This window comes from Chironomus tepperi, unplaced genomic scaffold, assembly GCF_022539635.2.
Source record: "Chironomus tepperi strain 1889 unplaced genomic scaffold, CSIRO-AGI_Ctep_v1 contig_351, whole genome shotgun sequence".
In the NCBI taxonomy this organism is placed as follows: domain Eukaryota; kingdom Metazoa; phylum Arthropoda; class Insecta; order Diptera; family Chironomidae; genus Chironomus; species Chironomus tepperi.
This window is the reverse complement of record NW_027226473.1, coordinates 685,276-810,037: the sequence shown is the minus strand read 5'-3', so window position 1 is coordinate 810,037 and position 124,762 is coordinate 685,276. Positions and strand designations below refer to the sequence as shown.

The window sequence follows — 124,762 nt, the reverse complement described above, 5'->3', positions numbered from 1 at the left end:
CCGATACCACTCCGGTGCCCAAAAGAGGACCTGTTAGAATTCATGTTAATACGACGATAATGTGATGCCCTAGCGTACACATTGTGCTGCTCGGGATATCTATTAACTAATAAATGCAGATAATACTCTCAATCATTACTAATCCACTCTATATAGCATTAGTCAATCCATTTTATTTGATATAATAATTCACAAGTTTAGCAATTGGTGCTTCAAAGAGCAGATACAACAGAGTACCATACAGAATACTCATAAGAATATCACCAGCCAGTACATGCATGAACCAGCTCATTTCATAATGTGAAAGTTCCTTCGTGTTTGAAACAGACATAATTATGTAAACATCATGTGCTAGATAAATACTGAGACTTAATTTTGAGAGTGGCTGCCATAAAGGATGCGATAAGAACCAACGAATTACACTGCCTGATTTTAAATAATGAAATGTGAATATCATCCATGCTATAAAGCACGTGAATATAATACGATATGTTGCATGAAAGAACTCTTGGTATAGCTTCTGTTTGAGTAAATAATTGCATATTTCTTGCGATACTAAGGCTGATGAGATTACAATCCAGCATAAATGTTGTACTTTCTGTAGATAAAGGAATTAATTACTTCATCAATAGAACTTTACAGCCACGAATTTTACCTTTGATATTTTGATTTCATCTGGATCATCCTTTATTCTGTACAACAAATACCCAAGAGCTATGCCAATTAGCCATTGTCCAATACGAAAGTGCATATGTCGATATGCAATGCGGTATTGTAGTACATCGCTGTAGATTAGCAATACTATTAGTCTGTGGAGATTCTTTAAACATTGAGACTACTTACGTATAAGTCATGATGAAAATAGAAAGCTGATCAACAGCTAGTATGGCTCCAAATATCCAAAAACTCTTGTATCCAAGCTTCCAAGCTAAGTAGATGAAAAATGGTGACACTAGGTATAGTTGAAAGTCTGTGTTGAGATACCAAGTATGTCCGAGGCACTAAAAAGGAACGAAAAATAAAAATTGAAGCAATTATGTAAATTTATCACTCAATATTCCGAATGGCACCAACAACCTCAACTGATTTTATGGTAATGTTAAGGCATAGTGACTTTGGTGTAATTGTGGCGTGTTAGCATTGGATTTCCAGAACGACAAAATAATTTCACTGATTTCGCTCAAAATTTAAGCTTCAAAACAAGCTCTAAATCAGGATCAAGAACAGTTTGAGTGTGACTAGGAGTTCTTAATTTCTCGACTTCAATAAATTCTCGAGATCGAGACTTTTGCCGCATAACTGTTTTCTGTCTCGAGAACACTTAGTCGAGCGACACAAATGTGACATGTCGCTTGAGTTTGCTTTCTCTAGCATCAAAATGCAGTCGCTAAAACGTCATCAAGACGTCTGAATGACTTGACGGCTACGTGATACCTGATTTCGAACTGGTTTCAGCATGAAAAATCAAATTTGCGCTTCGTGCCTTTCGATTTTGAAGATTTACCACATTCTTCGACACCATAAAATCAGTTGTTGCTGTTAACGCCACTCAGACATGCTTTAACTTATTATTTACTATATTAGCCTTAACTTACAATATTATCAACATTCACATAAGTTTGAAGCAATAATAATGACGACCACCAATATTTATGGCATTTCCAAGCAACATCATAATAGTATCTGATGACTGGTCCATCAATAAGTAACTTTGGAAATGAGCTGATCACAAATAGAATAATAATCATCATTGACGGTGCGTATCGCAAATAGCGAGTGATATAAAATTTTGGCAAGTTCATTTTCTTCCTGTAATTATAAGCAATAATTGGTCAGTTCTGCAGTCCAATTTACATTAAATCAATTCCAATACTTCTCAAAAGCCCGAAGACACGAATGTGTGACAAGGATTGAAGACAGCAGGAAGAAAATATCAACAGCATATCCAACTTTATAAATTATTTCCAAAATAATGATTCCAATGATATTTGTTGGCTTGTCCCATAATGACATGTACAAATCTCTTCGCTGAAGTCTATGAGAGGCAATAACCCAAAAAGCTGACAGCACTCGTAGTCCGTGCATGCAATAAATGACGTTGTTTGATTTTGAATAGTCGATTTGGAGCAGCTCTTTTGTATTTGTGTAAAGGGATAATGCTGTGTAGCATTTGTCGACCTCATCTGGAAGATGGATTAAAAATTTGTGGAATTAAATGCTGGATTTTGTCTCAAGACACCTAAAATTGGCGGTAGGTGACTATACAGGACATTATGGTGTCCTGGTGGCAAGACAGTCACTCAGAATAGTGTCAATGCTTACCTGGTTTTTTCCTCTTCCGTATGTCATAGACAGTGCTTGCAATTATCGATGTAAATAGCAATAATAAAGCGAAACTGAAATTAAAGTCATTAGACTTAATTCTGACACTGAATAGACCATAATAGACTTACAGTATGAGATAGTCAAGGACATTAAGTGGAGGTGCCTTATCATTTTGACATAACAAATGTGTTGATCGAACACTAGCTCTCCTTAAAGTTTTGGAAAGGAACCCAGCAAGTTCTAATTTGCTACATGTGGCAGGTACACAAATACCACTTTGGAAAATGGATTCTCTGCTTGGTTCCAGGAATCTATTGAAGGTAAGGTACGAAATTAATTACAGTCATAAGCAGAGTTGCAAAACAGGCATCTGTGACAGACAAAAACCGTACAAATTCTTGATAATTTATATGGTTTTGAAAGGAAAACCTTAGAAATTATCAGGAATTTGTAAGGTTTTTGCCTGTCACAGGTGCCTCTGGTCATAAATAAGAATATAACTCGAAACTCACTTGCCACTCCATTCTGGTAAATCAACATCAGGTAGATCTTCTGATATGGATTTAGGAATTAATGTGCAATATTGACCTCGGATTGTTCCAATTCTTCTATTGGCTACATCATATTCAAAGTTGACGCATTCATCATAATGTCCAATTGATTGATGCAGAAATTTTGTAGCTATTCTCGAATTAAAACCAGTAACTGAAATAAGAAGGAAATGTTTAGTATGTCTGAATTTACATATGTCTGGCTTTAGAAGCTGATATTCATATGTCGGTCGAGTAGTAGTTTGTGTTTTGGTCCTTAATTGTTCTAACATTGATAAAGCTTGGAAAACGACAGAACCAGCCGCAACAATCAGTCAGGACAACACTGCTTGTCATCAATACTTACAGTCTCTTGCCCATGCCAGCTTATTAGCTACAGAATCATTAATAAAATTTAGTTGCTTTTCACACAAACTCATTCTTGGATCGTCAAGAAAAATTCAAAAATTTTACTTAAAAAATATTTTAAAATGACTGCTATGATTGACATTTCTTTCAGTCTCAAATCTTATTATTCTAAATTTAAAAACAGTAAGCACTTTTTCGTCAAGAGTTAAAACAGTATCAACCAGGGGTATCAACTCATCATACAGCATCAATGTCAGTCAACTGCCACTCAACATTTGCGTGTAAAAATTCAATAAAACATTTTCTCGATGCGCAAAATTCAGACATGAATCTTATCACATAAAAATTTTTTCTCAATTCTCAGTAGCTACTCTTCAGTCTCGAGCAGCACAAAATTTTTTTCTTCTTTAATCTCCAAACTGTCAAAATGAATTGCTGAAAATCCATTAAAAAATATTTTTTTTTTCCTCATTCATTCCTTTTAAAAGGCATTAAGTCAGCAAACAGTAAAATCACACCAATTGGAATCGATACGAATAAGAACAGCAACAGTACATTGAGTGGTGGCAACATAAAACATGCTTTTTTTTACGTTTCTTATCTTACGTCAAGTGAAATTTTTTTTTCCCTTCAAGTGGAATTAAGTCGAAGAATGAAATCTCTCAAGTGTCACTGGAGATTGCAATTCAATATAAGATGTAACGTTTTGCTCGCTCGTCGCTTTTATTGAGCATTTTTTGGAGAAAAGTCAATTTTAATTTCAGTTTGACTGGGTGAGACGTGAGATCTCAGCAATCAGACATCGTTGATGGCTTGGATTTGAAACATTAGCTCAATACTAACTATTTACTCACTTATCGCTTGATTTTCTACCTCAAAACTATACATGATAGCTTTAATTAATGACTTTTATGCTTTATTTACAAAATTCTTCTCTTTCCCCTCGAACAACAATTTGAATTTTTTTTGACCGTTAATTTTCAAAAGAATTTTTCCCGTTTTTTGAAAATGCGCTCAAGTCTTTCAATCAACAGCACGATGACTTTAACATTTTCTCTTTTGGATTTCATTTCACGTCTTTTGTGCTGAATGTTTCTCTTCTACTCACATTTTACATTGCTATCGTCAGATTAACGCTATTTTTTTTGTAATTAAAGATATAAAATATTTTGTTCTATGCTGTAATGAGATGTGTTGTTCCTTAACATCATTGAGTTTTGTCAATCGTTTTGACTGGCTTTGTTAATGACAGTTGGATTAATTCTGACAAACTTGATTTCATTTCATTCGAATGTTAAGGATTGCGATTTGGAGTAGCAAGTTTAATTTTAGTTGACAGCATTAGTAATGGACTATGTTGATGAGTTTATGACTAATTCAATTTGGTGAATTTGGAAAATGGAGAGTTTTTGTTTGTTGGAGTTAAATGACAGTTGAGTGGATTTGTGGAGAAGTTGGCAATCTTGAGGAAGGAGTCGTGAATAGGATCGAAAATACATTAGAAAGAGACACATACTGGACATACATGCCAACAAGAGCTCGAAGTTGACTCAAATGTTGTATGGAGTCGAGTCGACTTCAAGCTCTAGACTTACCAGAGCTGCTGATTGCGTCCTACCTCTTTATCTACACCAGTGTTGGACAATCTTTTATTTTTCACAGCACACCTGGTTGGTAAGCTTCGTTCGGAACCGCACATGGCATACGGTTAACAGTGTTTATGCCGAAGCACACAGGTCCCAGGTATCGCTGCTCTATACCTTTGTTATGCATACTTGTTGGACTTGAATTCCTGGAATGGCCTATTAACGGTATATCATCAGGAGTGCAGTATAAAGGGAGATACACAAAATGTATAATTCATAAATGGAACATTGCTATATAGCCAAGTAACCCTGATAGCTCAGTGGTATGATCATGCGCCCAGAAAGCATGTTACGTTGGTTCAAATCCCAACTCAGGATCCTCTATTCCAAATCATACTTCTCCTCTTAGATCAACAATACTGGATATTTTGACAAGCTCTTCACATCCACAATACCTATTCGAATCCAGAAGCTTGATGTTCCCAATTCCGCCATCTACTTCAAAAGATTATCTCGCATCGTCTGGAAGCCTTAGAGAATGAAACCAACTTTGCATATAAAATCATTTCCAATTCTCATATAATTTCATGCTGAAAATTTTCAATTAAAATGAAGTAAAAAGCTAGCATTTTCGACAAAAGCTAGCGATGAGAGAATCTGGTTGTGTTTCAGGAACATCCCTTGTTATTTCCGCATCCATATTATTTTATGGTTGAAAAATTGAAAGCTTTGCAGAATTTAAGATTTATGCGGTCTACTTCACAGTTTTTTTATCGTTCCTTTTGTACTTTTTTTTTCACAAATTTATTTATGCAACATGATGATTGTAAAGTGATACTGTAGCTTCCTGAAATGAGGAAGTAGCTTACATGTTGGAAAAAAATTTCTCCTTCCATTTCCAGCTGTTAAGCTTTAGGGAAGGAAAATGTGTATGTTAAGTGAAAATATGCAAATGTAAATGAACTCCATAAAATGAAAATGAGCTTATTTTTCTGTAAAGGAACACTTTACACACCCATGGACATGGATTGTAATCTTTTAATCTGTTTGGAATGTTTTTACTTCTTATTTTTGCGGGAAGCTTTTTAAGTTTGAATTGTTAAATAATAATGGTAATAAGAATTTAATTGAGGTTAGGTGGGATGGGTTTGGTTATTATTGTTGGTTTGTTAACAATTTAGTCTTAATTTGGCTGGATGGAAGACTAGTTCTGTGGACGACTTGTGAAATGATTAATCGTAAAGAATATACCAGCCCCAGGTCAGCTTGACTCGATCTGATGCTGGACCTTGTCGAATCTGGTCTAGTGTCAGAAATACGCAGGACTTTGGCCGAACTTTCAGCCATTTATATGCCATTAACCATTTTTATCAAGGGGACTAACAACCGTGAAAGGGGAAAATCAACTATTTGTATGAAGTTACGTTATAATTTGAATATTAAACAACCGTTAACATATTCTCCAAATCTAAAGACATCCAAAATGCTAATTTTGAGTTCTTATTCTAAACTTGAGTCCATATCCATAAATAATCTACTGACTAAATCGTCGTTTAAGTCAATATAATTGTTGATATTCATTATAAATCTATAAATTTTATTCAAAACAATTTTTTCCTATCATTCATGTTCAGCGATGAATAGAATCAACAAAATCAGCATCAGCTAATATTTGTATGACTTTTTATTTCAGTGCCTTTATTTACATGTCAAAAAAAAAAAATTCTCATTTATTCACTCGAGTTCTTCCGAAAATGAAAAAAAGCTATTTTTCAGACATTAAACTTAGCAAACAGTAAATAATCGAAAATTTATGGCCGGCCATCCGAGAAAATGTCTAAATAAAGTACTGAAATCTTATTGCCGATGTTGATGATGATGGTTTTTAGATAACATCAAATGACAATTGAAGCTTGTAAATTTTCAGCAAATATTTTGTGAGATTAAATGGAATTTCCTTTTTTTGACTGTGGATTATCATGTGAATGTTTTATATTTTCATCCTCGAGGTATCGTAAAATTTCATGTATGATTTGTTACTGATCGTTGTTTGTAGGAAGCTTGAGTGATGGCTTTGAACTGTCGGACATCAATTTTTACTTGACTTAAATTGGAGTTTTTCAATTTTTCTCAATTTTTGGATTATGATTTGATCTTGTTTTCATTTCAAACTTCTTTAAATCAGCTTTCACGGCTTGACTTCGATTTTGAATGTAAAAGCTTCTTTCAGATTTTGTATTTAAAAGTCAACTCAAGTCTACTTGACTTTAGATTTTGTATGGGAAAAGTGGACTTTCCCAGATTTTCTCATGAAAAAGTAAAAGTCAGACTTCAAATCGGTTTAAAAGTTTCAAGTTGATTTTTCAGATATTGTATAAAATGGAACTCAAGTTGACTTGACTTCAGATTTTCTATGAAAAAGTGGATTCAAGTCTACTTAACTTCAGATTTTGTGTGGAAAAGTGGACTCAAGTCAACTTGACTTCATATTACGAATGGGAAAAGTAAAATTCGACTCAAGTTGACTTGACTTTAGATTTTCAAAATTCTACTCAAATCAACTTGACTTCATACAAAATTCGAGCTTTGATCATTCCTAATATTCAAGATTTTTAATCTATCAAGGATCATTTTTTACGTCCAGACCGCGATATTATGAGCACAAAAAATATTTTATGATTTGAAATTTATTGCAAACAAAAGCTTTTTTTTATTTACATCATAAAAGTCCCAATTGGGCTTTTTACAAGCAATAAATTTCGCTTGATGTAACATTGCTCTTGAAATTTAATCTATTTATCAAGTATTTTGTGTACAGCAAACAGTAAATATTTCGTGGCTATTATTTGACCATCATCATGTGAGTTTAAAGCAATTTAATGTGATACTCTTGTACGAATACAGTTCAGAAATATTTGGCATTTTCAAATTTTGTTTGCTTCCATAAAGAGCTTTAATCAAGCTTTAATAAATTCATATAAATCAGTAACTGATGATGGCAAAAGGCAATTTTTGAGGATTATTTGATTTCAAAACTAAAAGGAATTTTATTAGATTCAAAAGGTTATTGTTTACTGACTCTGGCAAAGGCAGCATCCATTTTGTGTTTATAAAAGAGCTTTGGCGGAGTCTTAAAAGCTCCGTGGTGGCGCTTTCTTCATTTATGTCGCTTGGTCTGATAATACATTAATGATATTGATATTATAAACATCAAGAAGGTTTTATTGCTTTTGGAAGACAAAAGATTCCCAAATCTGCACAATTTCATAGTCCATGGTATATAAATGCAATGTATCTAGCCACAATTTATGTGTCGCGATTACACAAACCGAGTTTTTGTGACCAGAAACAACGAAAAAGTACCCAAGTCCGACATAGTCTTTTACACATAGTCCCGATAGTCTTTTCCTGAGATGTCACCCGAGTTGTTAAAGACGGTTGGCCGACAATTCAACGTAACGCCTCTGATTCTTTTGACATCTTATGCAACAGTTGCGTTGTATCCTTATTAAGAAATTGCTTGATCTTTAAGTGTCGGCCAACCGACTTCAACGACCTGGAGTCGATTCCAAGAGAAAGTCTAGTCGGATTAGGGTATTTTTTGTTGCATCTGGTCACACAATCTCGGACTTCCCAGTACAACATTCACTGAAATAATCATAGACAATATGATTAACATACCTAACTAAAATTTTGCTCAAAATTAGCCATTCATAAAGTTACAATACAACAAAAAAAATTAATCAAACTTGACGGGTCTATTGTGATGAACACAAAATTAAATTTATATGCAAGAATAAAATAATTTGTTTGTAGAAAGTTAGTCCGGACATGATAATATTTTTTCTTCTCATTTATTCATTTATTACCGTGAAAAAAATTTTTCTTTTGATTAAATTTTCATTTACATTTTTTTATGACTTTTCACATCTCATTAGATACATTTTGAGGATAAATTAATGTCAGGAAGTTTTTGTTTCTTTTTTTAATCAAGAGTAAAATTCAGAAAGCGAAGAAGTTTCAAATTTGTTTTTCATAAATTAATTTTCAGAAAAGTCATGGTCTCGGGGAAGTTTGATTGTGGATGTTCGCACTTTCTAATTTCATGGCCCGAGCGGCACAAATGAAGAAGGTTCCGCTATGGAGCTTATAAGGCTTCGTTAAACCTCTTTTAAAACCAAATTAAAGCCGACTCCGTTTGGCAGCCATATAGACGTCATCTTGTTTCCCAAATGGAAGCCGCAAATTTGTGGAGGCCAAATGGTGTTCATATGACTACCAAACAGAGGATTATACATTTGGTATTAATAAAAGAAGTTAAGCGGAGCCTTAAGAGCTCCATGGCGAAGTCTTCCTCATTTGTGTCACTCGGGAGAGCGTACTAAACATTTCAGAACTTAATGTTAAGCTTTAAATTCATATTCTTCAAAACAAGTCTAAAAAACAACTTGCATCTATTCTAACTATTAATCCAGTGGTGAACAACCTTTTATTTCTTGCGCCACACCTTAGTAGTAAGCCTCAAACCTAAACCGCACACAATATACTGTTCTAAGCACTTCCAAAAAAGCTTGTCTGCAAACTATTATGCCGCGTCACAAAGGTCTTTCAAGACTACATTAACGAATGCTTTAAGCATTATTATAATGATAATTTGTATTCTTATGGATGAAAAAGGAATCATTAAAATTATTAAATTTAATATCACAAAAGAATTTTTAAAATGAGATATGAAGAACATTATTATGATTATGATGATGGAAATGTTAAAAGGCTTTTAAGAATTCTTTTCATCTCATGACTGAAGAATATAAAGAGAGACGACCAAAGTAAATTACTTTTAATGATATGATCTTTACAGGATTGGTCTTGGAAAGGGGTTTGTAGTGGTTTATTAAAATTTGAATGTTAATAGAAATGAAATGGAAGCTGCTTAACTAGAGTGTGGACTTGTCTGAGTGACATAAATTAAGAAGGCTGGGTTACAGAATTTTGAGGGTTCCGCTAAAACTTCATTGACGCCGTCTGGAGCGATTTCCATCTGACTCTGTTGTTGGCTCTGCCACCTAATTTGTACAAATTCTCTGTCCCACCATTCTGCTGACATTCTTTTATCACTGTTCTGGTTTATGTAGCTGTTAAAGCTCCTGGACGTCTTTTTGCTTGCGGATTTTAACCAAGTGTAGTGCAACAAACTTGAAAAATTGTTGGATTCGAACCGATGACCTTTGAGTTACCATACCAAATTTGGGTTAAGCAGTTTACCTATTCGACCAGAAAGGCACTTGAATATTTTATTATTTTATGCCTTTATTAATTAAAATTCAAATTTCTTCAAAAATGTCGTCCCTTCTCCACAAAGACGGTTATCAGCCTCTATTTGAGGTTAAATACTTCTGAAAGATCGAAGAGATAATAAATATATTCAAACTCTAATGTAATTTTCATTTCATTTTTTTTTTTCATTCACTTTTTTTTATTTTTCATTTTCTAATTAAATTTTTATTTTCATTTTATTTATTGCACTCTGCGATACAACTCTTTATATCATCATTTATTTTAATTATCATAATTTTCATTTATATTCTTTTAAATTTTTTCTTTTGTTTTTTTACTTTGATTAAATGACTTTACTTTATCGCTTAATTAAGATTTATTTTAAAAGTTTACAATTTTTTTGTATTAACGATTTTTTTTTTAAATATTTTTAAGTGGAAATTTACATTTTTTTTCCATTATATGATTCATTTATTAAGGTTATTGAACATTATTTCCAATTTTTATTTTTATTTTTAATTGTTTATCATGTCTTTGTTGTCGTTTCATTAATTTATTCATTTTTTTATCATGTTCATTGTTATTGAGTATCAATGTCTTCTGGTTTTTTTTCTTGGTTGACACAACCAAAAATAATTAATCACAGCTAAAAATCTATGAATCTTTTTCATTTTTTTTAAAATAAATAAAGGAGTTATTTATAAATATGATTGAGTGGTTGAAATGATTCTTGACTAGAATAGATTCTTATTTAATAATAATCTAGCATTAAGGAAGAAAAGCTTTGATTCAAACATTTTAAATTTGCTAAAACTGAGTCTCTTCAGGTGCAATTCTGTGTATTGAACCCTGAGCTACACAAATGTAGATGGTATGGTGTCGTTCACTTATTACGTTATGCTTTAAAAATTCGATTTTTTGCTTTACATAATAAGTGAACGGTAACTGTCACCACGGAACATTTAAGATTTTGTCAAAGTTTTTTACCCGAGCGACAACAATAAAGAAGGCTTTTCTACGAACCCGAACAGCACAACTTGTTCGCCAGAACAAGCTAGAACGCTTTATAAGCAATAAGAAGCGACATTTCCTGTATGCAATCGTTACAGCTGATTTCGATCCATTTTTACAGTGATAAGTGTTGTTTGGCTCATTGTGCCGCTTGGAGAAGTTAATAAGGCTCTGCTAAAGCTCTTTTATCAGCACCAAATGTAAGTCGACTTCGGATAGCATTCATATGGTTGCCAAATAGAAGCGACTCTCATTTGATGTTGATAAAAGAGCCGTTGTGATGTCTTTAAACGTTTGTTATGCCACCTTATTTTATTGTGTTGCTAAGAAGCATCGCTATGCGGCAAATTTCAATTGTCGCCCTAAAAATGGGCGGAAAACAGCCTCGAGTTTACAATAATCCATTATAGTTAGTTATTGGCAAGTTAATGCCTAGTTAGTGACCAGTATTAATTATTCTTTGTTAACTTCGAGCTGTCATGGTTCCGTTAGGACATCTTGGAGCCGTCATGGCTCCGTTATGACATCTGCTTACATTCCCGACGCTGTATTGCCCCAGAAATCTCAATATACTGCACGTGTGTATTTTATCAATGAAAAACGTCCAAAGTTCAGCAGACATGTCGAAAAACAGACAACATTTTTACTAAGAATCGTTTTCATTGAAAGGAAGCTTAGAAGCTTGCGTAAGTAATCCATGTTCAATTGAGGAATCGAATGTTCAATAGAGTCTTACAAATTACATCCGATTTGAATCAATTCATTAAAGTTATTCATTCATCATGAAAATCTTTTTTTGAATTTTTTAACGTCAAATTATTGATTTAGATCCTGTGAAATTTTTAAAGTCTAGAATTTCGTCATTCTTATTTCCTTTCATCTTTAATTTAGCAGATGTTAAAAGCACAAAAGCAATTGAATTCTTTCGATTGCCTTATGCTTGATTTAATTAATTTTAAGAAGAGGAAAATCGTCTCTAGCATCTGACTGAGAGGTCAAAGTAATTTCAATTTTCATTGCTTTAAGGCTTTCCATTTTTTTATATATTTTGTTGTATTCTGATTCAATTGCGTAAAAAAATTTATTTAATTTTGCTTTTTCTTCCGAGTGATAAAACACCTTTTTTTTGGAGATGAAATTTCCGTTCTCGTTTTTGAAGGGAGCTTCCGGAGGACTGAACTTATTGCGTTGATGAAATTAATTTAGAAATTCTTTTTATCGCTGCTGTTTTTTATGACTGATGTGAATTTTTTTAGAAAAATTCATAAAATTTCTGTGAATTTCACGTGCGATACAAGGTTCAATTTGGAAGGTACATCGGATTTGAAGTTCATTTGTCCTTCGTACTCAAGCGACACATCATGACAACGAAGTTGCAAACGGATTTGTCACGATAGTTGTCGCTCGAGGTATTGACTCCTCCTCCAAGAGACACATTAGTGCCATGAGGCAATGTCATATGGCTGTCACATGACTGTCATTGTCGCGATGTGTCGCTCGGGTTCTCCCACTTTATGTCACTCAGAATTGTAGGAACTGGGAAGAATTTATGTTCAAGTTGATGGAAGAACTTGAAAAAATTTGAATTCAAGCTTTCTTCCTCGAATAAGTAGATGAATCAGAGATTGAAGCCGACTCAAATTTTGAATGCTGTCAAGTCGACTCAAGTTGACATTTCCATTCAAAATCCGAGTCCACTTCGGGCTCGGATCGAGTGGAGTCGAGGCAAGTCGACTTTTCCTTATAAAATCCGAGTCAACTTCGAACTCTGAGATAAATTAAATTAAGCATTAACACACATAAAGCTTTAACTATTTTTCTTAAACTTCTAATGGAATTTTATCAAAATATGTATAACATAGCTTAGAAATAAAATAACTTTTTTGAATAATAGCTGACTTAATGATAAATATTAACAGAATGTAGAGTAACAAACTTATTTGACTTATTTTAATTTAGTTTTAAGATCTTTGGAATGTTAAGTTTCAAAAATAATTTTGTCTTTTACATAAATCTTTGGGTTTCTGTCTTAAATAACATAAAAGTTCATCTGTTGCTTTTTAATGCTTAAAATTTGGGAATTATAATTCAGAATTTCTATTTGGTAGCCACACGAAAAAATCATTTAATATGGTTCTATTGAGTTTTAGACCGAAAATTGTAAATTAAAGCTAAATTTTTGATTTTTCATCGCTGAAAGGAACATAGCAATTTTTAAGAAATATCAGAGTTTAAATCGTCCTGAGCGACACAACATTAACATGACGTTGTAAATGCATTTGTCGTACGACGGTCATTTTGCACGTCATCACGCTCAAAATGCATAGAATATATATAATAAAATGCATAGGTTTTGGAAATGCACGGTTCAAATCAGAGGTCGAAGCCAATTTTAATTTACCATAATTAACTAAGAATTGATTGAATTTTGTATAAAATGTTATACTTCACAAGTGTTAGCAAAAAAAAATTATGCAAATTTTAATCGGTTCTTAGTAAATTATGGCAAATTCGAATTCAGAATCGTGAAGAATAATCATAATTAAGTTATAAGATTTAACTCAATTTTCCAACTCTAAGAAATATAATAAATTAAAACTTTGCACTAAGTAAGTAATTAAGCAAGTAACACTCTACAACAAGATGAACTTTATGTAATTTTCAACTGAATATAATTGAGTTTTTTTTTCATAAACTTTAAAAATTGATTTCATTTTCTTTGTTTTTGTTGACGATGCTGCGATTATATTTTTTTATTAATTTCTTTGTTTTATCTTTAATCTTATTAATCACTTTTCTTTTTATTATTTATTAATTTTATTAATTAAATGCTTAAATTAAATTAATTAAATTTGAAATTTTTTTCTCAATTATATGTTTATATAATTAATTAACAGGAGAGAGGATATAGAATTTTTTTTTAATTTATTTATTTTTTTATATAAATTAACTATGGTTGTTGTTTGTTTTATTTATATTATTTTTTTAATGTTAAGTACGAGGATATTAAAGGAAGAAAGAAGGATTAAATGCAAGACACTCATTAATATCGGTTTTTCTCATTTTTTTTTTTGCTTAAATATATTCATTTTTTGTTTTTGTTCTTTTTATACACAATTGTCTATAATTTATCCATTTTTTTTGAGAGGAACCATTCTCAATGAAAAGTTTTTTTTATATAAAAATGACGTAGATATTTTAATTTATTAAGCTGGAGGTTTACCGGTATCTACATTTTCATTGAATCTGTTTACTCTTGCTTTTACATGAACGCGAATTGAAAAAAATTGAGGAAATAAAATGTGACGATTCAAGGATTGGAAATACGTCACTCTGTTATTATATGTCAAATGTATTTAATGATAGTAAGTAAATGTCTAAAATATTTTTTATTGGTAAATGTTTCATTTACTAGTTTTAGAAAGCTCGAATCGATATTAGATTTTAATTGATCTAATACTGTACAACTTCGAAAATATTCAAAACTTCTTTGAGTAAATGATTTTTTTTTAATTATCTGTGCTTGAATCCTAAGTGGATGGTTTTTTAGTTGACTAGTTTCATGCATTTCTAGCAAATTGCAAAAATCGGTTAAATCAATTGGCGTCGGATTTGAAATCAAATCCGGTTAATCGGTTATTCGATCAGTAGTCCGACCACAGGTTTATAATTATATCCGGATAATCCGACCACAGACCGGAGAGGCTCTGGCATGATGTCTGACACAATTTCAGAGTCACGCCATTCGGATTTTGGATCGATTAACTGATTTGAGCTATTCAAGTCTAGTTTTAGGGACGACAAATCTCATTTAGATGAAATTATTCGTCCTTAGAACTAGACATGAAATTGAATATTTTCGAGATCGAGGCTTTCGGCTTTTTCGAATTTAAGGCTTTCCAGTTTCTGCCTCGAGATTGGCCAAGTTTTGATTCCGATCTCAATCTCAAAAACTCATCAAAACCGAGTCTTCAGTTCACCCTACACATAACTAGTCAAATAAAAACTATATCCACTCAAGATCGAATTGAAATAAATGTATATCAATACTTGAAACCGATTCTATATAACAATTTAATTTTCCAATCCTTGGACACATTTGAAAAAGGAAAGAAATTGCTCTAACAATTCATCACGATATTTATTGTTGAAGCAATTTCTCGTCCATTATTTTCTATACAAAGTCTTAAATATTTTTTATTAAATAAATACTATTAGAAATTTTTATTAAGTTGCTTACAATTTTTCGTCTTTTTTTGTTTGTTCGTTTTAACTCTATTTAATATATCTTTAAAGCTTGTCGATGATCTACTCGGAAGAAATTGAAACAATTTGAAGAGAGGATTGAATGTGGAGCTGTGAGACTGACTTGCTCTGTTGGGGCTGTCTAATCTTGAGCCTAGGCACACCAATGTACCGCGACACACAGTTTGGACAGCTCTGGTCTAACCAATCAGAGCAGTTTTATAGTTTAAATTGGTAATTTGCTAAGCACTTCAACAACCTCAAATAGCTTAATAGCAACAGCATACAATTGACAATCTAGACTCAGGTTCGACTTCCATCAAGAACAACTTGCTTAAAAAATGTCCTTTTTTCTACTTTACAATCAATTCTCAACTTTTATTGCGTATCAAAATAAAGATTTCAACACCTTCTGAGTAGACAATCTTGGGAGGTAAAAACTGAGAGGAAGCTTTACTTTTTCTACCATATAATAATTTCCATTTGATGAATTTGAAAAACTTATTGACTAGAATGTAAAAAGGCATTTTACCGAAATAAAAGTGATGACTAAAAAAAGAAATTGTTGCAAATTACGCATCAAAAAATAATTGGTGAAATTTCTACAGAAAGATCTAATTTAATTACATCAAAGAAAAGTATTCGTGTCCTTCCAAAAAAAGGACTCTAAATTAAGATTGAATACCTAGAGTTCAGAGTTTGAAGATGAATTGAATTTTGAATGAAGTCAAGTCAACTTGCATCTAGAAGAAACTTGAATTTTATATGGAAAAGTTAAGGATTTATATAAAATTTGAATCAACTTGAGGACTCAAGTAGACTTTTCCATACAGAATTCAAGTCAACTTGAGGACTCAAGTAGACTTTTCTATACAAAATTCAAGTCAACTTGAGGACTCAAGTAGACTTTTTCATACAAAAATTCGAATCAACTTGAGGACTCAAATCAACTTTACATACAAAAATTCAAGTCAACTTGAGGACTCAAGTAGACTTTTTCATACAAAAATTCGAATCAACTTGAGGACTCAAGTCAACTTTACATACAAAAATTCAAGTCAACTTGAGGACTCAAGTAGACTTTTTCATACAAAAATTCGAATCAACTTGAGGACTTAAGTCAACTTTTCATACAAAATCCAAGTCAACTTGAGTCCACTTCGAACTTTGCATCATCAAGTCAAGTCAACTTGAGTCAATTTCTCTATTCAAAATTCAAGTCAACTTCAAACTCTGTCTACAACAAATCAATTAATAACAGAAATTCTAACCTTCATGGGAGAAAAGAAAGTAAAATGGTTAGATAGACCCCTAAAGTGCTGTCTGCTAATGAGATCTTTATTTAATATCACAAACATTTCACTTTCATTTTTTTTATATGAAATTTTTTTTTCTTAAAAATTTCTTTTTAAGGCAGCACCAATGGCAGTAAATTAGCAAATGACATTTTATATATTTTTTTATATACTTTGTATGCATGCAAAATTTCCTCTCATTTTTATCATATTTATGAATAGTAGAATTTATATAGAGGGGGTGGTGGTGAGGCTGGACAGTAGCGTATCTTAATAATTCAATTTAGATGATAAAGTATAAATGATTTTTCTGTCGATTCTTTTTAATATTCTTTATGAATATGAGTATAGAAAAATTTAAATAGGGATAGAATAGATTCGAAGGGAATATTGAAGATAACGTTGGTAGAATAAGAAATTTACTCCAAATTAAAATTAAAAATTTGCGATTAAAAAGACGAAAAATATTGTTACTTAATAAAAAATTCTAATAGTACCTTAAATATCAGTAGGGATACGTAAATTTATTATTTCTGCTGTACAAACCATCGACGCCATCCTCAAGATTTCCGAATGATGTTGAGGGTGTATTAAGTAAGCCTGATGTGTTGATGATTCGATTTGGTCGACATTTCGGGATTTATAGATTTTTTTTGATGAGATTTGTAGATTTTCATACATCCAATTATTGACCCAAATGATGAATAAGTCCACATTAATGTAAAAAGAGAGGAAAAAAGAGAATAAAAATTAGTTTCAAATAGAAAATTAAGGAATTTTTGTAAATTTTGTAAGGTGTCGATTGGAATAAGCTAAAAATTTTGTATCGCGCAATATTAAATATGGGCTTAGCCGCAAATAACGTTCCATTTTTTTTCAAAATTTCAACGGAAAAAAATAATTTTTTTCAAAAACAGAATACTCATTTTGTTAATTAAACTAATTTAAAGCATGATTTGCTTCCGTAGAGTAATCTAATCTTAAAAAGGAACATAAACTCTTTATGCTCCCACAATTTAAATCATAATAAACACATAAATTTAGCAATTTTTATTAAATTTTCTGAAAAATTTTAAAAATGGAACAAAATTTCACACTCAGTAATTGAGATATTTTTTGAATTTTTGCATTAATTAAAGCACTAATCATAGCAAATTATATGCCAAAATGTTGGTTTTATGAATTTCTACAATTATAACTATGAAAAGTGATCCTAAAAAGTCCAACTAAGGAGAAAAATGCCTTTAACTTCAAATTACTGAGTGTGAATTTCTAAACGGCCATGCCCATATGTAAAATTTAAATCATATTTTGATACTAGTCTCTAGAATATCGTAATATTGATCTTAAATGATTTTAATTATTTTAAGAAATTTCAAAGTCTATTGAATTTGATATTGTAAAATTTAAGGTTGTTTATAAGCTTATTTTAGGTATTTCATTTCTAAAATTTATTTAATATTGAATTGTACGGAATTATAGTTATAAATCTGCTCGAATTTTATATGGACTCGAGTTGAATAGAATCGACTTTTTACATAGAGTTGGCAGGACTTTAGCAGTCTGGGTTCCAAAAGTTCAAAAAAACGACTTTAGTGAAATCCGGCCAACTCTACTAAATTCGGGAAGACTTCAAACTCTGAAGAGGAATTCTCCAAGTTTAAATTTCATATTTTTAAATAAATTTAACTTGAAATTTAATTTATGGTGTAAAATTCTCAAATTCTTTCATTATTTAAGAAAAAACAAAAAAAAAAAAACAATTAAAAACTTTTGATGTTGATTTAAAATTTTCTTAAAGACGTTTTAACAGCTTCAACATTTTTTAATTTCTTGTTAACATCTAAGAAAATGAAAAAAAAAAAAAATATTTATATTCACGCCATTCTTATTTACATAGAGCTAGAATTAGTTGCACTTCGCTTGATGAATTCTAGAAAAAAAAAGTTGGAAGGCAGGTATAAAAAAAAATAAAAAAAAGACAGATTTCAGTTTTGTGAAAAAAAAAAAATCAATTTAAACTTACGAAACCCGAGTTAACATTTTTATTGATCGCTAAAAAAAAAATTAATACAATTCTGTTAATCTGAAAAAAAAAAATCGAAACTTTCAATTCAATTTCCGAAATTTCCTTAATTTTAAAGCTCATTTAGTTTTTAAAATGAAGATTTTAATTTTAATTGTTAATGAATTTTTAATTTTTTGTCAAAAAAAGTTTATAGTCCCGGTTTAGATTTCCCGAATGATACAATATAGAGAAAGAATCCTCATCGGCTATGGACCCCGTGTGGATTCTGATTAGCCATGTATCGTCCGGGATTTCTCTTAATAAATGATTTTCTTGTAATGCGCATTAAATTTATGTTTTATTTCATTCTAATCACTAAGTAGTATTTGGAGTTCTAATAAAGTTCAGCTCAGACACTCAATAGAAAATTAGAATTTGTAAAAGTTGAAAAAATTTAACAATTTGTGCATTTTTTGATTGAAATTTAAAAAATTTTAATTGTAAAAAATTTGAAAATTAAAATTAAAAAATTGAATTTTTAAATTTTCTTTATATTAATTTAAAAATATTATAAGGAATTTAAAGTTTTTAAAAATATATAAAAATCAATATTTCAAAAATTTTAAAATTTAGCAATTCTTTTAAACAAACTATCTTAAGATTTATTACAATTTTCTGATGAGTGTCTAGACTTAGTTATCAAATTAATCAGCTAAACGCAATTTATGAATTGAAAGTTTTATATTTAAAAAAAAAAAAATTTTGTTTGTTTATTTCTCTACTTGAACTTCAATAATTCCATAAAACTTTTATTATTGAGTAGATTATTATATATATGGAGTTTTGTAAATATTCAGAAGTTTAAAGTTACAGAAAAAAAGGTTACAAATATTTTCTAACATCAAATACCTTAGTTATTTCAAAGTTTCTAAATGACTCTATGAAGACTATTGGGTCATATTGTAATTAAGAAGCTTCACTACATTACATTTTGACATATTTTTTAAAACAATAATCTCCAATTAGGAAGAATAATTAGTTTTTTTTTGGTATTTTTCAGTTTTTTTAAAATTTTTTTGTATTTAATTCTGTCATAATTTATTGAATAAAAAAAATCATCTGCCATAAATTTGAAACTTAAGAAAATAAACACAAATATTTTCCATAACGGTCACCATATTTTTAAAAATTTATATTTCTGAGTCTCATAAAATGTAAGGACTTTTTTTTATCATTCCTGCACACAAATACAAAGCTAGTACTTTGACCAACATCCGCGCCATCTTTTGACAGGAATAATATTTTAAGGACTTCAAATGACAATTTTCTAAAAATTATTTTCCTCTTAATGAGAACAAATACTAATCGATTATATTGAATTATGTTTAAGCTTTTAAGCTTGCTTTTTTTATTATTTTAAAAATCTAATTTGATTAAAAATTTCACTCACTTAATAATTATTATGTTTTAAGGTGCACAAATATAATATTATTTAAGAGAGCTAATGAAGTAATTTTTAGATTGAAGAAGTGATTAAATCATGTGTGACTAAATCATTAAACTAAGGATATAAGGAAGTTTAATATTGATTTCAATTATTTATGAAAATTATGGTTGCTATCAGCTGTAATTAGCCGATAAGTTGCTGTACTATTCTTCCAGCATTACTGTGTCCCGACAGAGCCCGAAAATATCCCGATTTTTGAAGAACTTGAAAATTTAGAATTTTTTAAAGTGTAATGGATGTGTTGAAAATTTTTTTGGAACAAAAAAACACAAAACTCCGAGTTTCGGGTCGTGGGATTTGAAGTGGTTTAGATTTTTGTCTAGAAAATCCCACCAAATTGAGAATTTTTTTTCCAAAAACGATGCCCTGATCCCAAAATTAATCTTCCAATTCTCTAAAACTTAGAATTGCTTCCAAAAACAGTTCGATCTTTAGCTCAGTTCACTCAATTTTTTGGGATGAGAAAGTTTTCCTTTTGAAGATTCAAGTTCAAGCCCAAAATCAAGTCAAAGTTCAAAATATTGTCTATTCTGCAATTTTATGAATTTTTGGAACTTTTTTGCAAGTTTCTAACGTAATTTAAATAGTTCTTTGAATGACAAGACTCAAATTTGTCAGTAAAGACCTCTTTTGTGCTCCAATACTCGAAAATTGAAATTGGCATCACTGATTTAGAGTTTTATCAAGTTACAACCTTTTGTTACTCCAATATTAGACATATTTCCAGGATTAAAATCATACAAAATCACAATGTTTATGACAATATTCCAGATAGTGTCTAACCCTCTGATAGTGCCTAACCCTAAGCATATTGAACTTTCTCAGGAATATCATCTTCAAACTCCCTCACTTGAAGCTCCTCGATTATCTTCTTAAAGCATTACCAACATAGCATCAGGAAGAATGAAAAACCCAGAAGTAAACTTCTGTCACTGCGGAGAACTTTCAATCAAAATGATTTTCATGTTAGAATAAGCATTTCTGCATCAGAAAATGAGCTTTTTTCTGCAATCTACATTTTATGCATTTTTAAAAATCTCTCATGAGTACTTTTTTTTGCTCATATTTAAATAACAATGAAATCCAAAGCCATGTTTATTGAAGGAAGAGAAAAAAAAATTCAATCAAGTTTTTTTTTGCAGCATAAAAGGAGCACAAAATTCCGGAAAATATTTCTTTTTTTGCCAATTTTATGCAAATGTACATAAGGAGATGTATACAGCTTGTTTGTCATCATCGATGTTATGTGAATACGACGTGCTTCACTCAGTTTCAATCTCTTTTTGACATTCACATGAATTTCATTTATGCTCATTCATCTGTACCATCTCATTGATGTTTATGTCAATCATCATTTTTATTTGTAGTTCTTCGTACTTTTTGTACATCTTATTAAATGAAGATTTTCTCAGAGGCACGAGCCTTGTTGTGTTTGGGAAGGTCATAGAATTCAAACTGAAAGTCTGACATAATGGAAAAATCCAAGAGATCGAAGCATATGCTAAATATGATACTTTTTTCTGATTCATCCTTCAAGAAGTCGGAAATGTCTTAATTTTCAATTTTTCTCATTCTCATCTTGATGCCTTCTTTTGTATAAATATTGTAGCCTGGCGTCTGAGAGCTTTCTGTCTTCTTATTTTACTCAACCATCATCAAGCTCCGAAAGGTTCTGAAGGCGTTTTGTTCCGAATTTTCCTCTTTTACTTCTAGTGAAAAATTATGTTCATCTATTTTGTTAGTTCCAAAAAACTAAAAATTCTCACGAGTAAAAGAAAACTTTTTGGTGACATCAAGTGTTATTTAAAGATATTCTTAGACTATTTCAATTTGTCTTAAAAGTTTATCCATTTCTTGTTGTCAGAGACGTATTCAGGAGGATGAGTGGGGTGTGGTAGGGGGTTTGTTATGTTGCGATATTGAACCTCGCCTTCCTTTTTGTCAGTCTCTTGAATTTGCTGTGAGTTTGTGAGACAAAATTCCCAAACCAAACCTTCCCCGCATTCAGAGTTGCAAAAACAGGTGTCTGTGACAGGCACACGCAACACATGTGTCACATTCAAGTAAGACCTGCCAGAGGCATTGCAACTCTACATTATTACGACCCATGTAGATGCTCCCGAACTGGCAAAACTCATCGAAAGATAGAGCTGTCTACAGACATACTCTAAACGCAGCAATGGGTCCCTGTGTGCCCCATCCAATGAAATAAGTAAGTAAGCATGGATATACAACCTTCCCCAACCCCCTGACTCCACTTCTGCTCCATTCCATGTAAATGGGAAATACAAATAAACCAGCAATAATAATAACAAGAAGAGATAAGAAAGTGGATGGAAATTGATGTCAAGGTAGAATTTATTAAGTTTTTTTTTTTCTTTTACTTTTTCCGGTTGAAAAACTTTTTATTATGCATTTTTTTTTCTCACAAGTCATGAAAAATATCCTTTTGGAATTTTTAAATGTCTTGCAATTTGCAGTTAGCGTGCACATTATTTAACTTAATAAATTTCTGAGGTTATTTATTCAGTTTTTGAATTTAATAAAACTTTATTATTTCCCATGATGGCGATTAAAAATGCCCAAGATCATTACTCATTCTTTTGTGAATTTGTTTATAGTCAGTCAGAATTGTTAAGTGAGATGTTATTCTTTGTGATAGCAGACATGCGATGGAATTGAATTTGTCAACTCGATAATTATCTTGAGAAATCGATTCATTACTTTAAATTGGACAATCATTTCTTATTAGCGCAAATCGAGCAAAAATCCGGTTTCAGGCCAATGTGACTCTGGCTAAGTGTCGGATTCGATTTAGATCTGACTTCAAACCAAATCAGCGTGTGGCTTTGATTAGGTGTCGGATTCGATTTATATGCGTCACCTTGTCAGAGTCACACCGCCCTGGTTCCGACTCAAGGATCGATTAAATGGTTATGTCATTCAAAATCATAGTTCAAATACAGCAGAGCTCGAAGTCGACTCTGTACGGAGAAGTCCACTTGGAGCTTTGAAATCTACAATTATCATGTCTGTAAGGGAATGTTTGGATGTTCCGTAACGCTAATTAGGGATACGATGTGATGTATGGGATTGTTACAAACCATTAAATTTAAAGTCCAAAAACCCAATTTTTAGCGTTACGTAACTTCCGAATGCTCCCTTATGTTTCTATTACAAACTCATAATTCAAAAATTTCATTAAATTTGACACTAACTTTACACAAGTTCCTAACAATAAATGACAAAAGCGACAATCTACCGCAATTTTTCAAATTGAAAAAAACATTTTTTTATGCAATGCTGATCAATAAATTTTCCATTATTTTAAAGCTTCCTTAAGCTATCATATATTTTTTTATGTATTTTACTATAAAAAAACTATTTTTGATTTATTGGTAAAAAAAGTTATTTTCTTGTGTCCCAAATTAAGAATTATGAATAAAAACAGGTCATATTTCTTTATTAGCGTTATGAAATAGTAATAAATCATGTTCCATTCATATATAGTAATTATCCTTATCACATAGATAATTCATAATACACTGACTAAATCATAATTCGATTCATATTCAAATAAACAGCAAATATGAATCGATGATGTCGAAAGTTCAGTGTCCAATCAATAATAATTGTAATTCAGTAATTAGTTAATTATTTCTATAATAAATTGAACCAATTGCTTCAATGATTTATTTACTTCGGGGTCATTCACTAATGAGATCCATTAAAAATGGTGTTTTTTGACTCATTCTTAATATTTCTATACTGCCAATTAATGTTGGACGTCATAAGTGAATTACCTTTAAATTACCCGAACAGCACAATATAGTCGCTAAACGACAAAGTGCTGGTATGTTGCCATTACACCCAAAGGTGCTCTTAAAGCTGATTCCAATCAGAACTTGAAGTCGACTAGCATTTTGTGTGGTAAAATCCACACAAACTTTTAGTCAACTTCGAGCTGAACTCGCTTAAATTCGAGATGGAGTCGAGATGACTTTTCTATATGAAATTTAGGTCGACTTCAAGCTCTGATTGCAGCCCATGTTTAAGATGAGGAATATAATTTCCCAAATTGTGCTGTTCGGGTTAATGCCTTCAAAAGTTTAATGAACCATAATAATTTAATTTGATAAATGTGTTAAATTATTCAATTTCTATTTCTTCAAGTTGCCCGGTCGTTCACAAAAAAATAAAAAAAAAATCGTTCAGAATTTAGGAAAAGTTTCTTTAATTTCAGTTAGTCTTACAGCTAATAAATCATATCTTATAAACTATGAAAAAAAAAAATTGTTTTGTAAATATTTTGAATGCAATAATTTAAACAAAGATAAGTTCATAATCGTTACAATATTCAAGTCTAAGCTGAACTTATCAATCATTCTAAAGTGCAGAAGTACAGTATCGTTCAAAACTGTTTCCATGTTTTGAAAAATATTTTATTTTTGATTTATTTCCACTAAAACATGAGAAAGTCCCAACAAGTTATATATTGTTTTAAAGCTTGTACATTAAGCTATTCAAATATGCTAAAAAGTCTGGGAAAATATTTAGTTATAGTAGAAATTTTTGACAAAATGGCCGACATCACATGGAAACAGTTTTGAGCTAAAGAGAAACTTTTAATAATTTTAATACTAAAATGCACAATTATCAACAAATTTGTATATTTACTCAAAATACATTAAAAATGTGAACTTTTGATACATAAATCATAATATTATGTCCAGTAAAAACATCAAAATTATGAATTTTAGAGCAGTACAAATGTTCTGATTCATTTTGACAAAAATTTAATTATTGAAAGGTTTTAGAGGTTCCATTTGCAGCATAAGTAAATGAAAATAGCATGAATAAGACTTAAACATGCTTTAATTAACGTTAAAGGTCAGTTAAAAGCGAAAAATTTGAAAAAAGTTCATGGAAACATTTTGAAAAAATTCCTTCTTAACTAAAAGATTGAAATTTTTAATTATTTACAGCTATATGTTAAGCTTTTATTGCATATTCTGATAGCTTTTACGTTATTGAATACAACTATACCCAATTTATGTAGCACTCATAAAGATTTAACCATTTTTTCTGACAATTTCTATTGTCAGTTGCAGCCATCTTTGAAAATTTTTTGAAGCAATTTTAAAAATTTAATTTTTTTGCATAAATATCGATATTAGAAAGCTTAAGATGCTTAATTAATATTAATTTTTGAATTTGTAGGCTATTTTAGTCACTTCAATAAACATTAATGTGATATTTATGCAAAAAAATTAAATTTTTAAAATTGCTTCAAAAAATTTTCAAAGATGGCTGCAACTGACAATAGAAATTGTCAGAAAAAATGGTTAAATCTTTATGAGTGCTACATAAATTGGGTATAGTTGTATTCAATAACGTAAAAGCTATCAGAATATGCAATAAAAGCTTAACATATAGCTGTAAATAATTAAAAAATTTCAATCTTTTAGTTAAGAAGGAAATTTTTCAAAGTGTTTCCATGAACTTTTTTCAAATTTTTCGCTTTTAACTGACCTTTAACGTTAATTAAAGCATGTTTAAGTCTTATTCATGCTATTTTCATTTACTTATGCTGCAAATGGAACCTCTAAAACCTTTCAATAATTAAATTTTTGTCAAAATGAATCAGAACATTTGTACTGCTCTAAAATTCATAATTTTGATGTTTTTACTGGACATAATATTATGATTTATGTATCAAAAGTTCACATTTTTAATGTATTTTGAGTAAATATACAAATTTGTTGATAATTGTGCATTTTAGTATTAAAATTATTAAAAGTTTCTCTTTAGCTCAAAACTGTTTCCATGTGATGTCGGCCATTTTGTCAAAAATTTCTACTATAACTAAATATTTTCCCAGACTTTTTAGCATATTTGAATAACTTAATTTACAAGCTTTAATACAATATATAACTTGTTAGGACTTTCTCATGTTTTAGTGGAAATAGATCAAAAATAAAATATTTTTCAAAACATGGAAACAGTTTTGAACGATACTGTATTTACTATCATCAATTGTGAGTAATAATGTAAATGTTACAGATCTGGGAGAATTTACTAATATAATATTTGTCCCAATCTTAATAATTGAATTATTTATACAAATCTTATTAGTCAAGTATCAAGGATTCAATAAACTGCAATAAAATCTAATTGACAAAATTGTTGATTCCGAGCAGCACGTCAGTAGTTGTCTGAATGTCGTTACTAAGCAGTCTTGATGGCAAAACTTGATGGTGTCTTGAAGACTATATTAGGGTGTTCTGAATGGTGCAAGACATAAGGGTGACCTGAAGGCAACATGACGGCAAGACACGAGGGTGTCCTGAATGTTGCATGGCAGCAAGACATGATTGTGACCTGAATGCTGCTTGACAGCAAGACATGAGAGTGTCTTTAATGCTGCATGACAGCAAGACATAAGAGTGTCTTGAAGGCTACATGACGACTTTTTTAAACCAATTTTTACTTCCAACAATGAATTTTGCCATTGTGCTGTTCGGGTGACTTAACAATCTCATTCAAAAGAACATTTTTCATACATTGCCAAATCTTACGACATTAGATTTTATTGCATAAATATTGAAATCTAGTCAAACACGAAAAATATTTAATAAAAAGTATTTTATCTCAAGCTTTTTTTAAAGGATTATATTAATCGATAGTTTTTATGACGCGAATTATCAACTTAATTTTAATTGTATATTATGTTAAATAATAACCGAAATATCAGCAAACAAAAAAAAAGGAAATAAGAATGAATCATAAAACGTAAATTAATTCAAAGGTTTTCATTTAAAACGTGTGTAATTAAAAATTGTCATTTTTAAAAGTTTATGACGACAATGAAAAAAAGTAATTAGCGAAATAAATATTTTATCATCATATAGAAATTTAATATGGTTGATTGCGAACTCTCATTCTACCTCTATTTTGAACAAATTGGTTGTATTGTGGCAGGAAGAGTGCTGCTTTTGCTCTTCCATGTTCTTCCGCAACGCGAACGATTAATGGTTGATTTCCACCTTGTGGTATCACATTATTGAGTGATGCTATTGCTTCTTGAGCTTCCTCACGTTTACTATATCTATTTTATAGGGATGAAAGCAGGAAAAATAAAAATTTTTGTAGGCAATTCTTAAAATATTAAGGAAAATTTAATTTGTGTGACTTAATGTTATATACCCTTGCGTAATAAATAATACAATGTGTCTATTACAACTTTGTGATGACTGTTGTTGATTCATAATTGCTTTATAATTACAACTCATGCAAAATAAAACTTTTCATGTTAATTTACCGCTTATTAATTTGCAGACTAATGAAATTACCATATTATACTTTTCGTCACAGTACAATTAATGGCAATATTATTCAGTTATATGCTAAAACTAATAATTATAGGTATAAAAAGAACTTACCTAACGAAAGCTACGCCACGTGGTTGACCGGTCAATTTATCCCTAAGAATATTTTTCTGTACAATGTGTCCATATTTACCGAATATTACATCTAATTGTTGTTCAGTTATTGTACGCGGAAGATTTGTTATGTAGAGATTTGTTTCTCTTAGATCCTCGCCTTGTGGACGTGCGTATGATACTTTAAGTCGTTTACCGCGTATCGTATAGCCATTTAAGCATTTAATGGCACGTGTGGCTGACTCTTCGTTTACGAAATTGATGAATGCAAATCCATAACTGTAGCCAGTCTGTAAAAGTAGAAGAATGATAAATTACAGTCAGAAACATTCGAAATATTCTTTAATGACTTTGAAAAATCTTATGGAATTGAAATTTTAAATCTCATTATTACCATTAGCAATCGATTTTTCAAATAAACAATTAATTACTTAAAATTTGTGCACAAAAACATGATCAACGTACATATGCCATAAATTAAAAGCTTATAATAGAATCAATAGAAAGCAATCGCTTATTAAATGAGCTTTTCATTCATTCACATTCAATGGATTTGCTCTCTTGTTTATTTCTTATTTTTTGGCTCTGATGAGATACTGTCCATGAAACAACGTGACTGAATTCTTTGGGATTTTTGCGGAAGCAGAAGAGAGTCAAGTTACAAAAATAGACAAAATTCATTATATTTATTACGCAGAGTGCTTAGTAAAAAAGAGAATATGAGAAAAGAAGTGAAAATTAAGATGAAAAGAATTGAAGATCGCAATGAGATTACTGAATTTGTAAGTGTCGGGATGTAGCCAGGAGGGGGTGGGTGATGGTGTCGGTTCGGATGTCAAATTAACCTACCCCCTCTGCTTTTAGGAATTCTTCAATTTTGCTAAGATTTTTCGTGGAAAAATTTGAACTTTCCATCTCCTCCCTCAAAGCATATCTGACTACACCCCTGTCACCCCACCAACCAGTGAGAGACACAGAGGCCAAATAGAATGGTAGAAAAATTGATATTCAATATGTGACTTGAATAATTTCATATTTTTTTTTCTCTGGAAGTCAGTTTCATCCACGCACTCACATTAATGTCAATGTTACTATTGATTTTATATCCACTTTTCCCCTCATCATGTCTAATCTCCTTTTTTTCATTCTATTCGATATCAAACTTTTTTTTTGTTCTCTTGTTCTGATGATATACAATATACAATATGGATGGAATGACGACGAAACATTCACATGAGTAGATAGTGAGATGAGATAGTTAAGCCGATGAACATCAACAGCAATAGCAATAAACCTCTATCAATGACTAATCCTTGCGGCCAATTTAACATATTTACGTACATGCTACGATTTTTTTCTTTCTTCTTATGTCTTCTTTTCTTTTGTGATATTGCAAACACTTGCTGACTTAATCACTTATATACACATGCAAACACACGCATTTTGAAACTCATACAAATAAAATATAAATCGATGTACGTGAACAACAATAAATGACAACATTACGTATCAACAGCAGCAATGACACATGTATAGGGTTTCTGAAGTACAGTTCGATGGAATTTTTTTGCTACTTGTCATGGAATTTAGCTTGACAATGTGCACTGTTTTTGGAATTTTGATGACATTTAGCTGGATTCAGATTCGACGCAAGCCTCATTTTCCAAGAGTTTAACTAGAGTAGCGCAACAAAGTCGCTAGGAATCCGCTACGTCGCTGTGTCAATGACAAGACACGAGAGTAACATGACGACACCGTGTCGGCTATTAATGGAAAAACGAAATTTTCTAAATCGTGTCTCTTGGATCAGCTTCGTCACGACGTAGACAAAGCCTCAACTGAGCTTCATTGCTTAGTTAATCCAGTATTAAGCAAGTCGTATTTGACTTCATTCTTGACCAAGTCAATCACCAACCCCAAGCATATTTCCCAACTCAAAGCATGGATCACAATCAATTTGTCATTTTGAGTGAAAAAGAAGCAGTTCCGGCTAGAATATGTTCAAATCAGGCACTCTATACCACACACAAAACATTTGCCATAAGCTTTAACAATTTTTTTCGTTTTTGTCACTCCTTCAACTTTTTTTTCTTTCTTTCATTCTTTCTCCCCTCTTGTTATACACATACAGCACAGAACAAAAAAAAGTAGAAAAAAACGAAAGTGAAAAAGCAGTGAATGTCTTGCATTCATAATCACTTAAGCTCATGCTTGTTTCTGCTTCCTCCCTTGCATTTTTTTGTTCTTTCTTCTCTCACACCCTGTTTCATTCATTTTGTTCATTTGAAAAGCTTGAAGCTAAAGACATGAGATAAATTCTTTTTGTGACCTTTGCTTGTTGTGGATGCTCATCCGCCGCCAATCGAAAACGACTCAAAGTTAAAAATTTATTCATATCTTTTGTGGAATTTTAAAGAATAACTCAATAAGTTAATCTGATAGTTTAATTAAAAACTTTATTTTATTCGACGAAAGTGTGCAATTAGTTGTGGAGATGACAAACGAAAGGGGGAAGCAGAAGGAACGCAAAAAAAATTAATTATAAAACTGCCAACATTTTCTCTTTCATGAACATATTGAGTACTGACAAATCAATAAGTTGAAATTGAAAACGAGCAGGAAAAAGAATAAAATCGAGGATTATAAATTTTCACTTTTTTCATTGACTGGATTAGTTGTGTTTTGTGTAGTTGATATTTTAAGCTAGTGCTATTCAAACTATTCTACGTGACATTCTGTTGTGTCGTGATACAACTTTAAATGCCACAACACAATTTCAAGTGTCACGATACAATTTCAAGTGTCACGACAGAATCACAATCACGATCACTACACAATCACAAATGACACAGTCACGATAAAATCATAAATGACACAGTCACAACACAATCACACTTGTCACGATACGATGTCAAGTGTCACGAAACGATCTCAAGTGTCGCGAAACTTTTGGCGACACACTTATTACTTTAATTCTGGATGTTTTAGGAAAATGTTAACTAAAGAATGATCATCTTAAGAATCTAATTATCCTGCACTATTGCATGGTCCAGGGTATATCGATGCAGTGTACCTAGCCACAATTATTGTGGTTTTAACACGTCAATTGAGATTAATAACTAGAATAGTGAAAAGGCTCTAAATGGGGGCTTTATTAAGATCAGATTTGTGACACTGATCCACCTCGTGTCGTCCTACGTCCCTCTCCTTCGTTCCTTTAACATAATAAGTGAATGGTTCTTTTGTTGCTTCCACATTGCTTGAGCTTTTAACATTATTTTTTGAGACAATTTCAACTTCATCTCCATATGCTTCCCATCAATATTACACCAACGTCCTCCTCCAACTTCCTAATTCCAAATCGATCGCTTTCCATCGAAAAAATATAAAATTAAATTCATTATTCAGAAATAAAAAAATTCCTTTTCATCCTCACTCCGCCTACAGGTTTTACGTTTAATGTCAATTTAATTTTTTCGTGAATGATTTCCGTGTTTTCTTTTCCTTTTTATTCACTTTTCTTTTCTGTGTACAAAAGTCATGCTACAAATATTAAAGAGGAAGAAAAGGAAGAAATTTGTTGCTCATTTTATTTTGTTGTGAATTTTTTTTTTTACGTTCACAAATAATTGACGAAAGAAAAGCAAGAGGAAAAGCAATTGCCGTGGCATGTTTAGAAATTTTGCTTCAAATGAAGAAAGCTTTTCATTATGGTTGTAATTATACTATACAATAACACGACATAGTAAGAAGTAATTAAATAAAAATCATAGACTGTGAATAAATTTGAGACTAAAGCTTAGGGCGACAAGCGACTGTTGTTTGATGTTGAGAAGTCTAGGAGACAGTTGTTGTCATTTTTTTAGCTTGGGGATTAAGTAAATAAAGTGAGATATAGCATAGGAAATTATTTTAGGAAATTTATAGTGATAGCTATAAACATCTAATATTAAACTAAATGTTTTGTCTTACAGACTAACATTCAACCCACATAGTCACAGATTTCTCGACCCTCATGTGTCATATGACGTCATGAATGTGTATATTAGGTGCTTAAAGGATCTAGAATTGCCAATTCACTGAGATTTAAATTTTTATGGAAATATCTAAGAGAACCCAACATAATTTTTGGAAAACAATTGCTTATTTTAAATTTTTCAATAGGATGGAGCCGTTCGTTGTAGATGGCAAATGGTGGCGTGGACGGCCAAAGAACTTATGGAAAGTAGCTGTCGATCAGTAAGTATTGCATTCGGAATTGGGAATTGGCAAACGAAAGCTAGCGAAAGAGCTGGTTTTTGGCGACATCTAAGGGAGGTCATGGATCACATTTGATCTACACTTCAGAAGTAAGTACTTAAATATAGAGTCGTTCGCTTATTACGTGTCAAGAATGCAGCCACAAGTTTTTAAGAAGGAGGACTCAAAAGTTTTGATTTAAACAAAAGCAAGGCAAAACAATCAAATTTTCGAGCTTTTCCTGGCTGTTAAAGCCAGGCTTTGGGTCTAGGAGGGATGGAGGGGGTCACTTATGACGGAATATGCTTTGGGAAAGGGGATCAAGATCTATACAACCTTCAGAAGGGAACAATGTCAGAAGGAAGTAGCATACGTAAGCTTGTAAGCTTGTAACCTGGGAAAGAGCTGTGATTCGATAAGCATTTTTCGACCATTTCTACCTGCAAACAATGAAGATTTTGTTACAGAAATTGAAGATGGTGGGGGAGGCGGCTCAAAAATACGACTTGTAGCGTTACATAATAACTTAACAACCCCCATATAAAGGTGTAATGCAACATATTTACCATATCTTCATTTTCACTTCATTTCTATAGATTTTTAAATTATTTACAGTTTTATAAAGAACTATAAATTATTCATGGACTATTTTGATTTTGAACATAAGACACAATAGATTTTACCACATCATGGTTTGAACGATTTTAGGTTTTTGAAGCTTTTTCCCTGTTGGATAATTCTTTTATTGAATGCGGAAATTAATTTATTGTTTGCTCAAACCCTTTTTTCTCTTCCTCATCTATTCTTCGTAGTGTGTGGTAATGTGTAGACAAAAAAATCTATGCCATATTAAAGTTCAGGAACAATAAAAATATTCTATTCTACTAAGCATGTATATGTGCATTAGAAACCACAATTACCGCACTTTAGAGAAAGTTTATTTTATTGGGACAGTACTAAAAGCTTTTTTAGAGTTCGGTTTTTAGGTAGATAATTTTTGAGAAAGATTAAAATCTACAACAAGAGTCGGGAAAAAGCTTTAAAAATAAATATGGAAGGAAACATTAAAAAATGGAGAGAAAAGAGACATTAAAATGTGACAGATGGGTTTGGATATTTGAATAAACTTTGCTTATATTTGACAATTTTTTTTGAAAAAGGTAGCACAACAAATTAATCTCGATCTTTTGAATGAATGATGAACCAGAAACTTTCATCAAATGGCAATTTAAGAGGAGCTTTAAATAATATAACGACTTTGAAGATGTAAAAAATTAAAATCAATCCTGAGCAGCTCAACGTATTCACTAGGACACGGCTGTGTGACCATACAGGGGCATATTTAAAGGAATCAGAGCTCGAAATCGACTTGAATTTTATATGGAGTCGAGTCGACTGGAATCGACTTTTCCATACAATATCCGAGTCGATATAGAACGCTAATAGGGACCCTCTTAATCCCCTTTTTGGTAACAGTATTCGACTTGTCCACAATCCGTCCTAAATTACAAAGAAAATCCCAAAAAATTAAAAATTTGCCTGTCTACGCTCCGATCACCTTATTAACCGTAAGACGCGGTAATTTACCCGGACGGCTTCATGACACTTGATTTCGACCCATTTATAGACTGAAAACTCCAATTCCCCATATTGCTCAGCTCAGAAAAGCATCATGTAAGTTTTTAATCAGAACAAGCACAGCAGAAGATTTTTGCTATAATTTGCATAAATATTTTTAATTCAGTAAATTTTTTTAATTACTTTGGCATACACACAAACTTACACAATCACATTTACAAGTACTTTTTTGTTGTATTCAACAGAATGTTGTTCCGTGATCCTTAATTACATTTCTGCTGATTTTATTTAATTACAACTCGTGCTGAGTTATTAATTGTCGGTGTCATTAGTTTCAAAAGAGGCAAATTCATTGATTTTAGAACATTGTTTTATGGAGTATAATAGAATTGTTAATACTTAATAAAATTAATTTGTTTATATAAGAATAAGAATCAGCATTATTTGAAATTGACAAACTTATGTGTTTTTGCATTCTATTTATTTTCCTTCGATTCTGCATGCCATTGATTTTTTATTGAAGCCTTTTTTTGCATTTGTTTTTCTCGGTTATACTATAAATAGAATTAATTGGACTGTCTGTAAGCATTAGAAATGCTTTGATTTTCAAAACAATAATATATCTATAGTATAATATTATATTTCACGAATAAGCTCTTATCAACCGTTAAAGGCTTTATATTGTTTTAAATTATATGTTGCCAAACATGGTGTTGTGGTATTTAAGGTTTAAGATTTTTTAACCCAAAAGCTCAGGAAGAGGTGAAATTTTCGAGAATGAATCGTTTCGCAAGAATTTTATCCAAAAAGGATCCGAGAAGTTAGATACGTCCCTGTCAGAGCTCGAAGTTGAGTTGAATTGGGTCAGTTGATTCTAAGGCTCGTCCAAAAACTATTGGCCTGTATTTTCAGTTTTGGAGAAGCCCGGGACACTTTGTGAGGGCCTGCAGGTTTTAGACGACCCATAGTTGGTGCTAATTCACAAATCATTTGCTTTCCTACTCGATTCCAAGTCGGCTTTTCAGTTTGAATAACTGGAAGTCGACTTCGTCGTTCGGATGAATTCAAATCGACTTCAAATTCTGTTCAAACCATTAACATAGGATTAAAAATTCAAATTAATAGATTTCTTCAGATAGCATCCAACAAATCTTATTTCGCAATGTAATTTAACTAAGCACGTTTGTAATTTCCAAGTAAAATATAATCTCAAAAAATAAATCATGACAACTCAATTACACAATAAACATACAACAAAGAATTTGATAGTCAAAAAAGCTTGTTAGAAGATTATGAAGATAATAAAATTGTAAGATAAAAATGTAGTCATCTTATGTATAACAAAATATTTCCATACATCGGAATTTCCTTAATGGATTTCTCCGTCTTCTTTCTTTTTCTAGTATTTATATTAAGAAGAAAAAAAACAACGTTATTACCATTTTTACATAGCATATAATGGCTGTATCAAATTTAACCCCTTACTGCATATATGTATATCAGTGGTGGTTGACCTGTGTGGCGCGACACACTGGTGTGACGTTAATCAGTAGTGGACAACCTGTGTTGCGCGACACAGTGGTGTGACGTTAATCAGTGGTGGACAACTTGTGTGGTGCGACACACTGGTGTGACGTAAAAGAGACATTGAGGACTAGAATCTATAATCTCAATCAATGTAATGTTGAACAGATTTCGAAGAGTCGCTGTGTCCCGTGACACAAAAACAGCCTGCTTACTCCCGCCACATATTGTAAATCTACCAATACTCTTGACTTTACGTCTTAGTTCTTTTTTCCAAGTTGTACACACATTTTCATTTTCATGCCTGAATAATACACAACAACAAATAAACAGCAACAGACATACATGTAGCAGAATAACAAGAAGTTGTTACTGCCGGCATTTTTTTCTACACTTTAAGCAGAACTTCGACATAAAATTGTCTGATAGTTGGTTTCAGTGATTCTTTATGCTTTTATAATCAATATCAAATGTGTTAGATATTCATGTTGCTTAAGGCATGTTGTGTCGCATTTTGTTGTGAAGTCTAGAGCACCACTGTAAGTGTGATAATGTGAACGATTCCATTCAGTATAGAACAGAATAGACTCATCTAAAAAATGTATTTTCATTTGTTTATCGCTACCCAATCGTGTCATCCATCTTTATTTTATGCGAATATATAAATGTGTATGTCATTTGAGTGTCACATGTATTTTATTTAGAATTTTTACCTTTTTTCATGAATTATGGATCATATGTAAAGGTATAAAAGGATGAGAGAGACAAAAAAATCACAATTTTAAGGTTGACGAATAAACAAAAAAATTTATGAAATTTCTTTTAAGGATCGTAAATTTAACATTTTTTGTTCTCTCAATTTATTAAAATGCCATTGGTGTTTATGGACTTTTAAGGTGCTATATAAAAGAATGTGTGAAGGATAAGGGTTTTTTTTTTATTTTATGTATGCCGATATTTTATTATGTCGCATTTTCATATTTTATGATTTGAAATTGCGAAAAATATATCATGTGAAACAATATTTATGCTCGTTTTAAAATCACATTTATTGTGATTTCTAGAGCAAAGCATTAAAATGTTTAAACGTATCAATTAAGCTATTAAAAAAATTATAGATGCATCAGGTGTTTCGAAAAATTGATTATTTTAAAGGTATTAAATGTTCTTGAAGTTGAAGATCATGGTCAGTGTATCCTTGTCCTTACAACATTCAACAATTTAGGGAAATTCAAGATTAGTAGAAATTTTGAGCACGATTGTAGGAACTAGAGATAATTTTGAAGAATTAACACAAATCATGACCAAATCCAGAATTTCTCAATCTGGTTCAAGACACCAAAAATTCATTTCCTTAATCACATGCTCGCTCGTGTGCCATCCATATGACTGTCAAATAGGCCTTCATTCGGTGTTAATAAGAGCTTTAACGAAGCTATAACTCAGCTTTTTTCAATCACACCCAGAAGAAATTGCGACAAACCTCTTATGCTACTCACAACACCATCAACATACGGAAATCTTCATTCACAAGATTATCAAGAACTTTAAAGTCGCGCCTTTTTTTTTTAATCTTTAAAAAAATGTCATCGTTTGAAAAAAGAAGAAATTTTCAATTAAAGCTTTTAATTTAAAGCATAGCAACCTTTTGCATGTGTTTAACATAAAAAGGCATTATATATTCAATGTAGGAACATTCCTAATAGCTTTAGATTTAATTAAAAATTTCACCGAAGATATTCAAGACTTCATTAAATTTCAAAAAATATTTTGTTAAAGATAAGATGTCATAAGATCAATATAAATATTAGGTATAGTGTAGAATGTCATGAAATGTTTAATAAGAAGGGTGAGGTTAGGAATTAAATCGACTTTCTAGGCTTTAGTTGCAATAGACGTTGTTGGATTTGTTGGATCATGTGTTTGGTTATATACAGTTATAAGGACTGTGCAATGGGTACAAGTAGTGTAGAGATAAAGGCTTAAGTGTGCATCATTCTGCCACTCTCCCAAGCCTCGGTTCCTTGCTCATTAGATAAAAGCACTTGACACATGATTCGAAATTCGAATTCTGAATATTAAACTAGATTCCGAATAGCAGAAGTCACTTAATTGATCCAAAATCTAACACCAAGCCGGTGTGACCCTGATTTAGCGGTAAATTCGGTTTAAAGCCGACGTGACTATGATTTGGTACTGGTTTCGGTTTAAAGCGTGACTCTATGTTTTGCCGGATTTTTGATCGATTAACCGATTTATGCTATCCAAAGTAGTATTATTAACAAATTTCCTGATGAAATGAAACCGCATAAAAATCACAACAGCTCTAATCTCACAAATTATAATATATTTTGACTGAAACGACCATAATAATAATCAAATTAGCTTCAAAAGTACATAAAGTTTTTCCATATTTACTTCGTCATAAGAAAACTCTGACTTCCTTATCAAGATAACAAAACATGAAAATGTTGCCCTAATTTTATTCAACATAAATGCTAAAAAAAAATTCTTCCCTCTTTGTTGTTATGAAAATAGGTCACAAGTCGCATAATTTAAAGCAATTCATGGTCACTACAAGCTTATTGTGTTATGTGACAAGAGCATTTACTATTTGCAAGCACAATTAATTTTCATTATTTTTACATTATCATCTACGAGCAGTTGACATGTTTTTCATTAGAAACTTCAATTGCCATCCAATGACCATTTCTTATCATTAGTGCAGCAGCCAATTCAATTAACACTGAAAATCATGAAATATTGAAAAAAGACACATTTGACCTCAATTTTTATTCATTTCAATAAGTGCACTTGATTTAAGATTGTTGATCCAATTTTCCAAGCAGAAGGATTTGATGACTAAATAGCATTGCGTCTAGAATTCATATTTTATGTCATATGACAACCTTAACAAAAGTATTTTGTTGTTTTAAGTTGTAATCTCTCTACCTTGATCACTGTCTATTTATATTATCAATAAAGTAAGCTTAAGGAAATAGGCTATGCAACATAAAAAAGGAATCTGACCCAAAACCATCTTGAAATCATAATACCTGCTGTATATAATACAGAATACCCTTTTCATAACCACAATTTTGACCTTCATAATTCAGTGCGTCTATTTATTTATTTCTTTTCTTTAAAATCTAGCACGTTGCCAACCGAGAAGAAGAGGATCTATCCAAAACTGGCAATGTCGATTGCTTCAGTCGCTATCATAACTTTGACTAACAAAAGCAATAAATTTTTTTTTCTCTCCCAAAAAAAGATAAGAAATGAAAAAATTTTGTTGGATTGAGTCAAGGACGATAGAATTGAGCAATGACTGAAAAGGATGCAAAGACAGTCATATGTCCTACATTTTTCGATGGCGACAATTTGATACAATATGGAAATTTGATTTCCCCAGTGGATTTCTACTTAATTTACATCTATCGCTCTTTGCTGTTTTATAGTTTGTACGAGATATGAATACTTATTAAATATCCGTTTGACTAACATTGAAGCCTTGTGCAGAAATGTTGCATTTTTTTTTCAATGATAAAAATGGAATAGGAACTTTCAAATTAGTCGTTGATGCTCTCATTCATTGATTGTAATGTAATCAGTGATTTTCATCTCAGTGGGATATTAAAGGAAGGAGGGAAATATGGAAAATCGATGATTTTTTTGTGTGTCAATGGTCTTACGTTTAACATAGAGATACAGAGAAGTTGAAGTCGAGTCAAATTTAGTATGGATGATATGGAGTCGAGCCTACTTAGGGGCATACACAGGCCAGGGTGGGGGTAGGTTTGGGATTCAACTCCACCCCGTTGTTTGACCTGATTTTTGAATTTGTTAGAGGTTTTGTGACACAAATCCATACACACGAATGTTCTACATAAGGACAATGAAAAAGATACTGTCATAATATAAGTCAATGTGAAATAAATGAAGAGACACAAAAAAAGATGAAATGCAGGGTAGATGAAAATTTGAAATAGCTTTTTATGAGCATGCCGATAAAAAAAAATCCGTCAGCAAAATGTTGCAAAATAGCAAATGAGATTGAAATATTTTTTCTGTTGATTTCTAGGAAGGAGATTTGTATTTTTGCAAGTTGTAAAAAGAAATGATCTTGAAAAGTTTTTGGTGCTGGAGGAAATTTACTGTAAATTTGAAAATCCTAGGGTTACTGCTGAACTGCCTTTCTTCAAAACTTGCGGTTTTCCATGTAAAAACTTGAATTTCAATTCAAAAACAGCAGTCAAGTTGCAGTCAAGATCTAGGAATTCTCAAAGTCTCGGCTTCGACATGTAAGGGAGGTCATGAATAACAATTGATCTGTACTGCCTATGAATAAAGTAATTAAGGAAGCAAGTATGCTTAACAACCACGGTTTTAACTTTCAAAATGGCACTTCGGCAATAAATGTGTGGTTTTGCGGTTTTGTGGCAACCACAGTCACAAAGCCTTAATTAAATGTTATTCCTAATAGATCAAGTAATTAAGGTTTAAGAAGTACTTTAAAGGAAATAAAAGTGCATAGCTTTAAAGCAGTGATGGGCAACCTTCTATTTTTCGGGGTTGACCTTGGTGGTAAGCTTCAATCGAAACCGCACTCGACGTACGGTTGATGTCATTAATAAGAATTTTCGGTGGTACACAAGTGTGCCGAAGCACAAAGGTTGTCCATCACTGCTTTAAAGACTCAAGTTTCCCACTGGTACTTCCTTAAGGAAACATTTTATGTCTCGACGATGACAGTAGAATTGAGCATTGAATGACTTTACAGTTTCTATTACTTTTGATGAAATCAAGAGATTCTCTTACAAATAAATGATGGCAAACGGTAGATAGATTTAGCAATTTGAAGTTTTTTAAAGGTTAAATAACAAAAATTAAATTATTTTCAGTTCAAGCATCAAATCACATTTAATCTAATTCCTTCAAATATCTGTTTGATTTTATTGACATTTCTCAAGTAATTTAATAGCAATAAATCTATTCAATAACGAAATCAATCAGCATGTGATACAAAAATCTTCTCATCCAATGCAATACTTCATAATCTCATTTAGAGTCAAATTTTACATCATTCGTAACGTGAAATAAAATTTCATCAACATTCCACTAACAAAAATTTATTTAGCGTCGCCGAAAAGAAAAAAAATCGATTATTGACAGACGATTGAACTTTCACAACAAAATAACGACACGGAGGATAAAATGAAGGAATTTTTAGAAGTTGAGAAAAAGAAAAATTCGATTTATCGATCGTAATTCTAGTCTATGATACTGAGATCATTTTAATATACACATAATACCCATACACAATATTGCCGCCTTGTGGTTGGATGACTGCTAAAAATGAAATCAAAATTAATTTTCTATTCATTGAGTTAGAATGAGGTTTTCATAGACAGCAAAAGAAGTTTTTTTTTTTGTTTGATATTAAAGGAAATGAAATCTTCAGATTCTCGACGAAGGAAGTAAAACGAAGAACCTTTTTTTTTTTGGCTCTCTTTATAAAAAGGACAATCCATTTTTTGGAAAGAAAATGAATAGATAGAAGATAAGAAAGATATTTTTAGCATACACAATATTCATAATAGTCATCCACACGAGGCAAAATGTAGAGAAAAATATGAAAATTGGAGCAATGATTTTTGTAATAAAAATTAATGCAAAAAGTTTATTTTAGATCATTTTTAAGTTCATATAGAGCAGTGTTGTGTATGCTATGTGCCGCGGCACCACCGAAGTGCCATGAACCGGATATCAATCATGGCTAACCACCAAGATGTGCCGTCCCACAAAAAAGCTTTAACAACACTGATATACAACAGCTTTAAAGATGATAATTTTTAGTAAGGATGAATATTTTCGGATCCTGTATATTTGACGAAAATTATAAGGATTATCATAGATTTATAATGTTCCTTAAACAGTCTTCGTTGTCAAAATATTTTGAGACAATAACAGATTTGTAAACAAAGTTAGACTTACTTATGTTAATATTTAAATACTTATATAATTGCTTTAATAATAATTTAATGCTAACATTTGTAGATTAATCTATGAAGGATGATTTAAGATATATTTTAGTATGATATGACAGCACGTGATATAATTTGTTGTGCATCAAATTTCATAATCATCCATTGGGGTTTAATGATAGGTTTAGGAGTGAATGAGTACAATCTAGATGCTGGGATACAATCTTGATGCTAGGGTATAATGGAGATGCTTAGACGCCATCAAGTGGTGGGGGAGATGTACAAAAATCGTAAAATCCTAGCAAATAGAAGAATTTTATCCAAAAATTGACTGGGATTGGATTGACGCCAAACCTTTGCATCTTGCATACCCCTTGCAACTGTCATGTCGCCATGTTGACGGCAAACGCGAAATTGCCTCCATTAATGATTTTGACCCATATTTACAGCAATAAATCGGCGCATCGAGCTGTTCAAGACTAGAATTGATCATAGAAAGCAATGGAAACTATTAACATGCTAAATCTCTCAAAACCGAATGATTTTTATGATAACCGATAGACATGTACAAATACTTAAAGTATAATAGACCAACTGACTAATTGACTTAATCTACTTAGACTAGAAAAATGAACTAAAATAGAAATGATATGCGACATTTTATGTTGTATATGAGGATGTTACAAATACTTAATGCTACTATTTCTTTTCATATCATTCAACAAAGCATGTCATAAAAATCATGATGATGAAGATGATGATGGAAAATTATTTTCCTTTTTCCTTCCACAATTTTTTTTTATTATTTTCAATTTCTATCTACATGCTATAGAATGAACGAGTGTGTAAATTGAAACCAGAAATGTTGCATCATCAAGCTTAGATAAGCACTACAACATACAATAATTTTGATGTGCCTTTTGAGAGATTTTAAGTATAGAATAATTCTTCCATTATGATGAACAGTTATTAGAAGAATTAATATATAGGTATATATAGCTTGTTAAGTTTGACGAGCTTAAAATCAATTTCATGAGTAGCAATTGGTGGGTAATTGAGGAATTGCTAGTTTTCAGCACAAGGTGCTCCATTAAAAGATCGAATTTTGGTAAATCTAACCTGCCGATGTCAACAGTCAGATGGAAAGCCCTCTGTTGTAGCCTAAGCTTAACATTGGAACTTGATTGCAGTAAGTAAGTAAGTAAATAACCTGTCGTTGTCAAACAGCCTTAAATGCTCCCTATTCAAACTTAACATCCCTACAGTCAGACTCTACACTAAGTATTTGAGCATCCTTTAAGCATCCTCAAGTTCCCCACTCTCCACAGGCTAGTCGAATCCGATTTAAATAGTTTACCATCAACAAAACATTTCAAAATTGAATTTAAAATTCCACTAAAAAAGCCATTCCAACAGTCTCGTCAATTCCTCATCCTCTAATAATGTCATTTACATCCAACACTGTCACAAGCATCAACATCAACTATTTTCCATCATTTATTCATTCGCATCTACCAACTCAACAAGATAGATCTAATTTATTCGCGACGACAGACATCAAAAATGCTGTTATTGTTGAAAAGACAACTTTATGTAGTTTATTAATGACTGGTAACTGTGAAGTATTCCATTATTCTACGTGATTCTTAAGGTAAAAGTAATTAACATCATGTTTCATCAACCAATTATAAAAATCATTGTCATAAAGTCGTCTTAAAAACAGTAAAGAAGATTGTTAAATGAAAATGAAAAGGACATAAAAGAAGAAATTAAAGCACTCAGGAGATATAAATAGAATAAATGATGTGCATTCAATGAAATGTCATTTGAACCTGTTTGTGACATTTTTACTTTCTTCCTTTTCATTCACTTAAGTATGCCACTCACGGATAAATGAGCCCGAACAGCACATAATGTTGGTTAGGACGCAAATGTGTCGCTGACTGGATGATACGACACAAAGCTGCTCTGACGTGACAGAGACAACGTGTTTTCTAGGACACAGCTACGTCAGTGAATTGATGCTAATACACGAAGTTGCTCTGACGTGACAGAGACATTGTGTTTGCTAGAACACAGCTACATCACTGAATTGATGAGTTGACACGAAGTTGCTCTGAAGGCACCGTGAAGGTTGATTTCGAACCATTTTTGTCGGCCACTTTGTTCTAAGTATATTGTCACCTTGTGGCTGCCATTTGGTTCTAAATATACTGTCGCTTTGTCGCCATGGTGGCAACATTTCAATATGTGCCGATCGGGGAGGGGGGATCGTATTGTGCCGCTCGGGAAAGGATTGAGTACAAACTTGCAAACTTGTCGAGACATACATAGGAAGCATCATTCAGCACACATAGGAGATGTTAGATGGACAGAAAAAATGAACAATTTTCAATTGCCATTGAAGCGAATCACGTTTCATTTTGTGAATGAAAAAGGCTTTCTTTTCCCTTTTACTTTTTAAAAAAAAAATCCGTTCTTTTTTTATTTATTTCAGGTCTTGCACACAAATAAATTTTATGTGAAGTTAAAGGAAAGGGAAATTTTCGAATATAAAATATGAATTCACATAAATAACTGACAAGTAAAGAGACTTTTATTTCGTTTTGATTAATAAGAGGCTGTTCACTTGTTACGGGACGCTTTTAGGGGTAGTGAGGGGGAGGACGCTCACATCCCCTCATTGTATGTCCGGAATTCATGGAGATTTTGTTGCAGATGAGGGCGGAAGTTGACTAAAAAGTCAATTTTCCGCGTCACGTAATCAGTAAACGTCACCCAAATGAAAACGGCAATAAAATGGCTGTAAATTTTTTCGTCTTTGTCAAAAATTTACTGTCGAATATTCAGTCATGCTGAAGAGACATACACACAAAAGCTAGCTTATCATTTCTCATCATTATCAGAGATTTACAGATTCATTTATTAAAAAAGAATAGAATGACGATGAAAAGTAACGAGAAAAAAAAGGAAGAAGATGCTCAATGAATTCATGATTTTTGGAGGACGAAAAAGGAGTTATTAAAAGCAGTCAAGTGGAAGAAGCAGAAATTATTTTTTTTTATTCTTGGCCTTTTGTTAATATTGAATGTAAAAACTGAGTTAGGGGAAAAAATCATTATAAAGTTGCCAATTTCATAAAAGAACACAAAAGTGAATAATGAGCAGTGGTTGCAGATCCTTTTTTGTTCTTGAGCTATACTAGATATGGAACAAGACTGAATTGATTTTTTTGGAAACAATACACTGGAAAATTGTTACTTTAGTATCTTTAGAAATTGATAATGACTGCATGATAACATTTTAGCGCTATCGATTATCAGCAGATGTGATAATCGTTGTGTGGGTAACACAGCAGTAATTATAACTTAAATGTCTATATCTATAATCTATTCTAATTAATTGACGATTTTCTGGGTGACTAATTGACGTGAATAAAGGTCAGGAATTGATATTTAATTGGTTAACCGTAACTCAAGTGTTGACTTTCGAGTGCTTTATTCAAAAATAGCATTAAGTTACTCAATAATTGAGTATTGAATTTGAGTCTACTAAGAATATATCAATGCAATTAACCTAACCACAATCCGTGTGTCGCTAATACAGAAGAGAGTCAAAGTGGTTTGGTGTCGTAGTGGTTTCGTTATTCGTTACTCAATTCTTGCACATTAGGGATTTCCATCCCTGGACAAAATCTCAATCCCGAGATTTCGGGTAAATCCCTAGTGCACACAGATCAAACAGTCATGTGTTTGAGGCTCAAATTGATAAATGTTGAGAAAAAGTGCGGATCTTTGAACAGTTCTTTGGTCCGACCCTTGCTCAGACCATTATTGAATCATCTGTACTTAAAACACTTCTCAAACTCTCCCTTTATAGACTCCAGGAAGTATTATCGTATAAGGTGTAGTTAGAATTCCACATTAAGCTGTAGATTCCAGTGACTGTGAAATTTACTTATCTAACTATCCCCACATCTTATTTTGCGCAATGGGATATTGTAGCTTTAAAATCAACATCCCAACATTTCATAGATGAATTCAAGGAATTTGTGTATTTTCAATACACAAACTGTCACAAACTGTACAGCTAGAACTTAGTCTTTTCAGCTCTTTAATTTCAAAAAACAATGAAAGATTGTTTCTGTCTAAATTCTATTTAAGTTTCTTTCATCTTTTTTCAATATTCTTCTCATCCCGGATATGCGAAATGAAAAGTTTTTCTAAAACGTCACATAAAATTTTCATAAATTTGCACAGCTAAGAACATTTTCACACTCGCATGATAGTGATATAATAGGAAATGCAATTTTTCATAGAAAAAACAACATGGAATTCTTTTTCGTGTGTACGGCTGTTGTGTTCATAAATGCAATCCTTAAATTATTTTATGCACACACAAAAAAAAAGTGGTGCGAGTAGGATAGGATATAGCAACTTTGATAGCTGAATAATTTAAATAAATTTTCTCTCTCATTTTGTTTATGAATTTTCAAGTGGATTAAAATTATGATGAAAAGGCAGTACACATATGGTAATGCACATAATTCATCACACACGTACACGTTTTTTATATTTGTTTATATATAATGACTGAGCTGAGGCACTATTTTAAATCTGTTGTACCACACCCTTTAGATACAGTTTATAGTGGGATCCGAACCACTTGCAAGCTCTGCACATTGCAAAGACACGAGTACGTCATTGATGTTGCATGTACCTAGTTAATTTGTCAAGATTTCGTAATGAAAGTCATCCAAATAAGTATATCCTTGTATACCTAGAGTGAAAAGGCAGACATATGCCAAAGACCTCAAAACTGCACCCAACACACGAACCGAGCTTCTTAACGAGAACTGTGAAAAAGGAAAAAGAGCTTCGATAACTGGGATTGAACCCAGGACCTTTGGCACGTAAGGCCAACGCTCTACCATTTAGGTCACTGATGCCATTTCACCGTTATATTTGTTTGGTATTGAAAAAAAGTTCTGCTGCTGCATTTGCCACACCATAGTGCTTATGCATGCATGAATCATGAAAAACAATATTCTTATATATTTCCTGTTTACTCGTGAATGAAAACAGGAATGAAATGGAATAAAATATTTGCTTAATGTCAATTTTCGTAGCACGAAGAACTTTAAGAAAAACAATGCATCACGGAAAGGTTTGATGCGAGAAACATGTTACCGATGAGGGTTTGAGACTAGAAATTTATTGACTCAAGAAAATCTTTAAATTAATTCATGCCACAAGCATAAGCTCGCTATAATTTCAATTACTGTTTTGTTGCTAATTTCATGTGAAACATCTGCAGGAGATAAAAACAATAAAAATCACTGCCCAGTTTATAATGCGCCATTGCTAGTGGTTGCTTACTGTTAACTTCAATGTTGCCAAAATCAACCCCTCTTTTGTTATATTTTTTTATGAGCATAGGCGTCAACAAAATTGCTGTCGCGGGAATTGGCAAACATAAGAATTTTACTTGCAATTACTACATTTAAACTCAATTTTACTCCTCGTTGCCTACTTATTCATTTTATTTTGCTATTATTGCATAAGCTTAATAACAATTTTCATAATTTTACTGAATATATGTGTCACTAAATGGTGAAATTTCCTTAACAAATTATATTATGTCTCCGAGATTATTCATTCATATACATTTATTTTATTACTGTACAAGTTCATAGTTTTAGTAATGCTTTGTCTTCACAAATCCATTAGAGGAAGAGAGATGAGACGTTGCCAAGATTTTTCTTTTTGTTAACTCAAGAAAATGTAGCTCATTTTGTTAAAAACTACAAAGCTTTAAGAAGAAAAGGAAGTGAAGGAATGTGTAGTTGATAAGGGGCGTAGCTAGCAATTTTTGAGTTGGTTTTAGGAATTGCTTTGGAAGGAAATCCAAAATTACAGGAGGAATGCTCTGCCAGATTGAGGAATGCTGTCTAAATAGGGAGTAGAAGGATGTTGAATCTAGTGTTGACCCTAAATCTGTTTGCATATGTCCATGAGTGATCCTAAAGTCAATCAATCTTTAATCGTAGAATTTTGTCCAAATAAGGACCAAAGAGAAGTTGTCCCGACGCAAGTCGAATCGGCTTCATGTAAATTTTGAGTCGACTTCGAGCTTTGCCATCAACCCCTTTGGATGTGCCCCTGAGTATGCTTTCCCGAAACTTTTCCCTGAGTCTCAGCTTGTCTCTAGAGTCAATCCATTTTAGATTAATTCCTAAACAACATTAACTAATTCAAATGGACTTAAAAGAACCCAGCAACAAATAAAATTAAAATTTAGACATAACCCCAAAAATCTCTAACTTCCCCCCCTACCAGTTGACATCATGAAGCGCTTCAACATGCTCACAGTGCGTTTACAAAACTTTTAAAATCTTCCATTTCATTTAATTTTACCCCAAGTCCATGTGCAAGTTTATGCATTATGTAGATGTGCCAAAAAAGGAAAGGAAACGATATAACATCACCGAGGGAAAGTGGAACAAAGGATGGTAAAAAAAATCAATGATTTAATTCCATTCTACTGCCCAGCTTTTTCTCTCGTTCTGGTTTACTTTAAAAGATTTATAATCTTATCTTGAGAATTAACTTCATTGAATGCTTATCCGTCGTCAACTGACCACTGTCTAATTGATATAATTTACTTTTTTTGTGTACAATAAACATAATATTCAGTAAGCACATAGATGTATACATAATGTCCATTTACAACAAAGCTTTAATTTTAGTAAGAAAGCATGAGAACGATGGAAGTAAGCAAAAACAGAAATCTAGGGTGGTATGATTGCACAAACGTGATATCGCATTGTTAATGGGCAATTGAAGGAAAGTAACGAGAAATATTTACAGGCAATGAGACTACAAGAAAAAGCATTCCTACATCGACAACCAAGTAAGTTCGCCCCATCAATCATGGAAAGAAGAAAGATGATACATATAGTCGTAAAGCATGTATATAAATAAATACTTGAAGTAAATGTGTGATGTATGATTTATATGGATGTATAATAGTAGCGTCGGAAGTATCAAGCAGTCGGAAGTGTTCCATCTTATGCCACGAAAATTCATTTTCCTTGAATAAATTATGTTTGTTACATTGAGATGAGATATGATGGAGCAGCAAAAAATAAAATTCCGTAAGGACGTCAGAGTTGAACTCTTTATTGCCTCTAAAAGAAGAGCTGATTAATATTAAATTCTGTGCTCAATATGCCGAGTGACACAATATAACCGCGAAGGCGCCGTGTTGACGACATGACATTGAGTTGCTTTAACGGCAAGACGTAGTGTAGCTCTGACTGCAAGAAGTAGTGTTGTTCTGACGGCAAGACGTAGTGTTGCTCTGACTGCAAGGCGTAGAGTAGTTCTGACTGCAAGACGTAGAGTAGTTCTGACGGCAAGACGAAGAGTTGCTCTGACAGAAAGACGTAGAGTTGCTCTGACGACAGGACGAAGAGTTGCTCTGATGGCACAGTGACGCCTGATTTCTATAGAATGGTAAATAACAGTGAACTCTATTCCTCGTAAAATTGGTTCGAAATCAACCGCCACAGTGCCATCAGAACCACTTCACCACTTACCGTCAATACGGCGACAAACCGGTTCACCGGATTGTACCGCTCGGCTACATAAGCACTATCAACAGAAGCTTGTCTTCTTAATTTATCTATGTACGAATACTTCATCGGATAAAAATCCCAAATGAAATCAGCAACAATATTGTAGTAAACAAATTTAACGAAGACACAAGATGAAAAATATTGATATTTTGGTATGAAAAAGCTTAAATTAGAGAAGCAGCATAGAGAAGAGAAAAAATCCATCAGAAGCAAAACATGGAAAACGATACACATAATTTCCATTATGTGTACTCTGAATAATTAAAGGAAATTAGAAGACTGTAGAAGAAGTGAATGAGAAGATATTTCATGCCTTTTTTGCTCAAGGGATGAAAAGTTTTGAGGAAAATTATGTTTAAGGATTGTAGGTGGATATCATCATGATGAATTCGCGTTGAAAGTAGAAGATTTATGACAGTGATGAATAATGTCTGCAGTCTTTTTCTTCCCACATAACCACATAATTTGAGGACTTTTTTATTCATACTAAATGGAAGTAAAATATGATTGCAGTTGACGAAATGATTATGAGTGTCAAATTCTCTGTTTCCTTTCCTTGTTATTATTTAATTAGTTAAATATTGATTTACATGTGAAAATAAGGAAACCGTCACGCCTGTGTCGGCTTTGAGCTTTGGATTTAGAAGGGCTACGACGTTGTCGTAAAGACTGCTTTCGATTCATTTTAACGGCACAAACTAAGAGCCAGCACCAGAGTTAGATGGAAAAGCTTGTGTTGTAACCTTAACTCCATATATGAACATGGTTGCAGTAAGTTAGTAAGTATGCTACTCGGTATGCTCTAAACATCTAATGTAAGTTCAAATATCAAGTAAATATTGATTTGCTGTTCGTGTATCTTCAGTGAAATTGAAAGCTGTTCAAGGATGATTCAAGATGATCAATATTGAGTTTATAATTGAAAGGGAAAACGTGCTTGATGTAAAAATGTCGATTCGTAATCATATCATTGTCGACATAAATTTTAAAATACGACATTAAATAATCTGATTGAAAACATTTTTTCTGCAAAATCATACATATTCATTAAAATCAATAATTCAGTGGTTCCAAAATGGTAAAAATTTTCCGCCTTAATATCGCAATTTACCCTTTTTTACACAATACAAGTCAATTTAAACTTAATTTCATGCGAGAAGTTTTGTCGATTTTTTTTCGTTCATAAAAAAAGAATCCTGAAGATAACAGCAAAGTTTTCCTGTCGTTTCATGCTTTAACAACTAATTTGACATTCATGTTTGGTTTCCTCCAATAAAAGTTTTCTTTTAAAGTCACACAATCGAGGGACAAAAAAAAACATTCAACAGCATTTCGGAATAAGACATGAAAATTTCATCTATATTAATTTATTGAAATTCTGCCTACAACACTATTTTTCGCTTCTTTTTTTGTGCTGGCATCAATTAAGTAAATTGATTATTGATTAACGTAGCTTCATTTCGTTCGTGTGTTTTTTTGCACATTTCTTTGGCATAAGTACAGTTTTATATTAACTTGCTGGAGACAATCGAATTGGCGACTTGATTTTAATATTGAGATTGAGTATAAGAGTGCTGTTCAAGCTGTTTTTGAGCCACGGCACACCATTTACTAACAAAAATTACTCGTGGCACACCAAAAAACTAAATGCGCTTAAAAACGTGTTAAATTAAAATTAAATCCACGGGATCGTCCAGAACTGCATGCTTGTGCTTTTGTACGCAGCCTTAGACGAACTATAAGGTTCAGTCGAAAATAGCAGACCTTCGCAACAAAATGACATAAAATGCACGCTTGCGATTCTTAATCGAGCCCTAATTATTCCATTGACGCGGTGGATTGACGGCCTTCATTGGGAAGGTGAGGTTGGTGCGCTTCCAACACCTTTTGGTGACCCTAGTTATTCCAAAATACTAATAATATAGCTTAAGAACTTAAGTTTTTGACGCTTTAATCGAGCTTTGTAAGTAAAAACGTTGCGATACATCTGAGCATGTTGCACGACACACCAATGTGGCGTGACACACCAATGTAATTAATGTAATATAATTCAAGTATTAATAATCAATTCCATAAGAACAAAATTTTCAAAGTAAATGACAAGAAGCTTAAAAACTCACCTTAAAGTCTCGCATTACACGACACGTCTCCACAGGACCCATTGGCGAAAATAATGAATGTAACTCCCGTTCATTCAAATCTTGTGGCAAATAATTAACAATCAAATTTGTTAATGTGTCATCACGTCGTTGTCCTCCAACAGCTGAGGTCGATGGACCGCTAAGTCCTATACCTGTTAAAGAACTCGTACTTGATGATGACATATGATGATGTGGTGCAGCACCAAATGTACTGCTTGATGGTAAATCGTACATGCGAGCGCGTGCTGTATATGGTGTTGACGAAAAATCTGTGTCCTGATTAAATCCATATGATGGTGAATGGGAAGCATAATTTGACTGAAACAGTGAAACGGAATTTGAACTTTGCAAAAGCGATTTTTGGGGCTTTTTGGTACCGGCGTGAAACACCGGGAAGAGGAAGAAAATTTCTATTCATTTTTTAGATAACAATAAGCACTTGCCAATCACTTAATACTTTTTATTTCTTTTCTTCTGATTCTCTCTTTTCTTATCGATCTGGATCATCAAAAAAAAAAAAGAATATATCCTTGACACTAATCCTCATTCTTTTCTCCATCATGAATAGAATGCACTTTCACCATTTTTTTTTCTTCTCACTTTTCACCTCATCCTCTAGTTTTACATTATTTCTCTTTTTTTATTCATTTCTTTATTTGATATACGTATTATGCATGAGAATCAGAAGAATGAAGCACGAGGCATCGAAAAATTCGTAGCTCATTTTCACAAAACACTTGCTGATGTGCTTCACGTCTGTCGACTTGCTCTTGAGGATTAATTTTGGATTGGTACGATTTATTTTATAAAAGGTAATAGGAACTAGATCAATGATATTCAGAATATGGTTCGTGATACATACAGTGAGTTGCCAAAGCTTTCAGGAATGTCGTCGCCTCATGGAATTTAGCACAATGCAAAGTCAATCTCTATCACAGCCTAATCGAGACTTAAGGACAATATTGTAAGCCAAAACCTAAATTGGTAATCGGCACGCGGAAGACATCGATAGAAACAGCTTATGTGCCTCGTAAGGAAGGCTCTAGATCACAAATAATCTGTTTGCAACTAAGACTAATTTAGCGGCTTTGATTATACATTACATCAATAAGTTAAGCAAAAGTGCCTTGAAAGCTCAGTTGGCCAGTTGTGGGATCACGAAGGTTATTGTTGGACTAGAACTCCAGGACATGAATCCTTCCTTTAGCCTACTGATTTGTCAGCACAAAATGGAGCATGCTCTAATATACAAATTGAATATGTACATTCATGAACACGCTCATCTAGGATTGATCCCTAGATTACATACAATTCAAGCAGACCAAGAGCGTGCTCTCAAGAGCAAAGTAAGCTTAGAGCATTGTTCACGAGCATGCTCATCTAGTGTATTTAAAGTAATCAAGCTCTCGAAAGCATGCTTTTTGGCTTATATGACAATTCAATCCCAGGATAGAGACTACTAATTAAAATGCGTCCAAAGCCCTCAAAGAACTTATTTTTTAAAAAATTTCAATATATTTTACGTAAAAAATATATTGTCTGATAAAAATTAGCATATAAATGAATTGCATCATCATAAATTGTTATATATCGTGTGCCACATTTTCATGTTGTCTATTTTTTGCATACGTGTAATGTATGTATAGTGTAGGGACTTATGTACTTTAAAATGTTACTTAAAAGGCTTTAAAATAGAGAGTAAAAAAGAGAATGTGAGCAATTGGGTGAGTGAATTTTCACAGTCAATGACTCTAGAGAGCTTTTCATCCATTTAAGTGCGTGGGAATTTCATCATCAATTGAGAGCAAAAAAAAGGTAAATGCTAAGCTCACTCATCGTCCACTTGAAAGCTTTTTTTTCTTCTTGTTCTATTGAACCTGAATATTTTTTTTAAAGTGTTTATTTCGGTAGATTTTTGTGTTCTGTTTCTATCCAGTATGTGAACATTTATGCATATATCAGAAAGGATGAGGATTTTTTTTTTGTTTATGTCATGTATGTGGGAATGTTTTTAATTTCACTCGATGCTATGCTTTTGTGAACATAAAAGTTGAGGCAACGCGCCATAACAAATTAATTTAACAGCCTAACAATAAATAAAAGGAAAAGAAAATTGACGTCACATTTGTAAGCACAAAAGTTATAACTGAATTAAAATAAAATTGTCTGTGTACTTTTTTCACTTTCTATCACCTGCTTTAATTAGTAGGAGGAATCATCACAAGAATATTTGTGTAATACACGTTCATAACTTCACACTTTAGTTCCGTTAACAAAGAAAAAAAAATCCTTTATTAATAGAATAAACTTTCATTCTTCTTAGACAATATTATCCATTATTTTGATGAGGGTGGATTGAGGGGGTTGTTCATAAATGACGTCTATTAAAAAGTGGATTTGAGAATTTTGTGACTAGAAAGACGTGAACCACAGACTACACATACAAAGCTTAATGGCTTTTCTACCACGAATGGACGTTAAATCCTAACAGACAATGAGCATGCACACCTATATGAGCATGTCAATGACTATACTCAATCAATAGTATTTAGCGTACTCAATGTTGTTAGTATATGCATATTGTTTGCCTTGGATAACTAATAATATGACGTGAACCTCAATTTCACCATCAAATTGATCAGAATCAGCCATCACGGAGCCACTAGGTCTACTTTACGTCTTACCGACATTACGGCGACGTAATGTTGTCCTAGTTAACATGCTGTGCTGTTTCAGTTACTTAAGCCAACTTAATGTCTGATTCTAACGCATTTTTATCCATCCGGTAGGATTCTTATAAGAAATTAATACTTAAAACGGAAGTCACAGCAATCATAATTAGCAGTTTGTGATAGAAAGTCCAGCAATCTTATTCCTTAATTGACGTCATTTAAGAACTTGTCCAAACAGAGCTTTCGATTATTTCAGAAGCATCCACACACACACACACACTTTTCCTTCACTCATATTTTTCCATTGATTAATCCTCAAATACATATTTTTTTTTTGGCAAGACAAACAGGCATTAAATGGTCACTAGCATTAAGTAGTGCGTTAATCCAATATAATTTCATGTTATTATTTTTATTTTTTGTGTTTTACTACTTTATGGCTTTGTCAATTTCATATCACAGCACATTAATCCTCAAAGAATACATTAAAAAATTTCCATTTCTGTTGATGACATCCATGGATATATCACAAATCATCCATAAATCACACAACATTAACATTCCTGATGAAAAATTTCATGATCCTTTTATGACTATCCTCGTTGCTTTTTTTTTCCTTCACGTACGGATATTTTGGTTCTTTTAATTTTCTTCATTCCCGATATTTCACAAATAAACGCGCAAACCCAATTTGGCACTTGCAAGCGATACTTACGATTCCTGATGGTAATGAATGTGAGAAGAAACGGCCATTTCTATTATTCATACCACCAAACATATTCCAATTATATTTATTATGTTTTGCATTCATTTTATCGCACAAATCCAATCACAATTATTATATATTTTTTTGTTGTTGAGGAAAATTTTTTATTTTATGGAAAAAGAAAGGAAAAAAAATAAATTTTTAATTTTAAGACACTTTTCATAGATTTTAAGGATTGATTTGTATATCCACACAATAATTATCACTTAATAAATCACCTTGAGCCTCTAAAATTATTATATCCATTCATTTTATTATACATTTTCGCGAAAAATTTTACGTTTCAAGGAAAAAGATTAAATGAAAAACTCAAAACTTTTTTTGCATGCTGAACGCACTCCTGAATATGATTTTCTGAACGAATTCACTTAGTTATTATCACTTTATAACATCCTGTAACTTAGCTAGCTGTACACTTAATAAATTGCAAATTATTCTGTAAAAATAACTTTTAATTATCGTGTTTAGTTACCGAGAAAATGTTGAAATTCTGACGTTGCTCACTTTTACCGGGATTTTCAAATTTTTATCCCGGGACTTCGTAACGGTTTTTTCAGAAAGTTGGCAGCAACGACGTAGTGATTGAGGAAGTGGATCTGGTATATCTTGTACATAAGAACCTTCCACATCATACTGATTCTCATATCATTTAAGCAATTAATCAATTGACATTAATGGGTCCGGGTTTGATACAAGGAATTGTCAAGACGGACTTGAGATGGTGCTCTTTCATAGTTCCAGCTATACGACTTGATGTGTGTCTATACAACTTGAATCGTACATCATGCAACCATCAAATGTTTTACAACGTGTGCCACTCCTGCATTAACGAACATAGTACTGAAAATCAAAGCTTGACATTATACATTCATAAAAATCCACTACAATTTGAATTTAATGATCTATATTCATGAACGTTCTATAATTCACAAAATTGCAATATACATTTCAATTAGCTTCATATTTAGTGCTTGTCCCAATCAAAAGTTACGCCAGGTTGAGGTAATTTGGTTCTGTAAGAAAGATCCAGAGATTAGAATAAGGTCACTAATTTCATAAATTAAATCTAGAAATTGTGCAATTATATGTTGCAAGGTAGTCATTCAAACCGTCTTGCAGGACATTCAATAGTTAACATGACTTGAAACACCTTTTTGCAGGTTTCTGGATCATTTATCGCTCCTTACCTTTTAGCTCCATCGCCAATTGCTTTTGGTGTTAAATCGATTGGTGGCAAAACTATAAGATTCAAGACACTATTAGCTTAACATCCATCATCAAATATTAATTAATTTACCTTCTCGTCTAGCATCTCGGGACACATAGTAGTTTGCTGAAAATTTATGTGATACGCCTTCTGGAATTACAGGTGGTGGTTGGGTACGTGCTGCAATTGTGTCTTCAAATCTCAAAGCATTTGTGGGTTGACGCTGGAATTAAATTAACAAAGAATTTCCATGATTTTTCACAAAATGATTATGTAAAAATAGAAATCAGCAGTTATGATGAAAATTGATAATTACACCAAGTAAGAATGCTCTAACAGCCTGCAAAAATGGCGAGACATCACGATGATTGAGTTTTGGCGGCATTATTTACGTTAAAATTTGTGAATTAATGAATTTTTTCCGATTTTCCTCAAATCAAAACACACAACTGATTACTTTGATTTAAAAACTTCCACACTGGTTTTTTTATAAATATACTTTTGTGGTACGGAAGTTGATTGCTCAGTTTTTTCTGCGGGAAAATTTGAAATTTATTGTAAAATTTCTTAATTTAACTATTTTGGAATTAAGACTTGCTTTGACTATCTGTGCAGTAGTGGAAATATTAAATAAGTTAACCAGGAACACGTGACATGGATTTGGGATTCAAATAATAGCTAAATTGTGAGTTATAAGGAAAATTAAGATCCAGTTATAAATACATCAATCTTGCATGTAAAGTAAGACGCATTAACAGATAAGCAGTAAGTTTAATTAAAAATCATTATAAAACTGTTACTCTTCATCATAATTCCAAATCATTCACTTATAAAATACAAATTCAGTATAATTCCAGATCCAGCCAGTCAAATTGTCAAAATATCAACATAATTCACAAAAAGTATGTGCTATGACATCAAGAAGGAAAGACTTACTGTTGCTTTATACGAGAAGTGTTTTTGAGAAGAGAGAAAAGAAAAAAATTATCGAGTTCAGTACAAAAGTTGTCACCGAAGAGTATATTCACTGCTCATATTCTTTAATTTACTTACAAAAAACGGTGACTTAATCGTGTCGTGGCTGTAGAAAAAAGAAGAAATATTTTTGTTATTCAGCTGCTAAACAGCTGATTTAGTGAAAAAAAAGTTTAGAATTTTAATATTTGTGATTTTAAAAGAAATTTCAAAGAAAAATTATCTGTGAATGCAAAAACAGTTTAATTAAAGTATAATGGCTACCGACAATAAAGGATATAGCAGTGAAGAAAATGACAGAACAGCACCATATTCACAATATGATGGACATTTTGAGGATTATGAGGATGAAGAGCCAGAATTCTCAACATACTTTACAGACCAGAAAGTTGAAATTCCAACATTCCCTGATGATGACAAAGTAAAGTTTTGATTCTCGAAATTTTTATAAATACATTTGTATCCAATACGTCGATATACATACTTAATTGTGATGATGAAATTCTTATTTTTTTGTGAGAAAACGAGAGACATTTTGCCAAGGTTCACTACACTGCTCTTAGTTTTTCATGTATTGATGTCGTGTTATCAAACACCTTTCCATTGAGTCATCAAATTATCATTTATATGCACGATCTGTATTAAAATTGACCGTGACAATAACTATATTCGATGATGTCCGATTTAAATTTTTTGCATTCCTAAAAATAATACTAATTTGAGGAAAAATAAGTTATTATTTGCTGGCGGGAAGTTTGATGTAAACGATGACATGATAAGAATTTTTTTGTCTGATAATGACTACTTTGGCAATAAAATATTAATGACTATTCGAGAATGTGAGCAAAAAAATTGCAAATATTTAAATAAAACAGTTGAAAGTGACACTTAGTTTTAATGTAAATATCATCTTGCCGATATTTGCATAATAGACTACAGGGATGTAGTTAGGGATTCGTGGAGGGTGATGTGGGTTGAACTCAATATTTTAAGAGGCTCTCAAGCTTTTGTCTCGAAAATTCCTAGCAAATTGAAGAATTATTCCAAAAACCTCGTTACCCAATCCTTCCCGGCCTGAACTCGTTACAGTTAGGCTGTTCATAAGTGATGTCCAATATAAGGAGGTGGAGGGTTTCAAGCACATCCATGCATAATGTCAACTTAAAACTGATATGATTTAAAAGTATCCTTAATGGACGTTGCTTATGAACGACCCTAATACGATCATTCAGCGCTAGGGTTGGGTTAAGGTTCATCTTCCATCTCCTCCCCAAAAATACCTCCCTCCACCCCTGATGCACTGTTTATAAATCCAATGGAACAATTGAAAAATCACACAATTTTATTTGATATTTGTTTAGAATGTCACTTGATTATGTGAGACGTGATGACTCATTTCAAGACTTGCAGTAAACTTTAATACGATTTGCATTGTTTATTCAATATTTCCGCAAAAATTTTGCTAGCTTACATTGTTGACACCTTGTTTTCTAGTGTCTAGTCAGGCTTAGTTTGACCTTCTTTAAGTATTCAATTCGGCTTCTGATAAGATACTTTATCTGGCCATATAAATATTGTTGAATGGTTTCTAGATCATATAATTAATTTTGTTTACTTTTTCTTCTCTAAATAGCTCTCATTTAGCTTTAAAAAATTATGGGTAAGTGACTTGTCTTGACCAATTTTGCTAATTTCTTACATTTTTAATTAATATACAATTGCTAAAAACTCACGATTAATTTACATTAATATTTACAGGCATTCACAGGACCTGGATTTCTTATGAGGTAATTTAATTGCTTCTAATGAACAAGTCACATTTTTATCATAGAAGCTTGAGTCGTGTATGGGGTGCAATATTGATGACTTTTTCGCAAATTGTGTCTTCCTTGTCAAGGTTCCACGAGGATGATTTGCTATCTGTTATCAGTTGATGATTTGCAGATGTTATTGGATTCGATACAAATTTACACACAATTTGTCGACAAAAGAGAACAATTTTTGCGAACTAGGCATAATAAATTGCAAATTCTGTGGAGTTGTGTTGCCCTTGTAAGGCATGCAAGGATAGACTAGTAGACTAGCATCTGCATGACTTTTTAACGACACACGAATTGTAATCAGATTTTTTGAAGAGAAAATCAGTTCTTTTTGACGTATTTGTGTATATGCGGTCTGTGTAACTTGCAAGGTGTTCTGATTCCGCAGTATACTGTAGACTTAAAGGATGCAGTCTAGAATTCTATAATTAATGACAAGAAGCTGAGCCCTTCGAACATTGTTGTTATAAATCACATTCATGAGCAGCACGAATCTATCTAAATTCTATCACTTGAATGCAATGCTTGCAGACAATATGCGCATACAATTGACGAACTCTAGCAGAGCTCGACTTCGGGCTCTGGTCATTAGGGCACCGTTACGTTTCTGCGTTGAAGGACATGACCTGAGGGTGTCATTTCTGTCCATTTTTATGTCTACTTTTCTGCATATCTTTGCTAGAAAATTGGTTTGGACAATAGCATGCAAGTATCAGTATCCTGTTTGCAAGCATTACATACAAGTTCATAAAGTTACATGGAACTTGTATACAATACTTGCAAACAATATGCGCATACTTACATGCAATTGTCGAACCCTACTAAACAGTATACCTAATTGCCGTCAAAAATAATTAAATTTTCCCGATAAGATTAAATAAATTTAACTTTGTCTTATCAACTAAATCATCTCAAAATATACAGCCAATAAACTCATACACGATAATTGCTATCTAATCTGAAAAATCCCCAATTTAACCGGAAGTTTATAATATTTTTTTACTCTTCTTTCATGATCATGGAATGACATCAATCAACAACAAATGCGATCTGAATAAACAGTATAGGTATGAATAATGCTCAATAATTCAATTAACAGCTGATTAATTTCGTAAATTCTTAATATTTTAGCTTATCTCGATCCGGGAAATATTGAAAGTGATTTGCAATCTGGATTTGTTGCAAAATATAGACTACTATGGGTACTTATGTGGGCTACAATATTAGGTCTTCTAATGCAGCGACTGTCAATGAGAATTGGCGTTGTGACGGGCTTGCATCTAGCCGAAATGTGCTACAGACAATATAAAAGACTGCCTAGAATAATTTTATGGATAATGATTGAAATAGCTATTATTGGTTCTGATATGCAGGAAGTAATTGGAACGTAAGTTGATCTGTGAATGGAATGGAATTTATTTATACTGATTTTTAATTATCTTTTTTATTAATTTCAGCGCAATTGCAATTTATTTGTTATCAATGAAAGCGTAAGTGTCAGCAATAAGCAATTCATCATGCCTTTATCATCCCTTTATTATTATAATTTCAGAATTCCTATTTACATTGGTGTTATTATAACAGTTTTTGACACATTCACGTTCCTATTGATGGATAAATATGGCCTGAGAAAATTGGAATTCTTCTTTGGATTTCTCATCACTGTCATGGCAGTTACATTCGGCTATGAGTTCTTCATCGTTAAACCAGATGTAACAGAAATGGTTAAAGGAGCTTTAATTCCTTGGTGCGAGGGCTGTGATAGTCGAGCTTTACTTCAAGCTATTGGAATTGTCGGTGCAGTCATAATGCCACATAATTTATATCTCCATTCAGCCCTCGTTAAGTCTAGAAAAGTTGATCGACATCAACCATCAAAAGTCAAGGAAGCAAATTATTATTTCTTCATAGAAGCATCAATTGCACTTTTTGTATCATTTATAATCAACGTATTTGTTGTATCTGTATTTGCAAATGGATTATATGGAACGACAAATGAACAAATTGTCCATGAATGTGAAAATAAGACAATTTATGAGGAAGCAAAATCAATATTTGTTGGTGATGTTGTGGATGCTGATATTTATAAGGGTGGAATATTCCTCGGATGTTCATTTGGTGTCTTTGCAATGTATGTCTGGGCTATTGGAATTTTAGCTGCTGGACAGAGTTCAACAGTGAGTTATATGCTGTTTTTAAGTGACTTGAGATGAATTTAGGGTTCTGTCAAGAACCGTAGGCTTGCATTGTAGATGCTCATGCCTGCAGTTTTCGACTACACCTTATAGTTCGTCCATGGACGCAAACCTGCAATTTTGAAGGAACTATTAATTAATTGAATGATAATTTTTAGATGACAGGCACATATTCTGGTCAATTTGCTATGGAAGGCTTCCTTAATCTTAAATGGTCACGATGGCATAGAGTATTCGTCACTCGAATGATTGCTGTAGTTCCAACATTTGCTGTCGGTGAGTTAATTCAACTAATTAAAGATTTATTTGATTTGAAATTTTTAGAGTCCATAACGAAGGCACACAACAGGTTGAGAGATACAAATTTCAAAATTTTTATAGCAATTAAGCTACAGCACCGTAATTCTAATTACCAAATATTTGATCAATTGGCAGTAACAACAAATAATAATACTAACTATTCACATATGAATCATGCATGAAATAAAAATCCCATTTTTTCATATTTTTCCATCCAACAGCATTTTACAGTGAAATTGAACAAGTAACAAAAATGAATGATTATCTGAATGCCATAATGGCACTACAATTGCCTTTTGCAACAATACCAACAATTGCATTTTCATCATCAGTTGGTAAGTGACTTTCAAATTATTTTAATTAAATTTTTTTAATTCTGTATCATTTTCATCTCAACAGCAATCATGGGAGAGTTTGTGAATGGATTTTGGAATAAATTGATATCAATTTTGTTAAGCATCACAGTGATAGGAATAAATTTAGCATTTATTATTAGTCGAATTGATTTGGCTCATCTGAATGGCACGTGGATAGCATTTGTTGGTATGTATGATGTTGCTTTGTAGGCTTTCTCTAAATCGACAAATTCAAGACATTTGAAACGAAATTAAGATTTAAATATCAGAGCTCGAAATCGACTCGAATTTCATTAGTAGTTAAGTTCTGAATAGGCAATTGCATTCAAGTGTGCGCATTGAAGTGCGCATAATGTACATGAAAATTAAAAACTTGTATGTAATACTTGCATACATACATTAAATTGACGAATCCTAGTTCTGAGTCGAGTGTAGATTCCCATACAAAATATGAGTCGGGAAAATTTAAGTACAAATCATTTAGATGCAAAATATTTGATAATTTAATTTACATCTCGAGAATTTGTTGGGAAATCAAGAAAGCAAAGTCTGATCTGCTGGAATTTCCAATTGAGGGTGTGATGGCTTTGTAATTTGAGCATTTTTGTAAACACTTAGTCATGTATTTTGCTTGGAAACTCCAAAATGAATTAATAGCTTTGAGACCATCCATTAAAAATGCCCAAAAATTGGCAAAGCTCGAAGTTAACTTGACTAGATTTCGACAATTGTATGCGCATATTGTTTGCAAGTATTGCATACAAGTTTTTGAATTTACATGCAACTGTCGAAATCGAGATCAATTCGACTCGACCTAACTTCGAGCTCTGTCTATGCAAATACGAATTTAAATAATTAATTAAAATCATATTTTCTTCTATTTTCAGTGATATTTTCAATATTCTACGTCCTGTTCTGTATATATTTGGTCATCCACATGATCTGCCTAATGAAAACCGATGGTGCATTATCGCAATCAAATTTTGCGAGAAAATATGTAATTAAGAGCACAAGTCATTTGGCAGATGCTGGTAATGATCAATCAGTAACAAGGTATGCAACAATGCCCATCCGATAAATAATTCTTATTCTATATAAACAATAATATAATATTAATAAGGGGATTCATTGTTACTAACAACTTTTTTTCTATTTTTCTTTCTTCTTCCTTTTTTTTGGCTAACACAAAAACATTTCTGACGCAAAATTTGTAACCTAAAACTTGTAAATTTATGATTATTGATCATCAGGCCACTGGTTTATTAGCAAACTTATCACAACTTTATGTGCCATTTACACACACACACAAACAAACATACGAATTTTTTTATATACTGTACAATATATTAAAAAATCTAAAATGCTCACAGCACTATGTATGTTACAATCATAATGCCATGATGGTGATTTTGTACCAAATAATACAGAGAATAATCAAATTAACAAAAGTTAATAACTTTTTACAGTGTTAATACCGTTCGCAAACGAATACATACAGACGATAAAGTTGTGCATTCAAAATTGTAAAATATTATGTCAAATGACGAAAAAAACAAATCTTAATTAACACTAGGGTTCGATAATTGGATGCAAGTGTCCGCATGTTGTGTGCAAGAATTGCATACAAGTTTCATGTAAATTCAATCACTTGTATGGAATACTTGCAAACAACAATTGGACACTTGCATGCAATTTTCGAACCTTAATTTAACACTAGGGTTCCACAATTGGATGCAAGTATGCGCATTATGTTTACAATAATTGCATGCAAGTGTCTGAAATTACTTCAAAAATTGCATTCAAGAGCTAGAATTTCATGTAAATTCAAGAACTTGTATGCAAAACTTGCTGGTAAATGTCATTCAATTGTCGAACCCCAATTTAACACCATTACACAATCCCTAATGTATCTCGAAAAAAACATCATTATTTATAGATAGATATTCTTTTCAGAAAAGAGAAAAAAAAATAAAGATTTTTTTAAATGAAAAACTGGTTATTTTTTAATTTCACCATAGTTGGCTTTTTGTTGCTGTTTTAGTTGAATTTTAGTCTGACGAGTTAAGGTCAGAATTCGATGTCAAATCGAATTTTATGTCAAGTTGAGACGATTCAAGATGAATATTCCATGCAATATATGAATTGATGTCGAGCTCTGGTTAAGAATCAAACCTTGTGTGCAGGTATTTTGATCAATTTAGTAAGTATCGGCATTAGAAATTATGTTATCATTTCATTCACAAATATATTGTGAAGAATTTAAAAAATTCTCATGACTTTGAATTGCCGTTCATATAACTTGGCTCATATTTAACATGGTAATTCGAAGTTTGCTGGTTCTATGTAATCCGATCGTACCCAAATATGAAGTTTTTTAGAAGTTTCACTTCCTTGTTTAGATTCAAGACGATATTTAATTTCTAGGCAATGCTAGATCAAAAGTGAATCAGGAACACTAAGGATAGAAGGAGAAAATAGAAGCGACAACCAAGTTAGCTGCGAAAGCAATTCAAATCTTTATTCTTGATCGATCAAATATTGGCATCATTGTAATTACGATTGAGTGTAAATGTAGTTAAGAACATCCACTCATACAGAAAGTGACATAACAAGACGATGACGTTGTAAATGTACCAGGCTCAGAAACTAGGCGGTATCGACGGTATTTATACGGAATATGGTATTCATAAGGAAGTTTTGATGACGTAAAATGACGTTCATACAGCGAAAAATTGACTGTATGTTAATGATAATACATAAATTTTCGATCATTCAGTCTCAGTTCTGTTTATGTCCATTATTATCATCATTATTATGTCTGTAGCATAGTTGAATTCTTAAAGAATTTGTGTTTTCCATACTTCTTGTTTGTTGATAACTTGTACTTCAAAAACATTGCAAAATCTCTTTTGTTTAAATTCTTATCGACACTACTTGATGAGTCAGCTTTAAATAGAGCATTTGATAACGACCTGAGAAATAAACAATGCTACTCTGCCTATCTAATCTAACACAATCTACCTAAAAACCTAAACTTTCACTTTCAAACCCATAACAATTGCTAATTATTGAAGTATTTCATCATCCTATAGTAACGGATATGCCATAAAAACATATGAAACAAGTAGCATTCCAACGAATTTCTTTTGCACTACCACCCTCTTAATAACAATAACAAAAGACCATCAGATGTGCATTCTATATGATGAAATCGTGTCTGATCATGTTTCAAACGTTCGATCCCTTATTGTCAACAAAGAGAGAAGAGAGCCAAATACAGGCATAGAATTGAAATCTATTACTTAACATCCCTCAAATGCGATGTGAAGTTTCATAATTCAGGATAAAGTTTCATAATATTATTGAAATACATAAGGCAGCATAAGATAAAATTTATGTTGGGAAAGTTCTAGAATAAAATTTATCGTTATGTTTTCAAACATTACTGTGACTGTATTGAGCATGTACTACACATGTATTGAGTTAAAATTGTACTAGAATAGTTTTGGCGCGCTTTAAAGTTTTAAACGAGTTAAAAATAGTCATATGCAGCTCTCAGAATCAATCTAAACGTTCAACAGTAAAGATCATTGTCTGGTAAGTGCTTGAACTCAATTGCAATTGCACTTAACTTGCTGAATTACTGAATAATTAGTCATAGCTGAGCAAACGTGGAATTTATTCACGTTTATAGAGGAATTTTTACAAAAACATTAATTTTTCTTTATTTACAGATTAATATTGACAATTATTACGAAATTCACTAACTTTAAAGACTAAAGAACTAAATAAAACATTAAAATGGCCAAGGTTGCTAATGTATTACAAGAAAAAGAAAATATTGCTGCTAATATGGAGAAGGTTTCTCTAAAAGTGAGTATTTGCGACTTAATTAAACTATTTTATTGATATCTGAAGGAACTTACTCCTTTATTTAATCACTATTAACCATTTAAACAAGATCCAGTAACTAATAATTCAATATTTCTCTCAATTTCTAACATCCAGAGCCCACACAAAGCAACAACAGAAAGCTCTTTACCAGCAAAACAGCCAAAGCTGAAGAGTTTTGACGACGACAATAATACAGTTGGTTCAATTGCACACAGGAAGCCCACTTATGCTTTCGATCCATCAAAGGAACCATTATTACAGCCTAATCCAAAACGATTTGTGATATTCCCAATTAAGTATCCAGATATATGGCAAATGTACAAAAAGGTAAGCAACTTTATAGATTCTAAAGCTATTCAGTCACTAATTAATGATTAATTCTCTCAATATAGGCTGAAGCCAGTTTCTGGACAGTTGAGGAAGTCGATTTATCAAAAGATATGGATGATTGGGCAAAGCTCAAGGATTCAGAGCGTCACTTTATCTCACACGTATTAGCATTCTTTGCTGCATCTGATGGCATCGTAAATGAAAATTTAATTGAACGTTTCAGTCAAGAAGTTCAAGTTACAGAAGCTAGATTCTTTTATGGATTTCAAATAGCTATGGAAAATGTACACTCGGAGATGTACTCAATATTAATTGAAACTTATATCCGAGATTCAAAGCAGCGTGATTTCTTATTTAATGCTATTGAGACTCTACCATGTGTAAAGAAGAAGGCTGACTGGGCTTTAAATTGGATATCAAGTAAGAATGCAAACTTTGGTGAACGAATTATTGCTTTTGCTGCTGTTGAAGGCATCTTCTTCAGTGGTAGTTTTGCAGCCATCTTTTGGATTAAGAAGAGAGGATTAATGCCTGGTTTGACATTTTCAAATGAGCTTATTTCAAGAGACGAAGGACTTCATCGTGACTTTGCATGCTTAATGTATAGACATCTTGTTCAGAAGCCACCAAAAGAACGAGTAGTGGAAATAATCACTGAGGCTGTAACAATTGAGAAGGAATTTTTGACTGATGCACTTCCAGTTAAGATGTTGGGCATGAATTGTGAATTAATGACACAATACATTGAATTTGTTGCTGATCATTTATTGGGCGAATTGGGACTAGAAAAGATCTATAACACAAAGAATCCATTCTCATTTATGGAATTCATATCACTTGAAGGCAAGACAAACTTCTTCGAACGTAAAGTTGGCGAATATCAAAAGAGTGGTGTGATGTCAAGTCGCAAGGATCAAGTTTTCACATTGGATGCTGATTTTTAGTAATTTTTTCATTCATTTTTGTAATGACAACTTCTATAAATTTAAGTATAGAGGCGCACGAGGAGAATATACACTTACTTAAAAAAAATATAGCTTTAAAGATTTGACTTTTTAGAGTAATTGATATTTTTGGAATGTCAACAATCATATATTGTATTAGAATATTAAGGATAAAGTATATAAGATAAGATTTAATAAAGGACCGTAAAGGGACGAGAATTGTTTTGTGTCTTTATTATTTCTAGTTATATGCTTGATGTGTATGGATGTATTCTTGGTAGATATATGCTCTATTTTGAGACATTATATAGGAATCCTGGTTCTACCCAGTGTTACTTGGCAGTCGTCTATTCGTGAGCAACTTGGCGTAGAACAGTAATTCGGGAATGTCAATTAGATGTCAAAACAGAGAATCTGTACAAGCTTTGTGATGTGGCCAGTAACAGAGTAAGATGGTAGGCCTTTTGTAATAACCTAGACTCCAAGTCGGAGCATGGTTCCAGTAAATAAGTAAGTAATTCTATTCGTAAAGATGCTGATCATCAGGACAAACTTAATGATGTTCCTGCTGTGGATATTAATCGAGTTAGATTCAAAAGTTTCTTAAATAGTGGACATCATTATCATCACATACAAAGCAGGTAGACTCGAAGATCCTTGCATGTTTCAACCCAAACAGGCAAAGATACCGCTTTTAGGTACCGCAGTGGTATTAGCAGGTACAGTAGTGTACCATGAAAGCTCTTTGCCATAAATCTTTGCCTGTTAGGACAATTGAACCTAAAATAGACACAAGTGCACATTGTCACTTGCTCAATTCGTATAGCATGTCCCAAAATGTTACTCTTGTCCGACAATAAATTCCACTAAACCTAAAAATAATTTTGTCTGATATTTCATACGATAATCACTTCCCATAAGCATCAACATTAACATTTTCTAGCAAGTCTATTATGCAAGTAGTCTATCCTAATTATGCAACCATTCACGTGTAGCTTGTTGTTGTTGTTGTTGCCTTCATAATGATTAACACTAATGACATTAACAGACTTTCTCACATCTACCATTCCTTCCAGTTGACCAACTTTTTACTACGGATGTCATCTGAAATTTACAAAAGGCTACTTAAAGGCATAAACGAAGTGTCGGCGATGAAAAGGATTTTCTCTTTTGGTTAACAATTTATATCGGACAAAGGTCGGTTTCGTTTTAAGGTCATTGATTTTTATGCTATTTACATCTTGGAATTTTTGAATGGATGCACATAAGTCGTCCGGGTAGCAATGGACTTCTGGGAAGTTCGTATTAATCGCCATGATTTGTCAATAAAATTCGACCAATTTTACGATAAATTGAGTCAAATTAGGCAGCAATTTGGACATTAGGCTGTGTGAATTAGTGGAAATAGCATGTGATTTGGCAAAATCATTGCTGATATTATGTTTATGCATGCATATTTATACGTAATTTCACATCATCCTTTAAATGATCATTTCATTCCTTAAAGTAAACATATCAACATGCTATGCTGAAAAATCATAAATGCAGAGCTGATTTTGACACATTCGGGAGAATTCAGATAAGCTTCCTTGGATTATTCTTCCTTCTACGAAACATCACGCTGTTTCATTAGTCTTTCGGAAGTAAATATTGAAGCTTTTAAGCTATTGGAAATCTTGGGAGATGCGTCACTGAGAAATTGGATAGTTGATGTAGGTAGGTTGTAGGTTTTAGAGAAATATTTCAAAATTTTTATGTCAACAAATCATTCTATCACATCCAATGTCTTTCAATGCTATCCAGACACTTGATAATCTCTGCAGGGAGGAAGCAAGAGGAAGCTCAAAACAAATCGAATCATGACGTTCATGTATGATATTAGAGAGGTTATCCGAGGAGCATGTTGCAGAAGGCTTCATTTTTGGCCATCAAACACGAGTGGAACGATGCGGCGAAGCTAAAGTAGACGGCAGGGCGTCGACGGGGCAACATCGCGTCGTGCTGCTGATACGGTGATGAAGCATACGTTGTGCTGCTCCTGAAAATGAACTAAAAGCAGACATCATGGTAGCTTCCATGTCTTGAGATAAGTACAGCAAGTGAGTGGCTTCCTGTCGACTGCACTGCAAGGCAGAGTTGGCAGGACTTTGGGATTCCGGATTCCAAAATGCCAAAAAGACCCCAACTACTATTGAGTTGCATCCAATGGAATCCGGACACTGTAATACTCTTTTACTCAGCATTAGAGTCCTCCTAACTCTGCTTCAAGGTAAGAATGTAGCTAGGAAAAGGGTGGATCATCCTAAAGATACAAACTTGCCTGGCTCTACAAATCTCTACATATCTAAAGACAGATCTAGCTTCCGACGAATGTTAAATGCAGCGATGGGCCCCATACGCCTTCGCTAAGTAAGTAAGTAAATCCCTAAAAGCTAGACATAACTTCCAAACAGCTCCTTCACCATTTCTCTGATTTAAGCCAATAATCTTCCACTATCCCTTCCTAACACCAGCTGTAAAATTTTTCTAAAAATAACTTCCAATAATCCCACATTCAATTTAGTTCCAACGATTGTCATCAGAAGCTGAAAGTCATCACGATCGAGAAATTTTTATGGTTTTCAACTTCTTAATCACAAAAGGATTTATGAAGGAAATAACGGCAGTCACGACTTATCAGCTTGTTATCTTAGAAAATATTAACACGATATGTCAAGTTCAGCAAGAGAATGTTGAACTAAAGCTTTAAATACATGTACTTTAATTCTAATCTATATAATTTACATTTAACTAAATTGTTTATTCATATCGTACGTGTTACTTGCCATTGCACATAAAGTGCAGAAATAAAGTGTAAAGGATTGAATTTTTTTTTTGTGAGAACACAAAATTGTCGTTGCATGTCAACATGAATACAAATTTTATTTTTTTATGAGGATAATATGTATGCATGGGGTTTAATGTTGGTATGTTGACAGTATGGATCTTTGCAGTTCATTTGAAATTTGAATTTCTTTTTTGGGATTGGTTAGGAGATTACTTACTTATCTGATCGGAAAGATCAAATCAGGGGAATTCAGATCGACTATTAGATGACTACTGTAGCTGGATGTTTCGTTGGCTAACTCTTGTCCAGGGCAAAACTGCAACTATTACCAGAATCTGTGAACTAGTTGCAGTGAGAAGTCAAGTACTTTGTGTATGCTCTGTCGATAGGGTGACGGCTGGATTTTTGCTGTAGTTCAATATAACGATATCAGCTGTGTAATTAGACATCTAACTGAGAGGGCATGGGTTCGAGTCAACTGGTAACTTTCTGGATGGAAAGAGATCTCGAGGTAGACCAAAGAGCTCATGGAATTGCTGTGTGAGCAACAGTGCAAAAGTGCTGGGATTTAAAAACTGGCAGAAGTTATCTAAAGACAGATCCAACTTTCGACGATCCGAATTCTAAATGCGGCAATGGACCCCCGTGCGACTTCGCAAAGGAATTAAGTAAATAAGGGTTCGAGTCCTACTCCGGCTATGTTATGAGAAAGTGTCCTTTATTCTCCAGAAGTAGATAGGTTCCAAACAGTGAGTTGACGACTGTTCATGAACCTTCTTATTCGGAAAAAATGAAACTATCCTAATTGTGCTGTTCGGGTATACATACATATGACTTCGAGCGGTGATTGACTTGGTTGCTCTTCGCTTGGTACTCTTCTTTTGGCTAAGGGTGTGAAACTGATATAATGGTTCCTGGGTCGTATTCATGAGTGTTCTTGACTACGCCCCTGAATATCTAAAATCCGGCACCATGCCGGCGTGAGACTGACTTGGTTCCAAATTTATTTTAGATCAGGCACCATACTTTACCTCTGATTTGATGTCGGATTTGATCTGATTCCAATTGATCTGATCAATCAAACGACTTCGACAAATGATATTTGTGTATGTGCCGTAGCTGCCAATCAAGATCTCCCCTGCCCATAAAAATGCGTCATTAACCCATTCACCATTAAAACACCTCTCAAACTCACATAATTGTGCATAAAATAAAATAAAAAATTACATCCTCTCACTCTCTATGTCTTCATTAAAATGTTGACTATAAAACTAACAAGATGTGGTGGTACAACGAGCTGAGCGACGAAAGTGACGATGAATATTTATTATGTGAACATTTAAGCGATGAGGATTATGAAAAATCATTTTATTGTGCTATAAAACCAGGTAAGGGATAGGAATTAAAATTTTGTATTAAGCTTTATGGCGATTATATCAACATTAAATTATTTTTTTTAATGATCACAGCACTTAATGTTGGGAAAATTTTTGGCTTATTTCCCATCAACATAAATACGAAGCAGCCTCTGGAAATATCATTTGAGTGGAAGAGTTACCGCACAGTTATAGCTGTAACATTTATATTATGGGCTGGAATGACCGCAATTTTCAATCTAAAGACTCAAACGGAAGCAGGACCTTTAACACCATCAAATGTCGTCGGAGTTATATTCTTTACAGTCTGTACTGTAATTTCAATTCTATTTTTCAAGAAAGCAAGGGAACTGAGAAGATTGCTGGCATTTTGGTGGAAAGTCGAGAGGATCTTCTTGTGTGAGAAGTATGACTTCCCTGAAAATCGATGGACATTGAAGAAACGACTAAAAGTGTGCCTTGTTGTATGCTTAATATGTGGACTTTTGGAACATTTGTTCTATTTATCAGCTGAATTTTACAAATTTGGCTTTGAAGTTCATTATTGCAATACGACAGGCGTTGACTATGTCGAAATGTTCATCAGTAAACAACTCGCATTCGTCCTGGACAACCTTCCGATTCCGTATAATCATTTACTTGGATTTCTTGCCGAATTTTTCAATATATCCATAACTTTTTGGTGGAACTATTTAGATCTATTTATCATGCTCATATCAATTGCGCTGTCCGAACTGTTCGAACGGATTGTCTACCGAATGGAATGTCTTAAAACAGTTCCATTAAATGAGTCAATTTGGGCGGAAATACGTGAACATCATGTCTATGTTTCAGATTTAGTCGTGGAAGTCAATAAAATGTTTGGAACTGCATTTATAATTGCATGCTGTAATGATGGATACTTCATTCTGATTCAAATGCTGAATATTACGACGTAAGTTGATGCTTGGAAGTTAAGGTTAAGTTGAAGCAGTGGTGGACAACCTTTTTTACTCGTCACACCTTGGTTTGCAGCCATGATTGAAGCTGATCTCGGCATATGGTTCATGGCATTCGTGAAAAGTCTTAGCGGTACACTAGCGTGCATGAGTACGCAGGTTGTCCACCACTGTTTTAAGATATCAGATACATTAGAAATTTGATATGAAAATCGAGTTCTAACCTCAACCTCAACCTTGCATTAATAATTAAAATATCGGCACTAAAATGTGATAATTATTTTCATTAATCACGCGAAACTCTAAAGTTTCAAATCGTTTCCAATGACAATTTAGAAGTTTCTAGAACTTCAATTGAATCAGCTGTAACTAAGGTTTCCAATATCGGGAATAAGTTGGAAGTGAGCCCGGGATTCAATTGATTTTAATTTCTGGATTCAGATTCTAGTCCTAGAATTGAAAACCTTAAATGTTTTGAATCTCGGGATTACAACTGAGCATAGGAAGGCGTCTTAGGCTTATAAGAACATAGTACTCAAGCAAACGTGTCTATCATGCTTTTTCGACTGCCTATGCTACACATCCAACTCAATCCCGAGATTGAAAACTCTAGCTGTAGCATTAATTGTCGAGTGACACAATGGAGGCAAAGGAATTCATATGAAGGACTAATGTATTCATAACTCGAAGTGACTTTCCCGATAGAGCAGTGGTGGACAACCTTTTTTGTGCTACGGCACTGTTTGTTAATAAGCAAAGATCAAAACCGCACACGACATGCAGTTCTTGATATTTCCAAAAAAACTCGGCCGCACACAAGTGTTCCGCGGCACATAGCTTGCCCACCACTGAAATAAACCCTTGTGCCACCCTAACTAACTTCTAATTCTCTAAAATCCTAATCAAAAAAAATTTTCCATTCCAGATCATTGCCATTCCTAATCAGCGCAATCTACTTCTGGTTCTCACTAATCTATTTGATGACACGAGCAACAATAATGATAACATTTGCATCAAAAGTCTATGAAAATGCTCGTGAGCCACTTAGCATCATCCGAGGCATACCAACAGACGTTTGGTGTTCAGAACTCCAAAGATTCTTTGATCAAATTAAATTGGAATCAAATTCAAATTCGCTAAGCGGTAAAAATTTCTTCTTTATAAATAAGCGACTGTTATTTTCAATTGCTGGTGCTTTAGTGACTTATGAGCTTGTAATGATACAATTTGATGTGAAGAAGATTAAATGGGAAGATATGGTTGATTGTAAGTCAACAACATGAACATCCTTTTCACGCCAGACTGATTAAAAATTGCTAAAATTGTGTTGATTAAATAATTAAACAAATTTTTAATAAAGTTTTCTTATCAATTCTGTTTAATCTTCAATTTGTGACTTGTTCTAGTTCCTTCTGTTAATTTAGAAATCCTCACACTTCCTCTCATCCTTAAATGGTCGTTAATTTTTTTAATGGTCTTCTTTTTCTACCTTTTTTTATCATTGCATCATCAATTTTCTTCGTGCTGCTTGAGTTGGTGAGTGGATTGTGTCCGAGCTGTATATGAGGTGGAAATTTTGGGTTTTTTAGGTTAAGGCAGTGGTGGGCAAACTGTATGCCGTGCGCACGGCCGTGTGCGATTTTATTTACTTACTGGAACCATGCTCCGACTTGTAAAATGAAATGTAGCGAATTCGGTTGTTCTTACCAAGTGGCTTCTCGTCATCGTGGTGCAACATTTCAATATGTACCGATCAAATTGGAGCCTAGGTTGCAACAAAAGGACTCTCAATCTGACTTTTGTTGTCAGAATCACTAAGCTTGTACAAATTCTCAATATCGACATTTAACAGCCATGCCTTGATTGCCGTCCTATGCCATGCTGGTTTTGGAGCACCAAGGCGATTTTTCCCTTGTGGATTCCAACTCAGGGCAGATTTAGTCGAGGTTGTGCCACAAAATTAAAAGGTTGCCCACTACTGGATTAAGGCATCAACAAGTTCTGAGCTGAATTCGTTAGAAAATTAAAGTTTTAATAGCTTGACTCCTAGGTTTAACCTCAATCCAGAATGTTACCCTAACATACAAGGATATGCTCAACGAGTATCTTACGGCATCTAATTAGCATCCTCAATGGTATTATAATGTGCGCATTCAGCATATGCTTGTCTGTTAGGGATAGTTAAGACATATATCGCGTCTAGAACAGACAGTACACCCACTAACCCACCATACCACACCCACATCACCGAATATACATCCCGGTAAATGAGCAAAGGAAGCAAAATTAAAAGGACAGTAAGCAGGTGCTTGCAACAATCAGCAATTTTACAGATAAAATAAAAATTGCTTAATGAGAAAATTATGCAAAATTATGCTGTAAAATTAAATGTGTTCATTGACGCTCTGACAAATGAAATGGAAGATAGAGAAATGAGTGCAAGGGTTGTAATGGATTTTTCGACCTAATTTTATTTATTTTATTTATTTCTACTGTTTGTTTTGTGAGAAAAATGATAGGATGATGAAATGTGCAGAAACAAGCAATTTTCATTAAAGGTAATGGATTGAAGCTGATTGTGGAATGAGACTTTGTGAATAGAACATTAAACAAAACAAATTGAAAGTCAACAGTTTTTATACGCGATGCATGTCAAGGTTGGTATGCTAGATGAGCATGGAATTGTAGGATTTAGAAGTTAAATTAATGGTATTAGCTGGATTAGAGGGAAATAAAAGAGAATTTAAAGAAATGTTTGAAAAAGTAACTTTATTGGTTTAATATTGAACTTGTTGTGATGCTTAGCAACAGATCTTAGCAAGTTTGTACTTTATAGTCCACAATAATCAGTAAATTTAATTAAATACATTCTTTGAAACTTTATTTCAATTTTTTGTTCACAACTTGTAAACACAAAGGGTGTGAAACTATGTTTGTCAAACTTAACGAATTTAATTTGAAAACTAAAAGTCCGTTAAATTAGAAAATGAATTTTACTTCAAAATCAATCTTAGAAGCCATTGTAATAAGAAGTTTAAATTTTAATTAATCAAATCGCAGTAACCAAAGCTTTTGAAATTTCATCAACTAATCTGATCAGCAGATATTCAAATGTTGACGACGAAGTGACTGTATACTTAGTGACTGCCACTTGACAAAAACAACCAGCTTTCTCAAATAGCTGCAAAAATTCAAAAATAAACCTAAACCTTATCAAAATTTACACAAAAGTTGACTTGATTGAGCACAAACTCAGTAATGAACATCATCACTATAAAATTCAACTCTCATTTCTAAAATTCATCGCAAGATCTCCAATAAACAAGCAAAAAAAATCAGCAACAACAAAAAATTTTCATCCATTTGTTGATTTACTTTCTGATTGAAAACGAAACTACTCATTTATCCGAGCATATGGGAAGAAGTAAATCACATCTATAAACAGCAACATTCATGCCGAGATTCAGCACACAGAAAAGAAACAAAAAAAAGAAAAAAAATAATTTTCGTGATATGCATGTAACAGAGTAGATAAGTCTAGGTCTGTATTTTCCACACATCATCATCAATGACATTAAAGCATACATCCTCATTCTATCAAATTACGATTTCTCGATTGGAAAAATTGATTTTCGATTCGATCGTTAAATTTTCCCTTCTTCTTACGGCTGCTTTTTTTTACATTCTTTTCACAATTCATTGAAAGTCGTAAAAAAGTTTGTTTTTATGGCACTGCTCTTGTTGAAGCGTACGAAAATTCAATTCATTTTAGTTTTGGTTCTTGCTTAGCCGACACAAAAGAAATGTCTGAAAAATGCTTGATTACGAGTAATTGAAAAAAAAGTGATCATCTTTATCATTTTGACGACAATTCTGTGCTATTAAACCTTTAAAGGAGGATGGAAAAAGGGGGGAAAAACAGGTGATTTGGATTGATTTATCTGTTTGCTGCATCATTGGGTATGGATGTCGGTTGTTTGGTATATTGTAGAGCAGAATTAGAAGTTGACTTGAATGTTGTATGGTGTCGAATAGGCACAAGTCGAAATTTTCATACAATATTTAAATGGACATCTGTCTCTGCCGTCTAGTACTGGTAAAGCCCTATTTTAGAAGTGGTTTCCTAGCTTACATATTTACTTCCTTCGTTTGCCTTATGGAGATGATCTTGAAGATTTGGTGGATACTTACAGAGTCAATTGTGAACCCTTATCTTATCAACAGGACTCTATATAATGATCTATAGATCGGTCTTTGGTGGGAATTGAACCCACGTACTCACATAAGAGTGATATAGATACCCAGTCTGTAGCCTAACCACTCGACCACAGAGACCTTACGCTTGCACTGACAGCTTTGCCATTATATGGCTCGATACTCCAGATCCCACTCTGCTCAGATATCTCACTAATCGATAGGATGGAACTTGAAATTTCACTTGTAATTATCCTCATTTACCCGATTTTATTCCCATGAACAAGTTCCCAAAGAAGTTCCATTCCCTTGAAACTAAGAAGAATTGAATATTATCGTAGTACAGGATCTACCTAAGTGTCCCTTAATCGACAACGACTAAATCAAACGACTTCTTTGACATCCGTCATCCTTAAATTGAGCTCTAACCTCAAAAATGTCATCAAAAAGTGCACCTTCAAACGCTTTACACCAGCTATAACTGACCAACAACAAGTAAACAATATAAATGTTTATGTCAAATCCAATTCACATCCATAGAGCCTGCAATAGATCGAAGACAACTTTAATTGTGCCATAAAAATTCCAACCGTTCTGTTTATGGCCGTTCAGTACTTGTGAAAACAATAAACAACAATAACAGCACAAAAAAGCACTGACGAGGAGGCAATATTTAGGATTTAAAGAAACAGTGAAGCAGGTAAAGTGGTGCCATAAAGTGTTCGCCTTATTTTATTTGCAATAATTTTCATTCCTTATGATGTAAATGATTCTTATTTAATCGCTCCCATTGCACGTAATGGACTCGTTTATTTTAATGTTTCCATTTTTTTTTATTTACGTTTAAGCTATAAACAAATTTCGTTACTGTCTCTCACTTTATCATTTACTGGAATGTCAATAAGATGAAGAATATCGTGAATTAACCGTATGACATCAGCATGGCTGTTTTATTATTTGTCAGGCACGGATCCCAATCTGAAATCTGATTTGGTTCATGGAATTAATTAAGAATGCACGAAAATGTAGCTGCGGGGTTCTTACATTGTCATCTTGGTGAAATTGGATTAACACTAGCTCGTATGTTCTGGAAAATGAGAATATTATTGAGGTTAGAAATGTAAATAAATAGAAAATGATGTTTATAAAGGTGTAGATGGAAGTGTGAATGATATATTGTGTTGTCTAGGTAGTTACGCTATAGGTTAAACAACTATGTTGTTGCAGTTCTGTTAAATCAAGGATATTAAGACACTTAGCTCAAGGCAATGGCTTTAATGACAATTGTACAGCTTAGAGGAGTAATACTTAAGAGTTGGAGATGTCAATGCTATATTTGGATTCTAATCTAAGCTGCAAAGTGCATTCTTGGCACAAAATGTGATAAAAATGACTTCAGATCATTCCAACTTCTCTTAGACATTTTGTCGAAAACACTACGACGTAGATTTAGTCAAGAGCAGTGGTTGGCAACCTGTGTGTCGCGGCTCGCTAGTGCTCCTCCCACTACGGATGCCTTGTCCGGTTTTGGCAATGCTACAACGTAGATTTAGTCAAGAGCAGTGGTAGGCAACCTGTGTGTCACGTCACACTAGTGCTCCGCCCACCACGGATGCCTTATCCGGTTTCGGTCGAGGATCATCACCAATGTCTGTCACGATCTCAACAGGTTGCCCACCACTGCTCCAGAAACTATGCAGCCTAGATAAACCATTGCCATAAATGCCATAAAACCCTTGACACACCACTGCTTGCTTCATGAAATATCATTAAATCTAATAGAAGTGATATCGACAGTATCAAAATAAAATAGCACTCAAACTACATCTCAACATTGAAACTCAAAAGTAAATCCATAAAAACTGAAAAGCAATAAGAAATTCCAACGAAAAAAATCAATAAGAAAATTCCTTACACAATCGTCCCAGCAACAGATAATACAAGTTTTCTTGTCAGATAGAAAAATTTCATTCCTGATAATGCAATTGTATCGTGTGCAACTTCCTCATTGAATCTTTTCACTTCAATACACCAATCCTCACGACAAACGGATCGAAATACTTCGAGAGGTTTCTTTGATGCATCATTGATACCAGCTGAATATAGTGATACGGCTAATGTTCTTCCGATTAGGTATGATAATGATATCCAGAAATAAAATGTGTGGGCGAATGTTGGCTTTTTGCTGGAATTGAAATAATTGGAGGTTTTTGTTATGATTTATTGGATATTTAGTTTGACACCCCTTGGATTTGACTACTTAGTTTGATACCCCTTGGATTTGATTATTTAGTTTGACATTCCTTTTGGATTTGACTACTTAGTTTGATACCCCTTGGATTAGCTTACTTAGTTTGATACCCGTTGGATTTGACTATTTAGTTTGATGCCCCTTTGAATTTGATTATCTAGTTCGACATCCCTTTTGGATTTAACTATTTAGTTTGATACCCTTGGATTTGACTACTTAGTTTGACACCCCTTTTGGATTTGATTATCTAGTTTGATTCTTATTTTGGATTTGACTACTTAGTTTGATACCCCTTATATTAGCTTGATTAGTTTGACACCATTTGGAATAACTTGCTTAGTTTGGTACCCCTTGGATTTGACACCCCTAAGATAAGCACATCCATCAATCTCAAATCTACTCACTCCAAACTCCTCAATAGCTGCACACAAATGAAGAACAAATTGTTAGAAATTGATATTAAAATAATTTTCGACACAGCCTTATCCACAACAGCTATCAATCCAACAATTTCACGATAATAAACTCGATATTCCGACCATAGTTCCGGACTAATTCCTCTTCTTCCTTTAATTTTTCTCAATTCATCATTCAGTTGCTCAAATTTTGACGTTAATCCAATACTAATGATGATGACAAACAAGTCTGTGTAGCTCCATGCGAATGTCAGTATGATGTTGAAAAATTTCGTCAATGATCCCAACCATCCACTGTATGGAAATATGAGCCATACTTGTGGATAATTTCGAAAATAAAATGCTTTAATGGGATCCTTTATTGTTGGACAATTATTCGCACCATGTGCTCCAACTGTGATCGATAAAAGATGCTCACCTAAATTGCGATGATGAAAAAAAAATACAGGAAATGATTAAACGGATCTAGCGCATATAATCGTGACAAAATATCCACACTTTTGTGGAATATAAATTTGATAAAAATCGACCCGACTTTTTTCTAAAGAACCATTAGTCTTAATTGTTTGATGGCGAAGCAGGCCAAATGCCACAAGTTAATGTAGACTGGCTCGTGACTGGGTATCATTAACTGTCGCATGCCCGTGAGACGTGATTCAAGCATTTAATTGAATGTCATGTCTGTCAATGAAGAATTATAAGTAAAGCATGAAGAGGTTTTTGGAAAGACGAAATTTGATTTTTTATTCCTGGAAGGAGCAGCTGGTTGGGAATATTAAATTAGTCTGTTGAACAGATGTAGATAGAGAAAGAGATATTGTGAAGCTGCCTTTTTGAGTGCATTTGACTTGATAAATTGAGTAATCAGCAGAAAATTGGATATAGAGCAAATCTGGATCTTGAATCAAAGCAGGGCTGTTATTTGGGTATTGGAATGACTGAATATGAGAGTAAGATGTAAGGCATTAGGATTAAGATTCAAAATTCAAGCTTAATTCCAATTTCCTTTCCGAAATCTAAATCCTATATTAAAGCCTCTATCCAATTTCCTTCAATATTAGCACTGTTTTCATTGTTTTTGAGGATATACAGAAGATGCCTAGCTAGGTATATGCTTAGATGATACCAAGGTAAATACCAATGCAGCCATGAAAGAGACAGACACCTTTCAAATGCTCCTTATTGTCAATTATGATTGAATTCATTAAACTCAACATCATCAAGTCATCCAGCCTCATTTAGACCATTTCCCCAATATTTCCTCAAATTATGCTACAGATGCTATGCAGTGCTATGTGGAAATCATTGATTTCATTAAGGACATAGACATTCTATAGATACTTTGGAATCATACAATAGATCATCGATCGCAGTGCCAATTTGCTCTGTCTGTGCAGTCATTACTGATAAAGCCAGTCTTAATCCCTTCGGCATGCATTTATTTGCATTATTTAAGATTAAATCTTGACTAAATCTGAATTATATTCACTGGTTCCAACCCCGAGCAACACAGACATCAACTAGGTTGTCATTTTGAAGCTGCACAGGGTATTGAGTCTATTTGGACGCTTTAAGGACTCCGTACTCGAACATACAATGAGTATGCTCTCAAAATTGAGCATTTTTAACTGTATTCATTGACTATACACCTCACTAAGCTCAATTAAGTGAGTATTCACATTGAATTTTAGGAACACAGGACTCCATATAGACTTCCACTTCTGCTTTGTGTCACTCGGGCACTAAACGCAATATAATCCACAACATAAACCAATATACTCACTCATTGAGCTGAACAGAATCACAAGTGAAGCCATTTTTATCTGATATGCCATTTTCTGTTTATCAAATTGATATTTTAACGGTGGCAGGAACTTCTCTACTCGATACCAATTGACAATAAGATCAGGCCACTTCCTACCCAACTCAAGGAAGCATATAATCGCCATTAAATTCGTGAATTCAAAGGTAAAATTTATGAGCTTTCCAAATTCCAATTTCGATGTTGCAATCCAATGAACAGTAAGGCTGAGACTCAGCATGCATCCAACAATATAGATAATGGAAAATAGAAATCGAAATGAGAAAATTTTGAAGCGTAATTGAGAAGGATTTTTTTCTTTGATACCATAAACAGGCATGATACCAAACAGCTGTGCAACAGCAAGTATACTCCCAACAGCTTCATGAAATGTACCATCATACATATAGTCATCTCTCGTACCACGCGTAGGCAAATGAAATTTAATCGCATTGAAATTTATTGATGGAAATTTCACTAGGAATGGAAATAAAATCATGTAAATATTGGCAAATGCCTTATCCGATGATGCCTACCTGACTGTACACGTATTCGTTTGACATTTTCTTTTGTAATGAAAATTTTGTCTGTAATTCTCTTCTTTAGTGTCATAGCTGAGTGTTGAAATCAAAATGACATGACTTTTTTTTTATTGTCATGCTTTACACACATACTTCATGTCTACAATTTACATTATTAAATGACAATTAAGTGCAACTGCAAATATTCCCATTGGCTGAACAAACAGAACTGAAATTAAATATTTAAATAAGGCACATATAAAATGTGTCACAGAATGTTGTGGATTATGACTTTTTTCTACATAAATTGTGACTTTTATTTTCTTTACGGTAATTAATAAAATGGCACCAAAAGCTACTTAAAGCGTGCATGTTGTCAAATTTCCCGCCTTGATTTCACGATCGTAAAATTGTACAAGCACCAGCTCATAAGTCCTAATATTTATGAAGAATATTTTCTTTGTTATTGTCAATGATTAATGGCTGAATAATTCTAATTAATGTCTTCTTACACTATTGTTCCAGTCAGCTAGGAATGAGATTAGAAATAGAAATAGAAATTGGAATGAGATAAAGATTATTTTGTTTGAGGCAATTGATGATGGTGGCTAAAGCGCATTTTTTTGCATTTATAGACTTATGTCAATCAGTTAATGATTTATGTCAATAAGGTAATATTTGACCCTTGAGACAAGAGTAGTGCAACTTATCGTGACATATGTGCATTAAAAAGTATTGTGCATATAAAACAGTAAACTTTAATGCATTCATGAACACCAGAATTTGAAGTCGATACGAATTTTTTATCGAGTCAAGGCGACTTTTGAGATCTGCAAAATTCAATGACAACAAGCAATATGTGGCCCTCAAAATGGACCAAAAAAAGTCATCACGAAGTCGGCAAGACCCAGAGTCAGACAATCCGAAGTACAATAACCCAAGTGACACAAATAAAGAAGGCTCCGCAACGTCTGACAATCATTTGTCCTAAAAACCATGGCGGAGCCTTCTTGATTTGTGTCGCTTGAGAGACTGTACTTACTGTACTATTTATATAAATTTATTAAGTATAGGGCTTGTGGAGTATCTGACCCTTGGAAAAGACATCTGTACATCATTATAACGATTTTTCATCAACACAACTACGTGTTGGTGTTCTAGCACGTGTGTTGTGTCACTCAGGATAGATTGTGTTAGCTCTAATCAGGAAAAATAGCCCGAGTGGGACTCGAACCTACAATCCTAAGATTTACCGTCGCATGCTTCTATCACTGAGCAACTCAGGGTTGTTAGGGTTAGTGGAGCAAAAGTACACTTAAACCTTCGTTTTTTATCTTGTGCTCATTACACAGCTCTTAACGGTGTATTGAACCACAACATAAATAAAATATCAACTTTAAAGTCAGTCAGCCAACAATTTATAATTGTCATAATGAGCAACAACTAGTAACTCTCCAAGAAAACTTCCAATAAGTTACAACATTAATCAATTCCAATCCATTCCCAACTCCATTCATAAAATTAATTCAATAAATTTTCACAGCAAAAAAACAAAAAAAAAAAAAAATTAACTAAATTAAAATAAATTACCGTCAATATTATTTGTTTTGTCATCCAAAAGAGTCCCATGCCATTTAATGCAATTGTCGTTGATGTTAAAAAGTTCTGGAAGGCTATCAAGTCTGATAAATTACTTCCGGTTGATACTTCGTGCAGAATCTTTATTGTTCTTGATGATTCGTCATTAATCTTCGAACAGAAATAGCAAACGGCAAGTGTTCGTGTACAGAGGATTAAAAGGAGAATCCATGGGACGAGACTTTCAATACTCTTGACTGAAATACTTTATAAAACAAGTCATGAGTCATGAATTTATAATTAAATTAAAAAATGTTCATTAAAAATTACTTAAAATTTAGCAATAATGTGAAGCATATGAAGTACAAATTCATTCCGAATGAGAGGAGAATATTTGGTCCCAGAAGTTTACTTGTGACAAGTACATGCTCATGCAATTTTCTATATAATGCAAAGTGTTGATTCCAAAAAGTTTTTGATGTGTTCTGTGGATATTTGACAATTGAGTGTTGAAGGCAGTGTTGGGAATTGAAAGGCTTTGTATTTGGTCATGGGGATAGACTGTGGATTTAGCTGACGGCGATTATTGACGATTAGGACCTCAAGCAGCAAGTCATCATCAGGTTACAAACTGTTGAGACACAGGTCCATTAGAGATACAGGGCATTAGAGACAAAGGTCGCTAGAGACTCAGGCCGGTAGAGACACAGGCCGTTAGTGACACAGGCCGTTAGTGACACAGGTCAGTACAGTCACAAGCTTGTAGAGACACAGGCCGAAAACAGGCCGGTAGAGTTACAGGCCGGTTGAGATACAAGCCGTTAGAGACACAAGCTAGTAAAGACACAGGCCGTTAGAGACACAGACTGGTAGAGACACAGACCGGTAAAGACACAGGCCAGTAGATGCACTGACCGTTTGAGATTCAGGCCGGTAGATTCACTGGGTAACTGGACGGTAGAGACACAAGTCGGCAGCGACAGGCCGTCAGTGACACGGGCCGATAGAGACACAGGCCAGTAGAGCCACAGGCTAATTGATTCACAATCCGGTAGAGCCACATGCTATTAACTTCACAGGCCAGTAGAGACACAGGCCATTAGAGTAACAGGTCGACAGAGATACAGACCAACCACCAGCTTGCCAACTACTGCTGCCAACACCATTACTTACCGTTGCATTTAATAAAAATTTTTCATTTAATTGCTCAAAATCTCTATGAAGTATAATCCCAATGCACATAATGAATAAGTCATTAAAGCACCAAGCAAATGTACAGCAAAAGTCAACAAAACAAAAATAGAATCCAAATGCTATGTTGTAAGGAACAACTTTGAATTGCTCAGCATAAGCAATCTCAAAAACTCTCTGATCAAATCTCTTTGCATGTGCATCGTCGGTACATGCTGTGATTGTTCCATTGAAAAGTTGAAGGATGAAGCTTACGAGTGCTAGGAACAAAAAACTATAGAACCATTTAAAAATTTTAATATTTATAGCTTTATGTTTTATATCTGTAATGAATAATTGTTGGAAATTATTGTTTAATTTGTTCCAGTTGCTGTAAAACTTTTGCCATTTTTTGGATACGAATATGAAGTTTAAGTAGATGAGAAGACTGAAGTTGTAGTAGACGAAAAAGCCTGGAAGTAGTAAAATATTTAGGAATTATTTAAAAAGATTTGAAAATTTCAAAAATTTCAAAATTTCAACTTTAACTTTTTCAACTTTTTCAACTTTTTCAACTTTTTCAACTTTTTCAACTTTTTCAATGCAAAGTTTTCAACTTCCAAAAACTTTTTCAACTTTTCAACTTTTTCAACTGTTTCAATTTTTCAACTTTTTCAACTTTTTCAACAGTTTTTCAACTTTTTCAACTTTTTCAACTTTTTCAACTTTTTCAACTTTTTCAACTTTTTCAACTTTTTCAACTTTTAACTTTTTCAACTTTTTCAACTTTTTCAACTTTTTCAACTTTTTCAACTTTTTCAACTTTTTCACTTTTTCAACTTTTTCAACTTTTTCAACAACTTTTTCAACTTTTTCAACTTTTTCAACTTTTTCAACTTTTTCAACTTTTTCAACTTTTTCAACTTTTTCAACTTTTTCAACTTTTTCAACTTTTTCAACTTTTTCACTTTTTCAATCAACTTTTTCAACTTTTTCAACTTTTTCAACTTTTTCAACTTTTTCAACTTTTTCAACTTTTTCAACTTTTTCAACTTTTTCAACTTTTTCAACTTTTTCAACTTTTTCAACTTTTTCAACTTTTTCAACTTTTTCAACTTTTTCAACTTTTTCAACTTTTTCAACTTTTTCAACTTTTTCAACTTTTTCAACTTTTTCAACTTTTTCAACTTTTTCAACTTTTTCAACTTTTTCAACTTTTTCAACTTTTTCAACTTTTTCAACTTTTTCAACTTTTTCAACTTTTTCAACTTTTTCAACTTTTTCAACTTTTTCAACTTTTTCAACTTTTTCAACTTTTTCAACTTTTTCAACTTTTTCAACTTTTTCAACTTTTCAACTTTTTCAACTTTTTCAACTTTTTCAACTTTTTCAACTTTTTCAACTTTTTCAACTTTTTCAACTTTTTCAACTTTTTCAACTTTTTCAACTTTTTCAACTTTTTCAACTTTTTCAACTTTTTCAACTTTTTCAACTTTTTCAACTTTTTCAACTTTTTCAACTTTTTCAACTTTTTCAACTTTTTCAACTTTTTCAACTTTTCACCTTCTTCGACTTTTTCACCTTTTCACCTTCTTCGACTTTTTCAACTTTTTCAACTTTTTCAACTTTTTCAACTTTTTCAGCTTTTTCAACTTTTTCGACTTTTTCAACTTTTTTGTAACTTTTTCAACTTTTTCAACTTTTCACCTTTTTCGACTTTTCAACTTTTTCAACTTTTTCAACTTTTTCAACTTTTTCAACTTTTTCAACTTTTTCAACTTTTTCAACTTTTTAACTTTTTCAACTTTTTCAACTTTTTCAACTTTTTCAACTTTTTCAACTTTTTCAACTTTTTCGACTTTTCACCTTCTTCGACTTTTTCACTTTTTCACTTTTTCAACTTTTTCAACCTTTTAACTTTTTCAACTTTTAATATTTAACTTTTTCAGCTTTTCATGTTTTTCAACTATCTGCAATGACTTGTTGGAAATTATTGTTTAATTTGTTCCAGTTTTTCAACTGTAAAACTTTTGCCATTTTCTGGACGAATTGAAGTTCAACTTGAGGAGGCTGAAGTTGTAGTAAACGAAAAAGCCTGGAAATAGTAAAAAATTGGGAATTATTTAAAAAGATTTGAAAATTTTAAAATTTCAAAAAGTTGAAAAAGTTTTAAAGTTTTTCAACTTTTCAAAAAGTCACCTGAAAAAGTTGAAAAAGTTGAAAAAGTCGAAGAAGGTCGAAAAAAGTTGAAAAAGTTGAAAAAGTCGAAGAAGGTGAAAAAGTTGAAAAGGTTGAAAAAGTTCGAAGAAGGTTTTGAAAAAGTTGAAAAAGTTGAAAAGTTGAAAAAGTCAAAAAGTTGAAAAAGTTGAAAAAGTTGAAAAAGTTGAAAAAGTTGAAGAAGGTTTGAAAAAGTTGAAAAAGTTGAAAAAGTTGAAAACTTTGAAAAAGTTTCGAAGAAGGTTCAAAAGGTGAAAAGGTGAAAAAGTTGAAAAGTTGAAAAAGTCTGAAAAGTCGAAGAAGTGAAAAAGTTTTTCAAAAAGTCGAAGAAGGTGAAAAGTCGAAAAAGGTGAAAAGGGTGAAAAGGTGAAAAGTTGAAAAAGTTGAAAAGGTGAAAAGTTGAAAAAGTTGAAAAAGTTGAAAAAGTTGAAAAAGTTGAAAAAGTTGAAAAAGTTGAAAAAGTTGAAAAAGTTGAAAAAGTTGAAAAAGTTGAAAAAGTTGAAAAAGTCGAAGAAGGTGAAAAAGTTGAAAAAGTCGAAGAAGGTGAAAAGTTGAAAAAGTTGAAAAAGTCGAAGAAGGTGAAAAGTTGAAAAAGTTGAAAAAGTTGAAAAAGTTGAAAAAGTTGAAAAAGTTGAAAAAGTTGAAAAAGTTGAAAAAGGTGAAAAAGTTGAAAAAGTTGAAAAAGTTGAAAAAGTTGAAAAAGTTGAAAAAGTTGAAAAAGTTGAAAAAGTTGAAAAAGTTGAAAAAGTTGAAAAAGTTGAAAAAGTCGAAGAAGGTGAAAAGTTGAAAAAGTTGAAAAAGTCGAAGAAAGGTTGAGAAGGTGAAAAGATGAAAAAGTTGAAAAAGTCGAAAAAGTTGAAAAAGCTGAAAAAGTTGAAAAAGTTGAAAAAATTGAAAAAGTCGAAGAAGGTGAAAAGTTGAAAAAGTTGAAAAAGTCGTAGAAGGTGAAAAGGTGAAAAAGTTGAAAAAGTTGAAAAAGTTGAAAAAGTTGAAAAAGTCGAAGAAGGTGAAAAGTTGAAAAAGTTGAAAAAGTTGAAAAAGTCGAAGAAGGTGAAAAGTTGAAAAAGTTGAAAAAGTCGAAGAAGGTGAAAAAGTTGAAAAAGTCGAAGAAGGTGAAAAAGTTGAAAAAGTTGGAAAAGTTGAAAAAGTTGAAAAAGTTGAAAAAGTTGAAAAAGTTGAAAAAGTTGAAAAAGTTGAAAAAGTTGAAAAAGTTGAAAAAGTTGAAAAAGTTGAAAAAGTTGAAAAAGTTGAAAAAGTTGAAAAAGTTGAAAAAGTTGGAAAAGTTGAAAAAGTTGAAAAAGTTGAAAAAGTTGAAAAAGTTGAAAAAGTTGAAAAAGTTGAAAAAGTTGAAAAAGTTGAAAAAGTTGAAAAATTCGAAGAAGGTGAAAAGGTGAAAAAGTTGAAAAAGTTGAAAAAGTTGAAAAAGTTGAAAAAGTTGAAAAAGTTTAAAAATTCAGAAATTTGCGAAATATAGCCTTAATTGCTTGTTAACTTACTTATTTTAGTATGAACATTTTCATCTCTAATTTGCGAATAGACAGCAACTGTAATCGTACTAATTATTTTAACAATGATAATTATTGAATAAAAGAATTGAAAGCTTTTTGTTTTAAAAGCCCATTCAGCCTGCCTATGTTGTCGAGATAATGATAACAATCCAAGTATCTTTCCCATCGCAATGACTATAATGAGATTATTTTCAATCAATTATGAAAATTTTGAATTTTTATCACAAAACTTACTTCTTGTAATCCTCGGCGGGATTTTGTAGCTTGTGCTTTTAATTTTCCTATAAGCACTGCCAAATTCCTCTAAAAATTAAGCATTTAGTGATGAAATTTGTTCAATTTAAAGGATTAAAAATTTCTATACTTCTCCAAAAATCTTCATCATCCATTCCTTCACATCTAATCCACACGAATGTAAATGTAATGACTGATTTTCATTCACAATATTTTTTATGTATCTAAGCGTACATCCTACCAGATTGAATGATTCAGTGAATTCCTTTTGAATGAGTGTAATACCATATCACTTAATACATAATTCATTTCCATTTCCTATACAATTCCTGTATGCATGAATGGAAACTTCTTTTTTTTACGTTATCGTCTTCCTTCTTTCTCGATATGTCTCTTGCCATAAAAAATTATTTGCATGAAATATGTAAATTGAGTAACAAAATTACACGAGTAATATGTCGACTGAATTATAAATTTGATGCAAAAATGACAGATGTGGTGTAGGTTGGAGGAAATGTGGTCTGGAATTTCGGAGAAATTTGAAATATTTTTTAGAGAATATATTTTGGATTGATGTAAGGCTTTTAGGGGGTTAACATAGAAAATTCGTGGAAAAGTTTAAAAGAGGTCTTACAAGTCTTTGCTTTACATGAACTAAGTGATTTTGAGATTTTATAAATTTCGGAGTAGGATTGCACAATTTGAGTACAAAACCGATTGGCACAAGTTTTTTATGACAATCAGTTGGCGGTCATATGACATACAAGTGACAATTTTTGTAAAAGTCAACATGAAAATTATCCATTGGACGCAATTAGCCTCAAATGATTTGTGCCAAGCGGAAAGCCCCAGGGACTAATAGCACTTAGTGCACAATTTCTACAAGTGAGTCCAGGGCACTATTGGGATTGGAATCTGTATTGGCTAGTCAACAGTTTATCATTGGGAGTGCATTAGCAGGAGGGAAGCAGACGTATAATTTATATATGGCACTCTGCCATGTAATCGAGTAACCCCCGATAGTTAAGCGGAAGAGGTATCGGTCAGAGGCTCAGTATCGAGGAATCTCCAGTACTGGAAATCGTAGGACGTGACTTTCAGTTCCACTTGAGAAACTTTAGGTTCTCAATATTATGACAGCATCAAAAATATGCAAATTGCTTAAATTTAACACCAGAAACCTGACTAGAAGACACATTATCCAAATTTTCAGGTCACACAAAGCACCAAAGGAGTTAGTGAAGACAGCGATGAGTAGGAATCGAACCACAACCTTACGATTTTCAGCCATTTGTTCTTAACTATACGATACCAAGAGCTACTATGAAAATTGGCACAATGCCAATTTCAATCTTCTATGAACAAATTCTTTGGTCTTTCCATTGATGCAGCTTCATTTGGTAGCAGAAACAACGTTATTTGGTTCTGACTGTTTTCATCTTCCTAACAGAAAATGAGTGTTGCCATGAGTATACTCAATTAATATAGTATACTCAATTAATATGTACTTATAGACATGATCCTTAACACTTCGAGCCTGTGACGTCATTTATAAATCACCCATAATTACCACCTACAACTTGCAAATTGCCATGACTTATTCATAAATTCTTAAGTATAAACATTCAAAAAATTTTCACACAATTTTCCATTTCCTCAGACCACAAAAAAATCCAATAAAAATTTACATTCGTCTGTTACGCTAATGATTCCAATCAAATTGAAAAATAATAAGCATGAAGTAAGAGAGAGAGACTTTAAGTGAATAATAAATGAGCTTTGATGTATTCTTATTAATAAATTGCTTCTGTCAGCATTAACCTTCCTCCAGCATGTCCTTTTCTGGGTTATAATTTATATTTTTTGCCATTATTTATGCTTTTACCTTAAAAAGTAGCCTTAAGTACAATAGTTTGAAGAGAAAAAAAGGAACCTGAGCAGTCAATAAAAAGCTCGCCTGTCTGAATGAATAAAAAGCTTCTCTTTTTTTGGAGAGGGTTCATAAAATAAGATTTAATGTTGTTAAAGTCCTTTTAAGGCACAGAAACAGAAATCTCAGTCGACACGTGAATTTTCTCATGCAGGAACTTTAAGGAAATAAAAATTTATTTATGATAATTTTGGCTCCGAGATGAGTTTATTTTTGGATGTACTGATGCATTTTTTATGAAACGGATGTCGTTTTTCTAGGAAGATAATGAGAAATTGTCGATGAATTTTGCGGATATCGTGTGTATATGGAAATATGTTGTAATTTGACTTTTAAATTATTGTGGCTTTTTTTTTCATAAAATTGGAAGAAGAAACTTTGGAACGAGGTGACCATTGACATAACGGTAAGGTTATCATGGCTTCATGGTCTGAACTGTTTTGGGCCTTTTTTCAAGTTACCAAACATCTTTGGCACTACACCTTATTCACGGCACACAGGTTGCCATCACTAAGTTAGAGACCTTCTAGCAGGGCTCTGCAGGGAAAGGGATAGAAGGATTTGGGATTTTTCCATGAAAATCGTGAGGAAATTGAAGAATTTCTCTCAAACTCCCTGAATACAACCCTCCAAATCTATTGATCCAGGTTCATACCCAGGAAATGTTCAATCGAATTTAGTAACTTTTTCAATTAGATCTATGAGTCAGCATGAGATAGAAGCCAGCATTAACCGACGCCTAAGCGAGTTCATGAATCACAATTGATGTGCACGACCAGCGAAACATGTATTTTGGGTCTGTGTGAGTCGCGATCTTATGAATTATGGCTATGAACAATGCATTGACATACCCTGAGTCATGACATTAAGCTGAGGAGGAAATCAATATATTTAACTTTCCCGGAATTCATCAAATCGGGCTTGGAGTCAGAGTTATGCTGATCGGTGGGCGAATTTTTGAATAGTTGACATTGTGACTGATCAGAAAAGTATGGTTGTCTAGTGGCTGATCTATGACGTTCATGTTAAATGCCATTGGATGCAATTGGACCTCCATTTAGCTGCCATGAAATACTTGTCCCGATCGAGGATTTCTCATAAACTTTAACTCAATAAAATTCAATTTTATTAAGCTTTACAACCAATTCAAAAAATCCCACATTCTTATTTCATCCACAAAATATCTTAAAAAAGCAAGAAAACTTAACCACCACAACCGAAGTGGAAAGTAAGTGGATATAAAATCTGTTTTTAATGGCTATCTGGGTTAGTATGTTATCACCATTTTTACAATTTCATTTCAAAACTTTTCCACTTTTTTTTTCTTTCAATTCTTCCACAACATTGACTTTAAATTGGATGAAGAAGCACATCCGAGTGAAAAAGCTCCACAGAAAGGAGATCTTGATTGAAAAAAAGCAACAAGAAATTGATACTTTTAGATTAAGAAAGTAAAATATCAATCAATAATTCATTTAGGATTCACATCTAATGAAAGGAGATGAAAATCCAAAAAGTCAGGATGATGATGAACATTATTTATCAGGTTAAATGTGTTGTGATTCATGTCTATTTATTGTAGATATTAATTTCATTGGGAAAATTGATATCTTGAGTGTTTGATAAATAAAGTTATTGATAGGAATGTCGATGGTTTTATTGATAATATGGGTCAGTTGAAGTTGTACGTCAATCAGTCAATTACCTGCTATTTTTATGTAGTGCTGTTGATCATTTGGGATTAAATATTATACTCAATACATCAATCTTTATTGTTGTGGCTTGGTGAGACTGTTGTTTACTGTTTTTAGATCTAAAGTCTGCAAAATTATTCTGGTATGCTTAAGTTTGAGGCTCGATAGATCAATCCATCACTTTTGCATGTTAAAGGACATGTTTTTCTGCAGTAAGCATCAAGTTACGTTATAGAGACCCTTGGGATGCGTCAGATTATCCACATCATTTGCTTGATCTAGACCACCTACGCATCACATGGTCTTTAAGTCTGACATTGAAGATTAGACAAACAGTGTGTTGCATTGTCCTTAAGAATTTGAAGGACTTTACTCCTCAATCCCACTCCCCTGTCGCTCTTCTTCCTCACTGAATCCTGCTTCAACCCATCTTGACGCTGAATACTTATTCACCACGTGCTTTCCGGGTTCCTTGTCATAATTGTAAACTTATTTAATTTAATAAGATGTAATCAATTAAAAAGGATTTAAAATTCTCCACAAATTTCTCATGAACTCAAAAACATCTCAAACCAGTTTCATCTCCCTCAGTTCCAGATTAATTACGGATTACAGCACTTCAATTTCAAATTCATTCATTTATTCCTATTTACAAAAATCTGATGCTCATTCAATTTATAGCATTTTAAAAATGTAGGCGTAATCTTATAAATTTAATTCCACATTCATTGAAAACCACAGTGAGACAAGGATTCAGCATTATTTCATTCATCTGCTATTATAAATTGCTTATACGATGTCGTACTGATTGAATTCATTTTCATGGAATTTTATTGTGTACGCAGGAATGTCTTTCATTATAAATGAGCAAATTTTAAGTAATGAGAATATCTTAGAGTACGTCTTTATGGGAAAGTATTATATTCAGGAAATTAATTTTGATATTTATTATGGATGTGGGAGTTTGCTATTTTTAGGAAAAATCATCAACTTATTTTAAGTAATCTTTTAGGAATTTTTGTCGTTATCAGGAACGATTTTAGTTAATTTATCAGAAAAATTTAATTTTTTATACCGGACTCCGGGAGTTGGTATTTGAACCTACATTCTCCGATTTGCGGTCAAATGTTCCTATCACTTTGCCTTTGAGGTTAATTGGCTATATTGCAAATGGCAAATGTGCTTATGTAAATTATGCAGTTCTCGGTATTTCCTTTACTAAAGGCATATTAAGGGGGAGGGGCGGATGAGTAGTGAATGTTGTCAATCCTCTGAATACCTGAATCTGTCAACAGAGTGTATCTGTTTGGAACCAGACTTACAATTAATCAAACATAAGTCTGCCCACTCAATAGCATTACAAGCAGTAATATAAACAAACTTAAACACCTCAACTCATTCAATCAATTCCAAAAATCGCAATATCATCCAATAATAAACCACATCCTCAAGACACCTGTCCACAAAACGAAAAAAGCCTGCAAAATTTCACAAATTCATGTCAAGACTTTTATTTTAGTGACGTCAACTTTATTGTATAAGCTCTAATGTGAATACAACTACAAACAGGCATAACAAAATAATCCCATTCCACTCGAAGCTGTCGAATCGTTACGCACTTGATCGAAAAATCTCTCAACCTGGGTCAGACGTTTAGTGATGAAAAAAATAAGAAAAATGTATCAGAAAAAAAAGCTTAAATATTTATGTATTCACCTCGTCTGTCCATCCATCAAATGGAATAGAACGTAAAACTTTCATCGGTCTCTGTGAGCTTTTCATGGATTGTTGATGAGATAGGCAGCATATCCACAGTATTACTAATTAAAAGGAATACTGAATAGAAGTTCAAGATGTTATTTATCAGGAATGGTTGCCATCTGTAATAAAAAAAAAGGAGAAAAGATATGAATATTTAATTACTTCTAGTAATGAATACTAAAAATAGATGTTTATGTGTATGTGGATAGGAAGGAGGGGAGGACAGGCAGTGAATCGTAATTGGCACCTCATTTAATGTTTTACTTTGTTTGTGGAGTAATTAAGATAGATGTGGTGTGGATTAAAGTTGAATAATTTGGTTTGGGATATTTGGTGGCTTTTTGGGAATTTAATGGAAACATTAGATGATGTGTGAAGTCATTTGATTTAGTTTTGAGGGCTTCATTATCGGCGCATTCATTTTTTGATCAAAAATACACCATTTTACTCCTTGTTTCTCAGGGTAAAGCTGGAATTCGAGGTTATTATAGTAGGGAAAACAAATTTTGGAACTGATATTTCATGGATGGACACTATACTTCACAAGAGCAAACTATTCTGATATTTTATTTGAAGCCGTAATTTTGTGTTTTATAATAACCGGCCAACCCCTTAAAAGGTACAAAAAAAAGGATTATTAAAGAGATTACAAAATTAATTCACTTTCATGTGGCTATTTAAAAGCTCTCAAGTTCAAAGAAAAGCACACAAAGATTTAGAATTAATACCTTCTGGACAAATAAAGCTCTCTGTGTTAAACATACACCTGAAATGAAGGATTCATTTAATTTTTGGGGCTAAAGTTGATTGAACGAGCTTTCTTGTGTAAAGAATAAAGATTCATGAATTAAAAATTCAAAGAGATGTAAAGAATTTCGGATGAGTAAAAAAAAGGAGAGAAAATTTACTTATCAAAATTTAAATCAACACCCGAATGAAATAGAGAGTAAGTAGTGAAGTTTGTGGGTATGTGAAGTTAAAACGCATTTTATTAAATTAGAATTCTGGATTTAATCTGTTTCAAATGAACATCTAAGGAAGGTTTGGTTATTTCCAGTCAAGGAGGAAGGGTTTGAGTCCTAAATAACTCATCGTGTTCGCTTGGGCACCACTGCGTCGCCATATTAACGGTAAGAAGCAAAGTCGACTTTACGGCTCCAAAATGGAGTATTTTAACTTATTTTTTGGTTAAAAAAATCAATTTTCCGCTTTGTACCACCACAAGCATCCTTTGAAGACTCTGAACTGAGCTGAACTATCCTTTGAAGACCCTAAACTGTACCGAGCCATCCTTCAAAGCCCCAAAACCCTCTTTACCTTAAATAAACCCAAAATGTACACACCTTATAATCCCACATCCCCAAAAAATCAGCTTCAAATGATAAAGCTAACACTAAAATATGCAAATTTTTACACAAGTATCAGGTATGAATTATTTAAAGCTGCCAGCAATATCATTTCATCAAAAGTTTTATCAACAAACTTAACAAGGTCAGAAACTTCTGTGCTTTGCAACCGTATTTCATTCCATTTGTTGTTCGATACAGTACGACTCTTGAAATATTCAATTAGTCTTTTGGAAACAATAGGAGATGCTGAGCAGCATGATGAATAAAGCAGGAACTGGACGAATGAATTGGAAAAGTCAACTTTAATGCCGAATGCATGATTTAGTGTAAGCACATCAATATGTTGGGCAACAGCCAAGGAAGTCAGGACATCAAACATGCGAAACTCAACAAACCCCTCAATGACGTCATCACTTACAAATAAATTGGATGTACTATTCATATAAATAATCTTCCAGATCGTTGAACTAAAGAACAAGATTTGATTAAGCATGAATGATAAAAATCATATCCAGAAGCCAATCTTAACTTTCAGCACAAGTGCGGTTGATGCCATACTGCTCTAAGATGAATATCATCTATACCTTTGACCATTCTATGAAGAAATATATCTAGTCATCAAGCAAGAAGAAAGCACAATAATAGCGATGCTTTGATATAGAATATTGCACCTTTTGTGTTCTCGGGTGTAATGACATCTGAGAATATGTACATGCATACGTGTATGCTGAGATTATAGTAACTGATATGTAGAGCACTCGAAGGGACTTCCATTTGAAATCTGATTCAATTGTGAATAATGCAGAGAGTTGATATATGATTGTTAATAGAAAATATTGAACATGATCATTCCAAGTGGTGTAATGAAGTCAGTAGAGGATTGTGAAGGAGATGTATAGATGGTAAAACATAGCAGAGATGTGGGGATACCTTGGTGGTATTGTACCCTAATAAGCAAAGATCATGCTTTCATGGTACAGAAAGACCTACTAAGGTACCTAAAAGCGGTCTTTTTGCCTGTAAGTGGAAAAAGTTGATTGACATTAAAATATGAAGATTGACGTAAAGTGCCAGAGAAAATGGGGGAAGTAGGGTGTTGGAGAATTTGAACCATAATCCCCTTCCCCAAAATACAATGATAATGTACATGACAAAGGTAATTGCCAAGCAAACCACTGGACCATTGCCGCTTTTTCGCTGCTAAGTGAAAATTGACAAGCGATTGCAAGCAATAGTGTCAGCATCAGACATAGACTAAGAGGGGCCAAGGTTCACAATTGATCTGTACGGCCAGCGAAGTAATTAAGTGTGAGAAACTCAAAAAATTGGCCGAAATTGAACAAAATCATTCATTCAATTCCGCATCTAAGGACAAATCTCATTACAATCCACATTTTGGACAGTAAAAACCACAAATAAAGGCAAACTACCTTTCAGTCTCACAGAAAATCCAGCATTGTCCTCCCATCCACCCTCTCCTTATTTTCTATCACATCACAAACTTCACGTCATGACTTTCACTGGCAACTTGCAAAACTTCTTCATCATTTTCACCTTCCATCCAACTGGATATAATAAATTCATAAAGAAATTGTTTTCAAACATGTTAAACTCGAGTTTTTCCGCATTCAGGGAATACTTGTTTTTGCGGCCACACGCTATTCTGACATGAAAATGAAATATTGATATCAATCCATCAGTTATTGTGATAATTACCGTAGCCACAGTGAAAACTATGAGTAAATATGCAGAAGTAAAAAATTGTAAACAGGAACTTTTTGAAAGGAAATCCGTAAATTACCATGGAAGTCTGAAAAATTCTTTGAAATATTTACTAACCGGATGTTGATGAATAGTTGAATGAGTTTTAATCAGCAATCATTAAATATAGCCATTGAAGTTATGGTAGCAAATAAAATATCAACGAGCTTGTATTGATAAATAATATTTGAGATAAAGTTGTTCCTGTTGCTATAAATTATTTAAATATAAAATAAAGGCAAAGAGATTGTTTTTAGGTACCATAGAGATATTGTTGTTTCATAGAATCATGCTCTTTGTTTGTTTCGGGACAGGTTTGAATCAACAGAATTAAGGTGGAGATGATTAAGGATTTTTGTATCAAACTACTGCCTTTCACAATGATCATTGATTAGACCAGTGTTGCCCAAACTGAGAGCCGCTAAGTTCTTTTGCAAATGCCATAAAGCGTATGCTGTTTGAGGTTTCATTCGTTGATGTTCACCAAATTAAGATATCGTTTGAAGGTTTTCTATAGCTAGCATTGCTGGTTCTTGATTAGGTGCGTCTAGTCATCAACAGGACATCAATTTGCCACCAACTAGTTGTAACGTATTCTTGTCCAATCGGGAAAGAATTGAAAATTTTAGAATGTTCATTTTCATGATATTATCTCTGTCTATAATAACTTCTAAATTTTAAAAGAGAAGAGAAGCGGAGGGGATGATTGCATGGATCGCTAGAATCTAGAGGGTTGTTTTAGATTTTTTCACAAGAAACCTTAGAAAATAGAAGAATTTTACCCAAAAAAGCATGGTTTGATCCTCAAAATCCTTTGAATACGCTCCAGACTGTTACCAATCACTAAGTACGTAACGCTCTTAGCAGTCAAGTTGTTGGTGTTACCAAATAGGTGAATTACTCCAATATATATCCACAAGATCTACAAACACACAAAAGTTCCATAAAAGAGAAATTAAACATCAAAAAAATCCCACCATTTCCGATAGTTTTTGAATTTTTAATGAACAAAGAGAGCGGAATTTAATTAAAATTAAGCAACTGATGTGGAAATGCTTGCAAATAAAAATGCAAGCGATTTTTCATTTATTCATTTTTTATAGACTATGGATATGAGAAAAAAGCTAACTAATCGACAGATAAAGTTTAATCTAGCATGATAGAGTTTTTAATATCACATATAGCATTAATGACTGCTCATTAAACTACGCCAAACGATGCACTGTTCACGGCATGAGCTCATTAAATTTTATGAAGAAGAAAACTTTCATCATTGGCTCTTATTATCTCCAATATGCATAAATAATGTTAATAGTACTCATAAATATGTATGTCAATGTAAAAAAAATCAATTCCAATTCAAAAAGACATTGAAATTGAAAAATTGCATAGCAAATTGACTGCAATTGAAGGATGCTGATGTGAGCGATGATGCAGTAAAAATCAATTTTCATAATATTGAAGCTATTCCGCTATAAATTTAATCAAATTTTATTCATCAGTTCACATCGCGTTGCAGATCTTGACGATATTAATTCAGTCATTGATGTTATGATCATGACATAAAGCTATTTAAATGATCTGAGAAGTGAGAAATGTGTTTTAATGATAGTAAATAAGTACTGTCACTTGCTTGCTTTGCGGGAAATACAGATCAATTGTGATTCATGGCATATGAATCTCGCCTGAAGCTGACTCTATCGCTGGATAACACATGTCAAGCAAGACAATACTTGATTTACACAACATAACCGCAGATATTAATGTACCGCTACATTACCAAATTGATGACAAAACGTCAAATTTAAGTGGAGAAGCTCTGATGACTATTTTGAGTCAATTTTGATGATGAATAATTTCCTAAGCCTGTCCCTCAAGTAAGATTCCCTCAGAGGTTAGTCATCTCCTAAACACTATCCAACTGGATTTTCACTTAGAATATGCATTAGTAGGCAACTATGGACGTGCCTGTGACAGACAAAAACCATACAAATGTATGATAATTTGTATGGTTTTGTAGGAAAAAACCACATGAATTTTCAAGAATTTGTAGGGTTTTTGCCTGTCACAGGCACCAGTTTTACAACTTTGCTTCAAACAATATTTATGGGAAGCTATGAATCAAAATTGATCTGTGCAGCTAAAAAAGCAGGTAAATAAGCATTTATATCTTCAAATTCCACCAAAAAAATTCCCATCCTCAGACCATCCAACTGAAAAGAAACATAAATAACAGTGCTACAAGTTGCTATTGCACGTGCATAAATCTATCTAATAAAAGTCGTTTTTATTCCGCTTCAATTTTTGAGACATTTGAAACATGTTGCATGTGCTTTAATGCTTCTAACTGCCAGTTATAAGACAGATAAGTACAAGCACTTTGAACCATATGTGTGCGCTTTATCGATTTATGCTTTTAACATCAATAAAAATTCAATTCTGTATGTTATTACGATGTATGCTGAATTTGAAATTCATGCTTTATTTTTTTTTTTTGTTCTTCGAGCTTCGACTGATGGCAAATTATAGATGTGAATACCATAAAAAAAGAGAGAATTTCTGTCATGAATAAAAATGAAAGAATTGGGGTGGGGTTGGAGAGGAAATAAAATTGATGATTTTTGTCAGGTATTTTGTTAGATATATAAATCCATCAAAAATTGTCAATTTTACATTCAGTTTTTTCATATGGAAATTGTAATGTTGGTTTAATTTATTTTATGAATACTTCTTGAACTTTTGATATTATTTTATTTTGTTTATTTTGTGTTTTGTAGAGGAATATTTTAAAATTGATTGTTTCGAAACATTAAGGAAGGAGGAAGAGTGGGGGTTGCGGGGAGGCAGGCAAATATTCCAAATTGCTTCACGTATTTTGCACTTGGTATTGGAAAATGGCAGATGGAAGCCAGTAATAAAGCCAGCCTTAGGTGCCATCTCTGATTAAATCGTTTGAGATGTACTGGACATGTATACAGACTCCCACAAGATACCCTAGTATATACACCCTAGGATGACAGTTTCGGATTTTGTGGATTGGAAGAGATCTCAAGGAAGACCAAAGAATTCCTATATTGGATTTGTTGAAGTTCTGGGAGGATAGAGCCGGATTTAGACATTCTTTTTGCGCAGTAATGTGCCTCAGCCAAGGAAGTAAGAAAATAAGCTGCCAACTGAGGGAGGCCTTGATCTGTATGGCCAGCGGAATAAGTGAGTAAGTAAGCTTCACGCGTAAGGTAACAGAAGGATGACATCAAGGTCGACTCCTATTTTTTTGGACTAAATTCTTCAATTTCATGGGGTTAATCGAAGGTTAATAATACAGAAAAATTTGAAGCCCCTTCAGATTCATTTCTTGCTTCGCACCTGCACAAACCACCCCGAAACATTATAAATTTAGATTTTCGTCATCAATTTTATTATGAATAGACAATTGTTCTATTATTTAATAAAATTTACTTTTCATTGATAAATCAATTCATTATTTTAATGGTCTACATTTTTGTGGGATTGTTTGTACATTTTGCAGCTATTTCTTTAGATTGACTATGAAGATTTGAATTCTACTGATGGATTTTTATCATTGCCGCTTTTTGGCAAAACTTCTTTTTTATCAAAAGTTCTAAAAAGGATCATTACATGCTTAAAATGTGTTCATAATTTAATAATTCTACATTATTACAGCCTTTTTAAAGGGTTACGAAATGTCTGAGCGACTAGACCGAGTGGCACATCATGATGATGATGTGCAGGGTCGTGTTCGAGGGATAGAGGAGGACAATTTGGGGTCAATTTGCTCCTATTTCAATAATGACGCTGTTTTGAGGTTAACTCTGTAACATTGTACATGCATTCTTCCCGTACAGATCAATGGTGATCCATGGGGTCCTTCAGATAGCACCTAAAGCTTGCTCAATCGCTGTATTCCGTCTGTGAATTCCCATAACCGAGTAAGCCCATTCATCCTAATAGAATGATGACGTCGTGGTAATTTTTCGTCACATGATGATCAACAGCACATTGTAATGAATACATACTGATTGACAGCAAACATCATTATAATGTGTAGCTCGGGTTAGCTAATGAATGATGACAAAGAAATGAGACATCCATAAAAATGAATGAATCCTAACACAAAAAATTTCATGCGACGCTCATTAAAAATAAAAGGCAGCAGAAGCAAGCAAAAAAAAGCTAATTTTGAACTTGAAAGGATGAAATAAAATTAAATTTTCCATTTTGTCGATTCGAAATTGCCATTAAGAGTTAAAGAAGGCAAATTAATATTGTAGATGCCTTAATAGGATTGCCATGCTTTCATTTCATGAATCAAATTTTCATTTTACTTTATGCTGCTGTTTTAGGGTCGTTTTTTTTTATTGAGACATTCATTAATGATGTCTGGCTGGGGATTTTATTTATTTATGCTGTCTAGGATTTAGATTATATGGGGAATAGGAAGACTGAAAGTCAAATTTGTCAAATTCGAATCTATGATTTTCCAGTACTATGCTGTATCACTTAGACGCATGCATAACGTGAGAAGCATTAATCTTTTCATATTGAATCATTTACTACACTGGCAAATTTGGCCATAATTAACTCGGAAAGCACATGGCATAAAAAGATGAATTATTCGACACCAGGACGGCATGTCTATGAATTGGAGTCAGATTAGGTGAAATTTAGTCCAGGCCAGAGTCAGGCTGATCTGGGGTTGCATTTTAATCTTTTCTCCGTCATCTGTCTTCCGGATTATGGCTTTTTATGAAGCCAGAAGCTTCACTGCTTAAAAATGGCAGAAAATTCGACTTCAGACAAGCTGACCATATCTTCAAGTCAAATTTGACAAAATCTAGACTCAGGTCACATTCAAGTCTACCTTGAGCTGGTTTGTAAGCAGAGAATGAGTAGAAATGGCCCAAAAATCTAGTCGAAGTCGGCCTTAAGCTGGGTTTTAATAGAAATGCTCAAAAATCCTGTTCTAAGCCTGTGCGGCTGTGGCTCTTTGCTAAAATTGATGAGTAAAATCCGTCTTTAGCCGGATTGTCAGTAGAAATGCCTAAAAGTCTCAAGTCAACATGGCTGCTGCTCAATCTAATGAATCCTAAGTCAACGTGCAATTAGTCAGATCAGGCTCAATGCAACATCACATATGTTATAACATCAAACTTCCAGGTACTCGATACATCTAGATTCATACATAGCTATCTATTTCATAACATAATCTTCAATATTTCCATGCATACATCCATGACATAATTCATATTTTAGTGACATAAATTTTAAAGAAATTACATAAATCCAATAAGGCAGTTGTCTAATATTCAAAATTAAAAGAAAATCTGTCATTGAATGTCCCAATCAACCCCAATTCCTTCACATGACTCTACAAACTTTCTAGTTTTCCAACAACAACAACCGAATCATGTCACGTGCGTGCTTATTGTTAATCATCATCATCATAATCATCTAAAAATATCCTACATATTATTTTTTGACCACATTTTTAACATTTCAAGAGGGGTAAAAGGAACTAATTGACGATTTTGATTGTGACCCTTTTTTTCGGTATGTTTGTACATGCTGAGCAAGCTTACTAATCCACAAATTTTCGTACATTTTTCCCCAAGCATAAATGATTTTTTTGTTGTTGTGGAATATATAACAAAAATAAGGTCGGATTGAATCTTAATTGAGGAAAAAGAAGTTTTTAGAAAAAATTTTAGTTTTATGTCGACCAGAAGTAAAAGTTTGTGCTGTGTCTTTATGGTAGGCATTACATGAAATCCATTCAATTATCATTGGATTAAATTTGATAATATTATTTTCATATTTTTATTCCTTATTGTATAAGGAAATGATTATATTTTCCGTTGATTATGAAAATGTGGCACACTTTGTGAGCATTTAACCCGATTGGCACGTGCCATCAGGGCGGCGAGGCGGTAACATGCTTAGAATTAAGTGGCAGCTTTGGTTGTCTTCACCAGCATTGATTGCCTTCTCTAATTGGATCACAGTGGTGCCAACACTTCAATATGTCCTGATCGGGCAAGTAACAGCCATTTGATGAAGAAAACCAAATTTGCTACCAATTGACTCTAAGTGTGTAACTGCAACATGGCGTAGGACGGTAATGAAGGAATGCCAGTTAGATGTGTCAAAACTGAGAATTTGTACAAACTTTGTGATACACCCAGTAACAGAGTCAGATGGAAAGCATTTTGTAGCAACATAGGCTCCAAGTCGGAGCACGGTTCCAGTAAGTAAGTAAGTGAGTAAGTATGTGACTGCTTCGTCGCCGTGGCAAAGACAACCAAATTTGCTAATTGGCTGCCACTTGATTCCAACACTTTAACATGTGCCGATCGGGTTTCTACAATACTTATTTTTTTCTGTATATATCCAAGTGAACAGCTACAAGAAAGTGTTGATAACATGAAACAATTTTTATTTCAACGATATAAAAATTTATTCAAAGCTTTCCTTAAATTCTTAAGTCCGATAAAGCAACAAATAGTAATAATAATGGAATTGGAATCGTAATTTCATGCCACATGTGGCAGGCATTTGGAGCTGCACGATAAGTGGATTTTTGTTGAAAACTTCGGTTTTTATAGCTGATTTTAATTGCATTAGTCCATGAAAATTATTCCAGATTTTACTTTTGATGGTTATTTTTTATGAAGGGTGTAAATTGAGGTAGTATGATGGTGGAATGGGATTTGGATATTTGTAGAATATTTGTTAAAGAATTACGTTGGGGCAGAGTTGGAAATTGACCGACGGCAACGACAAAAAGTCTGCTGAATATCATTTATCATTGACGGTTAATATGGACCGTTGACGACGAATACTTTGCGTAATGTAGCAGTGTCCAATGGCTACCTAAAAGCGGTCTCTCTGTCTGTTAGGAGCTGATCATCCTACACTTTTGTCATACATTTTTGATGAATATTTGAGAAATCTAATTTAAGTGGATCTAGGAATTGATTTCTGTATCTAGTAATTCATCAGATCAGCTTCTGTGCTAAGTCTACATCCAAGCTACACTACAACTACAAATAGTCATGCCACATTTGATCCATACTTCAAAAAAAGAAGTTTAATTCAACTTGAACACTTCACATTTACAATGTTGATCCTCAAGCAAGTCCATCAGCTTGTAAAATCCATTAAATTCAATAGAAGTTACATAAACTCTTCCTACATCCACCTACATATCCATTCCTATTTACTCAATAAACTCAAAACTCAATTCATTTCGCACGAAACTTCCTAATGTAATCTCGATGAGCTTACTTAATGTAAGCAAACTCATTCTTAACCTACAATACGACCAGCATAAAAATATTGTATCGCATTGAAACAATTTCAAAGTAACAAATGACCAACTTTCTTTGACATTTCCATTTCCACGTAGACAAAAGTTTTGTTTAAAAACAGACAAACATTAATTGAATTTTACACAAGACACATTAAATCAAGTTCATGGAAAAAAAATCGCAGAGAAGCAGTAAATGGGGTTTGTTTGGGTATGATGTCAAGCATTTCGTTCTGAAAGGGAGCTGTCGATAGAGACTAGTATTGCATTTGGTATTGACAATTGGCCCCGTACCTATACCGTACCTATACCGTACCTATACCGTACCTATGCCGTACCTACACCTTACCGTACCATCACGAGGTAGAAATCTGCCCCAGAAATGAGTCCATCCACAAAAGCTCAATTCTATGTCACACATCATACCTGAATGACCCCCAAAAAGCTTTTAAGGAGCTTTTCGTTCTCTACTTCATTCGTCATTTGTAACAAAATATATTGTAAATTGTCAGATCGTGAGGAAAGCATGAGGAACAAAAAAATAAAATAGATTATTGCGGCTCGGTATCTTTGAGAAAATCAAATAACGTAAATAAGCCCGAGTCTTGTAAAAGTCCAGGTGCAGACCAAGGGATGTCGACACCATTGAATAAATTTTTTTGATTTTGGTTTTGTTTATGAATCTTTTAAGAGTTTTAAGACCGATTTGATTTAATAGCATTTTGATGTTATTCGATGATTAAATTGTTGATTTAAAAGGGAAATTTTGAGTTGAATTTTATTAAACTTATTAAAGTTCTTCATTTTATTATTCTTATGGGAGAATTTCGGTTGTAGGGTAGAAGTGATTATAATATTTATGATTAATTGTCTTGCGGTACTGATAAGGAATGATGTGTGCTTCTTAATAAATTAATCGTCGTTATTTTCAAGGTTGTTGATTTTAAATGGTGTTTTGGGAAATTGAAGTTATTAATAGAAGTTCGCGAGTATTCCTTATTCTGTCTGTTCTTACATTAATGTGGTACTTGTGTCTGCCTGACTGCTAATCGGGTTAGTATTGTCAATTTGGAGATCGGGAGGATTTGGTGGCTCTGTGCAACGTAAAACTATAATTATACACATGACACCCGTGCTTTACACAGCTACTCAGCTTAAGCTAGCTACTGAGATAACTGTCTCTGAGTAAACGCTATGCTGATGGTCAGCAACAGTAAGTTGCAGGCTTTATCTAATGTTAGTCATAGACTAAACTAGTAAGATAGATCGTGTGACTTCAATATTGATTGCTTGAAGTCGATTCGGATTTTGTATCGAAAAGTCAATTTGAGTCGGCTTCGAGGTCTGACTGGGAATAACGCTCGTGAGCATGCTAAACTATAATATTTGAGTAAGACAAGCTCTGGAGAGCATGTTGTGCATGTCTGTTAGGGCATTTGTCTAGCAGAGCCCTAAATAGAAGCTATGTACTGTGATTTTTGAAAGAAGATTTTCAGATTAGCTTAATCTCTTCCCAGATACCCATTTGCCTACAATCTCAGTAAACTTAAAACTCCCTCTTCTTCTTCTCCTTTATATTTGCTAATTGAACATTTATACTAATTCATGCTATAGACGCAAAACTAAAAAACAATTGTAAAACCAAAATTTCTTCCCATTCCAGGAAGTTAAAATTCAATTTTGGATAAAACTTAAATTTCAGAATAATTAAATTTCTCGTCTTATACACAAAGGAAATGCGTAATTAGCACAAAATTACACAGAAAAAACTTTTCATTTTCTCATTAAAAATGTCTACAAACTTCCTCAATATTCTAAACAAAATAGAATAAAGTAAACAGTTAAATATTCACAAGAAATAATTAGCATGAAAACTCATCCCAATTAAATAGTTTAAATATTCCGACAGTAAAGGAACCGAGTGGCATAAGGTAGTTGTTAAGTCAATGCTATGTGGCTGTTACGTTGTCGCTACGTTGCAACTATGTTGCTGTTGCGTGGTCAATGCATTTTCGTTACGTTGTCACTAAGTTGCCGTTATGTTGCCACTATATTGTCGTTACGTTGCTGTTAAGTTGTCCCTACGTTGTCCCTACGTTGTCATTAGGTTGTCATTAGGTTGTCACTAAGTTGCCGTTAAGTTATCACAAAGTTGCCGTTACTTTGACGTTAAGTTTGTCACTTCATTGTCGTTACGTTGCTCCAACGTTGCTTCTACATTGCTTCTACGTTGTCCCTTGCCGTTATGTTGTCCCTACGTTGCTCCCACGTTGTCCCTAAGTTGTAACAACGTTGCCGTTATGTTGTCCCTACGTTGCTCCCACGTTGTCCCTAAGTTGTAACTACGTCTCCGTTACGTTGTCCCTACGTTGTTCACACATTGTCATTACATTGTCCCTACATTGTCACTACGTTGCCGTTTCGTTGTCACTACGTTGCCACTACGTTGCTATTATGTTGCGAAACATGAAATTCACTAATTTGTGCTGATCGGGAATCGTGAGTAAGCTCATTCAACATTATAAGCGAAAAATTTATTTAATTTTTTCTTAAACAACCTCAATTTTTTTTTCTCCCCTTTCAAAAACAATTTTCTCAGCTATGCTATAAAATCGTATTAAATATTATTATTTTCTTTTGCTTGTACAAAGTTAGCATAACACGACATTGTAATATGTGTATTACATGAATAACGCTTTTATTTACATGACTAATGTTTGACATTAAAGCTGTAGCAATTTTGTTTTTCTTTTGTAGATGAAAAATAATTTTGCATGTTTAACATTTACGCGAACAATTGTTGTTAATTGGAAGTTAATTATGTCGGCAGTTTATTAAATTTTGGTAAAACTGAATTGATCGTGGTTTGATATTGGGTCATTTGGATATTAAGGTATGGAAAGTATGTTGATTTCGGCATTTAGCATGACTGGGGTGATGCCACGTACTCAGTTGCTCAAGATTAATCTACTGAGTTAGCTTGCTTGTATAAGCTACTTAACCTAACAAGCTCATGCTCCTCGAACTAGCCACAATTCCATTCAGAGTATGGCCATCTCAAATTCGAGTTTTTCGATATTAGATTGTCGAAAAATTCGAAAAATTCGAACTCAACTTAATTTAAAATAAAAATTTACGTTACGAAGAAAAATTCAAATAACGGTCAGAAAAAATTTAAATTTAACGACAAAAAATATTTTTTTGAAAAATAAACGAACGTTTTTAGGACAGCCATTGTTCCAACACTGTCTTAGTCACTAAATTCAGTTCTAGCCATTAAAACATTGAGTTTAGAGATTAAAAACATCCTCAAATGCACAATAAACCATCAAAGTTATAAGAATTAAACAAAATAATTCAAAACTTCAATTCTGAATGATGCAAAGCTTCTGTAAAACCTTCACCGCATGCTTTTATGATGAACATCAAAAAAAAAAATCTCTTGTGTATGAATTAATAATCTAGAATATTAAGTCATAAAAGAGAGCTGCAATCCCAACTTTCATCCATTAAATAAATGAATTGAAAATGAAAAGCAGATGTAAATATCGAAAATTAATTTAAATAATGTGATTTCTCATTTATGTATTTAGGTTGTGGTTGGATTGCTGAGGTTAAATTGGATGATGATGCTATTTTACTGCAATGTGTATATATACTCACAAATTAGTGGTTAAATGGTATTTTGGATTTTATTGAATTATTTATCAGTTTTGATTCGATTTGTTCTGATTTTGAGTGATGCATATGAAGAAGGCAAGAGGATACAAGCTCCAGAGTGGCCTGTGACCGGCAAAACCCGTACAAATTCTCGATAATTTTGAAAAAAAAAAAACATAAATTTTCAATAATTTGTACGGTTTTTGCCTGTCACAGGCACCTGTTTTGCAACTCTGCTCCGCTCATATTAATGAGTAGACTCAAAGCGTGCAAACGAGCATGCTCACAAAAAATGTTCCTATACCCAATGCATGCACTTTGTCTGTTATGAATACTATCCAGTTTACGATCCATTTTGTCGCAGCTCAAATAGGAACCAGAGTGTGGCTTTTTCAATAGCGACCGTTAAATATTTTCAAAAAAAAAATTTTTCCGTAATATTCAAAATTATTTTGACCGTTACTTTTACTTTTCTTCGTAACGTAAATTTTTATTTCAAAATAAGTTAAGTTCGAATTATTCGATAATCGAATGTCGAAAAACTCGAATTTGAGACAGCCACAGTCTGATAGTTCAGTTTAACATCTCTGTAGCTTAGCTTTCATATCAAAGTAATCCTTTGTTTTGCATTTCTTTTGTATTTGCTGACAGACATTCACATGAGTGGAACATTCTACTAATTAGAATAGTGGTGGGCAACCTTTGTGCCGTCCATATTTCTTGAAAATGCCATTAATCGTATGCTGTGTGCGGTTTTGGCTACCAATAGAATAGAATATAATGTTGGGTTTGTTTATAGCAACGGCACTGCGATCGATGATCTGTTGATGATCGGCTACCAAGGTGTGCCATGAAAAATAAAAGGTTGCTCACCACTGAATTAGAGTTTTAGAACAGGAACAAAAGAGACTTTTCTGTGCGATTTGCAGCTTTAATACTTCTTACAGCTTATACTTCCAAATAGTCATATCCACCACATTTCTAATGTTATGATTGTTTTTTTCCCATAAGCGGGTCAAATTCCAATCCAATAGAGGAAATTCAAACCCAAAATATTTTAGACAATTTACCGAGCTGTAACATTCTAATGCACATTTTTATTCTCTGTTCAAATGGAAATTCAATCATGATGAAAATAAGAAAAGTGGAGGAATTCCGAAATTGAAAGAAGAAAAAAAATCTATTGAAAGCATTTCCACATTATTCAGATTCCATTATTGCCAAATTTATTTATTTTTTTTTTGTTGGAATGTAAAAAGGGTACTAAAAAGAGCCTTTTTCTACTTCCATCTCATATTTGTATTGACGTCATTCAATTACATCGCAATAGGCTGATAGGTTTCATCTGTAGTTGACAGAAAAGGTCGCGATAATATTATTGATCTTTAAATCGGATCTGTTAATTTCGAATTGTGGTTCTTGTGTATGACTTTTTATGGATGATAGAGGCAGTGCTGTTGATATGGAAGGTTAAGTTGAATGCTTAAGACTATTTTTTATTGTGCTCTGAACGTCACAATTGGGTAAAAATCGGAACCTTAAAAAAGCGTTGTGACGGAACCTTAAAAAAGCTCTGTGACGGAACCTTAAAAGATCCGTGACGGAACCTTTAAAAGCTCTGTGACGGAACCTTAAAAGCTCCGTGACGGAACCTTAAAAGCTTCATGTCGGAACCTTAAAAGCTCTTTGTCGGAACCTTAAAAGCTCTGTAATGGAAACTTAAAAGCTGTGTGACGGAACCTTAAAAGCTCCGTGATGGAACCTCAAAAAATCCGTGACGGAACCTTAAAAGCTCTGTGACGGAACCTTAAAAAATCTCTGTGTCGAAACCTTAAAAGCTCCATGACGGAACCTTAAAAGCTCTGTGTCAGAACATTAAAAAAGCTCCGTGACGGAACCTTAAAAAAGCTCCGTGACGGAACCTTAAAAAAGCTCTGTGTCGAAACCTTAAAAGCTCTGTGTCGGAACCTTAAAAAAGCTCTGTTTCGGAACCTTAATGGCTCTGTGACGGAACCTTAAGAGCTCTGTGACGGAACCTTAAAAGCTCTGTGGCGGAACCTTCTTCATTTGTGCGGTTCAGGGAAGAAAGTTGAGTGATTGAATCTCTGTCAACTTCTGAACATGCATCTGAATTGATTGTAATTTCTCAAAATCATTTGATTCAGTATTTGATCGAATTTAGCTTCACACGTCCAAATTACAACTCTGAGATTATACCTAACACTCAAGTATGTGCTGTGACTGTTCAATTTATTTTTTTGGCGATATTATAGCCAAACAAAGCATTGAATTTTCCATTTTATTCAATTATGTATTATCCATTATACTCAATAACTGCTTACATTTATCGAAATCACATTTCAGCACATCTAAGACCAAAAAATAAATGAGAGGCAGTTCCTCTCTCTTAATGAAACGCGACAGAATTTGGAACAAAATTGAGAGAAAATTCTCTGATCCACAAATGGAATTTTTTCTTCTTACTAGAGTTAATATGACCGCACATCACGCTTGACATTCACCATAATATTAAAGAAGTGATATTATTTATTATTTATGATACACATATGGAATGACTCTTTCATAAATCCATACTATATAGCATATCTTAATCCTGTGTGTCGTAAGCACGCAAAAACCAAATATTTTCGGTGTCTAAATTCCAACAATTTTTTTGTTCCTTTTTTTCTTCGGTGTATCATATAAATGAGATCTTGATTGAGTGACATTTATCAAGTGGTGTTGAAGCTTACTTTTTATAGGGTTTTTAGGGGTCATTTTGAATAGTTTTTGTAGAGGACATTATTAATTGACTAGACAAGGTGAAAATGAGGATTAGTTAAGTTGATTAAATGCTGGGATACTTGGAAAGTAATATGATTGATCATGTGATTATACGCAGAGTTGCAAAACAGGCACCTGTGACAATCAAAAACCATACACCGGTGGTAGACCGAAGAACTCCTGGAATAGGGAGGCCATCTGCTGTATTTTGCCGCTGCAGTACTTTTCACCCTTGCTGCTGTGTCCCGACAAAACCTCAAAATGTCCCGATTTTCCATCAAGTCGAAAACTCCATTCAAATTTTGGATTTTTTGTCAAATTTTGAACATTTTCCTTTTGAAGGTCCGAGTTCGAGCCCAGGAATTATTTTCTGCACTTTTTTGCAAGTTTCAACCGTAATTTAAGTAGTTCTTTGAATATTAAGACTTAAAATGTTCTAAAAGAACCCCAAAAGTGCCAAACTAAGAAATGTCCCGATTTTTGCGAAAATCCTCTGGCCACCCTCTCATGGAAGGAAGCTGTCGATAGAGACAGCATTGCATTTGGTATTGGCAATTGGCAGATGGAAGCCGGCGATAGAACCACCAGCTATAGACAACATCTAAGGGAATATCCATGGATCACAGCTGATCTGTACGGTCATCGAAGTGAGTAAGTAAGTATAAGTAAGTCTGGAAGGCACAAAGCATTGAAAAGGAACCTCTAGAACAACGAAACTCGACAAAATCTGGTACCACGTTAGATGCATGCCATATTTACAGCCTTATCTACGTCGTATGCCTTTTAGGAGCATTAGTCGGTATAACAGCTCATGTCTCATGAATCAGACATTCATTCATCCAAATGACATATCCATGTCTCTATTCAAAAATAAACCAATTTGCATCAAATTCCATAGTCCAGTCCTTATTTATATCAGGAATCCTCATGCATTATAGATGCTAATTTCTAAGAAATAATCAAAGTTGTCAGCACAAAACACCATCCCATTAGCAAACCCCAGGAAAAAAAATATCTAATTGAGATTACGACAGTCAGTTTGATCTCACACATACAACTAAGCAATGCCAATAAAGAAGCCAAAAAATAGAGAAATAGAAGAAGTGGCCCGCAAGCAAAAAGCTCATAATGTGTGCATGAATGAGCGAAGGCAATGAATGAATGGATATTATCATCCAAGATGAAACATTAATAAAAATGAGGAATATGAGACATCGTATATAAGAGTTTGGGGGTTATGGATGGATGATGTTACTTTTTTTTGAGATTGATGTGGATGGAGAGTTAATTTGTGGATCTTATAGCTGTTAGTAATGATTTTCAGGTGTCGACATGTCTATACTCTAATTCAGTGGTGGACAATCTTCTCTTTTTCGAGGCACGCCTTGGTTGTAAGCCTAGACCTAAATCGCACACCACAGACGGTTCATGATATTTCCAAAAATCCTTTGCGGGACATTAATGTGACTCGGCATGCAGGTTGGTTACCACTGCTCTAGTCATACCCTTACACCTATCCAGAGGTGCTGTTAGGGTGAGGTTTTATGGATTTAAATCCTCCTTGTCAAGAACTTTATCAATTTGCTGCAGATTTTTGGTTAAAAAATTGGAAAAAACCAAAATAAGCTTCAACCTATCAATTGCTTGACCTAGAGCAGTAGTGGACAATTTTGTATTTTTCGCAGCACACCTTGGTGGTGGAGATGACGATAGAGATTGGATCAAACCAAGATCACACTTGGTATTCATAATTGGCAAGCGTAAGCAAGCGATTGAGCCAGCTTTAGGCGCCAACAGAGGGAGTCAATTGATCACACTTGGTCTAAACGGCCAGCGAACTAACTAACTAATCTTGATAGTAAGCCTCAACCGAAACCGTACAAGACTTGCTGCTCATGGCATTTCACATAAGTCTGCTGTTGCACACAGGTTATCCATTGACTTGGAAGCTACTTCAAAGAGATATTTCATGGAATTACTCATGGAAGTACTCTTTCTTGAGCCTTAAAAGCTCTATAGACCAGGATACTCACTCCCAGAGTATCCAAACACTCAAAATTTCTCATTTCTTAAAATTCTTCAAAAGACATAATTTATAATCATCCCCATCATATTGTATCTAAACGTACATACATGTGTGTATGTGTAATAGAGGGCATATAGCAATCACTTGAGTACATACCGCAGCAAGACATTCTTCAGAAAAAAAAAATTTAATGTATCGTATAAATCAAATTTAAAGCAAAGTGTGTGCTTTAGAATTCTTTGCTTTTTTTCGTGTGAAGATGAATGTGCAGGCTAGAGGGGAATGAAAGAAAAATATCCAAAAAAAAAAAAAAAATAGGAACATGTACTGTATGATGGAAATTAAATCTGCAGTATAAACTGTTTTCGTTGCTTCTTTTTGATGCCAACTCTCTGAGGGTTCCGTCGCATTATATCATTTTTTATATTCATGAAAATGTCTCATATGCTGAACTTTTTTGGGCTCCTTTACATCTTGTTCGATAGCTTGTCATTCAACCAGAAATTTAATAATATGAATGAATTTTTTTCCTCAATCTTAAAGCTCAATTATGAATGCAGAAAGGATGTTTTAAGTATTTGATATAATTGGCTCATTAGACGTATGTGCACTGTATGGCTATGAATAAGCATAAGATGAATAGTAGGCTGAAGTAGCTCTCTAGTGTAGTTTTGCAGTCTTCCTATGAAAGCTTGAGGCAGTTATGGCAATTTAAAGAATAGAGCAGTGGTGGGCAAAGTGTGTGTCGTGGTACACTAGTGCAGTGGTGGGCAACCTGTGTATTAAAGTCGAGAGAGAATGGAGTGACGGTGATGGATCAGCTTTTTCACGAAAAATACTAACAATTTAGAAACAGGCAAGCATTCGGTACGATGACACCGTGACTCTTACAATAGTCCCAGATTTGGTGAAATCTGGCTTCAAGCTACAACCTAATTGGCCTGAAACCATATTTTTGGACAGTTCTACACCTCGTGTCTTTCGGGATCGACTCTAGAAGGTTATGCTAAAATCAAGTCGACTTCTATTTCTGGTTGAAGGTTTTTTGGACGTGATTAACAGTTTTAGGAAATTTTGGGCTTTTTTAAAATTTTGGGATTGCTGAAATATTTAAATTTTTTGAAAATTTTGAGCTTTTTGACAATTTTGAGCTTTTAAAAATTTCTTAACTTTTCGAATATTTTAAGCTTTTTGGCAATTTTGAGCTTTTTGAAAATTTAAAACATTTTGACAATTTTGAGACTATTGAAAATTTTGAGCCTTTTGACAATTTTAAGCTTTTTAAAAATTTTGAGCTTTTTGAAAATTTTAAGCTTTTGAAAACTGAGTTCTTGAAAATTTTGAGTTTTTTGAAAACTTTGGACTTTTTGAAAAATTTAGGTTTTTTTTTGAAAATTTTGGCTTTTTGAAAATTTTGAGCTTTTTGAAAATTTTTGGCTTTTTGAAAATTTTAAGCTTTTGAAAACTGAGTTCTTGAAAATTTGGAGCATTTTGATAATTTTCTCTAATTTTTTGACAATTTGTGATTCTTTTGATCACAACCAAGTGTGTAAAGCTTTCAAAAACACAATTTTCATTAAAAATCAGAAGCTTTTTTGAAGTGTTCAAAGCTCCCTTAAAAGTATCCAAAGCTTCCTCAAAATCATTCAAACTTCCTTCAATTCATCCCAAATGCACCTTTAAAACTTTTTTACTTCATATTGTCGACGATAATTTTTACGACGCATAGCATTTTTGAATTATTTTCTCAAAGCACATGAAAATTCATGAACAGCTAATATTTTAAGTACCAAAAGAGCTTCGACAAACAAATCTCTTGAGTAAATTCATATCTCCCTTAACTTCCTGAAAAACATAAAACTACAATAAATTTACACGTTTTTGAGCACTTTTTTTTTACTCATTTAATGTGAATAAACATTCATGCAATGTTCAGTCTGTACATACATCCATGAAAAAAGTAACAAAAAAAGAAAAAGAAAACAAAAGAAACATTTTTTTACATTCTCTTAAAACAATAGACGTATGGGATGTGAGTTGAGTAGAAAGAACAACACAAAAGTTAAAAAAGAACGGAAACAGAAGAGTCTACAGCTATGTATGTGACATTGTAAGTCTCGCAAAGTAGAATTTTCATTTATATAAATAGAAAAAAAGAAATGCAAAAAAGGACCTCGGAACTCTGTCAAATCTGATGTGATTTGTGTGTAATGTTCCGCCCATACCCTCAGATGTGTTAAGCATTTTTGATAAAGGAACTTAACTGTTTTTTTGTCATTTTGTTAGACTGTCTCTAATAGGCAAAGATCATGCTTTCATTTTTCAGAAAGACTTCTTACTTACTTACTTCCTTGGCTGTGGCGCACGGGGGAACTTTGCTGCGTATATAAACTGTCTGTAGACAGCTCTATCTTCCGATAACTTCTGTCAATTTGGATATTGAGAACTAGTGTCACACACTAGAGACACACAACACATCCAATTCAGGACATTTCCAGTCTTCCTCTCGATCTTTTGTCGTCCACAAAGTCTGCAAAGGTTATTCTATATACTGGGGCATCCTTAGGTCGTCTGTTCACAAGACCTACATTAAGGTACCTAAAAGATTAGTTAGGGTGTCATTCTCAGAGTTGTCAGATAGGTGCCATTAGAAAATGTCTAGCTGTATCACGGTAGCTTTTATTTTTTTCTTGGCATTGCTAATGAAATGACAAACCTTCTTGTAGGTATGTCAGCGATGCTATTTTCAGGCCTGCAATTTTGGAATTGTACCTTATAGATCGTCTAAGGCTACAGACATGCATTTATTGCCTACAAGCCTGGAATTTCGGACGAACCCTAGTATTTTCGGCGCCGTCATCCAGTAGTTTGATGACTTCATGTACAGATGGTTACTAAAAACACATTGACTAAGGTTACAGACTAATGCAGTGCTTCTCAAACTATTTAGAGCTAGGTACACTATTCTATCTATTACGTAGAAATTACGTAGAATTACGTAGAAATAGAACCTTACTTACTTCGCTGACCGGACAGATCAATAATGATTCATGACCTTCCTCAGATGACGCCATTAGCTGACTCTATCGTTGACTTCCGTCTGTCAATTACCAATCCATCAGAACCTACATATGGAAATCCAATGGACTTCAACAGATATCATTTGATCACATCAAGTCCAATATTCGCTTCTAAATCTCATATGCATAGCTATCTCTACTAAATTTTACGGTATATGGGTGGATTATATTATGTATGCTGTATTGAACAGAAAGAAAAGAAGACAAGAAGTTCAATCGATTAGGAGTAAGCCATTTGGAATTAATTTATTGTATTTTTTTTGGTCTTGAAGCGTAAATGAAGGAAAAAGAAAGGAACCTTTTACAGGATCTTAAAGTCTTCTTTTGTGAATCCCTTTGGAATGTTTATTGGATATTCTATACTATGTATGATGCAATGTCGATGTAGCTATAGCTATTTATCGACTCTTAAAAACTCACTTTCCCAAAATAGTTCACATGCGAAAACTTTAGTCAGTTCCACACAGCTCTTTATCTATACATTGTAAGTTCTTTACAACGAAAAGACATGAAAATTCATTCAACAAGTTTATTGCTTTAAAATTTACGACTTTCCTTTTGGTAGCATCAATGGCACTTGATGAGGTGAAATATTCATGATGTGTGAAACGTAAATTGGCACCAAAGAGGTTTTGCTTTGTTCTAAGGCTGATTAAGACGGGGTTAGGGATATGATTTGGGGGACATTTTGTCTTCTTGATGCATGGTGTCTGGAAGTCTGGATGGATCCACTCCGTGTATAAATGAACGAAGATTCGGTACCAGGCTAGAGTGACTTTGGATCAAGGCTATTTTTGAGGGAACCTTGGCTCAGGATAACGAAAATTTGACGTAAGGTAACCTCTTATTACCACCTTGATGGCTTTCTACTGACAATCTTGAAAGCACATAGAGCAGAAGTGGCCAGATATCTTGCTCTACACCACTGGTTTGCTGGCTGGCTTATTGGCTGGATGACGCGCAAGATTTACTCTACGTGCTTTCAGGATAGTCATCAGATCAGCCTACTTGGCGCTTTTCATGGCTACACTATTGAACTGGCCGCACTGCCTAGACAACTTGTGTGCCGGGATACACTTATAGATCTATAAAAAGAAAGCTGTGTGAGGTTCTGTTGAGGCTTATCACCAGCTATGCCACTTGGAATAAAAGGTTGTCCACCACAGCCCTAATTGATATAATTCCACACAAACCACATAATTCCATTCCAAACCCTATAGCTATACAAAATGACAATGGCAGTCACATTACATCCAACATCAAGTCAAGTGGCACATCCCTCATATGACAAACATAATTTACAGCTTGTTTCAAGATTCAAGATTTTGCATCAACTCTTGCTTTTCCATCATCATCATCATCATTTTCTCATACCTAAATCCCCGATGAGATGAAAGGAAGAGAAAATTGAATGGGATAATAAGAAGCTGTAAAGAGTGAAAAAAAATGTCTTTTATCAATTTTCAAACAGACTAGTTGTAAATCGATATAAAAGTTTCTGCATGATAGAAATCAGTTGTAGCTCATGTTGATGCTCTTTTGTAGTTTTTTATAGTCAAAACGTTTTTATGATAATTTATGATGTAATTATGGACCCGAGTAGCATTCACTGGATGATGGTAAACAAGAATTTCCTGTCACGTTAGACATGCTGGACTGGGGAATCATGGACGTTTAGGTACAATTCATTCGCTAGGGTAGAGTCAGGTCGTTTTCCCTGATATGGTTCAAAATGAGACCTGCAGACAGCATTGAGCTATAACTTTACATCGTATTGATGTGCTTACCATGACATACTTTCGGATAGGGCACGAAGTCGATTCTGATTTTGACTTGAGTCGACTTTTTTATTCAAAATCCGAGTCGACATTGAGCTCTGCGTTGGGATACATATTGGAGTGAAGGTAACTGGTTCTATTCTTCGAAGCTGTTCTGGATGTACGTGACGCATTAAAGAGTTACTAGAGCTTTGACTTCGCTTGCTGTACAGATCAATTTTGGTCAATGACCTCCCTTAAATGCCGCCTAAAACTAGCTCTATTGCCGGCTACTGTTTGCCAATTTCTGATTCCAATTCCTGAATCCAGACCACAAAAGCCCAAAATGGCGTCACCACAATAGAGTCCAGTCAACTCTAGCACTGACTCTTTTCCCACAAAATATGACTTTAGCTCTACTTAAAAGACTTCACAGAATCATAAAATATCATAGCCATTTCCCCCTTCCATTATTCATAATTTGTGACACCATTATTCAAGATTTCAAATAAGACATAAATAAAAGCACATAATTCAAATTTAATGCCTAAACAAAAAGAAGTGCGTTGACTCACATTCTCAGTCACCGCACAATTTTCTGTTACAAGACACCTTCTTCTTTAAAGTCAGTCATCAAAAAAAGAATGAAAAGAAATGTTATATTATCACAATACGACGATGACAGTGTTCCTTCCTTTTTAGTGCATTTTTGAGCTTATTATTTCACTTTGGTTGAATGTTTGGCTGATATGCTGGATGGTTAGCTGGCTGAATGACTGACTGGCTGACTGACTGTTTGACTTACAGACAAGCAGGCTAATTGGCTGGTTAAATAACTGACTGGCTAGTTAAATGACTGACTGGCTGGTTGGTTGGCTGGATGACGCACGATATCTCAGAAACCAGACATCGTAGAGAGCTCGGATTTGAAGCATTAGCTCCGTCCTGTCGTGTTACTGACTTATCGTTAGGTCTGGTAGCTTAAAATTATCTCTAAATGCTTTAATTAATGATTTGCTGATAATTTTTCAATTTATTTATAAAATTTTTCAAAAATTTCCCCTCGTCAAATGTTTGAATCTTTTTTGACCGTTAAATTTCAAAAAAATTTGACCGTTAAAATTCCAAAGGAATTTTGCCTTTTTCATACAATTTTGAATTGTTTTTTGCAACGATAAATTTGATCTTTTTAAAGTCATTACGAGTTTGAATTCTAAAAAATCGTTAAATGAGAAATCTCTAATTTCGTGATTGACTTGAATTTTACAGTAAATTGCAATAAAATCCACAAAAATTCGCTCAAGTCCCTCAATAACACGAAGACTTTCCACATTTTTTTGTTTTATTTTTATGCGATTCCATTTATCATGGCTAAGCAAATGTATGAATTATTCAATAATTTCGTTCTTTTTTCATCATCATAAAGTGCGTGAGCGTAAAATGAACAAAATATGATTTATATATACAGATACGTTTGTATTATGTCATATCTTCGTCTCGGTATGCCTTGCAATTTTACGAATATGTTCAAATTGTACCGTAACCGTCGAAAAATGGATTTGTGTGATAAAAGATGCGTAATTAGTGAACAGATGGTTGTCTGGGACGACATGAGAGGACAAAAAGAAGCAAATTTTAAGTAGACTTCTCAGTAAGTCTATTAGCAACAATGTCAGGGATTTTTTATTGTCAATTCACAAGCGATACGTAACATTCTCAGAAAAATCACTTCATGTTCACTCGATTGCAAAACAATAAGCCGAAAAGAGTGTCATTGAGACACAACAGAAACTGGTATAGACGTAGTCGCACTTGCCCGACGGAAGTCAATTTTCCCGCAGACAGACTGACGGACAGACTGACGGACAGACTGACGGACAGACTGACGGACGAACGGACAAAGTGCGAGCAATTCTGCCATATCCTCAAAGGAAAATGCACTAAAAATCCATAATAAGTCTCTTAAGTTGACAAGTAAATACATCATCAGATGTGTCAAAATATTTGTAAAATTTTGCAGTCTCATTTTTGCTCGTGTACATTTTTTTTAAAGGTTCCATCAATCAACATTGATAACTTAACCAGATGATGGAGAGGAAAGGATGTATGTTGGATGTTCACTAATCATAAAGACATCAATAAACGATAAAAATGGTAAAGGAGCTTCGAAATTTAGACATGACATGGAATTGAACCCAGGAACTTGGGCAAGTAAGGACAGCGCTATACCATTTAGGTCAAACTTGGATCGTCCTCGTGAACACATATACTTGAGCAATTAAAGTCATCAAGAACAAACGACCCAATTTAGTTCCTTAAAAGTCAACCTAACTGAATCCGATAAATAATGATGTCCCAAATTCAACAACAATTGACAAAAAGACATTTCTACAACGATATTAGATGCCACAAAATAGCATCTCCTTTAATCATGTCATGACAGCGATAGCAATGATCTCATTTGCTTCAGAAAGAATTAGACAGTGACGGGCAACCTTAGAAATGCCATGAACCGTATGTGTCGTACGGTTTTGGTCCAAGGCTTACCACAAGTGTACCACATAATATAAAAGGTTGCTTACCACTGGAATAAGAAGATCATGAATAATAAATTAGAAAGGAGGCAAAAAGGAGTCAAAATTTATGACTGATATTTTTCATAACAATTTCTTGTATCTCCACAGTCACAGCTTTAATGCAGAGCCACACATTCTTGATTGTACGAAAAAAATCGACATGCAGCAAGTCATTACGGTAAAGAAATTTTCCAAGCTTAAAAATATAAACAAAAATTGTTTTTTGCTTCAATCAGCAGAAAAATTTCGTTTTTTGCAGCATCAAGTGGAATTAGTCACGTCTTAAGATTTTTACACTAACTTCAGGTGCTGAAAAATTATTTTTTGTTTTGTTTATTTTTGGAAATGTTCATGAATTTTGCATGAGGGAACGTTCGGAAATTACGTAACACTAAATGGTGAGTGCGGGTGGAACTGGAGGGTGTTCGAGATGTTCTTACGAGAAGAGGAGAGAGAGAAGAGACAGAAGAGAGAGGAGATATGATAGAGAGAAGAGAGAGGAGAGAGAGGCAGGAGAAAAACGAGAAAAACGAGAGAAATGAGAGAGAGCAAGGAGAGAGAGAAGAGAGAGACAGAAGAATGAGGTGATATAATAGAGAGAAGAGAGAGGAGAGATGAGAGGAAAGAGAGGAAAGAGAGGAAAGAGAGGAAAGAGAGGAAAGAGAGGAAAGAGAGGAAAGAGAGGAAAGAGAGGAGAGAGAGAGAGAGAGAGAGAGAGAGAGAGAGAGAGAGAGAGAGAGAGAGAGAGAGAGAGAGAGAGAGAGAGAAAGAGAGAAACGAGAGAAACGAGAGAGAGGAGAGATAGGAGAGAGGAGAGAGAGAGGAGAGAGGAGAGAGAAGAGAAAGAGAGAAGAGGGAGAGAAGGATCTGCCACAGCACTTTGCAAAGACTTCCGAGAATTTTTTTCACAAAATTCGCTTCTACAAACACGAACATTTTGTTGACTTTTATCACTTCTAAGTCATAAATTTCAAGAATCTCAAAACACTTTCGACTGTTTACATTCTCAAAGCAACAATCAGCTGAGTGAATTTCCATTAAATTGAACTTGAAACACATTTGTATGCATAAAATGTTGAGTATACCATAACATAACACAAAAATCCTGTTTCTTCTTCTTGACATTTAGATACTCAGTTCCAATACTCTCAGTTTTTTTCTTTCTTAATGTGTACACAAAATCATAACTGACTTACAATCAACAAATATGTAATCGATTTCAGTCACGTTCGGTAGTTGTTATTTCGATGTGTAGATACATGGTTTTTAGGAGGAATTTGGTGTTGGAGTTGAAGGTTGTCTGGGCTGGTTGAATAATTGGAAATTTGTAAGCAATTTGAATGTTTTGGTTATGCCAGTGATGGACAACATTAATGTGACACGACACACAGTGTGTTAGTCATGCAGATCCAGTTAAGGCTTTCCATCAAGATAGCTATACAATTAGAATCTTAAGGAGAGAAAGGATTAAGTGTGCTTTGAAGCCTTCTGCTCAATACAACTGTGCTGTGTCATTTATTCTCTAAAGCCAAAGTAAGGTTACGAACAATATGACCCGCCACAGTGTGACAATGTTACCGTGTCGCGCAACAGTGATGTGTCACAAAGCATTGCTTGAGAAGAACTGACCCAAAATGCCAAAACTTACTTACTTACTGCGCTGGTCGTACAGTTTAGTTTTGATCCATGACTTCCCACAGGTGTCTCCTGAAAATGGCTCTATCGCTGACTTCCACATGCCAATTTCCACAAAGTGCCATTTAATTAGACCAAATCCCATTAAACCACAACACTTGACCATCCCATTTCCCAAAATTATGCGCTTTAGTCATCAAAGTCAATGTTCAAATCCCACAAGTATCAACAAAACAATCCACAAAGACATCGATCATTGAAAAATATTTTCCGTTGTGGATTAAACACTGACAGATAGCTGATTTGAGCTTCAATTAAATGTGATAAATACAAGTCACATACTTCCATCACCCAAACGAACAAATTATTTATGTTTTGACATTTCCTTGGTTCCCTTCATTATATGTAAGACATGTTTTTCTTTCTCGCTTCATACCTTGATGATTTATCATCTTTTCCTGACACATATTTCTCACCTGATTCAATTTATTGAATTCTTTTTCGTTCAACTTCTGACAGTTTTAGAGAAAATATTTTCGTTTTGGCTTCGATTTTAATCACATTTTGGGTCATTTATAAGTGATGACTGGGATTTTAGGGAGGTCTTGGTGAATTTCTGGATGGATCAGTGGTGGACAACCTGTAAGCCACAGCACACTAGTGAGCCGACAAAAAAAATTAGAATAACAATGAACAGCATGTCATGTGCGAGGATAATCACCAAGATGTTTCGTGTATAATAACATGTTGCCCATCACTGGGTAGGACACCTGACCTGGGTGAAGCCAAGCCAGCATGATTAGAATCAATAACCATTTAATTTGAAGTGACTTTCAACATTGGGGGTTTGAGTAAGAACTGTAGGCCTGCATTTTAGATGCGCAGGCTCTAGATAAGGGTCTGTACCCCCCAATGATCCCATCTGGCTACGCCTCGAGCTGCAGGGTTGCAGTTTTAATCGAGTATTATTTCAAAGTGACTTAGTAATCACTGTCATTCCCAAATAAACGCTGTTAATTTTCTGTTAATGCTGTTCAGGACTACAGACGTGCACTGACGCAGCCTTGAAGGTTATTGGAGTAAAATTGGAATTTTTCCTTAATTTTCACGCCTTTTTGAGAGATATTTTTTTCAGAATTACCCTAAAATTCACATTTTACATTGACATCCTTCACAAACAAATCTTTATTCTGTTTATTGACTTGAAAATTCAATTAGTGCAAACTTTTCAGCTATTCACTAGATGATAATATGCAGAAATTTTTATTACGTTGTTATTTTGAGGCCAAAAAGTTTGTTTACTTGTTAGATATTTCTCCAGAAATATAAATTTTCTCTTGAATTTTAAAACATTCATTGTGAATGCTGATGCAGTTCGTACTCGAATATTGACGTCAAAGTTATTGCAAAATATGATGTTGTAATGTTTACTTTTTCATGGTTTGCTAAGTGAAATTTTCAACAATTTTAGTGTAAAATTTGAGTTTAGCAAGTCAATAGAACTATTGCTGCAAGGATGCTTGAGCACCAGACACTTGCTGTGGACATTGGCGCACCACAATAATCATCACAATATCCAAAAGCATAACTTGACTAGATCATTTTAATTTTTGTTGGTTTTGCTGCCGACAGCAAAATTAAATTCACATCCAAAAATAACAATAACGTGCTAAATACATCGCACAATTTTCCCTGTCCCAAATTCATTACTGCGCGTCAAATTTCAGCACAGAGTTGACAAAAGCTGGATTTTGCTGTCTACCAGTGCTTGTTGCGCTTATGACCATTTTCGCAGGTTGCTACCTTCTGGAGATGACCCCTGGGAGACATGGAAAGGACGATCGGTGGCTCTGAGAGTCCTACAGGACCCTGGGTGTCACTGGATCATGACATATGGCTTATAAAGGCTCCTGGATGTTACTGGATCTTAATATTCTGTTTATAGACGCGACTAAACCCTTAAAATACATTTTACAAGATCCAGCAAAGAATCTCGAAATTACAATCAGCAAAAAGTGTCACAACCTGAAGAACCAACCGTCTGTAGATGCGCCGATTACCTGCATATCTGCTCTGCATCAACATACAGTCTATAACATTATAACACTTTTGTTTATTGAACGTAATTTGATTATAAAGCGCTAATTAATAAATAATGTAATTACCTAAATTGCAGTATTACACATGCAACTGTTACACTATGTGAATCAATTATAGTTCCGCACACATTTTCATTAATTAGTTCACATCTAACATTGAAAAATTAGTTTATGTTATGTACGTCAAAATGAATAATAAGTCTGAAAATCACTAGGAGAGGAAATTTGTCGTTTTTATTATTTCTGGGTCATCTTGGGATGTTGGACGTTATAGAGATTAGTTGTTAGGGTTATGTTGTTGCTAGAATTTTGAGGTTAAGGTGCCTTTACATTTAAGATTTGAGGTTAGGTTGCCTTTACACTCAATATTTGAAGTTAGGGTGTCTTCACATTTAAGATTTGAGGTTAAGGTGTCTTCATAATTAATATTTGAGGTTAAGATGTCTTAATATTTGAGGTTAAAGTGCCTTCACACTTAATATTTGAGGTTAAGGTGTCTTTACACTTAAGATTTGAGGTTAAAGTGCCTTTACACTTAATATTTGAGTTAGAGGTGTCTTCACACTCCGTATTTGAGGTTAAGGTGCCTTTACATTTAAGATTTGAGGTTAAGGTGTCTTCACACTCAATATTTGAGGTTAAGGTGCCTTCACATTAAAGATTTGAGGTTAAGGTGTCTTCACACTCAATATTTGAAGTTAAGGTGGCTTCACATTTAAAATTTGAGGTTAAGGTCTATTCACACTTAATATTTGAGGTTAAGGTGTCTTCACACTCAATATTTGAGGTTAAGGTGTCTTCACACTCAATATTTGAAGTTAAGGTGGCTTCACATTTAAAATTTGAGGTTAAGGTCTATTCACACTTAATATTTGAGGTTAAGGTGTCTTCACACTCAATATTTGAGGTTAGGGTGTCTTTGCACTTAATATTTGAGGTTAAAGTGCCTTCACATTTAATATTTAAGGTTAAGGTGTCTTCACACTCAATATTTGTAGTTAAGGTGGCTTCACATTTAAAATTTGAGGTTAAGGTCTATTCACACTTAATATTTGAGGTTAAGGTGTCTTCACACTCAATATTTGAGGTTAATGTGACTTTACATTTAAGATTTGAGGTTAAGTTGTCTTCACACTTAAGATTTGAGGTTATGGTGTCTTCACACTTAATATTTGAGGTTAAGATGTCTTTACAGTTAATATTTGAGGTTAAGGTGGCTTTACATTGAAAATTTTAGGTTAAGGTGCCTTCACACTATAAGCTACGATATAACCACATAGAAGCCACTGCATTTAAAAACATTAATTGATGAATAACATTCTCATACCTACATACGCCATGTGGGTGACGCGCATTCATGAATAATTATTTAATTTTCATCTAAAAGGCGTCAAAAATGAATTTTTCTCAAATGCTTCGTGGTTTTTCTTTTGATGAAAATTTATAATAAAAATGTCAATGATTCATTAAAAAAATTTTCTTCTCATTCGTTCAGCACGCGTTTGTGTGCGACCGTGATGTGCGCAAAAAAAAAAGAATTTATTTCGCTCAAAAGTCAACATTTCATTATTATGGTTTTAATTTTTCATTTTATGTGTAAATACATTCATTCTTTTTTTGTTCATCATTTTCTCGCTACTCATGCTTCACATTTCTCACTTTCATTCATCTTAAATGAGATACATGGGAGTTCATCATCGAGTTATTCATTGTGGAAAATGAAATTTTAGGTTAGGATGAGCGTTATTCAGTCGTGGACAACTTTTTATCAGAATGTGGCCTTCTCAAATTCGAGTTTTTCGACAATAGATTGTCGAAAAATTCGAACTCAACTTATTTTAAAATAAAAATTTACGTTACAAAGAAAAGTAAAAGTAACGGTCAAAAAAAATTTGAATATTTGAATATTAACGACAAATAAATCGCTTTTTAGAAAGCCACACTCTGCCTTTTATTTTTTGTGTGTCACACAACTTGGTGGTGTGACGCATACGACATACAACTCGTTGCATTTCTAAAAAATGTATTGCGGCACGTAGGTTGTCCACCAATGGCGTTATTATTTCGCGGAATTTGATTGCTCGGTTGTGGAAGAATGATAAGGTTACTGAACTCAATTTTTGAGCGATTATA

General features: G+C 33.4%; 7 protein-coding genes and 1 long non-coding RNA gene across 9 annotated transcripts; 5 read left to right on the top strand and 3 right to left on the bottom strand.

The window, feature by feature from the left end:
• Positions 1-16,397: 16,397 nt before the first annotated feature.
• LOC139094155 (protein sex-lethal-like) lies at positions 16,398-54,522 on the bottom strand. 2 transcript variants are annotated; one of them, XM_070645100.1, is made up of 6 exons: positions 54,357-54,522; positions 54,088-54,127; positions 50,680-51,018; positions 27,596-27,885; positions 27,101-27,261; positions 16,398-17,238 (listed from the first exon to the last, which is right to left on the bottom strand). In XM_070645100.1, the coding sequence occupies exons 1-6, from the start codon at positions 54,398-54,400 to the stop codon at positions 17,144-17,146; spliced, it is 969 nt and encodes a 322-aa protein (XP_070501201.1). In that variant the 5' UTR covers positions 54,401-54,522; the 3' UTR covers positions 16,398-17,143. The 2 variants fall into 2 exon arrangements, with proteins under 2 accessions (XP_070501201.1, XP_070501202.1); XM_070645101.1 differs by having other exon boundaries at positions 50,680-50,976; positions 54,357-54,521.
• A 503-nt stretch (positions 54,523-55,025) lies between these two features.
• Positions 55,026-55,828, bottom strand: LOC139094156 (NADH dehydrogenase [ubiquinone] 1 alpha subcomplex subunit 7-like). The gene is made up of 4 exons (XM_070645103.1): positions 55,662-55,828; positions 55,436-55,568; positions 55,326-55,377; positions 55,026-55,151 (listed from the first exon to the last, which is right to left on the bottom strand). Exons 1-4 carry the CDS (start codon positions 55,728-55,730, stop codon positions 55,103-55,105), a joined length of 303 nt encoding a protein of 100 aa, XP_070501204.1. The 5' UTR covers positions 55,731-55,828; the 3' UTR covers positions 55,026-55,102.
• Positions 55,829-56,188: 360 nt separating this feature from the next.
• On the top strand, positions 56,189-58,175 carry LOC139094157 (natural resistance-associated macrophage protein 2-like). Its single transcript, XM_070645104.1, has 3 exons — positions 56,189-56,741; positions 57,954-57,980; positions 58,079-58,175. Exons 1-3 carry the CDS (start codon positions 56,577-56,579, stop codon positions 58,109-58,111), a joined length of 225 nt encoding a protein of 74 aa, XP_070501205.1. The 5' UTR covers positions 56,189-56,576; the 3' UTR covers positions 58,112-58,175.
• Positions 58,176-59,262: 1,087 nt separating this feature from the next.
• Positions 59,263-62,983, top strand: LOC139094154 (protein Malvolio-like). Its single transcript, XM_070645099.1, has 8 exons — positions 59,263-59,527; positions 59,598-59,630; positions 59,693-60,317; positions 60,494-60,611; positions 60,857-60,970; positions 61,035-61,178; positions 61,879-62,044; positions 62,458-62,983. The coding sequence occupies exons 1-8, from the start codon at positions 59,349-59,351 to the stop codon at positions 62,516-62,518; spliced, it is 1,440 nt and encodes a 479-aa protein (XP_070501200.1). The 5' UTR covers positions 59,263-59,348; the 3' UTR covers positions 62,519-62,983.
• A 1,503-nt stretch (positions 62,984-64,486) lies between these two features.
• RnrS (ribonucleoside-diphosphate reductase subunit M2) lies at positions 64,487-66,378 on the top strand. The gene is made up of 4 exons (XM_070645132.1): positions 64,487-64,588; positions 64,726-64,864; positions 65,000-65,212; positions 65,278-66,378. The coding sequence occupies exons 2-4, from the start codon at positions 64,793-64,795 to the stop codon at positions 66,157-66,159; spliced, it is 1,167 nt and encodes a 388-aa protein (XP_070501233.1). The 5' UTR covers positions 64,487-64,588; positions 64,726-64,792; the 3' UTR covers positions 66,160-66,378.
• Positions 66,379-70,265: 3,887 nt separating this feature from the next.
• On the top strand, positions 70,266-72,583 carry LOC139094216 (gustatory receptor for sugar taste 64a-like). Its single transcript, XM_070645192.1, has 3 exons — positions 70,266-70,374; positions 70,456-71,296; positions 72,226-72,583. The coding sequence occupies exons 1-3, from the start codon at positions 70,266-70,268 to the stop codon at positions 72,581-72,583; spliced, it is 1,308 nt and encodes a 435-aa protein (XP_070501293.1).
• Positions 72,584-75,852: 3,269 nt separating this feature from the next.
• LOC139094176 (uncharacterized) lies at positions 75,853-76,649 on the top strand. Its single transcript, XR_011544754.1, has 2 exons — positions 75,853-76,194; positions 76,343-76,649. It is a non-coding gene; the product is annotated as an uncharacterized lncRNA (long non-coding RNA).
• On the bottom strand, positions 76,411-80,368 carry LOC139094175 (gustatory receptor for sugar taste 64f-like). The gene is made up of 5 exons (XM_070645148.1): positions 79,945-80,368; positions 78,150-78,579; positions 77,410-77,679; positions 76,539-76,581; positions 76,411-76,479 (listed from the first exon to the last, which is right to left on the bottom strand). The coding sequence occupies exons 1-5, from the start codon at positions 80,366-80,368 to the stop codon at positions 76,417-76,419; spliced, it is 1,230 nt and encodes a 409-aa protein (XP_070501249.1). The 3' UTR covers positions 76,411-76,416.
• Between the last annotated feature and the right edge of the window lie 44,394 nt (positions 80,369-124,762).

What these genes read in the sequence shown, in the direction of transcription:
- LOC139094155 (XM_070645100.1), bottom strand. Translation starts at nt 54,400, where the DNA reads ATGTATAATAAAATGAATGGATATAATAATTTTAGAGGCTCAAG. An exon ending in AATAATTTTAGAGGCTCAAG is followed by an intron (nt 54,128 to 54,356) that starts GTGATTTATTAA and finishes TATGAATAATAG; the next exon opens with AAATGGCCGTTTCTTCTCAC. An exon ending in CCAATTTGTTCAAAATAGAG is followed by an intron (nt 17,239 to 27,100) that starts GTAGAATGAGAG and finishes TCAACACATCAG; the next exon opens with GCTTACTTAATACACCCTCA.
- LOC139094156 (XM_070645103.1), bottom strand. Translation starts at nt 55,730, where the DNA reads ATGCCGCCAAAACTCAATCATCGTGATGTCTCGCCATTTTTGCAGGCT. An exon ending in TTAGAGCATTCTTACTTGGT is followed by an intron (nt 55,569 to 55,661) that starts GTAATTATCAAT and finishes ATTTAATTCCAG; the next exon opens with CGTCAACCCACAAATGCTTT. An exon ending in ATTGGCGATGGAGCTAAAAG is followed by an intron (nt 55,152 to 55,325) that starts GTAAGGAGCGAT and finishes TCTTTCTTACAG; the next exon opens with AACCAAATTACCTCAACCTG.
- LOC139094157 (XM_070645104.1), top strand. Translation starts at nt 56,577, where the DNA reads ATGGCTACCGACAATAAAGGATATAGCAGTGAAGAAAATGACAGAACA. An exon ending in CATTCCCTGATGATGACAAA is followed by an intron (nt 56,742 to 57,953) that starts GTAAAGTTTTGA and finishes TTCTCTAAATAG; the next exon opens with CTCTCATTTAGCTTTAAAAA. An exon ending in TTAGCTTTAAAAAATTATGG is followed by an intron (nt 57,981 to 58,078) that starts GTAAGTGACTTG and finishes TAATATTTACAG; the next exon opens with GCATTCACAGGACCTGGATT.
- LOC139094154 (XM_070645099.1), top strand. Translation starts at nt 59,349, where the DNA reads ATGTGGGCTACAATATTAGGTCTTCTAATGCAGCGACTGTCAATGAGA. An exon ending in ATGCAGGAAGTAATTGGAAC is followed by an intron (nt 59,528 to 59,597) that starts GTAAGTTGATCT and finishes TATTAATTTCAG; the next exon opens with CGCAATTGCAATTTATTTGT. An exon ending in TGCATTTTCATCATCAGTTG is followed by an intron (nt 60,971 to 61,034) that starts GTAAGTGACTTT and finishes TCATCTCAACAG; the next exon opens with CAATCATGGGAGAGTTTGTG.
- RnrS (XM_070645132.1), top strand. Translation starts at nt 64,793, where the DNA reads ATGGCCAAGGTTGCTAATGTATTACAAGAAAAAGAAAATATTGCTGCT. An exon ending in TGGAGAAGGTTTCTCTAAAA is followed by an intron (nt 64,865 to 64,999) that starts GTGAGTATTTGC and finishes TCTAACATCCAG; the next exon opens with AGCCCACACAAAGCAACAAC. An exon ending in TATGGCAAATGTACAAAAAG is followed by an intron (nt 65,213 to 65,277) that starts GTAAGCAACTTT and finishes CTCTCAATATAG; the next exon opens with GCTGAAGCCAGTTTCTGGAC.
- LOC139094216 (XM_070645192.1), top strand. Translation starts at nt 70,266, where the DNA reads ATGTGGTGGTACAACGAGCTGAGCGACGAAAGTGACGATGAATATTTA. An exon ending in TTATTGTGCTATAAAACCAG is followed by an intron (nt 70,375 to 70,455) that starts GTAAGGGATAGG and finishes TAATGATCACAG; the next exon opens with CACTTAATGTTGGGAAAATT. An exon ending in CAAATGCTGAATATTACGAC is followed by an intron (nt 71,297 to 72,225) that starts GTAAGTTGATGC and finishes TTTCCATTCCAG; the next exon opens with ATCATTGCCATTCCTAATCA.
- LOC139094175 (XM_070645148.1), bottom strand. Translation starts at nt 80,368, where the DNA reads ATGTATGATGGTACATTTCATGAAGCTGTTGGGAGTATACTTGCTGTT. An exon ending in GATTCTGTTCAGCTCAATGA is followed by an intron (nt 78,580 to 79,944) that starts GTGAGTATATTG and finishes ATCGCAATTTAG; the next exon opens with GTGAGCATCTTTTATCGATC. An exon ending in AATTTCACCAAGATGACAAT is followed by an intron (nt 76,480 to 76,538) that starts GTAAGAACCCCG and finishes GAACCAAATCAG; the next exon opens with ATTTCAGATTGGGATCCGTG.